The sequence below is a fragment of the Calonectris borealis genome, chromosome 3 (genome assembly GCF_964195595.1).
Source record: "Calonectris borealis chromosome 3, bCalBor7.hap1.2, whole genome shotgun sequence".
In the NCBI taxonomy this organism is placed as follows: domain Eukaryota; kingdom Metazoa; phylum Chordata; class Aves; order Procellariiformes; family Procellariidae; genus Calonectris; species Calonectris borealis.
The window spans coordinates 50,784,181-50,928,359 of record NC_134314.1 but is presented as its reverse complement, the minus strand read 5'-3'; the positions used below and the strand labels follow the sequence as shown (position 1 = coordinate 50,928,359).

General features: G+C 40.7%; 3 protein-coding genes across 11 annotated transcripts; 1 reads left to right on the top strand and 2 right to left on the bottom strand.

Annotated features, from left to right (window-relative positions):
• Positions 1-48,128: 48,128 nt before the first annotated feature.
• QRSL1 (glutaminyl-tRNA amidotransferase subunit QRSL1) lies at positions 48,129-61,801 on the bottom strand. Of its 4 annotated transcripts, XM_075145605.1 has the most exons (11): positions 61,664-61,801; positions 61,251-61,410; positions 59,988-60,086; positions 58,464-58,560; positions 56,513-56,692; positions 54,078-54,253; positions 53,840-53,952; positions 52,078-52,270; positions 51,567-51,684; positions 49,109-49,314; positions 48,129-48,575 (listed from the first exon to the last, which is right to left on the bottom strand). In XM_075145605.1, the coding sequence occupies exons 1-11, from the start codon at positions 61,685-61,687 to the stop codon at positions 48,367-48,369; spliced, it is 1,575 nt and encodes a 524-aa protein (XP_075001706.1). In that variant the 5' UTR covers positions 61,688-61,801; the 3' UTR covers positions 48,129-48,366. The 4 variants fall into 4 exon arrangements, with proteins under 4 accessions (XP_075001706.1, XP_075001708.1, XP_075001707.1 ...); XM_075145607.1 differs by lacking the exon at positions 56,513-56,692; XM_075145606.1 differs by lacking the exons at positions 61,251-61,410; positions 61,664-61,801 and adding an exon at positions 59,065-59,212 and having other exon boundaries at positions 59,988-60,072.
• A 64-nt stretch (positions 61,802-61,865) lies between these two features.
• On the top strand, positions 61,866-92,744 carry RTN4IP1 (reticulon 4 interacting protein 1). Of its 6 annotated transcripts, none has more exons than XM_075145599.1 (10): positions 61,866-62,226; positions 63,869-64,020; positions 64,786-64,854; positions 65,097-65,221; positions 70,464-70,512; positions 72,049-72,185; positions 72,579-72,677; positions 74,322-74,505; positions 75,843-75,935; positions 78,684-79,350. In XM_075145599.1, the coding sequence occupies exons 1-10, from the start codon at positions 61,971-61,973 to the stop codon at positions 78,804-78,806; spliced, it is 1,287 nt and encodes a 428-aa protein (XP_075001700.1). In that variant the 5' UTR covers positions 61,866-61,970; the 3' UTR covers positions 78,807-79,350. The 6 variants fall into 6 exon arrangements, 5 of the variants coding, with proteins under 5 accessions (XP_075001700.1, XP_075001701.1, XP_075001704.1 ...); XM_075145600.1 differs by lacking the exon at positions 78,684-79,350 and adding an exon at positions 87,384-87,517 and having other exon boundaries at positions 61,867-62,226; XM_075145603.1 differs by lacking the exon at positions 78,684-79,350 and adding an exon at positions 76,934-78,663 and having other exon boundaries at positions 61,868-62,226.
• Positions 90,263-132,353, bottom strand: CRYBG1 (crystallin beta-gamma domain containing 1). Its single transcript, XM_075145598.1, has 21 exons — positions 130,864-132,353; positions 123,729-125,193; positions 123,468-123,644; positions 120,860-120,907; positions 120,642-120,760; positions 119,149-119,311; positions 118,044-118,183; positions 115,136-115,262; positions 114,505-114,540; positions 113,956-114,098; positions 113,570-113,696; positions 113,333-113,478; positions 106,933-107,059; positions 106,715-106,747; positions 104,854-104,963; positions 104,475-104,604; positions 100,018-100,157; positions 97,568-97,691; positions 96,214-96,372; positions 93,181-93,343; positions 90,263-90,389 (listed from the first exon to the last, which is right to left on the bottom strand). Exons 1-21 carry the CDS (start codon positions 131,613-131,615, stop codon positions 90,301-90,303), a joined length of 4,518 nt encoding a protein of 1,505 aa, XP_075001699.1. The 5' UTR covers positions 131,616-132,353; the 3' UTR covers positions 90,263-90,300.
• Positions 132,354-144,179: the final 11,826 nt, after the last annotated feature.

Genomic DNA, 144,179 nt, shown 5'->3' with positions numbered 1-144,179 from the left:
CCACGACTACTGTGCATGCAGAACTGCGGTCAGGTTTTGCCTAATGATCTCAGAAGGCTGTCTTGCAACGGCCTGATAGCATCAGTTTTTGCTCTGAGACCATTTAGATGTCCATACTGATAAGTAAACAGATTCCAGGAAAGGCAACCCCTCCTCCCCCGTCACGGTAGTATTTGGAGAGTTAGTCAACCAAGAATGGGAAAAACACACTGAGACCATTGCTCGAAGAATATTGAATGATCTAATTGAGAGAGGGAGTGAGCGGTAAAGCTGATGTAACAGAAATGATGGGAACAGACATGTCTGAAAATACTTGAAATTTATGGTGTTCTCACTTTTTTTTTATACTCTAGAGCATCATGATTTACATTCAAACAGCCTGGTAGGTTTGAATTTTAAATGGACCTGGCTTAGAATTATGAATAAGGCCATTAAGTATTGCCTTAATAACCTTTTATTGCATGGAACAACTTCTATAATTGCAGAGGGGAAAAGAACTTCAAGCATTTGCACTGGAGTAATTGATGGGCAATTTACAATGTTTGTTTTCTATTTTCTGGGGAGAAATGAAAGGGCTCTAATTCTGTTGTTGACATTTGTTTTTCTCTAATGGGATTTTCAGAATCCAGTCCCATTGATCTGGAGTAGTGTGCAGAGCTTATAGAAGCAGCCAGACAGTTTGAACCTTGGAAGACGGAGATCCCATAATTTCATGGGATGACAAGCGTGGCTCTAATTTGGGCGATGTAGTTTGTGCACACTTATTGCTGCTCTGTAAGGTTGTCACCTTCACCAGTCTTACCAGAGTTGCATGATGTACTTCATTCTAAGGTTGCAACAACCCACTCACAAACCCTGAATAACAGATATTCCCCGGGCATTAGGAAATGAGAAATAGGACTGAGAAAGAGTTCTTTAGAAAAACTGCAATATCTGTCCTTTACATGGGGAAATACACAGTCCCACTGGTAAGCGTGACTGCTGAACCACAGCAAGTACTACACAGAATAGGAGAGTCAAATTGTTTGGCATCATCCTGGCATTGCAAAGTGGCATTCAAATGCAGCAATGAAGATTAAAAGATTGACGGGAGTTATGCTAGAAGTTTGACTTGATCCTTATAATGCTGGCTTTAAAAATCTCTTGATGGATTTCTCTTTCCACTCCAGGTTCCTTCAGGTCAAGGCTAAGTTGTGTTTTACTGGTGCTGCCCATGCAGCCCTTGTTTGTGGATAAATATTATGAGTGTTCTTAGCCTGGCAGTTTTCAAAAGCACTAAATAGTTCTTAATGTTTTAATTGATTTTGGCCAACAAATGAGGAAAGTGGAAAAGAAACTAGAAGCATGAGGCAGCGCAAGACAGAAGTACCAGTATTCAGATTCCCCTAATGCAGATAAATTTCTTAGAAAAAATACTCTGGTCGAACAGGAGCTTGAAATAATCCAATGTGGAAGTGGCAGAAGGTGAAGAACACCTAATGAAAGGCATCCACAGTGATAGAAATGATATTCGGTAAGGCACAAAGCAGAAACTTCAAATTCCTCTGAAATGTCCAAGTGTCAGGAGCTTGGGAGCTTACTTTTTTTTTAATAATAAAGGAGCTCAGAAATTAATTAACTGTGATGTATGACCTCTTGTTTATAATCTCATCAGTTTTTGAAGAACTGAAGGTTTTAACCATGACACCAATTTTTGAAGGTGTTTCAGAGGACATCTGGGAAACTATGGATAAATACATCTGCTGTGGCTGTACCAGGCAAATCACTAGAAACTGCACTAAAGAAAACAGATAGTGTAAAAATGGGTAAATATGATATATAGGGGAAGAGCAAACATTGCAAAAGCTTATTTCTCAGAAATGTATCAGAGCTTTTTTTCTGAAGAGGTCAGCAGGGATGTTGATATAGGAGATCCAGCCGCTTAGACTGCCAGAAGGCATGCAACAAGGCTTTAAACTAGGCTGCTGTGGATGTTCATTGTTGCAGCTAAATGAAGAAGGAAGAGAAGTTAGGAGTCTTGGATAGTTTTCACATTGAATGCCAATCAGCAAGAGGCTTATATGACTTTATGTCGGGGCAGAGCGGGGTCAGTGAAGGGTCTGAACAGGCAAAGTGACCAAACTAGCAGTAAGATATTCAGGATAGTAAAGATAAGGCTAAATGTGAAGGATCTCTTAATAGTGTGTGACAAAACAGCAAGTGAAATTCAACATAGCTAAATATAAAGTGAGGGCAAAAACCACTTTTACGATGTTGGAATCTGAGCAGCCCTTTTTCATGCAGAAGTGAGACAATGAGACATTGGGGTTATTGCAGACATTGCTAGGAAACTTTGGAAGGGGGAACTAACAGATCTTTTTTTTTAATTATGTTGTTGCATAGTACTATTGTGCTCCATCAACCCCGTTTCAGCTCCCAGAAAAGGTATAGTAGAACTGGGAAAGGCAGAAGAGGGAGTGAAGGGCTGAAACCAAACAAGGAATAACTAAATAGCCATGGACTTTTCAGCTGGAAACTTGATGACTGAGGGAGAGTCTGGCAGATATCTATAATATTGCTAGTGGGTATGAGGAAGAGGGCTAAGAAAAAGCTGCTTGTTGTATCTTGCAGCACAATAGCTAGGAGACCTCAAACAAAACTTGTGTGCGGCATGTTCCAAACAAATAAAACAAATAATTTTTAGGAAACATGCAAATAAACTGGGGAACTTCTGACACAGGGCATTGTGGAAGTCAGACATTTATATTTGTTCAAAATACAATTGGATAAATTCTGGGGAAAAAAATGCAAAGATGCCAGCTTTGAGGCCAGAGGCCCTTGAGTGGGGGACTGGGGCATGTACCAAGGAAGCATGCAGGTACAAATACTGCTGCCCTTGGGCATCAGTGTGGGCCAGTGATGGAGACAGAGCAATGGAGAATATGAACCTGTGGGTGCTGTACAGCAGGACTGGAGATTGAGAAGGTGCTTATCTTTCTGTTGGAGTGGCGGCAGAGAGGCAGTCCTGGCTAGGCATTAAGTGCAGTTTTCCTTGTAAAAGCAAAAAGGTTTTCACTACGAATGTTTGCATTACTTCCAGGAATCCAAGACGACTGCAGAAAACACCTAAGAATGGGGCTTTTGAAGCTTGATAGAGAGCTGTCATCTGCAAATGGTAGTCACAGACTGTGCTGGAACAGCATCTTGTGTTACAGATCCACTTGTGACATATTTTTGCCTTTTTTCTTTGATTCTCCAGTGTTTTACATGAGATGGTTGTTACCTGAGATCATAGAATCATAGAATGGTTTGGGTTGGCAGGGCCCTTAAAGATCATCTAGTTCCAACCCCCCTGCCATGGGCAGGGAGACTGTCCACTAGACTAGATTGCTCAAAGCCCTATGCAACCTGGCCTTGAACTCTTCCAGGGATGGGGCATCCACAACTTCTCTGGGCAACCTGTTCCAGTGCCTCACCACCCTCATAGTGAAAAGCTTCTTCCTTATAACTAATCTAAATCTACCCTCTTTCAGTTTAAAGCCATTACCCCTTGTCCTATCACTACATGCCCTTGTAAAAAGTCCCCCTCCAGCTTTCTTGTAAGCCCCCTTCAGGTACTGGAAGGCTGCTATAAGGTCTCCCCGGACCTTCTCTTCTCCAGGTGCCTGCTAAGATCGTATATAGATGTCATTCTTTTATAAAAGAGCATAAGGGAAGATTTTTTGGTTGGTTGGGTTTTTTTCCGTCTTTCCCTCCATTTTTATATAAAAAGAAGCTGTGGCACAGAGGTTGATGAACTTGCACACAGTAAGAAATAGGGACAGGTCCAGTTTTGCACATTTCCCCCTACCTTGGCATCTTATCTCCTGATTTGCATTTGCTCTATACAATAAACAGCATAGCTAATGCCAAATTTAACTCTGTGCATCAAGGCTTACCATGGACTGCTGCGCTCTTCATACCTGCTAGCCACTTCATTCAAAACTCTTACCCATCTACCATTTCCTAGAGGTCAGTTCTTGCCATACAAAGGCTGACATGTTCTCTTTGTATTTACTTTCACATTTGGATATTCATGGCTTTGACGCATTATTCCAGTCACTTTCTGGATACCTGTTCAGGTAGAATGAAGGAGTTGTCTTTATTGTCATTGCCATCATCAGGACCAGCAAAGACACCAGGTAGGGACAGGGTAGGAGATACTGTGGGACTGTGTATTTTTCTTTCTCCTTAAATTGCAGAAACATTTATGATATTTTTTTGCTCTATGCTGGAAAATTCCTATCAAGCAATCTGTTTGGAGTAACATTAAATGCTCACTTAGGGAGCGTGACCCATGTTGCAGTTGGTCAGAAGAATGGCTTACTGTGCAGTGTGCGTGACTGAAAATCTCTTCTGATGCCTCCCCTCCCCTTATTTCCCTACCCATTTTAGTAATAAATAAGTCAGAAACTGAGCACAGAAGTATTTTCCTATCATTTGACTCCCCTCTGTTCATAGCAGTGCCACTCTATATGCCTCACTCTATACCCTCCCATGACTGCAGAAGGCTTTTTTCCAATAAAATATGCTCAAGTTAAAACTAAAAGTCAATACATCATGGGTCTTAAAAAAATTATTAGTAACATTAATGGAAGCAAATTGCTTCCACCACTTACCATCACTTCCTACATTCTAAATCACATCTTAAGAACACACCATTGATGCTGCTCTTTTTACAGTTCAGCATTAGCAGATGCCACTGGAATAAATGTCTTGACAAGCAGTTGTTATAACTTTTTTTCCTCCTCCTTTAGATAGTAACTGGCTATAGAAATGCCAGTTTTCCCACGCACTGTGTCATATGTTTAGAATGCATTATGTATTAAACTACTTTGAAATAGTTGGTACAAACTAGCTGGCAACTCTCTGATAACTCCTGAGGAAGCCAAACATAATATGCATGCACTTGTAAATTATCTATCAGCAGTTCCGTCCTGTTTTCAAGGGTGAATGCTCAACTGTATTTCACCTCCAATGCATTTTGTTTAAAGCTCATATTTAAATGTGAATGTAGCAGTACATGGGCAAAAAAAGGAAACTAATGTATATTGTTAGCCTTTCCACAAGTTTGAATAGTTTCACTTTTTATAATTCAAGTCAGAGAATGGAGCATAGAGCTAATTAAAATAACAACAACAAATTTCAAAGGAATTTTAAAGTAGGATCTAAAACTGTATAGCTTTAAAACTATCTTCTCTTGAAAGCGAATGCAAATTCTGTCTTTTAATGGCATTTTGCCACTTTGCCTTTGAGCATTGCTTTTTCTCTATCAATACCCAAAAGACTTTGGTAAAAAAGGAGAAATGGAGAAACTGTCTCTGCAATCAGAACTCTGCTTTCTAATCATGAATTGCCCCTGGGTCCATGAATAAAAGTTGATAAGACTTTCGTGAATTTGAAAATGACACTATTTACTAAATTGTTTTCTTATTAAAATGACTTTAAAAAGACCTAGATGAATAGCTATGATAAAGCTTATAGTATCAAGTTGGGGAAATACTTTTACGTGAAAGAAGTTCCTAACATGACTGCATAGGCCAAAGAAAAATATGAATAAGGGCCCTGAAGCATGGCCCTGCAGAAATGGTCCCCACTGAAGCGAGGGGACCAGCTGTTGTGCTTATCCAAACATCCATCAATAGAGACATTGCAGGGTAAGTGGTTAGGTAACTATCAAGTAATGATGTTCCCCAGTGTGACTGCCACAATACATCTTAAAAAACTTTGTAGATGGCTGTTTCTCTGATTATCATCCAGGCAAGTGTTTGGGAGACACTTTATCAAAGCTACCCCTTGAATAAACTGCAGATTAGCATGATTCAAGGGCAGGGGGAAGATTTGCAAACAGTTTCAGGCAAGCCCCAAGAAAGGACCTGGAAAGAAAAGGAAAAGAAAAGGAAAAAAAGAAAAGAAAAGAAAAGAAAAGAAAAGAAAAGAAAAGAAAAGAAAAGAAAAGAAAAGAAAAGAAAAGAAAAGAAAAGAAAAGAAAAGAAAAGAAAAGAAAAGAAAAGAAAAGAAAAGAAAAGAAAAGAGAAAAGAAAAGAAAAGAAAAGAAAAGAGAAAAGAAAAGAAAAGAAAAGAAAAAAAAAGAAAAGAAAAGAAAAGAAAAGAAAAGAAAAGAAAAGAAAAGAAAAGAAAAGAAAAGAAAAGAAAAAAAAGAAAAGAAAAGAAAAGAAAAGAAAAGAAAAGAAAAGAAAAGAAAAGAAAAGAAAAGAAAAGAAAAGAAAAAAGAAAAGAAGAAAAGAAAAGAAGAGAAAAGAAAAGAGAAAAGAAAAGAAAAGAAAAGAAAAGAAAAGAAAAGAAAAGAAAAGAAAAGAAAAGAAAAGAAAAGAAAAGAAAAGAAAAGAAAAGAAAAGAAAAGAAAAGAAAGGAAAAGAAAAAGAAGAAAAGAAAAAGAAAAGAAAAGAGAAAAGAAATAACAGGCTCGAGAAGCTGAGACTCTCTCCTGAGCTCGTATGTTGATGGATGCAAGAAAATGACAAATACTCAGGTACCGCTGGTCTGATAGATACATAGAGTTTAGTTAAATAGGTTAAATATGTGTTTCTTTCATTTCTGTCTTTGAAAAGCTTTTGAGCTGCCTTATTGCTTTTGGCTTCTGCAAATAAACATAAAAACAAGTGAAAGTATTTATCCTGGCTTGTGCTAAGAGTGATTTTTGGATATTAGTTAACATCAAGTTATTCCATGGTTATCACGATAATCTCCGGACCACACAGGGACCTTGGAACTTCAGTGCTTTTCCCCAAAGCAGGGAAACTGGAATGAGGTGCATTCACTGAAGATGTTGCCAAGCCTGTTTGAAAGTTTGTTGCATAGAGTTTTAGTAGAAGGTGTCTCTTCAGATGGCTGTGTGAAAAAAAGAGAACCTGCTGAACCCCAGGCAAATCTGTAATCAGGACTTGCCTTGAAAATTATAATCAATATGTTGTAAACAAATGTTTTGGAAACGCTGTCTTGGAGAAAGTAATAACCTGCTACCTCAGTACTTGCTCTAAATGAAAATGTTTGTTATCATGACCTGATTATGGTAATTTAATTTCCATCGTACACAGAATAAAACAGACAAGTGATTTGCTGATGGGTCTTGGGCACAAAGAAAATCCCAGTCTAAATAACTAGTGCAACACTTTAGTGTACTTAGACCTAACTCTAAAGATATGTCACAGTCTATATAATATCGTAGACAATCTGGAGGTTGCCTCACAGCAGCTCTGTGTGAGAACTACTTCCAATACAGACCTTTGTCAGTCACTTATATTCAAGGCTTTTTCCTCTCCTCACTTCCACTTCAGCATTCACTGACCCATAGATGAAGTACCCCGGCCCCTCTCCTCACCCATCATTGATTGCTGCCCTCTAGGAGGGCCTGGCGTCCTTAAGCATCACCCAAACTCTAGGTGGAAATACACATTTTTTTCTTCCTTTTTGTTCCTGTATATTTGCTCCTACAAACAGTTCACCTCTACTGCTTGTTTGGATTTTGTAAACAGATGCTTTTATTTGTTTTTAGTTTAACCTTGCTTGCCTTAGAGTGGTTTTAAAGTAATTATCTGAACTCCTATAATCCCTCTGGCAATCTTAAAAAATAAGATGCTGGCTGCTTTTCAGGTTCACAAGCTCTGTACTATATTCCACAGGTTATCTAAATTCTAAAAGAGGCTATGTCTCTACCTGTCTACAGAGGCTAGTTTGAGAGTTGGTTAAAGAGGGTTTGGGAAGAAGAAATATTTCCCACTTATTGTCAGCCAGGAAAGATCTCTTGCATGTAGCAAACAAAAAGAAGCACATCTCATCTCCAAAGGCACTTTAAATTTCTCCTTAATAGATTGATTTCTCCTCCGAAGGGAACACCATGTTTGTTTTGAATATAGGACAACAGTTCCTCAATAAGTATTGGCTGTGATTTAAAAGTGCATGAACAGTTCCCTTCTTTTAGTTCATCTTTTCTTCATTTAATCCATTTAAACTAGAAAAAAGAGATGAGAAGGCTGTGATAGGAAGTCAGAAACAAGATAAATACTGCTTTAGGCTAGCTAGTTGGGCATAGCTGATACTATAACTGTGGCAGCATGGCATTGCAGTAAAAGCATTTACCCCTGATCTAAGGAGGGTTTGCAGCCTGTGCTGTGCTCAGTATTACTTCAGGTACTTTACCTGTAACACCTGAGCCAGCCAGCTTAGGCACATCTACTCAAGCTGCACTGTAGCAACTCACATAGTCGTAGCACTCATTTAATGGGTAGAATTTTGACTATTCATATGGAGCTAATTCTGCTTCCTGGAGAATAAATGGAGTGTGACTCTCGGCTCCAATGACAGGCAACCACTCACCCCCCCCTTGAATATTCAGTAAGATAGTATGGCTTGGAGTATTGTATATGACAATTTTAATATATTTGGAAGGGGTGTGGATTTTTAATTGGTAGCAAAGTAAGCAAAAAGCTGTGGTAGGGCACTAAAGACTAAGTAAAAATACAGTTGGCTAGCTTAGTTGTCATTCACAGAGAAACTACATGCCTTTGGTAGTATGATAGAATTGAAATATCACTACATTACATATACTTATTACTGAGAATCAGCCTCCTGACTGGTCCATGCAAATGGATAGGCACCAAGTTTATGCTTAGAAACCATCCGCTCTCACAGCTGCATGGCCCATAATCAGACACTGTGGAAGGAAGGGAGGTGAGTGCTCCCCCTATACATTATACTGGATCTTGTCATTTAACCAACCATGGCTGGGAAAGGATGAGCATTAAAAAAAAAGTTTCTCCCTTTCTAAGTATCAGCTGAGAAACCCTGATCCTAGTGTTGCAGATGGCTCTTTTCAGCTAAGTAATTAAGTATAATATGTAAGAAATAATCATTATATACATCAGTTGACTAAACCCTAGTAAAGACTAGAGGAGCATTTTTACAATTCTCAGAAGCTGGACTATTTGCTTTGAAGCATTCCCCAAAGGTGACTGTATGAAACGTAGCCACTCCTGGTAGTGGTGATCTGCTAGTTTCCTTCCTCTTGTTCTTGTGAGGTAGGAGGAAAGAGATCCCAGGCCAGATGCTCATATGCTATAAATTGTCACCGCTCTGCAGAGTCTCAGCTCGCTAGGTGAGTCTTTGCCACCTGACCAGCAGACCTAAACGGATTTTGTAATTATTACAAACATTTAATTATACTGGATTCTACTGTTTCATAGATGGATTTAATTCTGAAGTGAAGATAATAAAAAAATATTCCTTAGAATAGATACAAGAAATCCCATGTTATGTTATGCCCTTGAAAGTCCTTTTCATGAAGCTATAAATCATGATGCCATAAAGGCAGTATGTATGGAAATTTGCTGATTATTCAAGATCCTGATCTTGCAGGTTAGTAAGCAAGTTTAAAAGTTTTATCTGACTAAATGTAGATGTCTACATCTGAGCTACTCACCTTCAGCTGTCTTCATAGTGACAGAGATATAGTTGAAGATAAAAAAGATTCACGATGAATAAGATTCATGTCATCTGAGAGTAGACTTCTAAATTTAACTCAGAGGAATAGCTCTTTCAAATTACCCATTTCCCTCCATCAGATATAAAGGAGTTCCAGAGTGTCTAGACATCTGCAGTATAATTATCTACATCTGACCTAAAGTGAATTGTCCCCCATCGTCAGTAACTTCAGGTTTTTGCCTGCAGTCACAGTAACAAAATTGATTGGGAATCCATATGAGTGCAAATACCAAAACTACCTGAACTGTGATACTGCTGAGATGCCCTGTGATACTGTCTATATTTGTATTATAAAATCAAGACAAGCAAAACCAGTTTGTGAAACCCTGCAACACCCCTTTTTCCTCAAACGCTAAGTCAATGTCAACCATATATAAGTGCAAGAGACCCCTCTAGTAGGCAGCTGTGTTGAGTTTTGTTTGCTTGGACATGACTTCTGTTTCCTCACCATCCCCCCCCAAGAAAGTTATTTTCCAGGAAGCCTCATTTGGAGCATGTCTTTTGTGAGGGGTCTCTGGCTATGTTAATGCTACTATTGGGTTTGAGTTTTTTAAATAGGAAGTACTGAATGCTCAGCTTCATTGCTTACCCTGCAAAACTCATGGCCTATGGCTGAAGGTGATGCTGAGACTGTATCACAGATTTATGCTTTGTTTTGGTGCAGGTGGGAATCTGACAGCTTCCATCATCTGGTTTAGAGCATCTTCACAACCCAAAACTACTGTCAGTCTATGGCTTTGGATGTCTGGGACTGAATAGTTTGTTTCTGCTGGTAGACTTTGCAAGGCTTACAGTGATGCATCTAGGGTTGGTTCTAGGAGGCAATAAATATTAAAAAACTTTTCTGAAGATGTCAGCAGTCACTGAGTTTTATTTGGTGCCAGGGTTGGAACTGAGAGCAGGATTCGGGTTTGGGAGTTGGAGATGTGAAGAGTTAATTTTATTACTGGATCTTGCCAGATAATCAACTGAGGAATGGTGACTGAAAAGACAGATTACTAATGTAGAGTGCTCTGTGGGGTAGGGTTCACTTAGGGTGTAGTTAAGGCTATGATTTGGCTTCATTTACTGTTCAGATCAGTCAGAACTACAAAGTCAGGTATTTCTGGATAACAAAAAAAGACTTTTAGAGGAGGCTAGGGTGGGGCTTCAATGGCAGTTTCAGGGGTTATAGTTAAGTTTGGGGTCAGTGCTTGGCCTCTTCTTAAGGTGATGGACAGCTGGGTTGGACAACTAGGCTTTTAGCTGTAGAAGGAATATTGCTCTGGCCTAGGTTATGGGCTGGTTTCGTAAGAGAAGACTATTTTGTGTCTTCCCGTGGCCTGCAGCTAAGGCGGAGGTTATGGTTAGCAGGGCCTGATGGAAAGTAGATATCTAAGTGGCAGTTTAGGGTCAGGATTGGTAGCCAGAGGGGAAGAGCTCATTCTTTTTTCAAGCTGTGATAAGTATCTTAGGATTCTAACTATGCCCAGACATCAGGTTAGTGTAATAGACAGCAGGACCAGAAAAGCGATGTTTAAAGGTGCAATACAGAAAGCACTATGGACTAAGATACGGGCTTGTGCCACGGGGCAAGAATATTTTGTGCTTCTCTACAGCCTGCATAAGGGTTTCAAAGATACAATCAATTTTAAGATTGGAAACAGCAGAGCCTGAAATACTAGTTCAACTATTTGGATCCTTGAATGTGCCATGTCTAGGAATCAGGCAGGTGTAGATTTTGTAGACTCATAATCCAGTCTATAACTATACCAACTGGAGTTTGGATTTTTGAGTACCAGGCCTTTACGAGTTTGGCTTAATCCAAGAACATGCAGACTCTGTCTAGGATGAAGGGCTGTGCAAGAGGTGGAGAATGGTCTTCATATTACTTCAGCCTCCTCCAGAAGGCTATACACACATGATGCATGTGTATATACTTTATTTATTTTCTGTGTTTGGGTAAAGGGCTAGTATCTGCCTTGTGCTAGGGCTGGTAGAGTTATTTATAGCAGGACCTGAAGACATATATTCATGGCTATGGTCTTCAAGGCTTGATCTCTTACAATGAGGACCATTGCTAGAAGGGAAGTATGGCCTACAGTTTGTTTTTTTCCAGCTAGGCCTTTCTGTGTTAAGACTAAAGCCTAACTTCATGGGTGGGAATAAAGTTAAAGTTTTAGTATGTAGAACTATATACATTTAGTATATAGGACTAGCCTAAGCCAACATCTTGTCAATGAGTCTTGTAAAACACTCAAATTTAGAATGAACAGTAGAGAGGAATTGTTTCCTCACCACTGTTGTCCGGTAGCCACACACTAACCACACTCCTAATGCTAGTTGTACCAAGAGACATGTCCCAGTAGCAGATGTATTCATAAGGAGTTTGCTTCCTTTTGGTACCAATCCTCATCCTAATCTGCTAGACCTGACAAGATCCAAGTCCTTCAGTCTCTGCTCTCAATAACCCAACCTTAACAGTAAACATAACCACAACCCTAGCCACAAGCTTAATAATAATAAACAACTTATCCAAACAAGAAGAAAGATCATACTTTCCTATTGGTAACAGTCCAGTCCACAGGCATTTCAGTATCTGTAAATCAAACTAGCTCTTCAGTTGAATCTTGGCTTAATTATATAGCCCAGAGCTGCTTCTTCTCTTTAGTTCTCCCTTGAACTTAGAGTAACAAAGAAACCATTCTTGCACATCTCATCCTCCATCATTGAACCTTGCACCACTAAATTGAGATCTTCAGCCCCTTTTTCATAACTCTTCTCTCCTCTCCAGTCTTAATCTTAGGTCTAAATAATTGTTCAAGAGACATAAAAATCAGTTTAGCTACTGAGATGAACTTGTCATTACTAGCCTTAAGCCAGTTTCTCTTTTCACCATGACTCTCCATCCCACTCCTCTTCACTTGACAGATCCATGACAAAGCTGTTCCTGCTCTCAGTAATTTTAACCCTAAGGTTAAAACCCTAACCTTTCTTCACAAGCTTTCCAGAAGTCTGAAACTAAAGGAAAAACAAGCAGAACCCACCAAATATCCTAGCAATTTGATCCTTCTAGTCCAGAGCCTCACATCTAAGCCCATCCTGAACTTAGACTTGCCTAGGGCTGGGGAGATCCCCTGTTACCGCAAGAACAATTTAATTTCAGCCTTGGCCCTTATTGCAGCTCAGAGTGCCTTGTATTTTACTTTGACCTTCAGTTGCCTGCTCTTTGCAACCCTATCTGCAGCACCAGTTCTATGTGTAAACCTAACAATAGCCCGGAAATATCTACCTGGACAAGAAAAAAAATGTATAAGCTATTCTGTTCTTGTCTTGACCACATTTGCTTTCCATATCAGTGAACCATGCAGAAATGAGCCTTGCCTCCACTGCTGCATACGTTCATGCCTTATCTCTGTTCTGGCTCATTCTCCTTATGCCCTACAAGTGACACCATGGATGCTGCCCTACCTTTGAGGTTGGTCTCTGGCCAAAGACACTGTGTGGAAGAATGGTGGGCTTAATCTTACAAATACAGCAGCTGCTCCAGGAAAACAGCCCAGATTAACTGCTTGCAGACCTCCTGGACATCCTTTTGTTTCAGGAAGAAGGCATGGACAGTCAGTTCCTGGGAGTCTTTGTGTCCATGGCAGCTTTGCTGCTGGCCAGCTGGAGGATCTGGGCCCAGGAGAGAAGTTTGTTCTGGTGGGATCACATTGTCCTTGAGACAAGATATGATCAGCAAAGGGTGCAAAACTGCAAAGGCCACAGGCAAGGGTCCTTGCTGCTGTTACAATTTCATTGTTACTGGATAAAGGCTTGAGATCTGTGTCTGTGCTCCAGGGAGTGGCTATTTCCCTGTGAAACCTCATGGCCACTGACTCTTACCAGAGGTGTCTGTTGAGCAGGCAGGGTTAGACAAATCCACTCTCGACAAAGTTGTGTTAAAGATCTCTGAAGCTGTTGTCCAAACTCTCTATTTCTGGATAATGAGAGTGGGAAATGAGTATGAACTCATCCAGGCGTTTGCTTTCCTTGAGTTCTTGGAAAATACTGGTGCTTTTCATGGGATCCAGTCCAACCGGTGCCTGGCTGGAGGCAGGCAGAGCTGCATCAGCCGCCACGTGTGCTGGAGCTTCTGTGGCTCACCAGCTGGGCCAGCCAGACAAGGAGAGAGCTGCCAGCTCTTCCGGGACGGGGCAAACGAATCCTTACAGTGGAGGAATAGCTGTTGTGGTCTACCATCACACTTCAATTTGCAAATTCAGTGACACACAGTCACCAGTCAGCTAGGATATAACTTTATTATCAACAACTATGGGACATGTTAGATTAACTTTGTGTCTGTTACAAATAAGCAAAACTGTAGTTAAATGAGAGCTGATCAGATTTTACACATCACCATAGAGCATCCCAGGTTCTTGTGTTGTTTCTCAGATCCTGGTAATGCTCCTTGACGTTGGATCCTGATTCTTCTCTCTTTAGTTTTCTTCTCCGCTCATCTCTCCTCATCAGTTACTCTTTAAAAGCTCCTATGTGCTATGCAAAACTGTTTTTCACATCCAGTCAGAGGTTTTGTCACATCTGCTATGGATATCTTACTCTCACTTGGCATTTCTTTTAACTTGCTACAGTCTCTGAACTGCCTCCATCCAGTTTATGTTCTTACTGAGCTAGGTTAAATACAAGCAAGACCTTTTCTGTTACAAGGTCAGCTTTTTCTCAGGCCCTTGCATAGCAGTTTATCTGGCCAGGTTGTTTTGGGACTCACAATACTATCTGAATAACAATGCCTGCCATTGCAGCTTGTGACATGCTGCTAAAACCTGTTTAGGAATCTCCAAGAACAGACTGCAGACCTTAGTGCATTAGCAAGACAGAATTACAGACCCACGTGTCTGCTTTAAGGGTGGGAGTACACTTGAAGGGGGCCTTTCAGGTTTGTTTTGTCTGCAAGGAGTCTATTTACATGCACCAAAGCTGTGTGCAGTACCGCCCAGTGCATAGTAAGTGGGAATGATTAGAGGATTAACTTTAAAAGCACGTTGTAGCTCTGATTTAAAAACCTATTGTAGACTCACACAGTGATATCCCTAGACCTACTCCAGTAAGCCCTACCTGGACCAACACAAAGATAAGCCATTCTCCACCCTGATACTGCTGCTACTTTAGGGCGGCAAGCAATATTTGTGCAAAGCATTTGACATTGTCCCTCACAACATCCTTGTCTATAAATTGGAGAGACATGGGTTTGATGGATGGACTACTCAGTGGATAAGGAATTGGCTGGATGGTTGCACTCAAAGAGTTGCGGTCCGCGGCTTGATGTCCAAGTGGAGACCAGTGATGATTGGCGTTCCTCAGGGGTCAGTATTGGGACCGGCGCTGTTTAACATCTTCGTGCGACATGGATGGTGGGATTGAGTGCACCCTCAGCAAGTTTGCCGATGACACCAAGCTGTGTGGTGCAGTCGACACACTGGAGGGCAGGGATGCCATCCAGAGGGACCTTGACAGGCTTGAGAGATGGGCCTATGAGAACCTCATGAAGTTCAATAAGTCCAAGTGCAAGGTCCTGCACATGGGTTGGGGCAATCCCAAGCACAAATACAGGCTGGGCGGAGAATGGATTGAGAGCAGCCCTGAGGAGAAGGACTTGGGGGTGTTGGTTGATGAAAAACTCAACATGACCTGGCAATGTGCGCTCGCAGCCCAGAAAGCCAACTGTATCCTGGGCTGCATCAAAAGAAGCTTGACCAGCAGGTTGAGGGAGGTGATTCTGCCCCTCTACTCTGCTCTCGTGAGACCCCACCTGGAGTACTGTGTTTAGCTCTGGGGCCTCCAACATAAGAACGACATGGACCTGTTGGAGTGAGTCCAGAGGAGGGCCACGAAGATGATCAGAAGGCTGGAGCACCTCTCTTATGAAGAAAGGCTGAGAGAGTTGGGGCTATTCAGCCTGGAGAAGAGAAGGCTGTGGGAAGACCTTATAGCAGCCTTCCAGTACCTGAAGGGGGCCTACAAGAAAGCTGGAGAGGGACTTTTTACAAGTGCATATAGTGATAGGACAAGGGGTAATGGCTTTAAACTGAAAGAGGGTAGATTTAGATTAGATATAAAGAAGAAATTCTTCTTTACTGTGAGGGTGGTGAGGCACTGGAAGAGGTTGCCCAGAGAAGTTGTGGATGCCCCACATCCAGAGTTGTGGATGGTCATGGCGGGGACTAAGGGTTGGGGTGTTTTATCATTCAAGGGCAACAGAACTAGAATTTGGGGGTGGAATTAGGTGTCAAAGTAAGGCAGAAAGGTTTGTCTTTAGCACTGGACGTACAGGTGTCTCTGGGCAGTGCTGAGGGTATCCGGAAGTTCGGATTTGGAATTAAGCTGTTATGTGCTGAAGAGATTGGTTTGCTGCTGGATCCCAGACAGCCTTCTCGGGTGGTCCACAAAGGGCTATCCCTGCAAAGATACTGCCCACACCAGCACACAATTCTCTCCTGTGAGTAAGGAAGAGATCTTGTGTTTCCTTCCTTTGGTCTAGCTTGGGAGGCAGTTTGATCAGAGACCTGCTGCACCTGGGTGGTGGGGTGGACCGTTGGGACTGGTGGCAGTGGGCAGCGTATGGATTGAGAACCTGCTACAAATCCCTCTGCAGTGTTTTTATTGCAGAAGCTTGTCTGAGAGCAGACGAGGTGAACACCTCCTTCAAGAGTCACGGTAACCAAGATTTTAACTCACAGAGAATTGATGTTTATGCCATGGTAGTGTCACCAGCGAAATGCAGGCTCTAACAGTCTTATTCCCACAAGGGCTGGAGAGAGTTAAGGTACAAGTGGCTCCTTCATCATCCCTGTTAATTTAAGTGAGCACCTGAAACTCGCATACCATGCCTGCAGACCTGAGCCAGCATAACAGGTTCTGCTTAGAGTTGCCGTAGCACCTTGTTTCACCTAAAAAACAACAGAACCTGAAATTTTCTTGATGTGGCAAGAGGCTAATTTTGCTGAGCCAAAGTGCCTGTGGATAAGCAGGGGTCCTGTGACAAAGATAAAGTGGCATTTGCAATGATGGAGGGCCTTGAAAATGGTCCCCGTCTCTGCTGGGATTTGTATGAGAAAAAAATTATACAAACATATTAACATGATACCTTTAAAAACTGAATGTAAGTCTTGTTGAAACATGTCATATTGGCAAGCCTAGAAAATTATTTCACCAGTTATGTAGGGCTAGCAGCAATTTATTTACCACAATTTACAATGCAGGCCTGTGTGAAGGCTGAATTCTTCGCAGTGGGCTTAAAGGGAGACTGCATACATCTCACGAGCTCTTGGATTTTTCTGAGCGATGACGAAATCAAGGATTTAAAAGGCAACTTCCGTTCACTTTTCTTTTTTTAAAATATTTGTATTTCCGAATCTCTCAGCTGCTGATGGAGAGAGGGTAGAAGGGCTGTGCTGTGTGGCTGGGTTTCAGCCGTGCGCGGGGTGTGTGGCTGCGTCTCAGCCTGAGACATTACATACAGTGTCTAATCCCGTAAACCATAAAATCTCACGTGAATGGTGCCATTGATGAAGCTTGCAGGTAAGGGCTGCTTGTGTGAATGACTGCTTGAAGGACCCAGCCCTCTAAGTTCAGTCTGTAGGAAACTTTCCTAGCTGTGTTTTGTGTAAAAACACCTAAAAATCAGATCCTAATAATATTCCTGGCAGACTTGCTGCTGTGGTGTAGAAGGTATTGCTGATATTTTGCTGACTGCTACGACCGTGAAAAACGATGAACGGATTAAGGCCCTGGCCAGGCTCCCAGTGGAGCCGATCGGCTGCACCAGGAGCAGGATCCACTCCCAAATGTTGGCAAGGCTGAACCCTGGGACTGGGGATAGAAGACAAAGACAATCCCTGAACACACTGTGAAACGCAGTGAGCTGACCTTCCAGCCTTAGTCTTATGCCCAAAGAAGAATAAGATGAGAGGCGGGGAAGGGGGAAAGACTGTAGTTAATAAACTTGTGTTAATGATGTGAGTCATCCCTCCCATGTCTGCAAAGAAGCAGTTAATCCATCTGCCAGGAATAAATTAACACTTAACTGTTTTGCCAGTCTAATTGCCTTGCAAGCTGAAAGGAAATGAGGGCTTGTTGTTCCTTAATAGCTTTTTCTTCAATGAACTGCTTCAAACATTTGCACTAAAAATAATGGAGATGAAGAGGTGTGCATGGAGCGAGATTTGTGTTTTGCTCTAAGTAGCAGGGTTTGTTCATTCTTACAGAAACGGGAGGGAGGAAAGTTTAATGCCCTAAGCTAAACAGATACATTAGATATATGTGGCAGACAACTGTCTCAGGGTAAGATACTTGGAGAGAGAGTCTTCTTCCTTGCCAAGGCTGCTCTGTTTTATACAAGGAAGATTCCATTCTCCTAAATATTTTACATTAATATGAACTATTGATCGTTCAACCCAACAGATATATAGTCTTTTTTTTTTTCTTTTTTACCATTCAATATCGCCTTTTGTGCAAGGTATAAGTGGAGAGGTAATTCACTTCACATAATCATTTGGACTCATATTCCAATACAGTACTAAACTTTTTGTCATTAAACACTTTTTCTAGTACACCTAAGGAAGGGGATATTAAAAAGAATATATTCCTGGGAAAGTGAATTTGAAGGTTCCAGATACCCAAAACTCAAATTCTGTGTTTATTTGCTCTTCTCAGGAAGTTTCAAATGATGCCACAAGTGTGGTTGTGAACACTAGGTGTGGAATATGTCACTGGCTATAGCATATGCGACTTGATTTGAGGAAAGTTGACAGATAGTCATTTATCACACAATAACCTTGTTCCTAGATGTTTCTCTGGGCAGAATCTTCAAACACTTTAGTATTATTATAAAGACCTATGAATGATGAATGATTATAAAGACCTCTGCAGGCAAGTATTGTGGGATTTAATATTTTAGACTGAAAATCTCACAGGATGAAAATGTCACAGAACTAAAATGTTGCAACGTATGTAAAGGAGAGATGAGCTTATCTGGAGGCAATAGTTGAAGAAGAAAGAATCAAGAAAGGCACACGGGGAATATTTGTGCCTGCAACTCCCCACTCAAAACCAGTATTTACCGTGAATGGGCTTTGAGAGACTGTCTAATGTGACAGTTGGTTGGATTAAGTGCTGATTATTCATTACTTAGTCACCAAAATGTCTGACAGTTTCTTAGCTATTGTACAGCTGGTTAGGAAAAAAAAAATCAATAGAACACCTACTCAGCAGAATTTATTGATTTTTGTCAAAATTAAAATGTTATGTGGAGGTGGTTCTGATTCAGTGGAAGCCACAAACAAATATTTTCTCCCAGGACCACTGTGCTTGATGAAAGGGCTTGTTGCAGCTCCTCTGCCATAGGCTGCCTCCCCGGGTGAGCTCCTGGCCAAGTGCTCCCTAATGTCCATCCTGCAAAATCAATCCTGGCAAATCAAAGGGCTGGATGGGGAATAAAGGGCTTGATTGTTTAAATGAATGAGGGAGCACTCGGGTAGGAAAATCCTGGGAAAGAGTAACCTCTTCCACTTATATGGCCGGGTCTGGAGAGGACACCCGGAAGCCTGAGTGCCTGTGACTCTTGGGTCCACATGAACCAAGTTTCCCCTTGTCCCTCTTTTGACTCCAGACAGCTTGTTTTCCTGGTTCCTCTGGCAGGTACCCAGTAGTAGGGCTTGGGGGTTTCCAAGCTCCACAGCTCTGGGACACTTGGCTAAGCAGAGGCTCTTTGGTGTTATTTGGTGGAGATATTAAATATTTTTACACTGACAGAGCGTTTTGAATTCTGCTGGGCACAAAACTGTTTTGAAAGGCTGAAGTCTTCTGCACAGAGCAGTTTCATCTCTTAAGATGTCTCTGACTGTTTCAAAATTAAAATGACATTTTTGACTGAAAGTACATGAAAGGGCAGGCTCAGAAAGTGCTGAAGACTGAGATATAAAGGTGGTTCCTGTGCAAAATGGGCAATCCTATTAGCTGACATGGGGTTGCAGGAAACTGAAAGGATGGTGAAACGAGTTTGAAAAGTCTCTTCAGGGAGAAATAATTTCATTAGGCTTTTGAAAATCTTATGGGCATTTAGAGTAGCCTCTATCACCACCCTTCTTCCCTTGTTATGTCTCCACAGTAGCAATAGTAGGATAGAAGAAGGTCCAGCACGCAGTAATCGTCACAAAACCTGCGTGAAGAATGTACTTTGGGGCAAAGAATTGAATGGAAGCAATAGAAAACTAGTTTGCCACAAAATGGCTGGAAATACAGTTATGGTACTTCTCTGAATTGCTTTCTTACTGAATAGCCTGTTTGAAACACAGAGCCTTCCTGTGCTACGACAGTAAGGCAATGAGTCTCCCACACTGTGGCCGTATAGGGTGGCGATGCTGCTCAGGAAAGCTGCCCAGTTTCTTGTACGTCTGTGAAGCGTATGGTTTCTATATGAAGACAGCAGTATATCACAAACAAGGTATTTTGCAGATCTTAAACTTTTGTCAGAAAAGCAATAAGGCCAACAGAAGATTATTTTATCCTCAAGTTTTTTATTGGTGGCACTAATTCAGGAGATTAGGTATTCAAATTTTGAAATTCGGATTTAACTGATTTGAAAATTTATGAGTTTTGGGGTAAAATTACTTGAATCTTGTAAAGAATTGCAGAAAGAACTATATAACTGAGTCTTTACTTAAGACTATGCTTTAAATCTGTGTTTAAAACCATTAAATGCTGTCACCTAAAAAAATATGTTAGTCTCATAATTGTATATTTTCAGTAAAATAATGGTCGTATTTAATATGTTTTGTTTTCATTAATTTTTCTTTCCAATTCTTGATTTATGTTCCTATTAAATAGGATTTTATATACTTTCTAAAACAATGTTTGTTGATTTCAAATCAGCTGGCCAGGAGAGAGTAAGGAATGACAGGAAAAGTAAGGGGTTTTTTATGGAGAAGAAATTTGTCTGCTGGATTTTCTATAAGAGAACCAAAAGGGCCCAAGAAAGCAGGGGATGAAAACTTTGCTTTGTTGTTATAATTTCAGTGACAATGTTCTCGTGCATCGGTTTTGTTTCCTGGCAAATCCTACATTGGTCAGATACAAACCAAAGTATCTCCTGTTGATTTTGAATTTGCTAGAGTTTTTTATAATCACCCCTGCATTGGGGGAGAGGAGGAGAAGAAGATGGAGTGCTAGAGAATTAAATTATAACTGAGTATGATTGATTATATCTGGGGTTTTTTTTTGTTTATAATATATTTTTCTCTTAGAATAGTTTGTCTTATGTGACAAGATGTCAGGAAGATGTTTGTATAGCAGTTATAAATCTTATTTTAAGCCTAGAAAAGGAGATGAATAAGTAATACCAAATCTGTCTCAACTTTTTATATAACTTCTCAGTTACTGAGGACTTCCATACAAGTTTAGATCTTTTCATACCTCCAGCATACATTGGTGTGTTATACTTTTAACCTTGTTACCTGCCTCTAATACAGGAGTAGGTGTTCAGTAGTTCACATGCACAAACATTTTGAAGATTGCTCTGCAAGTATTAGACCATTCTACTCATCTGTGGAGCTGCTTTTTGTGTATATTCGGTACCTTGTTTCTCAAAAGACAGGAATAGTTACAGACTCCAGAGTGTAACAGGAGAACCACTGAATTGACTGCTTAGTGTCACTGAAATCCAGGGTTTCTTGGTCAAAGGTTTTGCCTCTGAATGCAAGCAGGAATGAAGATATGTCTGCAGGCACGTGTATATATATATATTTTTTTAATCATTAGAATCTGAAGATCTCTGGGTAGATATACTGGATTTATAAAGTGGTATATTTATGGGATGAATTGTTAAATTTTGCATGCCGGAAAAAAATGCTTTCTTCAGCTGCAGCTTCACTTAAGTTAAAATGAATATAGAGGCTTGAATGAGAGCAAAGACTGACATGTAGGTCTCTTATTAGGCATGACATAGAAGCAAAAAGCCACGGGTGAGTTTCTATGACTCCCTTGTGATGACCTCCAAGGGTTATCACTGTTGCCTGCAGGCAGAATTCTGTCACCAAGAGACATTTGCCACTAAACCAGGGCAAGAAAGCTCTGGAGAATCTCACCTGGGTGTTGTGCTGGGAGCTCCTTCCTGTGAAGGAGCTGTTGTCCTTCTTGGAAGAGGAGGTTGTCCTCCAGGTGACAGCAAAGGATCTCCATGGGGTCCTCTGCAGTAGCTTCCTTCCACCAGGAGAGACTGCGTGGGGACACCTTTGTATCCAATCTAACACAAGGGCCAAGATGTGCACCAACTGATCAGCGCTCTTGGGGGAATGGGGGGAGTAAAACAAAAATTGAATGGAACTAGAAGATAATGTTAGTAAAGTTGGTCAAAACTCAGTAATTCACTACTACCGTCTACAATATTTGTGGCATCGCACCTGGCACACTGGTTTTAACAAGTGTGCTCTCCAGAAACTTCCATTACCTCGTGGTGACAAGTGTTATCATAATAGAGAGTTCTTCAGCCTAGAAGGTGGTCATAAGAAAGTTTAGTGCTGAAACTAGAAGAATTATACCAGAAATAAAATGCATAGGGCCGTTGAAAATGCTTACATAAGCATGAGGGGTTATTCAGTTATAAAAAGCCTTTCATTTAGTAAAATATCTGCTGTTTAGGAAAGGCTGGAATTCATATAAAGGTTGCTCTGGGATTTAAAATCTATTAAAAAGACTTGTGAATAATTACTTGCAGTAAATGTTACTGACCTGAACTCATAAGACCTGATGTACATTGGCTTAATGTTCCTAATAACGGGTCTTAAAATCCAGATTCTTCTACTTTCAAATGTCCATAATATCCTGAGAAATGAAGTCTTAGATTAAGACTTTGTTGGATTAAGATAATCCAATACATGCTTTAGAATCTGCATGAATCTTACTATGAGGTCAGCTATGTTTTTCCAGAAAAGCACTACAGAAATAACTTAAAAAATTTCAACATTAGTGATGCATTTTGGAAGACAGAAATAATCTGGAGTCTCACTTTCTCATGATCTCTGAAAAATGGATTAGTTTTGCTTCTTTTGGCTTTTCCTTTCTTCTTGTAGCATCATTCCCTCTTTGCTCGACCAATGTTGCTGTGCAAAGATGGGTGTAGGGTATTTGTGTGTCTTTAGGCCAGGACACGGACAGCAGTTGTTGCAGTGTACAGAGCGAGCAGAGCGGGAGAACCTGGCTGGAAGGGCTCAGACATACCCTGGGACGGAGGGCTGCCACTGCCAGCCAGGCTTTACGAGTATGTGACAGTACTTTACGAGTATTACTTCCCCTGTGACACAGAGAGAGAGAGAGAGAGAGAAAGACAAACCTCGCAGAAAAAAGGACTGTGGTGCTAACTGCCAATGTGATTGTCCTGCATGAGGAATGGTGCAGTACACGGAGGTCCTCAGCCCAGCGAGCGTGGGGAAGGTCCCTCACATGCAGATGGCAGGCAACAGATCAACGAAGAGGCTATATTTGCACCTCATAGGTAAGCGTGTTGACCAACCCTCCTACACACAGCTGAACAAAAGACAGAGCTGCGTGACAGGAGAGCTTGCGGGGTCTGTTAGGGCTGATCTGGGCTCAGCGGGAGAAGGTACTTCCATGTACTGAGCCACTGCTTATTTTCAGAGGCATCCCTTGCTCCACTTCTTTGTAGTGTAAATGAGAGTGCACAGCCTCTTAAACTCTGTCTAAGGCATGCTGTAGTTATGGGTTAAGGATCTATCTTCAGTGTGATCTGTCTTCTCTGAAGGCACTTGTCTTTAGTGTGAGGAGCCCCAGTCTTTGGATAAAACCACGAAAATCTGTCTTCTAAAGAAAAAGCTATTAAATCATAGCTGAGGATGACAGACTTTACCTGTGAAATTACTATATTACACTATGCATTAAGTGTTGTACCTGTACCCCAGGTAAAGAAATCTTCTGTGAGGCGGAGAACTTCTGAAAAGTTAATGTTAGTGACTATGTAGATGTAATATGTTTTACTGCAAAAGTCAATTCAGCATTTCATGAAGTGTGTTATGCTGGAGTGTGATGGCATGCCAATTCACTCGGGCATGGCATGGAAAATTCTGCGCAGAAGTCATAACAAGGCCCTCTGGAAATGTTCATCTCGCAGCCTATAAATAGGTGAGGCCCCCAGCCCATAAAGAGTTACTACGTTACTGGCATTTTCTGAGCAGGGAGGGAAGTCATAAAATAAGAGTTTCACGGCGTGGTCATGGAACTGGAAAGAGAAAAACATTGCTTTCAGAGCTGGGGAAAAGAACTGAGTGAGAGTTCAGAAAAGACGTGTGGAGGACCTGGAGTGGAGGCTCCGTGGATGTTGTCCGAAGGCTTGTGCTTGAAGGCTGAAAAGCCTGGCTGTGCGAAAGACAGAGAAGGGTTTTACTTCTCTGGAACAGTTCTCTGACTTTCTGTCACAGACAGTGCCAGAAGGCTGGGTGCCCCCTCCTTGTTGTGACACCAAGTCCTCTGAATTTGATCAAACAACAGTTTACGTTGCAAAGGATCTGAAACATCATTAATTCCACACCAAAATATGCTTTAAATTTACTTTAATCTCTAAAATAGCTATAGCCTATGTAAAAGACTAGAACTTGTGATTATGCTTAAATGCTCCAGCTTCTGGGATCTAGGGGTGACTTTAATCCCATTTTTCATTACTTAAATATTGACTAAATAGAGTACATCTGCGGCCTGCAGGCTGATTGAGAAACAAGACCAGTTTGAAATACTAGTGATGTGTCATTGGTTTGACTGGTCACCATGGATCATGACTTTGAGTACAATGGTGGTGTTTCCCCCAACATGTCCCCAGCATGTTCTGCGTTGCCTTCCTGAGCAGAGGAATGACTTTGCACAGATCAGTTCAGGTGCATGGACATAAGGCTTACCAGCACATGCAGAAAATATTTCCTTATGACTGATGGGGTACTGTCAGATGTAAGAGGGCAGGAAAATGGAGTAGATTAGAAAAAATAATTGTAATATAGCTTCTACAAACAAAACTCAATAGGTTTTTAGAGAGAACAACAAAAATTAACGAGGTAAAAGCAGCAATCAGCAACCGTACTCTCTGCAGCCATTCATATGAATCTCTTGACTATGACAGCGAATTCAATAACATTTTCTACCCATTTCTGAAGCAGTCTAGCTTTTTAGAGTGAGAGCTTCATTTACTGTGAATAACATGATCCTCTTTCAATTTAGAAAACAATTAAAAATTATGGCTACTGATGTCTCAAAACCCTGGAAATATCCAAATGTTTTCAAGGTTTATTGTTGGGTAGGTAGAAAAGAATTGTGTGCTCTCTAAATGAATATTTTCAAGACCTCAGGGAAACAACATTCTGTATATCTAAAAATGTAAAAATTGCACTACAGACAGATGGTTCGAGCTTTACTGATGTAGCTTGCAGTTGCTACAGCTAATGTTACTATTTAGAAAAAGACATTTTGTCTGCAAATTAGTAGACAATAAGAAGAAATACTTGCTTCCAGCTACTTTTCTAGATCACAGGCAGCTTAAATCAGGGGACAAACGTACTCCTGAAGTTGATATAGCAAAACTGTTTGATTGCTTTTCTGCAGATCCTAAGAAAAAATTTGGGAATCATTCTGTCAGCTCTCAATGCATGAAAATGTTGAGGTACACCCTAGTAAGATGTTTATTTCTCTAGTCTGCTGTGAACAGGATCTTAAAATATTTTACAGCTCCTATAAGTTATTTCTGCACATTAGGTAAGTCTATAATAATTAAACTTTGTTTATTAAGGATGATGAAGAGACTCTTTCAGTAATTGCATAATGCTTCTCTTTAACAGCATACCAAATGTTTTATGATAGCCTTAAAATCAAAATAATCACATCTTGACTGTGATATGTTGGAAGAACTGCTATAAATATGTTAGATCATTAAAGAACTGATGATAAATATTTTGGTTATAAGTGTATCCATACAGAAACACAGTAAGATACAAACACATTTTATGTGACAGTCTGTACTAGCTCTGAAATACCTGACTTCCTTTTGATTTCAGAAAACAATTGTTTTAGTTTAATTCAACCATTTTCTCCGGAAAAACAGTGTAGAGTTCAGGCAATTCTACTGCTTATTAGAGCTTACGGACTTGACAAAAGGTTGGACACTGTATTGGTGTGTGGGGTATTATGTACTGAGAGACTGAGGAGTATGTGTTTACATGCTATGGGAGTATTGATTTCAGAAATGGTATAATTTTCTATCTATCTGTAAAAGCTCATTTTCTTGGTTACTCAATAAAGTCTATAAATGCTACATTCATATCTACTCCTGATGTAATAGCTGAAGGAATATTTCCCTTGGGTAAACTGCCTTGGATATACTGTGGAAAACTGATAAATAACAGTTGTACTGAGGCTAACTTGTACTAATTTATATTGCATTTATAAGGAATGGATTTTTAAAAAATCTAAAATGGATAAATGTTACTTCAAGTAATAGATAATTGTATTTGAGTGCATAAAATGTACACTTGCCAGAAAAGTACCTGATCTGTTGAGAAACATTTTCCTAAAATCCCTCTTAAATTAAACTTTGTCAATGAAAAAACTTTTGCCAAGAGGAATGAATAGTTTATTCTGTCTGGGGGTGGATATGACAAGGAAGACATCTCAGCTTACGGCAAGGTTAGGCAATAGGAAAAGCTTTCCAATGGTAAAACTAGTGAAGTAGTGGAGCAGATTACCTGAGAAGTCCATGAAAATTTCTAGACTTCCAGCTGTGTGGAGCAGATTAGACAAGTATCAGGAATTAAATACATGTACTGGGTTTAACTCTGGAGGAGGGCTGGTAAATTATTTCCTGGGATCCTTTTAGCTTTGTTTTCTTTTTTGTCCTTTCCCCTCTCCCCTCCTCAGTAGGTTGGTCTTTAAGGAGAGAGCCTTTATAGAAATCCCTGAAAAATCTGTGCCACCTGGGTTATAGCCCTGAGGTTTCTGTATCACTAGCAATGAGTCAACTATTAAATCACGCGCCGAGGCACCTCATGGAGCTGGTGTTTGTCAAGGCCTTTGTTCGTGGCCATGCTTTTGTCTCACTCTCAGACTGAGCGTGGAAATCCCCAAACGTGGGCTTTCCTCCGTGGCCCAACTGCGGGGTCAAAGCAACTCTAAAAGTGACCTTCACCCTCTGGAGGCAAATTGGGCAACCACTAGTGGCTTATTCCCAGGGAAAGTAGATTCATAAAACCAGCCTTTAATGGCGTCTGGATTAGAGATGGGCCAGAATAACCAGGATTAATTCAGCTACCTCTTAAATATCAAAATAAATATGTATGCCAACAGTTACATGCAGTCTCACATGCCCTTCTTAAAGCAACTTGTCTTTATGTGGTTTTCGTTTCAAGCAGAGAAGTGCTCATGGCTGACAGTCAATGTCTCGTGTTGAGATGTTCACCGTCTTTGGCAAGATGTCATTCTCAGAGTCATGGTTTCCCGCCTCAGGATCAGATTTTAATCCATTTGTTTCTCTCTTTCAAAGAGCATGCAAAAAAAGATGGGGTAACCGGGTCAAGCACATTAATTTTAAAAGACATTCTACAGCATTTTTATGTTATTCATAGTAATAGGTCCTGTGCTTCACCCACACTTCACCAGCTTTACTGACAGTGTTCTGTCAACTTCTAGTTATCTTGTGATTTGCTGGACACTTCAGATTTTTAAATTATGATGAGTGGCCTATAACTTTCCCAGTTCATACCTAGTAGCCTTCGTTGGCAATCAAGTAATTCACTCGCTGACTTTGTTTTAGCGCTCAGTGCAATCTTGTTCCTATTCACGTTGCATTTAACTAGTGACAACTGCAAGACTGTGTTTGTTCCTTTGCACTGTAAGCTAATTCCCAATAACACTAGTTATAATAGTGACTAGCTTGCAAAGACAGAAAAAGAACAATCTCTTTGAAAATACCAGAATGAATGAGAACGAATGAAAGTTTACTGATTGATTTATAAATGGGGAAATTAAAGTTGATTTATAATGGCTTATTTAATCTCTAAACTGAATGTAGGCAGTAACTTTCTAATGAGAACAAATATGCATATTAATATAAAAGTTAAAAAATATAGTACAGATGTTCAGGGATTTGTTGGTCGACCAGTCTGGCTTTTTTAACCAGTGGCTCAAAACTAATAACAAAATAGGCATGTTATACAATGTTATAGCTGTAGGACTTTTAATGCCAGCAGGGGAGGGCTTAAAGAGATGAAGGAAGAAGTTGCTTTTGCCTTCAGCCTGGCTGCAGGCTGTAGTGTGGGTAACACAAGGACTTTGGCAACTGCTGCCAGTGCGGTCTTAATGGGAGGCTACACTGAGGCAGAAATTCAATTCAGTTTGGATTTATATTGTATTTTCTCTCCCTCCTGAACATTCATACTGGAATCTGGCACTGTGTCTGAAAGGACAGACTGTCTGAAGGACTCAAGATACCTATAGGGATTAATCAGATAAAATATAGGATGCAGAAACAATTCACTGAAAATTAGTTATTTGAACCACAGCCACATCAAGTCTTTCTCCCTCTTATAGGCAACCATAAATCTACAAAAATTAAACCATCCTTGCTTTCTCAAGTTTTGCCAAGAAGTTACACAAAACTTCCTGATCAGCATTTTTCTCAATGCTTTTCACACGGCTTGGTGTTATAACTCATCTTTGTTCCAGTTTTGGCTGGAACTCAGGGAAAAAAAGAGAGTTTATGACCTTTAGAAGAAGGGGCAGGCAACTCAGGAGGACTACAAGGATGTCATGAGGTTATGCAGGGAGAAAATTAGAAGGGCCAAAGCCCAATGAGGTCTTAACCTGGCTATTGCTGTGAAAGACAATAAAAAATGTTTCTATAAATACATTAACAACAAAAGGAGGGCTAAGGAAAATCTCCATCCTTTATTGGATGCAGGGGGGAAGCGTAGTGACAAAGGATGAGGAAAAGGCTGAGGTACTAATGCCTTCTTTGCCTCAGTCTTTAATAGTAAGACCAGTTGTCAAGTAGCCAGGCCCCTGAGCTGGAAGACAGGGATGGGGAGCAGAATGAAGCCCCCATAATCCAAGGGGAAATGGTCAGCGACCTGCTACACCAATTAGACACACACAAGTCTATGGGGCCAGATGGGACCCACCCAGGGTATTGAGGGAGCTGGCAGAAGTGCTCACCAAGCCACTTTCCATCATTTATCAGCAGTCCTGGCTAACTGAGGAGGTCCCAGTTGACTGGAAGTTAGCAAATGTGACAACCATCTACAAGAAGGGCCGGAAGAAGGATCCAGTGAACTACAGGCCTGTCAGTCTGACCTTGGTGCTGGGAAATGTTATGGAGCAGATCATCCTGAGTGCCATTACGCAGCACCTACAGGACAACCAGGTGATCATGCCCAGTCAGCATGAGTTTATGAAAGGCAGATCCTGCTTGACCAACCTGATCTCCTTCTATGACAAGGTGACCCGCTCAGCGGATGAGAAAAGGCTGTGGATATTGTCTACCTAGACTTCAGTAAAGCCTTTGACACTGTCTCCCACAGCATTCTCCTAGAGAAGCTGGCTGCTCATGGCTTGGATGCACGTACTTTTCACTGGGTAAAAACTGGCTGGATGACCAGGCCCAAAGAGTTGTGGTGAATGGAGTTAAATCCAGTTGACGGCCGATCCCAAGAGGTGTTTCCCAGGACTCAGCATTGGGGCCAGTCCTGTTCAATATCTTTATCGATGATCTGGATGAGGGGATCGAGTGCTCCCTCAGTAAGTTTGCAGACGACACCAAGTTGGGCGGGAGTGTTGATCTGCTGGAGGGTAGGAAGGCTCTGCAGAGGGACCTGGACAGGCTGGATCGATGGGCCAAGGCCCATTGTATGAGATTCAACAAGGCCAAGTGCCAGGTCCTGTACTTGGGTCACAACAACCCCAGGCAACGCTACAGGCTTGGAGAAGAGTGGCTGGAAAGCTGCCCAACAGAAAAAGACAAGGTTTGGTCGACAGCCGGCTGAACATGAGCCGGCAGTGTGCCCAGGTGGCCAAGAAGGCCAGTAGCACCCTGGCTTGTATCAGAAATAGTGTGGCCAGCAGGAGTAGGGAGGTGATCGTGCCCCTGTACTGGGCACTGGTGAGGCCGCACCTCGAATCCTGTGTTCAGTTCTGGGCCCCTCAGTACAAGAAGGACATGGAGGTGCTGGAGCGTGTCCAGAGAAGGGCAACGAAGCTGGTGAAGGGCCTGGAGCACAAGTCTTATGAGGAGCGGCTGAGGGAATTGGGGTTGTTTAGTCTGGAGAAGAGGAGGCTGAGGGAAGACCTCATCGCGCTCTACAACTACCTGAAAGGAGGTTGTAGCGAGGTGGGTGTTGGTTTCTTCTCCCAAGTAACTAGCGATAGGATGAGAGGGAATGGCCTCAAGTTGTGCCAGGAGAGGTTTAGATTGGATATTAGGAAAAATTTCTTCACCGCAAGGCTTGTCAAGCCTTGGAACAGGCTGTCCAGGGAAGTGGTTGAGTCACCATCCCTGGAGGTATTTAAAAGACGTGTAGGTGCTTAGGGACATGGTTTATGGTAGACTTGGCAGTGCTAGGTTAATGGTTGGACTTGATGATCTTAGAGGTCTTTTCCAACCTAAATGATTCTGTGATTCTATCTTTATTTGAGCCTGGAATAGTGCCAGAAATGGGACTGAAGAAATGTACCTCGGTCATTTCAGAAGGCAATGCCTGACTCTTGCCCAGAGCAAAAGAAAAACTTACAAAAAAATTTATTTGCAATGACTAGATCATTCCTTGTGACTGCAGCCATCGCACTGGAGAATATGGAGCCTGCTTCTTCCTGATGCCTCCAGCAGGGCACACGATCCCAAAGGTGCAGGGAGGAGGTGGAGCTGAGGTGGCACTGTCTCCCTCAGCATTAACCCAGAGTGTTGGCTGGCCTTCAAAGGAGGGAATAATGCATGACCGAAGCAGATGGCAAAGCCCAACTTCTCCTGCTCTGCTCCTCTACACCTCCTGCAGGTATACCTGCGTCCTTTGATATTGTTAAAATCAAAGGGAGTTGCTGAAAAGTCTGCCTAGGCCTTTCTAAAATCCTTATCAGCAGTCCTTGCAGATCAATTAAGATTGACAGCTGGGTATGCCCCTGGTTTCATCTTTTTTTGATCAATACAATTGCATCAGAGGCTGCTGGTGCCCAGAGGTAGGGAGCTGGGTGCAGTACAGCACACGCTCACGCACCTAAATGAGCTGTGTGACCAGAATACAACAGTGCAGTGTGTTTGGGATACAAAGAGTAGCAGCGTTGAAAAGGATCTAATTGTTGAGAAGTACAAGCCAAACAGCTCTGCAGCTTTTTGGAGGTTATGTTTTCAAGCCCTTATGTTTTATGAGCGATGCCTAGGCACAGTAGAAGTGGCCAGGATGTGAAAAGAACAAACAGTTCAATGTCAAGAGCAAATCATGTGGCTGCAAGTCAGCCTGCTTGCTCGCCGCACTAAAAGTGCAGCCAGGTTACGGCTGGAAATTCCCACTCGGGACATTAAATTGGAAACTGTTTTGCACTGAAAACAGCAGGGGTGTGGAGGGAGCCAGCCATCCACCACAGCAGGGAAACTCCCGTGTTCTCGAGAGAGCTTCAAGAAAATGGAAAATCAGATTTTGGGATGAAGGTGAAGTAGCAAAAGTACCCTGACACTTCACTGCAGTCCACTGAAAACCTTGAGTAGGAGCCAGCTATTGACCGTGCTTCTCTGCCACGCTGCCCGCGCCTGCCTCCAGGCTTCCTCCGGCAGCAGCTGCTCTCCCATTCGGGCACCTCAGTCCTGCCGGCTGTGCCTGCTGCCCCGCCACCTCCGGGCAGCCGCTGGCACACGGGACAGTCGCAGCAGCACCCGGTCAGGCAAAGTCAGTGGGGACTTGCTGCCAAAGCCCGATACACACAGGCACACGCCGGCAGAGGAAAGCCAAAAAGGCCTGGAGAGGGTTTTTCCTGTAGAAGTACTCTCGCCCTTCTTGCTTATTTTTGGCAAAGATATTCCCTACGCTTGCTTTAGCAGAGGATTGAGGATATGTAGCAATCCCTTTTTGACGTTACAGTCTTCTCAGGTCAGCGGGACTCGCTTCTGCTTTCTCTCCCTGTTTAACAGTTAATGATCTGGAAAAAGAAATGAGGGGTAAGGTGACATTGGCAACGCTGCAGCTCCCGGGGTAGACAGGCTCTCTGCCGGAGCTCGTGCCTTGTCTGGACATCGGTGGCCAGTCGTGCCACATGGTGTGTGTGCCAGGGAGGCACATCTCTCCCTAGGGCCACCTAAACCAGGGTCTGCGCTGGCCCCACAGCGCCCTGGCAGCTCGGCTGGGACAGCTAAGGGATGGTGGGGTGCTGGCGCAACCCAGCTGGCAGGGTATGGGCTGAACATCCTGGGCAAAAGGGGTTGCAGCCAGAGAAGACGGCAGAGAGTTCTCTATGAGTGGGTAGCAAATTGGGAACAGAGTTCAGGTGGTGGCAAATGTGGGGAGAGATGCAAAGGGAACTTGAACTATGCGTGTTGCAAAGGTAAGCCTGTAAGAGCAGCCACACCGAGAGGTCAGCATTGCCCCAGGTGGCCCTGAACAAGGGTTGACACCTTTGTATTAGTCATGGCTGAACTTTTCTTCCAGGAACATGTCCCATTGCAGTAATGGGCAGTGCACCCTTTGGAGCTCTTGTAAGCCTGCGTTGCGTGCTCAGAGAAGAAAAAGGCTATTAAGATGCCGTGGCTGCTGTCTGAGCAGGGACTGAAAACACTCCAGCCAGCAAGGTATCGTCTCGTTGGCAGCACTGCAAGTTGGACACAGCCTGGCCTGCCAGCCCATTTAGTGGAAGTGGTCACAACACCAGTGTCTATACACTCCTCCTTGCCTGTGGCTCACAAATGCCCTTTTCGCTGCAGCAAATAGTTTAAACAAAAGTCAGAATGTTTTCTTGTGGTAGGGACAGCAACAGCTAACGGTTGTGTCTCCTGATGAATGCACACGTGTGTGTGACAGATCACCTGAACATGTCTGTGGTGTGCGTGGGCATCATGTTGCAAGGAAGGGGCTGGTGCCCCAGGGTGCCACAGAGTTGTTTGCCCTTCAGCAGGGCTCCAGGCATGGGGCTTGTCCAGGAGCCCCCCCAGGAGGAAGCTCCAGTCCAAAGGGGGCTCAGTCCTGGCATTTTTTGCCTTCATAAGAAACGACAGTAACAGCAGAGGGGAAGAAAGAAGCCTGTACAAGTTGCTTTTGGTGGTAGATGCCTCTGCACATTTCCAGCTTTTGCTGCATGAGTTTTAACATGTCTCGCCTCACAGAGCAGCCCCGTTGTTTGCTGTGGAGGTATGGCTTCCCACGAACAGCATGTCTGCATGCACCGGCCTGGAGTTGAGGCGCGAGACAGGCAAACAAAGATTTTGAAGGCTGAAACAGTAAAGGCTGGTGATGGAGAGAGCAGCCCTTGTGCGGAACGCAGGCAGGGGCAGCTCTCCTGTGAAAACGACCTCTTTCTGCTGATGGTACGGCGGCAAGTGTGGCAACGGGCATGTGGAGGACTGCAAGAAAGCAGCAAATGGTGACTGTTGAACTTGCTGCAGCAGCTAATAATTACCAACAAAGTGCTAATTCAAATGAGATTAAGATATGCTTGATGTAGTTGCTTGGTGAAGTTGCTATCCGTGTCACGGAGAGCCAAAGCTGCTTCAGCACCTGCAAAGCCAAATCTGGACAGGTCTTGCAGTGAAACCCAAATCTGGACAGGTCCTGGGATGAGAGAGGAAAGTCTTACAGTGCAGTAACAGGAGTTCAGCTGGTTCCCATTATATCTCTTATCCTTGAGACTGGGATGAGAAGGCAGTACTGGGAACTGCAGAATGTCCACTTTGAAAACAATTGCCGGACTAGGCTTGACTTTATTGGCCATCCTGAACTTTCAGGAGATTTTCAGGGAGAAAACTATATATGTTCATGAGATACAAACAGCCAGCTGCTGTTTTAAAATTGGCAACACATCACGGCTGCTCAGGTATCAAGAATGTCAGCAATACAGCAGGGCGATTGGAGCAAGGGACTTTACCTCCTGCCTTGGATAAAAATACCATCATATTATAATCATAGTCATAATATTCTGATTCTTCAGTTTATAGCTGAGAACAGAATCAGTGGTGACAAGAAAGCATATTTCAGTTTTACACTCTCAAAAATATTTCCAGTATATTATATTTTTTAGTTGGGTGAACTGCTGGAAGATTAAAGGCTTTATTTCTTCCCTGAATGCAAGTAAATGTGGAGCATTGATTTAAGAATAAATAAGCATTAATCTCTTTAGTCATTGTCACTTTAAAACTCACAGCGGCAGTGCTGCTCGGAGAAGGTGAACGATGTATTTTGTTGGCTTTTCAGTTGCACAGCAGAGAAGACAAAGCTCTTCCTGCTCAAATTCTTGATGGTGCACTGCAAAATTATATGATAATTACATCACATCGAATGCCTGTTCACAAAGTCAGCAGCTCAGTTTTGCTTAGCTTGCAGCATGCAGTGGGCGCTTAGGGATGCTTTTCCATTTGCCGGTAGGATGGGATGTTTTGCACAGCAGCGTGGCTTTGGGACTTTAGTCTGGAGGTAATCAGAAGATCTCTGCGTGGTGTTTTCAGTTAGACCTTTTCCTTTTGCTCCTTCAGCCGAATCATACGTGTATGCTCTCAATACTAATATTTCTGGTTTGGTGTCAGTCTTTTTTGTTCTCTGTTTTTGTGTAGAACAGTTCTACTGCATTTTTTCAGAGGGGTGATCAAAAAATGTGGGTCCCCAGGCTTCAGAAGCATAAAAATGTCATCGGTTCAGGTGCTTCACTTTAGAAAGGTGAAACCATAGCAATTCAGACTTCTCAATTTCCCTGTGTCCCATCATGTGAGACACCTTAGGTCAGGTTATTTGATCTGCAAGGGCAAAACCCTTGCACAACCGATCACGTGCAGGAGGATGCGATGAGGACTGCCCGGGCACAAGGACGCACGGGCTGGTATGTCTGCCCCCCCGGGGAAGGACCTGGGGCTCAGTGATTAGTGATGCTGCACTGGGGCAAAGAGAGGCTGTGGCAGAGCACTGCTGCCGGGGGACCAGCGGCGCTGGAAGAGGAGAACAGAGCTGCAGCCATCGGGTGGGTCTGATCTCTGAACATGGAGCTGAGCGGGCCTGGGGGATTTAGTGTCAGATTTGGGGAAAAAACTTCCTTGCAGCACGCGTGGTACTTGCTAAGCGACGTCACTTGCCAAGCGGAGTAATTAATTCCAAATAACCATGATCCCAGTTCAGGAATGGCATCTGTGGAGACTACCGGGGACTGGCTGCATCCTCACTGCCTGTGCCAGCAGGTTTCCTCACGTGAGCGGTCCCCAGTAACTTTGGTAAAGGATGTGGGCAAGGCAGGCTGATCGGAGCAGCTCTTTGGAAACCGTTAAAAGCTTTTTTTTAAAATCACCCTGTCTGTGGGCTGGCCATGGAGGAGTTGGGGAGTAACTGTTGCTTAAAATGCACCTCCAAAATGCAGGAACCTGTTCTAGTTTCACCTTTCATGCTCCTTAGGACATGCCTACAGAGCATGGCTTACTCTGCTATGGCCTGTCTTGGTAGATAAAGTGGCACAAGCTCATTAATGTGGGTACAGTATAAAGCAAGCAAGGTTTGCAAAAAAAATAGCCCTTGTTCGAGCAACCGGTGCACTGAGGAAAACAGAGAAGATTTCAGGTACTTGGGCCTTTTTGCAGATTGTCTGCTCCTTACACAACCACAGATACAGACATGGTTACTACAACACTGTATAGGTGCTCTGTAATACATAGCTGTTCCCATGCGGAAAAGGAAATACACACAAACTTACGTACAACAGGTAACAAGCCCTGCAGTGGGTTGTTGTATTTAAAAAAAACAAAACAAATATAAATCACCCTAACTAAAACAATTGAACCCTTCCCAACTCAGTTTGGCTTTAAATCAGGCTTTAAAACCTTTAAGTTCATCCTGCCACATATTACTAACACGTGACTTTGCAAACAAGTCCAGCTTCTCCATCTCCACTCCTGCACAGCAGACAAAAGCACAAGCTTTTTCATTGAAATGTAAAGCTGATCATTTCTTTTGCTGACAGACCAATTTACACAAGGCAGGTACACCTGGATGCTTGGTGACAAGCAGGATCTGAAGGCTGCTTCAAGGCTCCCGGCTGCCGTGACATGAGGTCAGGGCAGGCTGGAAAGTCCAAGCAGCCGCTCTGAAAATTGATGAGTTTCTGCACAGTTGTGAACAATATGTTCATACATTTGCTTTCCTGATGCTTCTTGTATATTCACTGTTTTATGCTATCTAAAAGATCCATATTGCCAGTTCATTGGTATGCCATAGGAATTGTGAAGGATGAACCTGGAGGGTTTTGACCACTGGCTAGAAAGCAACTGGCATACAGAGAGGAATATGTCTTCTCAATGGTTCTGGTAGCACAATCAGTGATAAAACAGCTAAAAAACTCATTATCCAAATGGTTGTCCGCAGCTTGGTGACCAAGCAACCCATTGAAAAGCGTGAGGCAATTCACGCTTTCCGAACACCATTGATTTAGTCTGGCTGCCAACTTTGAGAATTAACACTGCGGTGATTTGCACTTGTTTCGTGTTTTCATAGCCATAGATCTGGAGACATAGATCCAAAACCAAAACCAAGCCCTTAAATTTTGGAGGACTAGGGGATCCTGAGCTCCATGGAGTGTTAATGAAAGAGTATAAAATCCTGGATATCATTCAGCCATGCTTGTTAACGCAGCCTGTACCTTTGTTCTTGGTGGCTATTTTCTAGACTGTTTTTTTAGTTCTTTCTTTTTCTTTCTTCCAACAGACTTGCAAGGAAATCTTTTAGACCTACAATAGCGTCGCAGTGGTATTGGCTTTGAATTGAATCAAGTTTCTCTAGGCATTTGAAATAATGAGGAGGTCATTAAATGTGAGTTTTGTATTGGGCTAAGCAAACTGAGTAAGAAGTGGTTACAGAGAATGCAATAAACATCTCCTAAGTAAGAAAACGTTTCAGATGTGGGAGGAAAAAAAAGTTCTGGCTTTTAAAGTGGCTGTATAGACAATAGTTCCTTTAGGACACTCCACTGAAAAGTTGTTTGTTTGATCTCCCAAGAAGATGTAAAATCTCTCAGCACAAAATGCTGAGCCTTTAGGAGATTTGGATTAGGAAGCAATCATTTCTGTTCTGAGATTAAGGCAATACTGCAGCTGAGATTTTTATTCTACAAAGACATATAAAGGGCTAGCAGCAGAACATTGTGCTACTGTATTGGCAAGATGACAAGGTTTGAAAGTGGCAAACATTAAATAAATAGGTGGAAGTGCAATTACTTTGAATAAATTGCTTTTTCTCTCTTTTTCTTTCACTATTTTTCTCACTTTCTTTCATTATTGCTGTTAAGTACTAATTACACTACAATTTGTATTACAATCTGTAAGAATAATTGGTCCTGTTTTAAAGCAGATGCTGTAAAAGGACCAATTTACAAGGCATTGACAGGAGATTGCTAAAGCTGTTCTTGTTCGGCATCCAATACATCTCTGGTAAGATGCAGCACTGATTTCAAGAATGGGCTTCTGCCGTTTCGATTAGTGCAGGGTAACCATCCTGATGAAATTTTGTGTCATACTAGAAATCAAAGGACAGGACCGCATCATTAATGCCTGAATTTATGTGCAATAAAACAACTTCAACTTTAGCTGACCTCTGATATTTTTAATGCCACGTTTCCTATAAAACAATGAAAGCTAAGAGCAAGGATATGGATACACACAAAGAATGATTTTTGCTTTAAAGGTTCATTCCTGTCTACCCTCCTCTGAGGTGCAAAACTACTCACAGGGCAATGTTTTGGGGGTTTTTTAAGGGGGAAGGGAGAGGCAAAGCAACTACATGGTCAAGTATTAACCAGAGTTACGACAGAAACCACTTGTGCATGCCGAAGAAAGGCTGTGGGCATAAATTTGTTTAATGTCTCCTGCCTTCGGCTGCGGGGGAGAAGGGAGGCTCCTCTTCTTGCAGGGTTTCTGGTGAGCGGGCAGCCCCTGCGCCGGCTGGGGGAAACTCCGCTGCTTCTGTCCCTTTGTGAGAAAGGCACCGACAGTGGAGAGCGTGGGACCTCCAGCAGCCCCAGCATCAGGAAAAAGTGAAAAGGGGAAAAAGAGGAGCACCCATTTAACCCGCAACGGTGCCATGGTGAATAAAACCAACCCAAATGCCCAAGGACATGATAAGGAGAAATTCTTTAGCTGCTTTGACCAATGCGAGCGTCCTAGATAATAAACAGAGGAACTGGAATTGCTCATTTATGAGCATAAATTCGATAGAGATGGCATTGCTGGAACTTGATGGGAGATTTCTGGTGACTGAAATCTTTAAATCACTGGTTATAATCTCTTAAGAAAGGTTTAGTGGACAGAAGGGGATGAGAAATGGCACACTATGACCAAAAAAAAAAGGGCATGATTTACTTACTAGTGACAAATGACAAATAAATGATCTCATGGATTGATTTCCCACCATGAAAAGTGCAAACTGGAGTATGAGTCTGTGAGAGAGCAGCCGTTTTTATGGAGGAACAGATGACTGGCTCCTTCAGCTACTATCTATGATGTATAGGAGGAAAAAGAAAGTTGCATTTTCATGCGGGACGTTAATCCAAATGACATATGCTGGCAGTCTCCTGCTGCCAGCACTGAAGCATCTTCAGAATCACTAAATAACATTCTTAATTTTCTTGCTTAGAAAGTATTGCACCAGAGACCAGGGAAACTCTAGACTAGACTTTTGCCTCAGCATAGGGGAGGAACCACAGTACTAAAAATTAGCGGTACAATAAATAAATAAAAAATGTTCATAATTTGATTACATTTGTTGAAGGCAAACAAAATGCAGATCAGTAGCTTTAGCTGATACAATTTCACAAAGTGGAAACCAATTCTGAACTAAGGCAGTTGGGGGAAAAACGTCAATGATAATTGGAAAACGTCTAAGAATATTTTACAGGTTGCCTAATAAGCCATAACTGGGAAAAAATAAGGGTACATTCGTTTCAAGAAAAACAACAACATCCTGGCTGAGAGGGAGCTGTTAAAATAATAATCCTCCTCTCCGTGAATATGTAATAAGTAGAAGAATGGGGAAGCTGAGAGCGACAAATATAAGACAGAAACTTCTAACTGGAAAAGCTGATACAGCTCTTTCCATAGGATGAGTTACTAAACACTTGAGATAAAGTAAGATATTAAACACTTGAGCCCTAAGCTTTCTTAAGAACGAAAATCGACCTTCCCTTCTCAGCCCACTGTGCTCCTGGTCTCCTCCCGGTGCCACTGGCGAAACGAAAGCTTTGTCACTAACAGCAGAGGAAGGACTTAAAGATATTTATAGCTACAAAACAGGGATGTTCTAGCCCTGGCATACGACTGTATGATACCTCCCCCTCTGGTAATAATTTGGGAGAATGCTAAATCGCAGCTAAACATTTGAAAATGTGTAACTTCTCTCCAGGAAACTGAGGGGGGCTGAGAGGCTGTCGTGAGCGTTGGCGTGGCCACCGGGGAAGCCCCAAGGAAGGAGGGGAGGAAGCCGAGGTGTTAAACCTTAGCATTTCAATGGACACAGCCAGTCATAAGCCTGTTGAGTCTTAGTCACAGGAAAAATAATAGAAACTGTGGTGGGGGACTGGACTGATAATGCTTTGAAAATAATATAATGAGTGTCAACAGACTGATAGAAAAACGCTTCCCGTTAAACTAACCTGAGAGCTCTGTAATGTCGTAATAAGAGGTGGGTGATAGGCAGGGACCTGACAATGTTAGCCTTATAGAAACAGTTAGATATCTCCAAAGGCTATTCGTGAATAATGAAACTCATTTTCAGATTTCATCTTTGTGTTTGGAGAGTTCATAATTTTTCAAGACTGTTTCTTGACAATGTTGCTTAACGGTAATTACAGATAAAGGTTAGTGCTTAGAAAAAAAGGCTTAAAAATGGAATAGATCAACAGAATAGTTAAGCAGTATTTAGTCTTCCTGTCCCCATCCATCCACTGTGTTAACTGATACTTAAGGCAATGACAGCAATTCCTGACTGTGAGAACTGGAGTTTGAGATGAGTTACATTCTCGTACCTTAAATAAGGTTGAAATATGTTCTAAAATGGCTTCAAAGTGTTGTTAATTCAATAGCACTTTTGCTCTGGTAATACTAGACTGCATGGAAATGTGACGTGTTTAGTGAGTTTGCTCATGAAAGCCACAGGTGATGGTTTAGGGAATGCCTGTGCTTTCAGAGTGAAGAATGGCAGGAGAAGGAAGTTTTGGGCACCTTTGTTAGGCCAGCACACACATTACTATGTTTGTTGATGTCTCTTCTTGACAACAGCACATCCATTCCATTTACAGCAAGTAGAATCAGTTTTCTTCTCACTTTTGAAAGGTTTCCTCCACCACCTCCAGGCTATCAAAGAATTCCATGTTTATTGGCCAAATTCATTAGGAAATCTTGTTTTTAAATAGAATAAATTTAGTGGCAATGAAGCGTCAGACTGGAAGAGCAGGAGTCAGAAGTGCCCTACACGTAAAGTGCAAAGGTTGCACGGAGCAGAGCGATAGTTCCCTAAAGTTCCTTTATGCTATAACTTGTCTTAAGTCTCAACTTTTAAAAAAGAAAGGGAAATAATTATCTTCTTTATTTCCAGTTAGGGTGCTAGTTTGGTGCAGGTTCAACTGAAGTCTGTTTTTCACCAGGTTCAAAGTATGTTAGATCAAGTCCTAATCCTTCAGCACTCCAATTCAGTCTCGCTGGGATGATGGAACTGGAGCAACGCACCTCCCTTTCATCAGGCTGTTTGCAAATATAACTGTGCTTGAAGAGTAAATGCCTTAGAATATTTTACTGACTTGCTTGCAAAAATAATTTTCTCCTTAGGTATTCCATTTTACCTCCCCTCATTTTTTAAGGCATACTCCAAGTTCCTCCCCGCCCTTTCCTCTTGTAGCATGTACTAGAAAAGGGGAATCTGATTTTCAAGAAAAACTTGCCAGGTGGGAGAAATACGCTTGGCACTTGCAATGTCTCAGTATATATTCCGGGGACAAAACAAAGAGTATTTTTGTCTAAGAATAGCGTGTTTCACTGAGTTCCTCCCCCGGGAGAGATACTAGGAGGTGTAATCTCCTCTCCCTTTGGCTGAAGATCAGTACGGCCTCTTTGCTTGCTGGGTGAGGGAGCCCTTCCTGCCAGGGGATGCTGCGGTCCTGCTGGGCTGCCCTCAGGTGAGAAGGTCCCATGGCAAAGGTGTGCAGTGGTGATGGCTACAACACAGAGTGAACGTTTTCTGGCTTTGAGGGTGATTCTGTCAACTGGGTGCTGTAAGTCCCAAATCAAACAGGCATGAGCAGAGCTGGGTTCTTGCTCCTCCCTGAGGATGTTTAGACATGTTCCCCAGGGCAGACCTTATGCCTTGGGCTGTGTTTTCGCCTAGACTCCATATCAGTGTTTCACACAGCCCTTGTGGCTTTTGTATGTTCCTCACACTCACTGTGTGCGTGCTGCTATGGGTGCTTTGAACCTTGTGATTGATTCAAGATTCAGGACTGGGATGGGAAATGAAGAAATCCAAATTTAGCTTTGAGTCCTTGGAAGCTAAGAAGTCTAATAATTATCATCATCACTATGCTTGAAAACTGTAAGTACAGATCTATTAAAAAACAGTCCTGAGAAATGCCCCTCTCCTAAATATAATATTAGCTTTCCTATGGGCCAACACTTCTGGAGAGGCACCAGGTCTGCCCTCATGTCTCCCCGAAGACAGCCTTTGCCCTGGTGTAGTAGGCAGCCCTCTCACTGACAGCTTTTCCTCCTAAATATGTTCTCTGACTTGTTGTGTGGCCAAGCTGATGGAGCCCAGCACCTTCCCACCGCTGCTCCTCTGCACAGCAAGCAAGCTGGTGTCCCTGGGAGCGGGCAGATTGACTCAGAGATGATGCCTCTCTCTGAAACTCTTTTTGAGGTATTTTGTGATCTCCTTGAGCCAGGCTGTATTGGCAAAGTCTGCATTGCCAGCATGATTGTGTAGCACAGGGGACAGACACAAATATGACCCGAAATGGAAGACTCGGAATGAAGTGTGGTTGACAGCTCAGTTCAACAACGTGGACATCCCCTGCCGGTCGCATTCCTGACTGAGGCTGCAATAGAGGATTTTGTTGCTTGTCTGTTTAAATACTGTGAAGTTAGGTGTTTTCTTCTATAAAAGAAATGGCATTGTTTTACATGCTGTATGAAAAAAGCACAGTACAAACTTTGCAACACAGTTGTGCTTTCCCCCCTGTTTTTTGAGTTAATAACTGCCAAAATGCTATGACTACAATATTTTTTTAAAGTAGTAACATCTTCCCTGTTTCAGTGATGCCATTTTCCTTCATGGTTTATCCTGTCCACTCCTCTGGGGGTAAGTCTTAATTTTAAGCATTAAACAAAATTCTACACTTTGTGTATGAACAAGAAAGTAACATAATGGCCCCTCCTTCTAGCCCCAGTTGCAGTGACCATCTGGAGACTTCCCTGTTCAACTTTGGATGAACTTCAGCTGAAGTATGAGAGCCAGTTTGGCTCCATACAAGCTGTTCCAAGCCTCATTGTTGCTATTAGCAGTTTGTCTTAGTGACAAGGCTGCATTTTGCCTATTGAATGTTTGGTTTTAGTGATTCAGCGTGTTTCCATTGTTCGCAATTCAGAGTAGATCATTCAGGCTCTTATGTTCCCAGTGCTGTGGATACAAAGCAAAAAGGCAGCCCTTGTTCACAATAGCTTATTATCCTGGGGTGGTTTTTTTGTGGTTTTTATGGGGGGTTTTGGATAGATGCACAATAGATGCAAGCTCTTTTGAGGGGCAGGTTCTTTTCTTGATATCCTTGCACAGTCTTTATCGCAACGGGGCTCTGTTTGCTTGTAGCCTTCAAAGCAAGCCAGTTATGGAATAGGGTGAGGACCAAACCCCCAATTTTTTGTTGAGGGTGGCTGCAGCTCCTCAGCCTGTATCTAGCTGTTGTCAACAGGCAGTGCATTGTCACGATTCATCAGGGCACAGGTGACACTTATAGAGGCCACATAGGAGAAGCTGAATTTTATCGTCCCCGAAGTCTGTTGGCAACAACTGCTTGGAAAATGATTGCAATGAGGGTAAAGTTACGGCGATAAGTAAAGTTATTCGAAGGACACATTCTTTGTTTCTGATTACATGAAGCTGGGAGTTACTGTCAAAACAGCGGAGAGTTGAACTCTACAGGAAAAACTGGAAAACACCGATAATTTGAATAGCAGTAACAAGAAGGAGTGCAGGGTCATGAACCTAGAAGCTTAATAATGAGCTCTCAGCTCATACCAGAAATGCTTATCCATTGAAAGCAACGGAGACAGAGAAAGCCCTGAATGCATTGGTTAATCATAACTTGGCTTTGAGCTACCGGTGTAGTGTAATGTGGCTGAGTAAAAGACAAGTGCGATTCCAGAGTGTTCTGGGGAGGAATTTTTCAGGAACGATGGGGAAATACTAATGCTGTTACACTTGCAAAACTGCACCTGGCATTGTCTTTACAATACTCGTCACCCATGTTGGAAGACGGATGAATTCAGCTGGAGCAGGTGCAGTGAATGGTGACAGGGATTAGTGCTGGGCAATCTAATATACAGGAGTAAACTGGAAGAGCTTGACTTATTTGTCCTAGCAGAATAAAGGCTAAGGAAGAATGCAACTGTGCTCTATATATACAACAATGAATTAAACGCAAGGGGTGAGAAGGCATATTTGAACAAAAGAACAATATTGCCTTGAGCAAATAGGTGTGTGTGGCTTTGGCTGTGATTAAAGTTTCTAACAAAAGGTTCTGGAATACTAATAGGAGAAAGAAACCAAAATACTCTTTAGATAGATTTTAATAAATTTATGGAGATGACTGTATGAAATAGTTACCTATGAAGAGAAATCGAGCCCATGAGGTCCCTTTTGCAGTGTGTTCCTAGGCTTCCTGAAGTACACTGTTAATAACACGTTTTCCTTTTGATTTTTGTTAAGCACATATTATGTGTGCCTGAATAGCACTCACTTTGGGACTAAAAGCTTGCAAATGCAAGTGTTAAACACTCTGGTCTTGGACTAAATCAAGCAGACTCTCTAGTTCAGAGAGGTACAATTCACAAAAGTGCCCAGCTTCAAAGATTTCAACTTAGGAACATGAAGTTGGCCCCTCCTTCACCAGAATACTTCTGCTTCCTCATGCCCGAGTCCTTTATCTCATCTCTTCAATCTTCCTCTCCTAAGTCTCTGGCTTCTCGAAAGAGTCACCAGTTCCTATGGCACTTAATCCTTCCCCTCTTCCGAGTGTTTTCTACCTCCTGGTGTTTCGCAGCCTGCCTAGACAACCTTTCTATGCTTCTCTGTGTCTCTTCCCAAGCTGAAACGTCCCCTCTTGGATAGCACAACGAAGTGCCTCGTGCTTTTACTCCATACACTGCAGTGCAGGAGCTTGTCTCCCCGCTGGGACTAGTGTTGGCAAACAGCAGTTGCAACCCAGCAGCTGTCCCAGTTCACAGTACAGTGCAGGCGGGTGCCCAGTTGCTGCCACTGACCCCCTCCCCACCTCTGCCCCCGCTCCCTTATCGCTGCATCTTTTACACCTGCCTGCAGCAGCCTTTTAGCCGGTCTTTCCTCCGCCCTGTAACTCCAGGCCCTTTTCCTCTCCCACCACCATGTACCCTCCCCTGAAGAGAGGCATCTAACCCAGGAGTCTCCGTTGCCACCCCGGCTGTCTGAGCCGGCACACGCGACAGCAACCTGTCCATCGTACGCCACGAGCAGTGCGGCGAGGCAGGCCACGCAAATCCGTTCACCAACTAACACAGTGATGTACAAAACCAGTCCCTTTTAGCTAAACAAATTTCAGTTCCCACCACTCTGAAGTCCATTTCATCACATATTGTGCCGCAGCATTTGCTTGCGACTCTCGACAGCACTTACACCCTTATCGTACAGGTATCGGACCACAGACCAAGCTAGAAAACAGCACGCAGGACCAGGGAAAGCCGCCTGCCTGCGTTCCTGCTGCTTTCTCTGAATGCCCTGCACACTGAGCTAAAGACACCTTTTATCGCTGTTCAACAGCAAGCAGGGGAGGACGCCCATGCTGGGTGGGGAAAAAACCTTTCTTCTGTTTACAAAAAAAAGGTTAGCTTGGAATCCCTTAATTGCATCTGGACATTAGTCAAGCAAAGGTGTGGTAAGCTAATTAAAATGATTGTGAGTGTTTTTCATTTCCTGCCTCTTTCTAACATTCCTGTAATTGGATACCTTCCTCTTTATTTGGGGGACATACTGAAAAATAACACACTTAGATAAACCTTTTTTGCTCCTCTGACTTTTTTTTTTTGCTTTTTTCCGTGCCCTCTCTGGTGGCATTGTGGGCACCAATTTAACACGAAGTATGACTGCCACATAACCCTAGCAGTCTCTTAGATTTTTAGACAGGCTGTGCCCACCTCTTCACCCTTTTTCAGCTGCCCATCTCCTGTATGAGAGTCCAGTGGTATTCGTCTCAGTATTCTGGGGGGCAGAGCTGAAGGGGGGGCCCCTACAACACCCCAGGTAGGCTACAAAGCCCATTCCTCACTGCAGCTTTCCAGACAGATTAGGTGAATCGTAAGTGACTAGCAGTACGTAAGGGGAAGCTACAACGAAGTCGCAGTAACTATTGAGTGCCCGAGGCCTGAAAACCGACAAATGCGGGAACAGAGAAGTAGCAGCGGTCAGGTTCAAGTTTGCTTTGAATGTCTCCTTACTGTGAGCCTGTCAAGGAGGGCGGGGGAAAAAAACACATATACGGAAACATCGGATTGCAGTTGTATTTAAAAAACATCTTACAGCAAAAGCTTTTAACAATTTTCTTCTCAAAAATAACTTCCCCACTAGATAATGTCCTTACAGTTTCTCATTACCTGAAGAAAAAAATTTCACACCCCCAAACATTTAAGCAGACGCCTTGTTTGGTAAAGCTCTGGCTTTTGTTTCCTTCAGGAAGCATTGGATTTATCTGGGCTCACTCTGTACTAGGGTTCCACCTACCCCCTGCTGTGGCTGTCCTGCACTGCCATAAAACTTTCAACTCTATAATTGTGTTTCAAGACAGCTGTACAAAATGTTTGTATAGGCAGGTTTTTTTTCCCTTTTTTTTTTACCCCCAGACCTTCCTGCTCCTTGGAATTCCTCTACTTCTGTAACAAGGGGTTTTGAGAGTCTAATTATCCGTCATAGGAACTTTACTGTTTATAACTCTGGAGCCGTGACTTGGCACTGGTGGCAGCTGGACGCAGCTCTGCTCAGAGATACCCCTCACAACCGCTGTACCTACAGGTAAGCCGGGCTGTTAAGCTACTTCAGGAACTGCTGCGAGGCCAAGTCAACTACTTTGAGATGGCTTGCTAATATGAAGACAGCGAAAGTCTCTAGATAACCCCTCACAAAACTTGAGGAACACTTGCTTATACCCTGAAGCTGCTCAACCAAGCTCTCACCTCTGGTTTAGTGAAATTCCAGCATTAGATAGTGGAAGGCAGAAAGAAGTATATGGTCCCCAAAAATGCAAAACAGCTGAGAGGGGAAGAAGTCCGCTTGTCTGGTTTGTACCTTCTCTCCTGCGTATTTCATTGCATACTTACTCTGTACTCAGAAACCTACTAACAGAAGAAACTTTCTAAAGAGTCAGAACAGCCAATTGTCCCGATTATCTGAATGCTTGTTTAGAGGATGCTGCGGACTGGAATCAGAGTCCTGCTCCAAAAAAACTAGTGAGAACAGTTTCCCTTCACCTACCCTTCCTCTAGCTGCTTGGCAAACGTGGAATGGGGATCTTTGCCTTGATCCAGTTTCTCCATCAGATTTCTCTTTATGTTGGGGGAAGTTTAAAGAGAAAGATTGCCACGAGTAAGTAGGCATTTTCCTCTGAACCAGAAGTCAGTCCAGAATTGACTTCCAAGGGAGAGCGCAATTCTCTGCTTGTTCTTTTCTGTAACACTCCAAGGCTCTTCATGTCCCTCCAGGAATGCTCTCTGCAGGCAGGATTTTATCTCAAGCTCTCAGCAGAAGACACTGACCCTTACTTTTAGCAACAGCTGGTGACAGGTGTGGGTTTGGGACCTGACTGCAAATCAAAGAGCAGGTATTTCAAGCATATATCCAGGTATTCCAACCTGGATAACAGACAAACTCACTGAGAGCTCTGGCCTGCAAGCTGCTATGAGCATGCACAGTGACAGTATGATTAGAGCATACCTAAATTATTGAACAAGATAGCAGTGAAAATCATCTGCTGGGATCCCCACTTCATCATTGCCCACTAAGAGAAAAAGCAAGTTCCTTGAATACTGTTCTATGTAAGGAAGCCAGATAGCATCAGACTAGAAACAAGGTATACCTTCGTTTTTAATATTTAAATTAAAAATTTGATTTTACTTTTTAAATGTTATTCATGTGGGATTTTCAATCGTGTACCATTTTAATTGCATGGGAAAGGTGTTGGAATAGCTCACCTTGGGGTGTGGAAAATTCACCAATTCATTTGCAATTTTTAGAAATAAGGTGGGTTTTTTTATGTAGGTGACAGTATGATTTAAGACAAGATGTAATTCAGGAAGATTCTGTATGTTACTATATCAGACTAAATCACGATCATTTTCCCCACCCTATACTTTTTACATCTGTGCAAGCTGTAAACTAAGACTGAAAGAAAACCTGATGCAAACCCAAATGTACGAACTTATACTTCATATTTTTTCAACTTTCAAAAATTGGAAACTACAACATTCACAACAGGTTATTAGTTGTTTAGTAGGTCTTCCAGTCTACCAACATTATGGTTTCAAAATTTGTTTCAAGTTACTATTGTGTTGAATGACCATCCATGAAGGAATAGGTGTTATTACTCTTATGGAGAGTTACACTGAAGAAGATAAAATGAATACTTACTAAGGAAGAAATTAAGTGCTGATTGGAAAGAACAGTGATGAAGGAAGAAGAAAATAACTACTCAAGGACTAGTAGGCATCTTTCCCCAGACGAAATCTGGACTTCATCATTCTTACAATGAATGTAAGCAGAGTAATCTGCATGATTTGTAAATCTGGAGTTTATTTCACCTCCTGCATGAGTTTGCTAGAAGGGATTTTTTTTTTTTTTTAAATGACCTATCTATATGTTATTCCCTTGTTTTCTTTTGTATTTACCTGTTGGTGAACGGATCCTTGATACCTTTATTCCATCAGAGCTTTTCTGTTTGTTCCATTACAAAAGTCTATGCTCCAGAGGGAAACCAACCTTTTGGCAATGATGCAATTTTCACAGGAAGGTTCAGGTTAGTTCTTTAACGGGCCAGATACCTTACGTGCCCTCTAGGAATGGAAAAAAGCAGCTCCACAGGCATAAGATACGTAATTTCAACCTGGTGTTTTTAATATCAGTTAGAAATGGTTCTTAATAGCAGACATGTTTACTTAATGATTCACTTTGCCTCAATTACATAGTAACAAGCTGTGATGATTCCATCCTGCATTACTATATATGGTCTCCTTAAAATGGATTATTATTTCTGCAAGAGAATTAACTGCAGGAATACATTTTTAGACCACCCCCACAGCCTTCTTGCTTTAGTTGACTAGCAAGTCCCATGTTATGAAAAAGAAGCAGATTTCTGATGCTGAAAGGCACCGTGGTCGTGCCTCTTCACTTCTAGCTGGATCATTGGGAATTTCACCTGTTTTTCAAACCATTTGGCTACAGTGAGAAGCTGCTTCTCCTGGAATGACTGTCCAATGAACTGAAGCCCAACTGGCAAGCCTCTCTCTGAAAGACCTGTAGGAACATTTATGGCTGGCAGTCCTGAAAGAAAAAAGAGACACATACAAAGACTTATTATTAAACAAATCCAGTTGGAGTAATTTTGTAACAATTATACTCTTAGAATTGTTTTTATGTAGAGAAAAAAAGACTTGCTGAGAAAAGTTGGACCAGATGATCCTTGAGGTACCTTCCAACCTGGTATTCTATGATTCTAATTAAAATAATTTCAGTCAAGGAACTAAGGATATTGTTAGGTTATCACAAGAAATGAATTAGAGTGATTTAAGGAGTCAGCATCCTCTGAAAAGAGTCAACTCTCCTAAGAAAGAGATTTCAGTCTCTGGAACTTGAATGGATTCATCTTATCTGCAGCCCCCACCCATTTTAAAATCTACTCTTACATTTTAAAGCATTTCATAAATAAGCTATCCTTATACCTGGTTATCATTGTACGAGTTAAAAGACAGAGGTGAAATATCTTGATTCTAAAGAAGAGGTTAAATAGCCTCTTAAATGGACATTAAAAATGACTAGACAGGGGAAAACGTAGCTGAATTCCTGTCCCTGCTCACCAGCCATGTTTGCAGCCTGTGTTAGGATATCATCTTGCGCGCTGCGAGTTCTGTTGTCTTCTTTGATGAATTCCATATATGGTACTGCATCACTCAGAGTGGTAGGAGTGAGTAAAATATCAACACCGCTCCCAAAAACCTTCACAAAGTCATTGGCAATGAGACGTCTGACTTTCTGTGCCTTGATAAAGTAATTCTCATAGTTCCTAGAAAGAAATATGGACATGAGGGCCCGACACTAATTCCAAAAATACAGAACTTAATTTCTTAGTTACTGTAGAAAAGAAAAGCCCAGTATTCCTTCTAGTTAAAGAGACTAACACTAGTACTTGAGTTTTTGATATACCAGAAGCTTAGTCATCAAATGTGGTGTTTATGCTCTCATAGCAATGACGCTGTCAAAAAGGAAGAGATGAGGGCATCCTGAAGAAAGGTGAAGGGAAAACAAAACCCTAGTTTAAAATAATTAACTAAAAATCAAAACAACACTTATCACCTTTCTGAAACTAAATCGTGTATTGAATTTCACTGCAGGGCAGCAGAACAAAGCCTAGAAACAATACAGAACTAAGCAGGCCTGGAAAATAGGCATTAATCATTTAGGATTCAATCCAGCAAGATACTTAAAGTATGTGAAAAAGCCCCATCATCTACGGAGGACTCCAAATGGAGTTAAAACTATGTATATGTTTGTAACATACTTCTCTGTAGAATACTATAAAGACCTTATCTTTCCCTAACCATTTTTTCCTATGTAAACATGTGGTCTATGGATTTCTAAACTGTCTTTACACAATTCTGAAGCAGAAACAAATTAGTCAGCTTTACATCTACTGTTCCTTTTAACTTCATATGCAGAACTGGTAAATGTGGAATACTTAAATTCAGAGAAATTCAGTTTCAAAAGTAATTGCCATGTAAAACCACAGCTATTAAAAAAAAAAAAAAGGGGGGGGTATCAACAACTGCTACATGCCAGAATGCTTATAGATAAAACAACTGAAACTGCCCAAAAGCCACTTTGTTAGAGTAATCTAAAGATTTACGTTTCTGAAAAACCGCAGTGAAAATGGTTATAATCAATAATAGCAGATTCAAGTTAAGAAGTTATATCATGGGAATTAGCCCTTTTTCTACAATCATTTCTGAAGTCATCCTAGCTGTTAACTTCAGAAAAACAGTGAAAGGAAAAAAAAAGGACCTCAAATGATATTTTAAGCTGGAAAGACTATTTTGGGTTTTAAAAAAAAGTGAAAAAATACTGTTAAATCAAACACACACTGTTAATTCTGATACAATGTTGACAAGCTTCCATTGCTTCCTGAACAATCACCTAGTTATTTGACAGCTTTTAAAAGCAAGATAAAAATAATCTGTAAAATGCAACATTTGCAGGATACACAGATGGTTTTTCCCTACTATTTATTCTAAGAATGCTTTCTGAACCCTGGGTTCTGCTCTTCAAAAGTAATTTACTGTGGACAGGAACAGGACTATCCTGTTCAATCTTGACGGAAGCCAATTGTATATTCCTTCACCGAAGAGTGAACTAATGAATTTTAAAGCAGCCTTAGGAAAGCTGATCTGGACAGTTGTAACCAGAAGGAGCATACTTGGCAGGAATATCAGCATTCCATAAAAGCTGGTTGTTACATATTGACTGACAACATTCCTGTCTCTAAGAGCAACCAGAAGTCACATCTGATGAATACTCTTGCTGACAGAGCTCTTTCTGTAGTGCACTTGCTTTGAGACTTGTGATTACACAACTAATATTTCTGTTAGTATCTGAACAAATTAAGACAGAGAAAAACAGCAGTTTTACTAACATAAATTAGGACTGTTGGATAAGGAGTGAAAACTAAGAAAAAAAGTCAAATTGATCCATGCACCAGCTTCTCTACATGAGCTGGATAAAAACCTGTCTTCTGTAAAGACACGAGTTCAGTACCTTTGCCAGTGTCTTCCTTTCCCTGTACACTGAGGCGAAGAGCTATAGTTAATTTAATTGCTGTATCTTCTGGCTTTCTCTAGAAGACCTCACTAGAATGTACCAGCAGTTTTTCTACGCAATTTTAATGAGGTTAACAGCTACAGAGCTTTTAACACTGTGAGAGTAATGGCTTCAGTATGATTTCAATGTCATACCATGGGATAAGAGTTTTGCTTAATTTAACTAATGGGTGCCAATAATACTCTGGTAGGGAAGGGGAAAAAAAAAAATCACTAAGTTGTTTCACTTATTTAATTCAGGAGGCACACTGTTAAGACTAAGGGAAAACATTTTGATTCGTTATTAACAGTTTGCTAGGTATTATATAGCTAAAGCAGTAATAATAATACAAGTAGCAACTAGTGTAAGGACAAGGTTTTTTTCATGTCATGATGAACAATTCATCACCATTTGCTTAATAAATTGTTAACTTGGCAAATTTGAGTTTCAAGATGTTCTGCTTACTGTTTCAACAAGAAATAGTTTCCTGATAGAATTCTTCCCCTTACAACATCATTAAAGCCTTCTCGTCGTGTTGCAGCATACATACTTTCTGTGGACTTGTTCATGTCAGAACGGTGTCCTGAAAAGAAGCAGCAATTTGGAAATTAATACTTCCTGTAATTCTTAAGATTTAACAACATAAGGTAATGTTATATATAGTAATACAATAGGCCACTGTTTGCTGCAGTCTGATACGCTACTATTCTGGAAAACAACAAAGCATATTCCTGTTTTATTATAGAAATATTAAACAGATTTTAAGCCCAGACACTCACATGTCTAGAAGTGAAATATATTAAAATATGTATTTATTTACTCATTTTTATTTGGACGGGGTTTTTACTCTATTCCATCTTGGAGAAATAACACCAAACATTCAGCCATGAAAAGCATATCTATTAAAACTAATACTTTTTATGGGCATCCAGCAAGTTTCTATTGTCTGAGAAAAAAGTTATTTCAAAGGCCTTACCATATTCCAGTCCATCAAACCTGGCCATATTTGATGCCACTTCTGCTGTGCACAGCACGTGATAGCAGACAATTGAGTAACGAGTGTGTGGTAGACTCACTTCAATTACTTTAGCACCTGCATTCTTAAAGAGGTCAGCAGCCTTTGACCAGAGAGACAGAATTTCACTAGAAAGCCCTGGTGCATGATATTCCTTAGAGAAAAAACAAGAAGAGGAGTGATTTTACATACTGGTTTACTTCTAATGGCAACCAAAATGCAAATACTGCTTGCTAAAAATACATTGAAACTATTACCTTATCACTATAGGATTTAAAGTACTTATTAAGGCATTTTGCATCTACTAAATATTACTTATTCAAGCTTTTTGCATCTACTAAATATTATACAATCAAGCAGTATTAAATTAACAGGATTTAGTCTTTTTAAGAATATTATGTTCATCTCAGTAAGATCAACCCACATATCACAGACCATGGAAGTTCATCAGTTTCTTCTGAAGGAGAAATTGCCCAGTTATCCACTTATTTGTCTATTCATGGAGACTATACTGCACTGCTCTGCAGTATGTGCGTAGAAACTCTTCAGTTTCTTTAAATCCTAACACTAGGGCTTCTGTGAGTAGGAAAGAGAAAAAGAAATTATGGCCACAGTGTATCAGTGGCAACTGGCATCCCTCAGTGAAACAAACAAGACAACCCACTAAAACAAGGGGTTGGGAGAAGACTTAGATAAGCTACGTTCCTGTTTAAGAGCTAAGTTAAAGATATTCTGCTAAAATTCTCTATTTTTGAAGATACTTGCTTTAGTTCTAACTCACAGTATCAAGGTCATAATACTGTTTGATTTCTGAGTAGCTATGACCCATGTTTAATATATGCATGTACCTGTTTAGGATAATCTGTAGCAGTAGAAAACAACTGTCCAAAGGACATGAATAGTTAACCAATACCACTATTTTAGATTTATCAAAATCTAAACAGTACGCAGCTAATTAATTTTCTAGGTATACAGTTTTTGCATTTCACAGATCCGGAATAATTAATTGGACAGTGGACATCTCTGTTTACCGAATTAAATCTTTTGGTATACCTGTTCTAGCACAGGTTCAAATACTGAGAATCAAAATAATAAATGTTATTCACATTGTCTCTTTGAAGGCAGAGCCTTTACTAAATTAAAAATAGGCTGAAGTCCCAAATGTTTTGCCTAAATTGCAAGTACCCTTATAGTTACAAACATGATTGAATTGCATACATCAGAAGCCAGATTACAATTGTCTTTCAATCCCTATTAGAGCTCTGCGAATCACAGCTCCTTGTGCCACTCAATTACCTTTAAAATTCTGCTTCGTATTAACACAGTGCCATTTAGACAAGTATCTCAAAGCACTGCACAAACCCGTACTAACCTCGCTGTATGAGAAGGCACTAAGAGCAACTTGTTTGAGGTTATACAGGTGACTAATGAAAGAGCAACAGAGAACCAAGAAGTTCCCTGTTTCCCCGGGAACCTCCTGACAGTGCTTCCCACAACGACAAACAAAGCTAATGCTTTTAGATGAAGCATTAGCATATGCTTACTCCGAGTCACCTGCGCAGGCAACAGAGCACATATTGCTCTTTTCCAGGAGCTGCTCGTACTATCTTCACTGTTTTACATCATGAGAGACTGGGAGACGGTGGGCAAGACACAAACAGGGGTTTTTTGGGGTCCTATTTGCTGTTCCTGTCCACTATTGTTGACAGGATTTAAATGTTACCTTTGGAATTCCTATTGAGAGCTTGCTGACGTCAGTCAAATTGGGTAGGTCAAATGGCTTAAAGTTGTCCTGAATTGTGGTAGAGTCTTTAGGATCATGTCCAGCAAGTGTACCTGAAATAGGACATGACATATGAAGAAGCGGAAAATGTACATTGGGTAGCCAGAATTCAATTTGTTTTGAGACAATGTTGTAAACAAAGATATGTTGTAAACAAAGACATATGTAGTAGTAATACCTAACACAACTGCTGCGTCATCCACACATCTGGTTAAGATTCCTGGCACATCCATGGAGTTCACTAGAGGAATGAGACCATGGCGAGAGATCAGTCCATATGTTGGCTTTAAACCTACTACACCACAGTGAGCAGCAGGGTTTCGGGTAGATCCTCCTGTGTCTGACCCTAAAGCTCTATGGTTTCAAAAGGATTATCATTAGTAAAATAATTCAGAACATCTTCAAATAATAAAAATGTATGGCTTTAAGATGCATGGATTTAAAAACATGTGAATTCTTCCAGATTAGAAGTCATAATCACACAGCCTAAATTTCAGTCTGCTCCTTACATCTGCTATTTTTTATCTGTTCTCTTATTTTTCTTAGAGCCTCTGAATTAGTCATCAGGAGAGCCCAGTTCTCTCCACAAAGCAGAGGCATCTGAATATGGCCCAAAATATCTACTTCTGCCTTCTCTATTGGTCCGTTCCAGTTCTGTGGACACCAAAAGATATTTCTACATGAGTTAGTATACAATTTTCAGACACTGATACCTTATTTATTCAGTAGCCAATACACTATAAAGCAACATTTTCCAGTATACAAATAAACAGCAACACAGTACACTTTTTGCTCCTAATAATGGGGCATATTTTTCAAAGTCTAGGACGTTTTTCCTGTTTCCAAACCTACAAAGCATAGTATCAGAACTCCCAGTTTAAAGTAACTTAGATGCATTTTTAGAACACAGTATTATTTTTTCTTTTTTTTTTTTTTTTTAAGTTGACTTCTTTTTTTTGCTCTTTCACAGGTGAAACCTTGTTCTAAATTGAAATTTTTATTTCAAAAATTGTAATGGAGTTGGAAATTCATATTGAAATGAAACCTGCTCTTCTCTTGTTTTTCATAATTTTAGCTCAAGCACCATTTAAAAAATAAAATGCCTTTCATCCAAATCTTTGCCAAAAATAAATTAAACTTCAGAAGGAGGTATAATTTTTATTGAAGTGGGTATGTGACTTTTCCCATAGGCATCTGTTTCTGAGATGGCGGAACCAATTCAATTGATTTTGCTGAAGTGGAATTTTTTCAAAGCTTTTGTGTTGATATAAAACATCCTCAATTTTGCAGCATTTCTGTACATCCAAATCTCAAACTGAACAGACAAAGACTGGCAGCATTCCTGATGCTTGAATGGAACGAATAGAGTGGATATACAATAGGTTATAGGCAATAAAATAGCTGGACGAAAAATCTCCCTGATCTGACAAAGTGCTGAGCCGTGCAAAACAGGAGTTCAGCATGCCCAGCAGCATAAGAGAAGGTGCCAGACCCTATCAGGACCAGGCCATTCTGGCTCAGGACAAGGACCGCAGTCCTGGGGAATGCACTGAGTTCAGTTTCAACAGTATTAAAATGTTGAGCAGGCTACATCCTAGCAAAGGGCAACGAGATGAAGAGATTATATTAAAAAAATAATAAAATAAATTGGGTTTTGTATATAAACACATGTTTTTTAAAAAAAAGCTATAATCAACATTAGCAAAAAATATTTTAACAATAAAATAGACGGTTATAATACAGTCTACGGGTAAACAGGGACACAGTAACTAAAGAGCATTCTTAAACACCTTCCAGTTAAGAACACAACTGAAATCATCTTCTATAAAATGTGCTCCACTATGTAGCTCTAAAAACTGCATAAAATGAAAGGTGTAAAGTTTTAAGGATCATATTTCTTTTAACAGTTGGATAGGGAAGATAGTATAGACAACTGATTTGTTAAATAGTGTGTTGTATTCCATGCAGATAATAATTCTTATAAAAAAAAACCCGGCTTGTTTAAATTCCTTTTTAAAAACAAAAAAACCTAAAACTGTCTTCTAACTTTTTAAAACAGACAGGTTTGTAAATATTTGTGTAGTAAGTATCTGTGTATCCTTTTGTTAAGTCAGGGATTTGAAAGCTTTTAGATCCCAAATCTCATTACATTAACTCTGCTATAAAAACAAAGGAGGTGAGGAAAGATTATTATATTGTTACAAATTAAGGGATCTCCTCATTTGCTGAATTACATTTTCAGCGTGTATTTTTGTAATGCGTTCACTGAGGAAGAGGATGTGTCACAAACCCCATGTTAATTTTAAGAGAGTATGTGGGAATAACAGTAAAACTGTCACTCCTTTGCTGCCATTATCATTTTATTTCACACAGTGTAAAGTGGTCATATCAGTATGCTGACACTCAAAATGAATAAGCCTGTATTTGCCTACATGGATTCATTCCAGCTTCATGATATGCCGCGAATAAACTAGGGATGCTGAAATAAATTCTTGCTTTGTCACTGCAAATAACCCTCCCATTTCAAACTAGATTATGAGAAAATTAGAAAATTAAAACCTTGCAACATATTTTGAGACATTTAATAAAAAACAATTTTAAAAAGCCTCTTACGCAAAACATGTGAAAGATGACACAGCAGCCGCGCTGCCTCCTGAGCTCCCTCCCGTTATTACCCAGTTAGACTCTTCGTCCTCCTGGGAATGGGATTTTGGGACAGATTTTTCCTTGTACTGTCTTGAATAACTCCAGGGATTTCTGACTGGTCCAAATATCCCATCCGTACTCCCAGATCTAAGATAGTCAGAGAGGACAAATACAGACAGAAGTGACAGATGACACACTGCATTCACCAAGTTTTTTTTCTTTATCCAATTCCTCATCCTTCATCCTAGCAAATTCAATTTCAACACAAAAAGACTGGTGTACATAAATCCTTGTGCAGTAAACTTCAACAATATTACACAGAATTATAAAGTTTATAGATCTTCACCCCTTTCTAACACAGAACCTGATTTCGTACCTCTTTCTCACTTCTGCTAATGCCACTGAAAAGAACGTAATCACAAAAACATAAAACTGATTTAAGCTATGTAACAGTGAAGCTGCATGTCTGCTTCAAAACAAAAGTCTTCTGCTTTCCTAACCCTGCATTTGGAAAAGGCAAAAGAAGATGACCACAGTCTTGTGGAAAACCATGCTTCCAGAGGTGGGGGAAAAACCCCGCAATAGCAGGAACAAGCACTTCTCTGTAAATAACATTATTACTCACTCTGTAGCCCTCTCCTGAGGCCACAGTTCACTGGTTCAGAGTGGTAGACTGGCTTCTCGGAAACTGGTTTCAGTCAGCCTGTGGTCACCTAAGTGTGAGGTGCCACCAGAAGCGGGGGCAGGGGGTACTTTCCTCCTTCCTCACAACCTCCACCCCATGTTCCCCCTGACTCCAGGGTGCCAGTGTCATTAGCCAAATCATCAGATAGAGTGGGCGGTTGACACAGCAGTTGAAAACTACATCATTACTTTTGAGCTGGATCAGCTCCCTCATCAAGCTCATGGTGCAGCCATGCTGCTGCTAGCATAAGGGACCATGCAAACACAGAGACCAGAGATGAGAGGCCAGTGGTGGGATAAGCCTTTTTAGGAGTATCCTGTGCTTTAATGAGCTTAGACCAGTTGTAATACTGCATAACCAGTTTTTTTCTGTGCTTTTTCCCTGCTCTTGCTCTGAAAAGCGTCTCTTTGACACAGAAATGACTTTATCCAAAACAATACAGTCAAAGTATTTCCACCTCATCCATGTGAATTCCCAGTCAAACCTCTGTCTTCAGTTTAGGCAAAATAAAAACCAAACCAAACCACAACACTTGTTGTTTCTCATAGGTAATTAAAGTCCCAGACATTCCTTTCCAGTCCCAGCAGTTGTGGTGTCAGAGACTCCCATCCCTAACGGCCCAGTGCTGTTCCCTGCTATAGCTTGGCTGCCTTCACTGATTTGCTGGAGAATCAATGTGCGAGAGCATTTTCCAACGTGCTCCTGACAGAAAGTCACGAACGTTAGCTTAGGTAATTTAAAGTGTTGCTTTAGATTAGCCTGTTTGCAGCAAATCAGGGAGTACTCGTACAAATTACTCCAGGGGCTGACCAGCAGATGCAGTGACTGCCATCGGGGACATGATAATAACCAGCTAAGGGCAAAAACCACCAGTAAGAAGAGAGAAAAAGGCAGCAATTAACTGGTGGTGTAACCAATTTTACTTACACACTACTGGATCTGGAAGTTGTCTGCTTGCCCTTGGCCTTCTGCAAAGGCTGTATCGCCTCCTCCCCCTCAAACATAGCTAAAGTCGAACACTATGTTCATAAAACTCAGCGTTTATATCATTTACACAACAGTATAAATGCTCAGGGAGAAATTAATGCAACTGTGTATACTCTTCACAGGTAAGTATTCATTATTTGCTAACCTCACAGAAAGAGGACTTAAGGATTACGGGTAGATCGGAACAGATGGTGTGTATTCTATTTAACGTGCAATCGCACATTAAAAATAATAAACATCACTCACCCCATTGCAAATTCATCTAGGTTTGTTTTTCCTAAAAGCACAGCTCCCTGATCCAGTAATTTCTGAACTACTGTAGCATTGTAAGGAGAAATATAACCTGGAAACAATCAGAACAGTTAAAAGTGATTGGTGAGATGCAGCTGATTTTTAGGAGTAGCTACTCTGAACTCTTCGAAGTTGTCATTATTTGTGCATAAGAATTGTCAGTTCACAGTGCCAAAATTTTGCTTCAAGATAACATGAGTAATTTACAAAAACCAAATGCTGTTTTGTTTGCAATGTCTTTTTTTTCTCCACAGCTTACAACCCAGGAATTCTGGATTATACATTTCTAGAGTATGGAGCTAAGACTTCACATAAACAGGGTAGCAAATCACTGCATTCAGCCAATTTACAGGAACTGTCTAAAATTAGAAGAAATGAGAAATAGCTCTTTACAGAAAAGTGCTAAGCTATCTTGAATTATCTCCCATTACCACGAGATAAAGGAGCATATGGTTAACCACAAGCTGAAATACTAACTGGCTATCCTGTGATCAAATGTGTGCACCCTTGACAACTTCAACCTTAAATAAACTAGGATAAGAACCATGACACTTACATAAGATCCTAGGTAGCAACCAATTCCTTTTGTGAATATTGATTGGGGTTTCTCCACCCCCACCCGCAACGGGAATAACAAGGACAACATCACTTCTAATACTCTCAGCCATGACACTGCAATCAATCACAATGGGTCCGAGAATGTGCTTTAAGGAAAAGCATCTCAGGTAAAAACATCATCAAAAAGCAACACTTTTTAAAATGGCAAAGTCGTATTTTGCTTCTTCTGCTATTAAAAAACCCCATAATTAGATTAGAGTTCTGCTAATTTACTTGACGTATCTTCCACAAAACTTTTCAGTTTTACTTTGTGCAGAATAAAACAGATGCAAGAAATGTTTTCTACTTTTGCTTTTACTATGAAAACATTCTAATACCTTGAAAATGTTCATGGCATGTTAATAGAAACAATGACCTTAGAAAATTTCAAAAAATTAAAAATGCCTTATAGAACGTGTTTGTATATCAGGAATATAGAGAAAAGAATTGTTAATGTCTACTCTTCCTACAGCCATATGAAAAAACCACTTAAGTCAACAATTATCAACAGAACAAAAAAAAAAAAAAAAAGACTGTCTTTGGATTTTGCTAGACAGAACAGTACTGACTGCTCTCCTGTAGACCTTAAAGTAACAGGAAGCAAAATGCAAACTATAGAACAATTCTATTTTAGTATATAGGCTATAACAAACATTGCATTGTTAAAAGCATGTAACTGTATGAATAAAGGAGATAATGGGCTTACACAAGAAAAAGGTGCATCTGTAATACCAGATGAGCTTGGCAGAAGAAATTAGATAAACATGTTTTCTCAAATGAAAATATTTAGATTTTTGGAAGACTCCACTCCATAAACCCTCTAAAGAGAAGAGCAAGAGCTCTGAAAAGAGATCTGATTTTACTTCAAAAGCTCTACTGTACCTTTTAGCATCTTTGAGGCACATGTTGTCTCAATGCCAGCTGCATTAAAGTTGTCTTTTACTGCAACAGGAATTCCATCTAAAACACCCAGCGGCTGACCTGCATTAGGAATTATTGCAAAGACAACAGAGATTAAAGCAAAGTGTGCTATATGTATAGTCATCTTATCAATTACAGTTTATTTTACATGTCCCTTTGGGTGTTTTTTGGAAGTAAGAATGCTATCCACTTAGCATTTGACGGTTGTCTGTTACATTTTCAAGAAACATCTTCCATTCTAACTCTAGCATTGAGCATTCTGCCCAAACCAGACCTGGTCCTGCACAGCAGAGCTCTGTGAATGTGTCTAAGCCCGCAAGACAGGCAGCTGCTTTCATATAGGTTAGCTATCCCAAAAGAGTGCTTACCTCTTCAAATGCGACCATGTAATGCTTATTTCAGCCATAGGTGCTGCCTAAATCTACTCCATCCCTAGACTGGAAGCCATAAATTCTGCCTAACTGACATACACAGTAGATATGATCTCAAAAAATACTGAAGCAGAGAAAATCTTCCCTAAGTGATTGATTATCCACCATCCAGCAAAAAAAATTAAAATTAAAAGGCCTATGTCAGGAAACAAAACACTCTGGCTAGCAACTTTCTTAGGCTGCCAGAGGACAGCAACTGTCACCCAGTAAGCAAAAAAAGTACCCTAGTAGGTGAAAATTCCCCTTTTCTGTCTTCTGGGAAATGCAAAGGAAAACGGGGATGGTCAGTCTCTAAATGCTGCAGATAACAGGACTGAATACTGTTCTGTTCACCAACTGCAATTAACAAAGTTGCTTTATTTTCATTTGCTTTCCTAATTGAAAACCTGATAGGCTGAGCCAGGTGTTTGTCTACCCCAGTCTACAGGCCTGCAAAAGACCACTGCATCCTCCTGTTCGTGGCACCTCTTGGCTACCAATTCAAAATAAACTGCTGAGGGAAAGAAGAGGCAACCAGTAGCACAGGCTGTTCAAGAAGCACAGAGCCCATTTAATCTGCAGTGCCTGGTTTGGTCCAGGTTTTCCTTCTGATTTTTGAACTGACTGCACTACTGGGTGCCAAGCATGCACCCACGAGCATGCACCCACAGAAGCCTCAACCACACGCTTCATCCCCGAATAATCAAACAAGTAGTGCATACACCTGCTTTAAAAGGAAAACGTGCTTCATCTAACAGAAGAGCTCCTCCACAACAGCTTTTTAACAACTAATATCAAGCAGGAGCAAACATACCTCTTCCGTATCTTTTCTCTGATTCTTCAGCCTGCTTCAAAGCAGTTTCTTCCGCTACGGTAATGTAAGCATTAAGAAACTTGGTGCTTTTGATGAGGGAAAGGCACTTCTGGCAGAGCTCCGTCGGAGTGACACGTCCTTCCTTCAACGCTGCCGAAACCTGAAAGGGCGATCCCCCTTTCAAGGCAGCCAGGTGACAGAGCCCGCTTCGGGGCGTTAAGGGGATAAAGCGCGATCCCTGCCGCCACTTCGGGAAGGAGCCCGCGGGAAGGGCTCTCCCGGGCCCCGCCGCTCCGGGGAGAGGGCCCGCTCGCCCCGGTCACCTTGCGAGCCCTTCCCGCCGCCGCCGCCCCACTTCTCGGCGCGCCCCCCCCGCGCCGCGGCGGCTCGCAGGGCGGGCTGGCATCACTCACCTCGCGGAGAGAGGCGCGCAGCATAGCGGCCCGCTTCCCGCCGCCTCACGCCCGCCGGACCGCAACGACCCTTCTTCCGGCGCGGCGGCTGGGCGCCGCCATGTTGCCGCAACACCGAGCGGCACTATTGGTAGGGCCGACAAGAAGGCGGCTGCCCATTGGCCGCGATGCCTCCGGGGCGAGGGAGGAGGGCGGGCCGGGCCGGGCCGGGCCTACGGGGCTGAGCGCGGAGGCGAGCGGGGGGCGCCGCATCTCAGCCCGATCCTGCGGGGCGCCGGCTGCGCGGCCCGGCCCGGCTCCCCCGGCCATGCTGTCGCGGGGGGCAGCGAGCGGGCGGGCGCTGCGCGGGGCGGCGCGGGCGGGCGGGCAGCCGCCGGTCCGTGGCCTCCGCGCCTCTCCGCGGGCGCGGTCTGCCATGCCCTCCTGGGTCATAGACCGGTACGGCCGCAACGACGTGCTGCGCTTCACCAGGGACATGGTGTTCCCCACCATACACTTCCCGAACGAGGTCATCATTAAGGTTCACGCTGCGAGCCTGAACCCCATCGACCTTAGCATGAGAAGTAAGTGCCGGGCCCGAGCGGCCGGGGCCAGGCTGGCGTGATGGCAGGGGGTGTGCTTGGATTGCAGCTTCCACATGGCCCCCGGCGTCCAAAATCGTACAGACATTGTCAGCGGCCTGCCCCGGTGGGCCTCTGTCTCGGCAGTGTCAAGAGGGCTGCCTCGAAGCAGCCCTGAGCCCTGTGGGCAACCGCCTTGTTGAAACTTATTTTTTTCAAGTTCTTAGGGAAGAACAGTACAAAAAGCCATTGCCTTTCTGAAGACAAGAGTGTGTGTGTTGCGGGGGTAAGCTTTTAATGTGAGTGACTGATTGCTGTCCTCCGCAGGCTTGCAGCTCGCAAGTCAGCTTCCTTTTGTTAGTAGCATGACCACGGTGGGGTTTATTTCCTGGCCTTTTCCCCCATCCCCACCACCTGGGTGGTGGTACTCTCTTGACTAAGACACTAGCCCTCCCAAGGAGCAGCTTTCTCCCTGAGAGGTGCTGGATTTTCCTGTCTCTTTGAGCTGAATGGGGCTGAAGGTCAAAGTGGCCGCAAAGTTGGCACATGCGACCTAATCCAAACCATGTTGTTCATTGTCATGTCTTTTCTTCCTGAATTGGCATCTGGGTACCTGCTGTCATCTTGCCCAGGAAATCTATATCTTTCACTGACAAACTCTTTGTATTTCACACATTTAATCAGATTTTTTCCTCAGTTTCAAAGTTCGAAACACAAGAAGGAAGTTGTGGTAGTAGACGACCTTGTATTTCACGTTGAGAAGTGATCTTGCATATCAAATCAGATTCAGTAGCACATGCAGAGATATCTGCAGGAAGCCTGCCAACAGAGCTGTAATTTGTGTTCGGGTCTCTAATAAATGATATTTAAAAAATCTTTGTATATAGTTCTGGGTTTGCTTATGGGACATTCACTATCTGAGAATTCCTGTTGAATGACCCACTTGAACTGCTGGGCTGCAATTAGTATTTTGAGTCAGTGTAAAAGTAGTTGGAAGAAACTACATTTTCATCCTGCTTTCGAGGTGCCTGCTTTTGTGTCTGTTTCTTTTCTTTTCAGTATTAAAGCACTTTCTAGCACAATAGGGCATGTAGGCAGGCTTGTCCAAATACTTGAAAGGGCATACATGTCTGAATGCAGACTTTTTTTTTTAGGCTGGGCAGAGTTATTAGATGGGTAGTTCTGAAAGTTTGCAGCATTTAGCTGTTGCTTACTGAACAGAAGTTCAGGTTACTCATCTTAGGAGATGTGCCTTAATATTTTTTACAGTGATGTTCATGTTGCTTTTTACAGTACTTTATTTGAAAAGACAAATGTAAAGCTTGGAGTTCTTTTGGATTTGTAGCTACATGATGCTGTTGGAAAATGGAGCACTTCCAGCAGACTTCTTAGAATTTCTGACAGTGTTATCACATACTGAATATTTTTATAATGGAGAGCAATTTCATGGACAAGTAAGCCAGAATGAGATTTGCTTTTTATTCGTAAAATCTGTAAAAGTATAAAATATTGCAGATTTCTTGCATGCTTAAGTTATAACAGAAATGAGGCATGTTAGGTACAGACAATGCTTTCTAACTGGAATTGTCCAGGTAATAAATGAAAATTCAGTACGGTATGTCATGGTTAATTTCATGTTTTGCAGGTGGCTATGGTGCAACTGCATTAAATATGAAACGGGATCCCCTGAAACTCAAAAGCACGGACACTGAATTTCCACTAACACTTGGTCGAGATGTCTCTGGTGTTGTTATGGAATGTGGACTAAGTGTGTCTTATTTCAAACCTGGAGATGAGGTGATACCACCAATCTCTTTTTTCTAAAATGTATAGTTAAGATATACTATGAGATGTTCAGCTTTCGTTTTCCTCTTAAGAAAATTCTTTTTTTTAATGTTGTTGCACTCTGAATGAGGACTATCTGACAGTAAATTCCTAGAATGCTTTCCTCCCTACCTTTTTTCTCTGAAAAATATGGTGTCTCCCAGACTTGCTTCTGCAAGTTAATTTCCCTTCTGTTTTTTAATTTGTGGTCCATTTCAGTGGTAGCAAGAGAGGAATTTATTTGTAAGTGCACACTCAAGATGCTGCTTCATTTTTGACTGTAGATAGAATTCTAACAGAAGGGGTTAGTTGGGTTTTCTTCTTGAGTAACTTAGGATAGGAACTCTGGCATAACCCAAGAACCACTTTGTAAGTCCCCACGTAAATTGTTTGCTTTCACCTTCACCAGTTGCTTTCACATTTCACCAGTTTTAGTGTAGCAGATTCTGATCCCTCCCCATCCCCTCCAATCTGGGCTTTCTTGGCATGGAAGTAGTTGGCGTTTTTGAAAAATTATGTCTTATACACAGTATGGTACAATTTATTTACAGAGCTCTGCAGTCCTTCATTCAGTCAGTCTTGTGATGGTTTTTATGTAAAGAGTAAGCTAAAACTGGTTTCTGATAAGCACTAGTGAAGACATTCTGCAAATTGGTAAAAAGATTTCTTTAATGAAGAAAACTTTTCTGTCATGTGCAAAGTCACAAAAGCTGATAGTTGTTTTCTGTTTGGTTTTAGGTGTGGGCAGCAATTCCTCCATGGAAACAGGGCACTCTGTCAGAGTTTGTGGTAGCTAATGGAAACGAGGTAAACCTTCAAAAATGTGGCTAACAGACAAAACCCCAAAATTGTAAAGACTGGCATTTTTTTTCTTCAGTGTCTAAGTAACTGCCTGTTTCTTGGTGCTTGGATTGATTTAGACTCCAGCTAGTCGTGAAGATAGTTGAAAATGTGGAATACGCAATCTGCAATTCAGTAAAGCTTGTTTAAATATTTCAGTGTCACGTAGGATCTGCTGTGTGACTTAGATACGATTGATTTTATTTCAGGTGTCTTTTAAGCCAAAATGTCTCAGTCACACAGAAGCTGCCTCCTTACCGTATGTAGGTCTCACAGCATGGTCTGCAGTTAACCAAGTTGGAGGACTGAACCGAAGTAATTGTAGTGGGAAAAGGTAAGTAAATAGTTCTGGTGCTAAAACTTAGTGTTCCATTTTTATACTGATTAGCTGCTTCTAAGACATGTCCAACAGCGATGAAGTCTGTTACACCGTGACATTCACAACGACCAGTTGGCCTGAAGATGCTAGGTTCAATCTACACAACTGCTGAGAGAGAGGCTTCTTTAGAGGGGGACTTAGGTGAGAACTCCAACTGAAGTGTACCTAGTCACTTGCTGCTCGCTTCCTCTATATAGTGACTATGTAGAGGTAGTCCAATGTATATCTAATGTATAGGACTATATAGAGAATTTAAGGATAGTATCTCTAGGAATTTATAGGGACTTTGCCTTTCTGCCTGCTAGGACAGCTATCCAAATGTAATATCCTCTCTGAGTTATTTTGGCAACTCACAAAAAGCTCACTCAATCACCGAGGTGTGGTTCACTGAGTTCCTGTATGCGTGGGCCATTTGGAGCAGACTGGTTTTCCAGCTTTTTAGAAAAAAATGAGCAGGTGACTGGGTCTCATTTGACCTGCAGGCCAGAACTTTGATAAGGTCAGGAATGCAGAAAAGAAGAGGAAAATGTGCAAGATGAGCAGTCAAATCAAATAGAAGGATTGGCTTTGTTTATCAGCCTGTTAATCTGACAATGGCAGATGGAGGACGGAAGAGGAAAAGTGCATTGAAAGATTGGAGCAGATACCATTTTTCTCCTGATAATTGAAATTTGCAGTTATTTTGGCCTTTGGATGTTTGATAAATAGATAGCAGAGTGTTCAGAATAGGAAGAAGGGCAAAAGTAAAAATACTGGAATTGAAAATTAATCATTAAAATTACTATGCTGCACCAAAAATTTAGGTCATAAAGTAATTACTGGACAGTAGGAGTCTAGATGCCTGACCTCGTCTTATCTTGGGTGTTACTGTTGTAATGCAACACATTGTAAAGGACACTAGATTTATTGAAATTCTTAACTTCTAAATTCTTTAGAAGATAATTGAGTGAGTGGTTGTTCATATGTCACAATAAATTTTGTCATGAAAATACCAAGTAATTGTTCTGAAGATAAACAATGTATTGAGATAATGAAATTGCAAAATTGAAAGCAATTTCAAAGAGACATCGTTGAAATTAACTTCCAGCTAGTGATAAAATTCTAGATACATTGCCTTCCTTTTTATTTTTCAGTTTTTAGACTTTTTTTATTACCTTAACTTTCACCTATAAATAGAATTAACCTAAAGATATCTTGATAGGCTAGCCTTGTTTAAAGTGTCTTTCCAATCTTCAGGTAAGTGTTTAGATTGTTAAAAGTGAAATTCAAACTGCATTTATATTGTGTCTCTACATTTAACATTTACTTTTATGTTCCCAATAAATATTTAATTACTCTGTCAGCAAAAAACGCATGTACTTTAATGTACTTATAAAATTATGATGTTTCCTGTCTAGAAGTTTTGAATTGTAAAAACAGCAGAGAATGACTTACATGATGGTAGCTTATTTCCCCTGAAAATTTTCTTGTAGGAAGATACATAAAATGCATTGAAGGGGCTGTGCAAAAGAATATTCCCTGAACTTTATATTACTCTCTCAAGACAATGATTTCAAAAGACAAGAGTTTACATAATATTTCTTAATTTCTTGAAATAATTTAATACGTTTGGTAAGAAGTTACCTGCATATGTGATTTTATGTTGGTCTTTTTGTCTCCTGTAGGTGTATGTAAATAGCTATGTAGAAGGGTGTATATACACACAAGAGTGTGTCTTATTTTGAAAGAGCAGCTGTATTCCTTGATGAAAGCTACTTCACTGATACTTTATTGCAGTGTTAAGACATCTTAGAAACAGCGAGATTTTTCCATTGGTGTGTATTGTTTTCTTTGCCTCTTTAAGGTGGAAGGGTGGGCTAACCAGAAATATTCACCAACAGTCCAACATCTGACTGTGTTGATCTGACAGGAGCATCTGCTGTATCCGCACACACTTTCACAAATTTTGTTTTTACAAGTTAACCTGAAGTGTGCTTACGTTGTTCGTGATGTCTCCTGCTTCACTGTAACTGCAGTTGTTTCTCCATAACTTTTATCCTTTCTCCATAACTTTTATCCTATACCACTGTAATTTATGTCAATATTCTTGCACAAGCTAAAAGTGAATGTTCTTGTTATTCAAAATGTTCGAAATGACTCTGTTGTTTCAAAGTTCTCTGTGAATAATAACTGGAGAACTTCTCATATGTGCCAGTGTCCTGTTTCAGTAGAAAGGGGATATGATTGTTCAACAATAGCTGTTAAATATCTTGCTTGCTGTATTCACAAAAAGCATGATAAAAACAAACCTGTCAATTTGAGAAATTCTTGAAAACATTTACGTTAACATTAAGTAAAGGTCTTTTATATAAATACAGAGTCAATATTTTATACGTTTAAGTATGCTGGGGAGAGACGCTGGATTCTGTTACTGTAAGCTATTAAATGTACACTCCTGGTTTATATTGTTAAAATGAAAATTTGAAAATACCCCAAGAAAAAATTTTTTTCAAAGTCTGTGTGTTATTTTGTCATTTTATCTGTTGAGAAGTACAAAGTGAGTGTAGCTTGTAGAACTTGATAGGGTAATTCCTGCTTCTTGATGCAGGAATAAATCTCCTAGGGACATTTTGTTGGCATAATCAGATGGAATTTAATTTTATAAATATATATATAAATATAAAATTAATATATTTATTCAATAAATATAATATTTTTTATTTGGCATGTAGCTGAGTCACTGAAAATTGTCAGTTGTTTATAATCTGGAGAAAATGTTAGTCCTTGATCTGTAGACCCACTCCCCAGCCCCTGTGTCTTTTGGGGATTGGGGGGCACACAGCTGAAACAGGTCCTTGCTCTCTGATGCTAGTTTCTGACCACATCATAGTTCCAAGCAGGGCCCAGGGAGAATCCCATGGTATGCTCATCTGGAGAGATCTGCTGACCCTCTGATCATTTGAACCGCTAGAGCCTCATGTGGGGCTTGGTGAATGCTGGCTTGAATTATGTCAGAAGGGAGCAAAGCCTGGTTTTGTTCTTTTGAGAGAGTTGGTTCTCTTGGATCTCTGTTCAGGTCAAATAATTCGTTAGTTTGTTCCCTCGTGCATATGCTTCTATGTTAGTTCACTCCTGAGCTCGCCTTTGCAGTGAAACAGGTAGTTTCTCTGATATGTTTTCTCCTGGCTGTGTTTTCCTGGGGCAATGCAAACAAAACTCTGCCTGCTTTGGCACTTTCCACCATCTGTGGTCCTTCAGTACCATCCTAACAGGTCCTGCGCCTTCAAACGCTTCTCCACTTCCTTGTGTTGTGCCAAACAACGTGTCTTGCTGTCCTCAGTGCTGTAAAATGCTGATCTGTTGAGCTGTGGCACGTGGATCTCCTGTGCAGACATAGTTTGTCTCTGAAGCGAAGAGCTTTCTTAAAGTCACAATGTATGGAGAGAGTTTTAATAATTAGAAGGTTTGGGAGAAAATAGCCCACGTAACATAGGAACAAACCAAATCTGGAAAGTATTTCTACCTGAAGAATCTCAAGGGCTTTTACTGAAGAGGAAAATAACAGAAAGTCCTAGCCAAGCAGCTCCCCAAAACTGAAAATGTTACTAAATCCTTGAGCAAAATGTACATTTTAAAACGACAGCTTTCTCCAAAATTTGTAGTGGAAGAAATGCCCTTTAAGCAAGGGGTAAAATTGGAAAGGCAGTTTGACAAGTCTTTTTTGAAAGGATTTAATTGTGACTGGCCTTTGTAAGGATAAAGATGGGCTTAACCCAGTATCTTGAGTGTAGCATCCCTGAGTTTTTTCAAGTATAATAAAATCTAAATATGAACGTTGCTTCAGGCATCTGTCCCTAGAAGTATGGTTCTGAGGATAAGTACTTTTTGGCAGAGTTAAAAGCTGCAGGCATTGTGGTTTCAAATTCTTAATCTGAATTTTGCAGCTTGGATCAGTGAAATAGGAGGGAAAAGAGTCTGATCAGTTACAAAAGAGGAAGCATTTTAAAATAGATACTGTGACCAAAGCCAAGTCTCTTAGGTTACTCCAAAGAATTTGTGTAAACTGAGATTCCAGATTGTGTAGTACAATTTTGCACTGTAAAAAGCAATTTCCCTCAACATCCAGCACAGTGAGGTTTAAAACGGGAACATCACCAGCTTCTGAAGATACTGAAATTTTTCTGGCAAACAGAAGTTCTGAGAAACATGATGTTCCCCAGTCCCACGCCAAGACTTCATCTTGGATCTGCCTTTTGTCTTAGAATTAGCAAATGGGCCCAAAATCCAAGCACTTTTTGTAGCTTCAGCAGCAAGGCTTTCTTAGCAATTCCCTTTCTGAAGTTTAGTTATTTAATAAAATATCTCAATGAAATTTTTGAGCAGTAATTAGGCTGCTAGCAGTAAGATTCTCACACCACTAAACTTGCATTCATTTTTATGAAATTTAGGGTAGAGTGTTCAGTTAAAACGAACTCTCACTTGCTAATAATTTGGTAATATACTCTTCCATTTTCTTGCTTGTGTGCCAGTTTCCACAACTTGACATTTACAGGGTCTTGTTGAGATGTGCTGAACTAGAAAAATTCTACTGCCTTTTTTCTAAAGAAAAAGGCACATACCTTAATTTAATTGAACTTCAACTTGTTTATGGCGAGGCTACTTCATTGTACTTTTCTCTTTCTTTTAGATAAATATTATGCAAGATGGAAAAATTATGTTCCATATGTTCTGAAGTTCCCAGTCTCCCTAAATAATGTGATACTAAACCACTTTTTCTCTTAGATAACACCAATTTGTGTAAAATGTTGGTGAATCAGATTTTTTTCTTTAGGAGATATGACAGTGGAGTCTGGGAGACAGAAAGGCTCGTAACTGATTTTGTCCCAAACTAAGCAATTGTGTTTGGGAAAGTGAGGACAGGGACAGGGCTTTTGCGTGATAAATGTTACTGCCTGACAGCTCCACTGCCTGGTTTTAGTGGAAAGCACACACACGAGGAAGTGCTGAGATAATGCTCTTGGCACAGAAAACGTGATCAGCAATGTTAAGTCACATTACTGGCTATCTGAAGAGTTAACCACGAAGTAACACTGAATGACAAATACAATCTTTTGCTTAAAATAATCTGCTGTCAGAGATGTGTAAGAAGCATTAGAATACATAGTTACTATAGAGTTTATTTAAAGAACGTTTAATATATTTTAATTTTCTCTTACAGAGTATTAATATTAGGAGCTTCAGGAGGAGTTGGTACATTTGCTGTTCAGGTAATATAAACCAGCATGCCCAGGATGCATCTTCAAACTATTCAATATGAAAAAAAAATTAACAGAAGGGAATTGAGGGAAGGAAAGTGAAATAGCAAGCTACTGATCGATTTGTCTGATCAATCTGATCGATATTTCCAAAAGTGAAATATTTTCAGATTTATTGGTTTCCATTTGTTACGTTGTATTAAAGTAGGAAGCAGGGACTTTCAAAGAAAGGAGTTGTGAGTGTAGGTAGTAAAAGGTTGCATTTCACAGTTTGGGTGCAGGAAATCTCTAATTGGTGTAACTTGAAATATGTAGCTTGTTTTCATTATCTTTCAGTCAGCTCTGCTCCATAAATATGAAAAGAACTTGGTGTATGAGTAGAAAAACTGATGGGAGAATGTATCATCTACCGTAACTGTTGTAGGTGGTGAAATGATGTGAGAGGCACCAGGCTTTTATGTGCAGTGTATGTAAAGCTTAGATTAGCTTTCCCTCACTGTCTTTGCCCTGCTGCCCTTTTGTCTGTCTTCATTCCAGTAGCTCTAAACTTTGGAGAGTCAACATGCTCTTTTATTGATCCATTAATTGTGGAACATCCTCTTTTCATGCTCTCATTTAATTTGGGGATTTTGATTCTAATTGGTATCATCTCATGCTGAAACATCTTTCTCTTGAGAATATGAAAAAATATAGAAGTTGAGTGATTCCATCACTGTGTTCCATGTTACTAGACCATAACCATAGTGGTTTTAAAGAGGCTTACAGGAGAATTTTTAGTGGTATGCTATTTGCCTGATCCATGGTAAAGCAGGTGGCTAAATGAGATCAGTACGAAAGGCTGACCAGCCACTGACTAGTTGCGATTTCTACCTGATTAATCCTGAGTAAACTACATTAATTAATTTGGAATAAATGTAAAAAATATTACTGTGAATGAAAAATGAGATTACAAAAGAGATAAATAACTAGCAAAAATCCTTTACTTTGCTATAGCTTTTGGAATAGAAGATAACTTGACATTCTCCCTGTGGTAAATCAGAGATTACTTCCTTCTTTTTCTCGTTATTAATATTTGAGCTATTTACAGTGAGATAGATATATGAAATACTTAATGAGCAGGTAGGAATATAAAATATTTCAATTTAAATATTTTAAAATATTTAATGGTTGATCTGGTGACAGTTTTGTAGATTGGACAGTACCTCTTGGTATACATTTAGCTGACAGATTCAGATGGCAAACTATTTTATTTGAAGCCTTATTTATCCTGAGACCTGATATCTGTAAGTGGCATTAAAAAACCACCCACCTTCCTCCACACCAACTCCTCCCTCCCCAAAACCTCCTTAAATATTGATAATTTCTAACCATTGTTTGTTTGTGGGATGTGTGACAAGTTATCCTATGTTGGAACACAGTCTCCTCACTCTCTACTAAAGGTGCTCATTTATTATATAAATATAACAAGAGTTTGGCTTTTTAAGTTGTTCTCAATGTTTCACTGAATTTTAAACTTTGGACTACTTTTTTTTTTATACTTGTTTTTAGCTAGTGAAGGCCTGGGGTGCTCACGTGACAGCAGTTTGTTCTCATGACGCCAGCACACTGATGAAAAAGCTTGGAGCAGATGATGTGATTGATTACAAATCTGGAAATCTGGAAGAGCAACTTAAAACATTACCCTTGTACGTGTTTGTGTTGTTTAATACTGAGATGAAGGAGTTGGAGGTCAGACCTTCTGCCTTTTGATTGCTTGACTCAAGTCTGTCAGAACTCTCTCTTTTTTTTTTTTTCCCATTTCTAAAGCATTACTTTGTAAAGCAAATTCATCCCAGCCCTTTTTGAATGCAGTTTGCCAAGTGAGTATCCCAAGCACAGATTTCATTGTAAGACTAAGCTGGTTAATTGGGCTTGTGGAGGCAAGTTCACTTTCACATGCTTCTCTTCAATGACTGTGATTTGAACAGTTTTGTCACCTTCCATCCAAGGATCTTGGAGCATTTAGAAAGCATGAATAAATTAAAGTAAGTCGCAGAAATCCTGTGTGAGGTTAGTAAATAGTAAAATTGATCTTCTAGAGGGAAGAACTATGTCATGAAGCAGTTAGGTGACTTGCTTGAAGGTCTTCAGCCGCTGTGCAACTCAACTGGGAGTAAATTTCTCTTCTGTAACATTGGGTACGGCTGCCTCTGATGAACAATCACACTTATCTTGTCGCAGCAATTATGTTTAAATTAGCTTGGGGGTTTTCTCTAGAACTGAAGTCTTTTTTGCTTTTGTAATCTTTTCCATCTGTTTAAACTTAGTCTACTGTGACTTGTATTTGAATATGGTATTTACACTGCTCTTTTTAGCTAGTTTGAGTTAACTTTCTGGGAGGGGAAATAGAAGCTGTTCAATCTACGAAAGAATCTTACTGATAACTGTGCTAAGAAGGCATGTGCCCTTTAACTATGGTGTGATTGTCAGCAGGCCTGAGGTCAACTGTCCGTATGGGGAGGATGTGCAGCAATTAACTTAACAGTTTGCAAGCAGTGCTGAATTTGCCTTTGTGCAGTTCAACATCTTAAATGCTAAACACCCATTCTAGCAAGTGACTCTTTTTAGGAGCTATCAACAGCACTGTCTTAGGGTGTTATGATGTAGCTGAGCCGATCAGTCAGGTATACTGAGGGGGAGGGTCCTACTTCCCTCCCCTTTTCAGTTGTACTGACTCTTCAGGCTTCATGGTAAGCTACTTTTTCCTGGAGCCTTAGTTTCATGATTTTAATTTCGCTTGTTGGCAGCTAACTGTTAGGTTGACTGAACTGTAACATGAAATCACATCCTTGGAAGACAGGCAGAAAAACTATCTTTCCAGAGATAAGAACTTTTCTATTTAATTTGCATAAAGTATTTTCCCTCTTATTTGTAGGTTATTTAGATTCAAAGTATGTGTGTATCCATATCTATTGCAATCTGGAGATTGCTGGAAATTTACAGATGAGAATGAGCTGTGCATCTAACAGAGTGCATAGCTCCCTGTTGCCCTATTCAGCCTTTACAAACTCACATGCTGGGATAATGAGAAGGAACGCTGAAACTGTGGCTTGTTGCCAGAGGCTGCACGTACCCATTCCATGGGGGAAAGGTTTTAGACCCCTTCCATTGTTAGGTTCTATGTCAAATAGGTAGATTCGAAGAAAAGAACCGTCAGTAAAGGTAAAATGGTCCCAAAACAAATAGGGAGGTCAAAAAAGACTTTTAGAAGTGAAGCTGAGAATTGGGTCACAGAAAAGACATGAAGAGGTCAGGATTAGTAGAGTAATTTTTTTACGTAACTTTGGCCACTGGAACCAACTTCCACGTGAGTACAGCATGTACGGGAGATGTTCCTAGTCAGGGCATGAGCCCAGACTAGTTTTTACATGCATGTGGCATATTGTTCAATGCTAGGACCAGACCTCCAGACTGTTCAGTAGCCTCAGTGGGAGGGCTGAAGAGATGGAGCTCTAGAAGGCTTTGAGAAAATAGAGAATGTAGTTGTGCATCTAAGAGTCTACTTTTTGGAGTTTAAGAGCAGTTTAAGTTATCTAAATAGCCTGTGTCTGCTGTGCAGTGAATGGGCAATACCTGTAAATTTAACTCCCATTGTCCAGTAAAACTGGGATTTAGCTGAAGTCTTGGGACTTTCTTGCTACTGTCTTGCAGGCAGTTATTTTAATGCATTGCAGTGATATGTAAAAATGTAAACTACAGCGAATTTCTGATATGAATTAGCTTAATTATGATGAATTATGAACCATACCATGATTTTAAACCCATTCTTTACATGTCTGCAGATTTGATTTCATCCTAGATAATGTTGGTGGATCCACTGAGAAGTGGGCTCTAGATCTCCTGAAGAAATGGTCAGGAGCAACATATGTTACCTTAGTGACACCTTTCTTGATCAATATGGACAAACTTGGAGTGGCTGATGGCATGTTACAAACAGGAGTCACTGTTGGTTCCAAAACTGTAAAGGTATTTGACAAAATCCTATATACTTTAATATTATGTAGTACTGTAGAGGCTTCCTTTGTGGCTTGGATGCTAGTCATCTGTCAGTGGCTCATCTGTCTTATTTTCCTCATATATCATCAGGTATACTTCAGATGCATTTTTATTTTTTCTTGCACTGGAAAAAAATGTGTTGGGGTGGTGCTGATTGGTATATGTGGTAGTTCGGGGTGCTTTGAAGTTTTGATTCCTTATTGTGCTTTTCAGTGTGGCCTTTTCCATATGGCCTCCCTAGCGAGTCCTGCTGACAGCTAGTGTTTCATAGTAAACAGAGCAAATCCCTGCCTTATTGAAGTGAGGGTAATTTTGCTACTTGCTTTAGGCTGTTCAGGCTTTCTCTTAAAACATTGTTCCATGACTGATTCTCTTCATCCTATTCCAGCACTAGAGAGTAATAAAAGTGGTTGAGGGTGGCTAGAAAGTCTTTCATCTCTTTCATGTTCATGTGTCTGGATGGTGATACTGATTTTTCTAGTTTTCATAGTGGATCTTAAAAAATTCAGCCAGTGGCCAGATCAGTGAGGCTTTTTAGAACTTTTCTCTTTCTTCTCTCAACATGTGTACTTGCTCTCCAAATGAATGCTTTTCAAGCAGTTGCCATGGTATTCCTGTGATGGCATGGCTGAATGAGATTCTAAGTCCTGCACCGATACTTTCAAAGGAAAGGTCAAAAACAAAATGAAAATGCTGGGAAAAAATCATGTAATACTATTTCTCAGTGTGCATGTTCCCATGATGAGGAGCATTATGTGCCATGCATTAAAAATTATCTGCCCGCCTTATTCCTATTATGACTTACTCAGAGGAGGTGCTCTTGACTTGTCCTTGTGAGATCTTCCCAAAATGCTTTTCATGGGAGCTGCCATCTGTCATTGGACAGTGATGACTTTGGCAGATGTGATGGCGGAAAATTTAATCACTGACACTGAGGTGGAAGGTTCTAAATGTCACATTGCTGGCTTTATTTTACCCCCTTTGTGAATGTGTATAAACATATAGCACCATTTTTCTATTACGTAACAAGTAATGCTGTTTCTAGCTGCAGAGACAAGATGGTTGTTTTTCTCAGCTAGCTGACTGGTGCAATTGGACACAAAATTCACCCTGATCCTATTGTGGTAATACAACATCCCTGTCTGTACATTTAATCCACATGCTTCGGTGACTTTTTTTTCAGACACTTGCATATAGTTTTCATGTCTTTTCCTTAAGTTACTTTTCTAGTGCTTCTGTCATTAATTTTAGTTCCCATTTCAGTTTCTTCTCATGATTTTTTAATATATTTGTAATCTTTCTTCCAGCATCTCTTTAAAGGAGTCCATTATCGGTGGGCATTTTTTATGCCAAGTGGCCCAAGTTTGGATGAAATAGCGGAACTAGTTGATTCTGGAAAGGTATGTCAGTAACGGTTATTTGGCTATTTGTGCTGAAAGAGGTGCTGCTTTGACTCAAAAATGGTGTAGTTCGCAATTAGGGAGTAAAATGTTATGAGAGTCACAGTGAGGAAAACTACTTAAGAATTGACTTGGTCCAGTTTCTAACTTCTGCATTTTGCATGGAATTCAGGAGTTCGTAGTCCTTAAGACAGTTCTGCCTTCTCCCTCTCCACCCTACCTGTTTTTAAAAACTCAAAACTTACTAAGTTATGAGGAAAGAATGTCCAGCAATTGTTTATTTTTGCCAGTGGGAATCATTTAGCATGAACTCTGGTGCTGAAAATGGTATGTTTTAAGAGGCCTCATTTGGTTCATTTGGTCAGAATGAACATGACTGTGTGTATCTGCATATGCAAAATTGCCTAGCCTGGATGATCAGGAGTCCTGCCCATAATGTGCACAGACCTAGAATATTCAGATTATTGCAGGTCATAAACGATCTGCATTGGCAGAGTGGTGACAAGAATCTTGTGTTTCGTTATTTCAGTGCTTCAGAGTATAACCTTTGTGCTAATTCAGCACAGTGACTTGGAATATCGTGAGCGTTCATAAGCTTTTGGGGAATCTCTTAGTGGACTTGGGGGAAAGGCATGAAGTGGCAGATTACTGCTTTTCTGATCTTTTCAGGTTTATAAGCTTGTTACAAAATGTGTGTGAGAGTGAGCAGTTGATTGCCTGTTTATTTGGACTGCGTGGTGCTGTATGTCCTGACAGTGTCCTCTTTTGGATAATTTTATGTTGCCAAAATTCCCTGAGTAGAGGATATGGACAACTGCTGTTAATCTTTCTATATGGTATCTAAGCAGAAGGGGAAGCAGAGTCTGCCATGACTGCTGGCAATTCCAGTAGGTGAACTGTCAGGCCATCTTGTGCTCAGAATTTGTGCATATTAGTAAAATTTAGATCTCTCAAAGTTTGAGTGCTGATCTCCTTTTCTGCTATGTGTTATGTTCCAGACTTTGGAGAAGAGTAAATAAATTGCCGTTGTACTTAAGGCCTGATTGCATCTATTTGCCACCTCGGTGCTACTGATCAGAATAAAAATCTTCCTGAATTCAGCCACTTCAGTTCCTCTGTCATGACCAGTGTGCTGCTGATACAGGCAGTGGAAAGTCTTGTGTTTCCTAAAAAGTTACCTACTCATAAACAGAGGCTGCAGCATCAAATAAGCTGTGGTGCAGTGTGTTCCTGGCTACAGCTTTGCACCACTCTGCTTTGCATTATGTCCAGTGCTGTAGGCATTATCCCACGGTCAAGAAAGAAACCCTAGAAGATGCTTCTCATCCTGTGATTGCATCCAATCACACTACTAAATTATAATTGTTTAAGAAACAGAAATGGCCTTGTCTTTGTTCTTACCATTTGTCCCAATTCTTAGCCAGTCACAACTTGTTTTGTGTTCTGCTCCTACCTTGTATGCGAAACAAATGCAGAATATGCTCATGAAAGCCTCTTGGGAAACACCTGTTTATGCAACAGAGACAGGGCTTAATCGGCGTTCTCTGCCTAATAATCTGGACAGGTGAATTGTAATGCCATTTAAAATGTACGTCATACATACATGAATGTCCTGATGTACTTTTTGTTGTAAGATGATCATGAGGACAAAGATGTTTGCTTTGTCTTTTATTTTCTGTGCAAAAACAGGTCATAATGTCAGACTGTTTATCTGCATAGTCATTATTCTAGCAGCATTTTACTCTATTTTGTAAAATGTTGTAAACACCCATGCTATCATCAGTATTTTATAAGAACCAGATGTGTTCCATTTAGACAGATGTTAATAAGACTATGACCTTTATTGTCTAGACACAACAGTTCTTTTAAATGGACAGATCATCCATTCAGAAGAGTAGGTGTTTGGAAAAAAGGCAGGAGAGAATTACTGGAGGAAGTGTACCATAATTTCTCATAGCTAAGTGAAAAGAAATGTTTATGTTTGAATAGGAGACAATAAATGAGAATTAAAAAAAAAAAACCACAAAGCAGTAAAAGTGTAGCAAGAAGACTTGGGGAAGCCAGTGAAGTGAGCTCATGTAGTTGAATTTCTTAGTTTTGAGTGATACAGTTTTGAGTAATGCAGACTTAGTTATTTTGAAATTTCAGTGAATCATCTTTTCTGTTATAGACATCTTTATTTTGAGATTGTATGAAGTGTGAATAGGAGAGCAATTGGAGAGCTCCTGAAAATGAGAGGCTTTTTTCAGGAAAGTATAAATCATGAGGGGGGCTTTAAATGAAGGAAATTAAAAAGAGCTGATGGTTTAAAGAGATGATGTTATAGTAAGTGAAGCTTTGAAGAGCATACCCCTGAAGCAGTTACAGATCACATTGATTTGTCGGTGTTTTTTCTTTTAGTCCTTTTGCACCAACACAGATTTTTAGTTCTGATGAGTTCATCATGTTCCTTTGCGAAAGCAAAAGGATTCTCAATCCTTCGGTGGATGAAGAATAAGAAAAAAGGGCATTTTGTTTTGGTTTTAACACGGATGATCTTTGCAGCAAAGAATAGAGATTTGCAAAATGTCAGCTATGAGGAGTTCTTTTAACAGCCTTTTTTAATGGGAAGGGGAAGGAGAGGATTTGATGAGCTGGTAGTGCAAAGAAGTAGAATAATTTTCCTTTTGTAATTTACCTGCACATCAGCTCAGTTCTGGGGATTGTAAAACCATTTTCAGTTTATGAGCTGTTTTCTCTGCCTTGCAGCTGAACATCTTGCAAAGACACTATTGTGAGACTGAGGGACTGGGAGGCTGCTGCAACAGTTATGGGCATGGAGAAAATCAAGTATTTCCTTGTCAAATTTTAGAGATACTGGCTACTTTCTAAACTGCTGGGAAGTCCCTGTTGTGGGTTGAACTCCGCCAGTTAATTACGAGGCGGTAAGGACTGGCTTAACATGAGCTCCACCAAATGAGTTGATGAAGCGCATGTCAGAGGCTGGGGATCTCTTTCCATGGCAGAATGTTCCTGGTGAATTCCAAGGTTCTCATCTAAAGACAACTGAAATCAACAGAGCCTTTAGTTCAGGACACAGATCTGCTGGCACACTGTTTGCTGGAGCATCGTCACTGGTCTCTGCTGCCAGCATCATCACTGAAAGGCTTGTTAGGAATTAGTTTGATGTATTTATGGTCACTGTTGTGGATTTAACATTGACAGTCTTGGGTTTTGCTGCTTGCTTAACTTTTTCCTCCATTCTAAGGATGTGCCATTCAGTCCTTGACGAAAACATACCAAGCTCTTACAACTACATAAGTTTGTAGAAAGCCTCTAACTTATGATTGAGCACTTACTTTGCCTTTTATAAAGCCTGATGGAGGAAGGCAGGCTCAAAAGACTCCTTAGTGTAGTAAGGGGGAGCACTAAGTATGTTGTACGATAGGATGTGGGTTAACATGCAGCCCTGCAGAAATTTCAAATTTTCATTTTAATTCAGTGCCATTTAAATGCAGTGCAGGTGTGTGTGTGCAGTATTTCTCGTGGCTTAGTACTCTTTCCTTCAGAGCAGAGTTGCATCAGGTGGGCTGGTGGGTGAAAGTTGGTTTGCGGAAGAAAGGGTAAAGGACAAGTAGAGTTTCCGATCATGAAATGAATAGATCATTCTCTTTCTAGATAAATTTTACAGCACAGGCATAGATAAGAAAAACAATTGCATGCCTATATTAATGTAATTTGTGTGAAATGTTGCTTATACGTTTTGCTGAAGACACTAGATGCTTTGGACTTAGCACCTCTGTTGTGGTTTGGAGGACAGGATCCTGACTGTTCTTTGGCCCTGTTGCTGTCTTCCTGTGCAATGCTGTACAAATCGCATAACCTTTTGCTACCATAATTTCTCTATCTACTAATGAGGGCTAATGCCCTTTATCCACCTTTGGTGATTTGCTCTGAGATACCCTGTTAAAATGTGGAATTCAGTTGTTTTCTATTGCTAGCCTTTGCTATTCGGGAAGTAAACACAAATGGATATTGTCATCCACTTTGACATTACTTGGGTTTTGAGTTGTTTGGATGGCCATGATTTAAGATGGCTTACATTCCTCCTGTAAGCATAGGTTATCACAGCTTCTTGACTCTGTATCCTAACCCATGTGTATTGATTTGCTTCCAATTCATCTTGTTACAGTTCTGCAAGTGACTTTTTCCTTGGCCCTTGTTGCACAATTGTTGCAGATTTCTCTCATCTGTATGAATATCAAACAGCTAATGTAATGTATTGAGTCCTTGAACGTTCTCCAAATCTGGCATCGCTCGATGTGGCCTTCTCTGCAGTAATTCCAGTCTTCGTCTTTATGGCTGTGCTAAGGTATCTTATGGTACCCAAGGTGACTTGCCCTTGGGTGGTGCCTGGTTTACTCTCCCTATCTGAAAAAGGACATTAGGGTAGTGATTCTGTACTTCTAATTGATTAGAAGTACAGAATTGTACGTCTAAATTGATTAGAGATCAGTCCTTCTTCCCACTCTCTTTAGTCACTCACACTCATTCCGACAACCATCTTTCTCCATGCTAAATTGCAAAGCTTGCACATCTCTTCCCCCCCCGCCCCAATTTTGTGTTTTCTTGCTGCAGTGGTTTTGCTTGCCAGGTTGGTTGGCTAGAGCCCAGAGATGTTGATCAAGGAGAGGTTGCCAAAAGCTCTGCTCAGTCCTTTCTCTTCCAGAAAGGAACCTCTATCTGCATTTTGTCATGGCCACCAAAAAACCCACTGTGATTTTTATTAAAACACATCTGCTCCTCTTCCTCCAGGACATAGTAGCTTGCTTATGCTCTTTATGAAAGTGCTGTGTGATTACAGCATAAAATGTCTGTGAGGAAGACTAATGGAAATTTTGCATACTGTGGAGAGATAGGGTTTGAATATGTAAATTCACGTAAACCACAATGAGGTCTGGAAAGATTTCATCGTATACCAGGTATTTAATCAAATGTGTTGCCTCAGCCTGATGTAATTGCATATTCTATAGAAAATCAGTCCTAGTGTTCTGAGCTCTAGTCCCCTATCTAGGAGGGAATTATGTCCAGCACAGCAGTGAAATGTGGGGTCAACAAAACAGTTCTTGTCTGTTGTGAGTTTAATTTGCTGAGACCTGGGGAGATGCAGGTTATGCAGGACTATTCTTCTAATATATATATAATATATAATATGCTTTTATATATAAATATATATATAAACTCATATGTATATAAAACTGTACTAAAGTTTGTTGGAGAGAGATGGATTTGATGGATGGATTGTTCGGTGGATGAGGAATTGGTTGGATGGTCGCATCCAGAGGGTAATGGTCAACCGCTCAATGTCCAGATGGAGATCAGTGACAAGTCGTGTCCCGCAGGGGTCCGTATTCGGACCGGTACTGTTTAATATCTTCATCAACGACATAAAGCAGCAGGATCGAGTGCACCCTCAGCAAGTTTGCAGACAATATCAAGCTGAGTGGTGCGGCTGACACACCTGAGGGACAGAATGCCATCAGAGGGACCTGGACAAGCTTGAGAAGTGGGCCCACGTGACCCTCATGAGGTTCAACAAGGCCACGTGCAGGGTCCTGCACCTGGGTCAGGGCAATCCCCAGTATCAATACAGGCTGGGGGATGAAGGGATTGAGAGCAGCCCTGCTGAGAAGGACTTCAGGGTACTGATGGATGAAAAGCTGGACAATGTGCACTCACAGCCAGCTGTATGCTGGGCTGCATCAAAAGAAGCGTGGTCAGCAGGTCGAGGGAGGTGATTCTGCCCCTCTGCTCTGGTGAGACCCCTCCTGGAGTACTGCGTCCAGCTCTGGAGCCCTCAGCACAGGAAAGAGATGGACCTGTTGGAGTGGGTCCAGAGGAGGGCCACAAAGATGATCAGAGGGCTGGAACACCTCTCCTGTGAGGACAGGCTGAGAGAGTTGGAGTTGTTCAGCCTGGAGAAGAGAAGGCTGTGGGGAGACCTTATTGCAGCCTTTTAATACTTAAAGGGGGCTTATAAGAAAGATGGGGACACACTTTTTAGTAGGGGCTGTTGTGATAGAACAAGGGGGAATGGTTTTAAACTAAAAGAGGGTAGATTTAGACTAGATATAACAAAAAAATTTTTTACAATGAGGGTGGTGAAACACTCGAACAGGTTGCCCAGAGAGGTGGTAGATGCCCCGTCCCTGGAAGCATCCAAGGTCAGGTTGGACGGGGCTCTGAGCAACCTGATCTAGTTGAAGATGTCGCTGCCCATGGCAGGGGAGTTGGACTAGATGACATTTAACAGTCCCTTCCAACCCAAACCATTCTATGATTCTATGATTTGTTCTGTCTTAATTGTATGGTAGCATTGCCCCAGATTGATTTAATTACCAGCATAAACAGCAGGTCAACTACCATGAACGTGACTGCTAGGGGATTCCAGAAGAGAGAGTTGCTCTTTCCTTTAGTTAATAGTTTTTCAGCATGGTTCAGTAGGTAACTAAACCCAGGATCTTCCTCACTTCTACTGATTTAAGCTTGGGCTAGGCTGGCACACACTACAATTCTGGGCTTGTTCCAGTTTCTTACTGCTCTTCATTGTGTTCTGTAGACGCTGTTCTGCCAGGGCTAATTAATGAACTAGGGATTTTTTAAGCCTCTTCTACACTCTGAACCATACCCTGATAGCCTGCTTAACTGGGATTTATCTTCTAGCATTTTAATAATCGTAGATGATACTCATGAGTTACTGTGGGCTGCTGTTAGAAGGCTTGATATGAAAGAATGTACCTTGGCTTGAAAAACAAACAAGCAAAACCTGGTAATACAGTTGTTTGTAAGATGACTGTGGGAGTAGACCCCAGGACACATGCCTTTCATTCCTGTGTCTTAATCACTGCACCACCGTTCTTCTTATGAGTGTATGAGACTGTATCGTTGGATCATTTTTACTTCTGTTAGGCATTTGGGACAGAAATATCAGAAGTATCTGATGGCCTTTAATGTGCTCTTGGATGAAAGTGCATATTCTCTGAAATACAAGTTAATCAAAAACATAGTACTGTATAGTTGCAAAGCTACCCATACTGTTTAGCCTGGAGGAGGCTGAGGGGAGACCTTATCGTGCTCTACAACTACCTGAAAGGAGGTTGTAGCGAGGTGGGTGTTGGTCTCTTCTCCCAAGTAACACGCGATAGGACGAGAGGAAATGGCCTCAAGTTGCGCCAAGGGAGGTTTAGATTGGACATTAGGAAAAATTTCCTTACAGAAAGAGTGGTCAGGCCTTGGAACAGGCTGCCCAGGGAAGTGGTGGAGTCACCATCCCTGGAAGTATTTAAAAGATGTGTAGATGAGGCGCTTAGGGACATGGTGTAGTGGGCATGGTGGTGTTGGGTTGACGGTTGGACTCGATGATCTTAGAGGTCTTTTCCAACCTTAATGATTCTATTCTATGATTCTAACTCAGCTAGTCAAAATGGCAAGCAGGTCTTTTCCATTACGGCAAGCCCTCAAAAGGATTTTTGCTGGAGCACATCACAGCTCTCATTCTGTGCACTGCAAGTGTCTTTTCCAATGCGTCTACACAAGCCATAAGCAGACTCATGGCTACTTACCAAGGCGTAAGTAGAGTGTGTGCACTGGGAGGCAGTTGCAAAGCGAGTCTGCCCTGCAGTTTTGACATGGCCATCCTTTACAAACCTGCGGGAGAGCCAATGCACTGTCATTGCCCTTGGAGTGAGGGGATGACTTTTCTTTTCTGCTTTGAGCTAGGCTTGCTCTGAGGGCCTCTGAGGTTTGGTTGTCTCTCCCTGAGAATTTCAAGGCTCTAGCTCTCCCTCCAGTGGCAGGAAGCAGCTCCACACTCACTGGAGCGACTTGTTACTAATAGGAGGGTCAAAGCTGTCTTCATTCTCTTCATGTTTTCTCACTTGTCCCCTCCTGATAAATTCAGCCTGTGTCCTTGCTACCATAGAAATGGGGACCTCCAAGGGTGGGCTTGAATTTGCCCTTAGCAGGAGTGTGTTCCTGCTGACCAGTCAACTTCTGCCAGCGCCTGTACACTGCCTGCTGTGTTCAGAGCTGGATTGGCTGGGATACCACCTCTGTGCTCTATGTAAGATAGCCTTAATCAGCATCAGCAATTACTCTTTTTATTTTTCCAACCCATGAGTTCATTTCAAGAGACCTGAGATTCATTTCTATAGTACGTCCTGCATCGGAGAGAATGAAGAGGAAGAAAATACCTTTCAGGCCCAATCTGTTTTCAGATAAACATTTCAATGCGGGTGTGTTAATCCTTTCTCTCCCAGACTTTAGTTTAATCCCTTTCCCTGAACAAATAGAGGTGTCCTCTGGCAAGGAACTGATGTGTGGCTGTAAATAGGCAGTGTTTTTATGATCCAGTTAATCTCCGTTTATTATCACACATTCAACAAACAGCAGACGCTCCCCTACTTGTTTGTCTGCTCACAGGAAGAAATTTTATCTTAGTCAGTGGATTATGGTAAAGGCTGAGTGAATCACTGTGCTGCAACACGGTCAGCCCTTTCAGGGTTATTCAAACAATGGGACTGACCAGCCAGCCAGATAAAATGTTTAATGCTCTAGATTGTCAGGATCATCAATTTAGTATTCATGGCTCTCTATAGCACTGCCTAAAGCCAGCATTTAAATGGAGCTAGAGGTTACATCAATGTAGCAGATGGGCTTTGAGCATGTGGTGGCTGCAATACACACGGTGTTTTGAACTGTGAGGCTGAATTCAGGGTTCCTCCGAATCCCTGTGTCACCACTTTTCAAATGCGATGCTTTGAACTTACCTAATAGGCTAAGGACGTAACATACCTCCTTCTTCAGGGTTATAAGCTGCAGCCTATAATAAATGACTGCAGGAAGCAGAACATTGAAGTGTCTTGTTCGTTTTTCTCAGTTGCTGCACGTGTCTGAAATTAACTTCTGCCTTTCCCTGGAATCCCTTGTGCTTCACATCCCTTGTGCTGCTGCACTGCTTTCTTTCCTGAATACCCTTCCTGTCCTCCCAGCCTCTGGCCCTGCCAGGGTCATCTGTGTCAATGCTCCAGCAGGCTGAGTTTCTGTATTCTTTTTTGTCTTAACTGAAGCACAGCTTTATACATAACTGCCATTAACAATAAGTACTTGTACAAGTGCTGCACTTGTGCTTGGCTCAACAAGGTTACTGCATTGTTTTTTCCCAAGCTTCTGCTATGAAAGCAAGTGTTGGTCTTCCTCAAAACAGTCACTACTGATCAGCAGCACGTTCCTCCTGCTGATAGTCACAGCAGCTGCAGTTTACTCGGATGCTCAGTTTACCCAAAGCCATTATCTCATTCAGTGGTTTTGCTGCCCTGGGTCCATGTCCCTGACTTTGCTGACGCCCGAGACAACATTTCCATTCTGTGCTGGATGCTGACTGAATATGATTTTGTCTTGATCATTCACGCCCCACATTTCTTCCCCTGTTGAACAGCAGAAAGTCATACACAGTATCTTTCTGGCTTCTCTGCTGTGTGTCACTACTCACTTTGCTAGAGGTTTATTTACAGAGATTGTTCTGGCAGAACAAGGGGAAGAAATTGCCCAGCCTTGTACCCTGCAGCATAGCAAGTTTGAGGCACTTAATGAATATATTTATTTGCACAGTTGCTCTCATAGTGATTTGGCTGTTAATTCTTTTTCTTTGGAGAGGGTTCACTCATTCCTACTTCTCTGCCATGTAAAGTTTCACACTACTGCTAAGCTTGCCTTGACAAAATAAAAAGGAAAATCTCGTGACAAAATCAGGAGATATGGCAGTGTAATAGTTAGATTATTGATGTCTTGGATTACTGTTATTGTATAAGCAAAACCAGTACTTATTTTAGTGCAAAGACTGGACTTCAAGGTAAGGCACTGTGTATGAATAAAGAGAAAATTAAGAGAGTTGAGAAAAGGACCTCCATGAGCACAAACAACTACCAGATTGCATTTGTTGTGCTGTTGGGGAGGGTGCTGGGTGGTCAGTGCTGCTGCTTGGAAAATGTGTGCATATGAAAACCTTTCCTTGGCAGTGCTGTGCCTTCATCTTCTAAGCAGCATGTCTGAATACGTACCCCTTGCCTTCTGGTAAAAGTAAACAAGGCTTTTAAAAGACGGCACTGTTCTGATGCTAGCAAATTGTTCATCTCCTTATTGCTGTTGTATTCCTTTTCTATTTAGTGAGATGCACATCCTACCAGGAGAAGGCAGTTCTGTGGAGTATTCAACACGATAGTGTGCATGCTAGTAGCTGTGAGGAAAAAGCCTGAAGATATTTTTTCACTGGCACAAGTAACAAGGATCATTTTCTAGCACAGTAAATAGGGTGTTTGGACCTTTGTTACTTCAAATCTTCATTGCTGCAAGAGCTAGCTGCAGACTCATCTACTGTTAATGTTTTCCTCTGATAAGAGGATTAGGATCAGTTCATCAATGCAAGAACATGCATTGGGCTGGTGTTAGGGGGTCCAAAGTAAGAGACCAACCTCAGGGTAAGCAGGATCTTTGGGAAGATGTGTGGGAGGTAGTTTTGTACACAGATCTTATTTTGGCATTTGGAAGGCTGACTCAGAATTTGATGATAGAAAAGTCTCTTCCCTTGCACCAGCAGTGACAAGTATTTTCCAGAAGCAGCTGGGATTTCTTCTCCCTCTGTCGGTATGCTGTCTAAAGAAAATACTCATAGGGCTTTTGGGCTCCTTAGTTAATAATGGGGACAGGGAATAGGGTAGTTTCACCTTCATTATTAGAAATGAGTCTAAAAGAATCCAGAAGGCTACTCTACAAAATTAATGCCAAAATAGCAGTCAATGCAAGCTGGGCTTAATGATGTATGCCTACTGGAATACGCAGTGGCTGAGTTTTCAAGTGTATCTAAATGATTCAGCAACAAATGTTTGTGGACTCTTTTTTGTACTTCATTTATGGCCAAGTCTTTTAAGGGTACTGAGGCATGTACTGATGCAGATAGGCACTAGATTCATAAGTATCTTCAAAAGGTCAGATGTTTTAAAAATTCTTGGATTTAACAAGAAAACCAGTAGAGAAATATGAGAAAAAAATGTTCTTCCTTTTCCTCAGTGTATCATTATGGACAGCAAAAAGTTGAACCACAGTGTCAGCTTTTAAACAGATTTAGAAGTTAGAGCCTTGCATGGTGACTTCATTGTTAAAGAGTCCCAGGTGAGCGCTCCGAACTGTACTACTAGAGATGTTTCAAAACTTGGGCAAAGAGCAGCAGAAAGCCACCTCCTGCATGCAGAGGGGTCCCTGAAAAAAAGTCAAAAGCAAGTGACTACATCATTTGGCAACTTCTGCCTTAAATACTATAAAGAAACCTCCCCCCTTTCTTCATACAGTTTTGAAGTGTGAAGGTGACACATTATTTTCTTCCTAATATAGTGACACTTTTTCTTTATTCTGTAGATTCAACCAGTTATTGATCAAGTCTTCTCTTTTTCTGAAGTTCCAAAGGCCTTTCTGAAATTGGAAGGAGGACATGCACGTGGAAAAACAGTGATCGATGTAATTAGTAAAAAATAAAGTATCTCTAATCATTATTCTGCCCGCAGTCAGTCCTTTACTGGTAAATTACACTTGAACATGAATTGGTACATAGCAACTGTTTCTTCTTTAAAAGCTCATACAGGATGCATAATTTAAAAAAAAGAAGTCTTGTTTTAGAAAAGCCTCTTTGATTCCTTCATACTCTGCCTCTTAATAACTGTTAATACGCAGACAAACTAATGTCCATTAGGTATTTCTACATGAAAACCATGTTAAGAATTTAGTTGTGACGTTTGCAGAACACACCTCACTCTTGGGAAGAGGAGCAGCCGGCAGCATTTTCAGTTTGTAGATCTTGGAGCTTTTATTTTCCAGATGTTTTAGCTAAGTCCTCAAATAGTGAGGCACACTTTTATCCAATTGTCCGTATGAAACTTGTGCTGTCCTTTTTTCCTTAGCCCTTCCTCGTTCTGTTCACCTTTATTAATATATGTTACTACTCGATCTAGTTCATTCTCAGAACCTGTAACTTCTCCTGTATTAAGTGGTCACATTGCTGTCTCAAGACCGGTACTTTAATCTTGATATGGCAAATCTCTAATGGCGTAACTAATCCAAGTAGAAGCATGGAACAAAATCAATCTGTAACTGATAATTATTCTAATTGCCTAACTCCTGGCACAGATTCAGCTGACTACAGTGTTTATGCAGGTGGGCTAGCCATGATTTTGTCAGTTACCGGGAGACCCTGTTCCTTCCATGCCCCCTACCACTGTGGTGGTGATCAAGTGCTGGAGGGGTATGTGTCCGTTGGTCTGTTTTTAAACTTACCGTTTTGCCAGAGACGGGCTGTGGCGTGACTTCCCCTGCAATTATGCAGGCAGATTGAAGGAAGTGGTAACCTTTTAATTGAGAACTGCACATTTACTGTGGTGCAGCTATGGTGATGGAAAAACTATGTCATACAGTGCTTCCACCAGGGGACAGAAGCAGCAGCGATGTGAGCTGTGGCCCCGTGTACAAATGCACTGAACACATGCTTGTATAGGAGAAGCATCCTTCCTCAGAGCCTGCAGCTATTCCACACCATGTATTCACTCCTCATTAGTTAGCTGTTGCAGAGGAATTATGGACAGAGAAGGGCACAAGACAGAAGCAAAACCAACTGTAAAATGTCAGCTTTCTACCTTTAAAAAGAATTTCAATAAAAAGTTACCTAACTTAAATTTATTTGTAAAATGCTATATTATATATAGCAAGAGCACATCAATATGACAAAGTACCACTGTTTGGAACCAATAACAACACATTTTCTATGAAGAACTAAAAGCAGCACATTTCAGAGCAACAACACTTCAGTACGTCTGTACAAAAGGAGGAAAATTAGTAAGGCACTTCCTCTAGGGTGGTAACAATAAAAGCTCCAGTATCCTTTGAGGCAATACAATAGTAATGAAAATGTTAATTTTAAACAGACTTACTATGCAAGACAAAGGCCTGGATGCTCCTAGGAGCAGCTTGTAATAACACTGGTCTAAGCCAGAACAAAACACAGCAGCACAGTACAAGACTTCGTTTGTATTTTACTTTTTTGCCAACATTATTAAGGAAAACTAACAAAACCAGGTTAAGAGCAGGGCAACAGAAGAACCTCCTGCAGTCATTAGTAGTCTTACTTGTGACAAGCTCTTTACTAAACCAGTAACGCTTACTTTGAATGGGCACAGCCCTTGTGACTGGGTTCATATCCAGGCTTGGCTATGCCCCTTACTAGAGCAGTCTGACACTTCTGCCCAGCAGCAACTGGGAGCCAGCAGCCCACCACAGACGTTGCTCTCCAACATCACCAGAAATACTTGGGAGTCTGGCATTCTCCATGGTAAGCCCAACAAGCAGTGGCTGAAAAACTTAGTAACCACAGCGCTTAGGTGCTGTTGCAGTCATCTTTAGTGATACTTTCCCTAAAAATTCTTGTTTTCTATATGATTTTGGAGTTCAGGAATACTATACTTACTGGAACTGTATTAGAAGGTAAAAATTTGACTTGGCAAAGAAGTAAAATACCCGTAACTCAAAAAGTTAGGCAGCCTAGAAAATGGGCAAGTTCTTCACATTCCGATGCATCCTTTTGCCAGCCCTCTCTTTTTCTAACAAACATCTACTAATTTACATCGTCTCTACATGAGAAAATCTAGATTTTTTTTCTTAATTTAGGACTTACTATATTAGCATACTAACTATATTTGAAGCCACATGTTAAAAATTCTTTGGACGTGCTGTGTGCTAGCAGTCTTTAAACTTTCAGTAAACATAAGTTTGTTCCAGTGAAACAAATATATTAATTTCCAGTAGTGAATATTTCTCTATACTGCAGCCCATAGGTCCAAGTTGCTATACCCACATACACACTGCACTCCTGTCCTTTATAAAATAAGCTTTAATTAGTTTTTAGCCCTTCTCTCAGTTAAAAAAAAAAAATTAAAAATAATTTAAAATTATGCTTATTGACTATTCTGGATTAACTACTCACTGACACAACTGTAACTCCAGGGGGTCTCTCCCACCTTTAGTTCTTCCACTCTAGCCTGATGCATACTACCACTCTCTATCTCACATTGAGTTGTGATGATTGGAAAAAAAAAGTTTGAGAGATACTCAAGTTTTTATAGGGATAATCATCTTAGCGAGGTGAAATAATTCTGTTGCTTGTTCTTTTTAAAATTGCGAAGAAAAGACAAAACTCTCATTGTTGATCCTGTATCCTTCAGAGATGGCAGTGCCAATTCTAGTGTCTGGAATAGCATCTAATTCAAATGTCATCTTTGCTTGTTTGGGTTTATACAACTAGTGGTTCCCAACACTGCGTTAACTTTTCTTCGTTGACTGTATTGACGACAACATGGTCACGATCATATTGTGTGCCCCCTGTAAAGAAAAATTTCAAATAGTGTAGATTATCTTTCAAATAAGAGACATGTACTCTAGGTTTCAGGGCAACTCTAATAAGTGCTGGTGTAGACAGTTTCTCTTCTCCCCCAGGCACTGAAAAGACACTCATTTTCATCACTGCCTGCTTTTGGAATTAAATTTGAAACAAGGGAGCCTGCCTGCTCCTCTCCACCCCTTCAGTAATTCAGTACCTCAGCTTTTTCAGCCTGGATGGGAAAGGAAGGAAACACTGCAATACAGTCAGGTATTTAAACTGTCACTTCCCCAAAGTCAAACTTGGCTGTTCAGTTTTCCCTCAACAGTTGTCAGTTATCACTTTGCTCTAAAGATGATGTTTACCATGATGAAATAAGTCCTGCTGCTAACAGGCAATATGAGCATGACCACACCAGGGACAATGTCTGGTACTCATTTCTCTTCACCATTATAATCCCGGATTTTGACCTGCTGCATCACGAGTCGCCATACACAGAATACCACCCATACCTGAATGCAAAATGTAACCCTCTCTTAGAGGGGCTTAATTTGCTCACGTGATGCAATGCCAAACATGTTCCCATAGAAGAGCACCATTAGTATTCTGACTTAAACTCAGAAGCAAAGAAACGTTCGACTAGAGCTGAAAGGCAGAACTGACATTTTTTTCTCAGATCTAGTACATACTGCGGAAGTGTAGGACGCGTGCTCCTGACGTAGTACAACACACCTGCAATAGCAGGTAGTATTCCCATTGGAGGCAGCCATCTGAGCCAACCATTTATACAGAGCACCAGGACACTCCTACGGACACCGTCTTTCATTCCGCACCCCTACAGCCTCACCCTCCCCCCATGAGCAAAAGAGAAGCCTGGCAGCTGAAAGCTGATGATGAGTGTAACAAATATGGATTCTAGGAGATCTCAAATATGCTAGGCACCAGGAATCCTGCATGGGCAGGCACATTTAAAAGCAGCTCTTTTGTATTAAGGAAATGCCATCTCAAGCACTTAGCTGTTCTCTGCTTCAGGAATTTGCGGGAGGCTTTCTGGTGCCACTGTCCCAAATCAGAAAGGCCTCTGAGAAGGTTAACACCAATGTGATTTCTCTCCTTGCCATCACCACTAAAAAGCAGTAGAGATACACAGTAGAAATACTTGCAAAGTTCTTCAGAAAGGGGGGAAAAAAGAAGGGAATACCAGACCAAATACTCCCACAAGAAAAAAAACCCTAACCACCAGCCGCAAGAAATAACATTAGCTACATAGCTCAGTTATCACTGCGAGTGCAAAAAATATTTTGTAAGCGGTGTCTGATGGAATGTGAACATGTTATAATGGGAAAAGATGGGGTATTTTTCAGTGGAACAAGAGACTATTTACTTTGATAGAGCAGCGCTCTGGACAAAGCTTTGCGCTATGCCAGTATATCCACAAGATGGCATTGGCAACCGCACAGCTGAACAACTGCATTCATTTCCTGAAGAATTCATTAATGCTCAATTTATAGTCAAGAATTGATCAGCAGAATTGGCAGAAACAGGTAATGTTCCTATAGGCTTTCTCAAATAAAAGCTAAATGTACCTACTCTTTCATATTTATCATACAGATTTACTTTTTTTTAAACTAAGAGTGCATCTATACTTTCATCACCAGACCTATCCATTGTGAAGTTCTTCAATTATAAATGCAGAATACAGAATTGCTTTTAACATGATTAACTGAAGACAAGGCAGCATGATAGTATTTCTGCTTCTTTGGTGCAACTCGGAACCGACTTTAGAAAAAGGTATGCAGTCATTGTGACTAAAGTCTCTCCCTTGAACTGGAGTCTTTTTGTTAAGTTTATAATTAATCATCACTAGCTTTTTATGGCAGTAAAGAGAACTTGTGACTATTTGTGCCAGTGTTGTATTATGGTCAGACATTAGATAACTCTTTTCTCACAGTTCTGATAGTCCTGTCCTTTTTAGTTCTAAACTACTGACTGTTGACTCTGGCATTTTTCTTTTTTTGTAATTGCTGTAATTAATGTCACAGCATCAATGAAAAAATGATTTTAGAACAGCTAAAAAAATTAACAGCTATAGAAAATTATTACTCCCCCCACCCAAAAATGCAGAGTTATGCAAGAACATCTGATTATGCTAATTCTGCTAATCATTCTATTTGTTGCTTTTTCAGATCTTCTATGAAACTATGAAAACAAAGTTCCGAAACAGTATCTACATGAATCAAATTGCTGTGACAAAAGCGACTGTAAAACATGCATCAAGTGCACACAGACCTAAGGCTGCTATGGCAGAATCTCATGTTTGCAATAAAGGTATAGCCATTAATAAACAAATGAAAAAACTTTTTGCATCTAATCACATCAGTGTACAAGCCTGCCTTTGCTTTCCTAATATCCTTTGGCTATTGCATCTACAACTACTATGTAAGAAAATTTGCTCTATACAAATTAAAGTTAATGAGAAGCTAGGGTTTTCTTGCTTCAGCATTTTAAATAATTATATTCACATCACCCAGTGCCACATAAAATTAACTAAGGATATCTACAGTGAGTGGACACTGGGAATACAAGATAAGCCAGTACTGTGGGTAAGAAAAATGAAATGAAGTCCTAGGGCCTGTATAATTCAGGAGGTCAGACTAGCTCATCGGGTCTTTTTTGGTTCTAGATTAAAGTAACTATAACACCATCCTTAATTTATAGGCACGTTTAGTGCCTATCCCACTGTAAATACCATGTAATTAAGACACAATGTAATGAGATAACACATTTGCTTACCTTTGATATCTAAAACCAGCTTGGGTTTCATCTTGCTATAAATCCTGCCATCAGGACTAATATGCCAATATTGTTTGTCTTCATTCCGCTCAAATGACAGACCAAGTTTAGAGCCAGGAGTTATAAGATTTCCAACAATTGTCAAGCAGCAATCCTCTGCCATCTGTATCACCAGAAAGGCAACAGCAATTACTTAAAATGGCCTTACTTCTAGTATCCACTGTTTTTTAATCAGATAGGAGAGATGTCAGCAGGTGAGAACAGAATCTAGGAACTACTTTCCCCGAAGGAATGTATTTTTGCCCCAAACTTAAGACTACTTATTTTTCTTTTCTTCCTGTTTCTGCTGACACTTTCCACTACACAAGAACATTAAAATAACCATGCTGTATCAGATCAAAAGGTACAATTAGCACCTGCCTCTAGCAGTGGCCAATAACAGATGCCACGGAAGATTACATTCATTCTGCTCTTGTATGCAGTATGTTCCCGGTAATCTCTCCCAGTCTACAGCAATTTCCAGCCCAGAGACTTTTCCATGCAGCGCTGGTACCTTTAATCCTCAGACAGTTTCTGACCCATACGTGAATTTGTTAGTCACTACCCACTGAGATCAATGTAACCCTTTTACATGAACACCCTTCAGTATCATAACCCTTCTGCGGCAAACAGTTCCAAATCTTAAAAAAAAAAAAATTAAAAAATAATTTGATAGGCAACTACTAGTTTTATTTGATGCTCTCCTCACCCCCCTTCCCCTCCCTTATTTTAAGGGATGTCTTGTCCACGCTATGTTTGCAGAGACTTCAATCTTATCGTCTCTCAAACTGTCCCCTTTGCAGGCTAAAAAGTCCTAACTATTTCATCTCTTTCTTGCATAGAAGCCCTCCATCTCCTCTGCGCATCCTTTTTTGTCCTTTAATCGTTTCTAGTTCTACAATAACCTTTTGAGATAAAGGATGTAACTGCACAGTAGCGAGTATGAATTTCACAGTGTATCACAATAATATTTTGTTCCTTGTTCTATACTCTTTTCTTAGTCATTTGTATTACTTGATTTCAAAACTCTTTATGGTTATGTCTTTATGGTTAAAAAAAGAACTGGCAAAAATCAAGCTTACTTGAAAAGAATACTAAGGCTGTATTAGCAGTACATTGCAGTTAATTATTCTGTGTGAACAGTGATTTTCAATAGATCACCACAAGCCACCTTCAGTAACTTCTGAATGGACTTCAGTGGCAGATTAACCAAACACCCATCTGCCATTGTTGATATGGCCCTAAATTATTAAATATACAGTTCTGAAAAAGTAGTACTTCTTACTGTCATAACCTAGATTTGAAGTAAGTTGATTTAGTTCTGCAGTTCTGAAATTCTCATCTGTGTCTAAAAATTTTCTCTAGTGGGACTTGGAGGACTCGAAGCTTGCACATTAGGTCCACTGGGCCACTACTTCACCCATCTCCAAGACACTCACGAAGAGTGAGGAGACCTGAATTCATACCTGCTATTTATACCCGTTTCTGACAAAATGAGCAGAATGACTTTCATATCCTGCTTACTGGTTATCCCACCTGCCTAAAACAGCCTTTCCTTGAAAACCTCAGGCACACCTCAAAGTACCGTGACTCAGTCAGTGAGATGACCTAAGCTTACAAGAAGACAGGCGCAAGTTCTTCCAATGACCTATGTCTGCCTACGTGCATACACCTACCCACCCACGAGCTTAATTTTCTTTTTAAAATTTCGTGAAAAACAATTTTTTGTGCAAAATACATTTACTGCCATTCAACAGAAAGGTGGCAGAGCTCTGTAAGAGTTCAGTCATTTAAGATCAATGTTGCCAGCTTGCACTCCCCACTAAGCTACCTGATTGCTATACAGCACCAGCTGTGTATTTTCTGTGCACAGAAAAACTGCTTTATGAGATAGAGACAGGGACAAAAACCAAGAGCATTTATGCAAAGCCATATAATACCACACTGTCTCGATATGAATACTTTCAGTGAAATGTTTGAGAGGCACTGTCAAGAGAGAAGTCTTTTGTATGTGATATTAAAACTTTTAGCTTACTTTGCATCATTTTGCTGTCTGCATAAATCCCTTTTACTACTGCATGTGTCCTGTAAACATGTCCAAACAATGCCTTAGCTTATTAACAGTAAGATTCTGCCCTCCAGCATAGATGACATAGTTATAAAATAGCTCCTTTGAAGTTATACAATCCTATAGAAAAAGTTCACATGATTCTTTGCAGTCAAACTGTTTAGCAGTATTAAAGTAACTTAATTTTCTTTGGCCAGCATCCCTACCTAAGACTGTTCAGGCTTAAACATTATGAACTGCGCATACCTCTGCTCACCTCAATGACAATTCGCACATCATTAGTTTTATGGACTGTGAGAAAAGTAGGACTTCATTTGGAAACTTGTACAGAGAAACGGAAGAGGGATGAATTCGACAAATACAGGGATAACCGGAAAAAACCAACCAAACCAAACCCACCAAAAAACAAAAGAGTAGGATTTTATCTTTAAGCTTGCCTGAATGCAGAAGAGAATATAACCTACGTTACACTAATCGACCTACCACAAGGTATGCATAGTTCAAAATATTACCAGGAAGGGTCTGCATTTTAAAAGGTCTCCCCTGCTTTGATACTTTTGTGATGTTTTCACTGTGGAGAAGGAGGGCATGAAAGTAGAAGGAGCTCATGAAGACCAAGACAATGATCTTCTGGTGTTGATCGTACTTATGAGGTTACTGTTCTTTAGGGGGAAAGTAAACCATAACTAAAATCTTTCAAAATTTCAATTACATCAAAAAAGGTATTATGCAACTAATTTGTATCACCTGAAAATGCCAGAGTTCAATTAAAAAAAACCACCTCCAAACCCCTACAAAAAGATTGTATTACAGCTGAAACAGAATAAGCCTATAAAGTAAATTATGATGATACAGTAGGAATTGAATTCAGAAAGCCCTACTATTGGAGAGGAAAAGAGAAAATTCATACTGAACTTGAACCTCACCCGGCACCTTATGAATCCATCCTGATAAACCCAGATTTGATCATCTGAGTCTGTATCTTCTGCAACCTGTATTCTGAGAAGGTTCAGATTGTCTAAGTTTCCATCAGCTGACATGAATTTTCCTGTTTCCTTGTTCCGAAGCCTGAAGTACACACGTTTCTGCAGAAAACAACAGAACTCTTTATCCGCAGTCTCAGTGCAGAACACATCCTGCTCTGGTTAACTTCGGAGCAGTTACTGTTCAGTGCTGAACCCCGTGCCTCCCTCTTTCTTTCGGAAAGCTTAACTTTTCTATTTTAGAATTTAATTCCAAAGTCCATAAATGTCTAAGACTAGCCAAGCTTTGAGAGCTCGCCATTCTGCATGGAGAGTTTTAGGCTGTCCTATGCACTGAGATCAGCACACAGTGGAAAGCTGAGAATTTTTAATTCAGAGCAGCCCTAACTTCTCTCTGCTAGCTTCTTGTACAGATGCTCTTAGCTTTCATTAAGGGTGCCCTTGTGCAGTGCTGCTTATTTCACTGGCAGCAAGTATTACACTGCACGTTCACGCTGCAGCTTGTTACACATTAACATTTCTGTTCAGACAAGCTCTCAGCCAGGGCAGTCAAAATGCATTATTCCTAACTCTGCTTAAGGCTATACAAAGACAACGCTATGACAGCAAGCAAATGCATTTGGTTACAGGTACAAGTAATCTGTGAATTAGAAAAAGTTGTTTCCTCAATAAAATATGGCTCAGCAAGAACCTCAAATGTTAAAGCTCACAGGTCTGCTGCAGCACTGGACCAAATCACATGGTCCTTATTTAGAGAACAAAATGAAAAGGACACCACGAGAGTAAGTTATGCATTAGCTTTGCAAATTATTCTGCCAAGTAATAAGCAGGGAAGGACCTTCCACCCTAAATCAACACAAAATCACTACTAATAGAAGTATCCAATTTTGTTGACCAATTTTCTTGTTGTTCCAAAAATAATGCAGATAGTACAGACAGTACGCCAGTGACCAGTTTGGGCGCTAATTATAAAACAACTTAAAATAATTTATATATAGTAGTTATAGCCATTATTTCTTAAAATAATTTAGCCAATCCTTATATGCTGTCTTCTATATTTTCATTTACAGTATGCTTAATGAACAGTTTAAGCAGTAGAATTGCAAAGCCACGTAGCATAATCAAATAGCTTTTATTACAAACAAAAGCGTAGAGCGATTTCTTTACACAATTGCCACTGCTGAAGCTTGTGACATGCATCAAGCCTGTAACATTGCTTTCAACTGTGTAATATCTCCCCAGCCCCATTACAAAATATAAACGAGTACTTGACAATCTCATGTCAGAGCCTACTCACCTGGAGTAAAGGTCTCAGAGAACCTATCTGACAATAGCCACTCACTTTATACCAATCTGGAATTTCATCTGGTGATAACAACATCTGACGCCCCCTGTAATTACTATGCTCATAAATTATCCATCTATGAGAAAAAAGAAAAAAAAAAAAAAAAGACAGAATGCTTTTACCGCCAAATCCTGCTTTGGAATCAATAAATGGGTTTAATAGAAATCTGTCCCACAAAGTAGTAGTGTTTAGCTTTGGAAAGCCAATGACCTCCTTTTTAACAGGTCTCCAAAAATAATAAAATCATGTCCTGATTTAGGTCAACTGCATTAAGATGAGTATACTGGAGTTCACATTTTAAAATCCTGTTATTTAAAAATTACAAGCTGAGTGAAACAAAGCATTTTCTTGCCTTAAAGGGAGAACCCAACTTTTAAATATCATGTTTTCAGGAGGTACTGTGACTCCTCAACAAGCATATATGTATATGCTACATATGCTGTGTATGCTAGATTGCTGCATGTGCAGACCAGTAGTTCTGCGTATCTTAATTTGGACAGGCGTGACCCACATGGGAAAGAACGACTAGGGATGCAGATTGCAACAAGCAAATACTGCAACTGCAACAGGGTGAAGTTCTCTAGGGTATTTTGATAAAGCTTTCATTTCAGAACACCTTTCTTCTTTCCAAATACCTGAAGGGGGGGGAAGGGGAGAGAGAGAGAGAAAGTGTATAGAAAAATTTTGTTCAGCATTCCCTAGCACACATCCAACAATGCTTAAATCACATTGAGAGCAACCTGTCAGAACCTGACTTCTGCTTCTCTACTATTTGCACAGGCAGTGAATTACAACTAGACTTCGAAACAGGCTGCAATACAGTGCAATTTGTTGAGTTTTCTCACACTGATTTGCTGGGACTGTCCAATAGCCGTAAGTTTTTGAGTACACGAACACTCAATATGCACATTTTCCTGTTACCTCCTTTCCTCTGACTGATTTGTCAGTAGACATCTATATCCAGAAGAAGCACACACACCTTAATTTCACAGCCTAATACACATCTATTCCCAGGTATGAAATAAAGAGAATTACAAACAGATGTCTCTTCGCAAAGGAAGAGAAGATGAAAACCCCTTCAATAAGGGAGGCAGTAGGGGCAAGGACACTCCGAAACGTGTATTTTGACACATTTCAGCAGCTGACACTGCTATAATGAAATCAGAATTTTCATACCAAACTCTAAACGTTTCCAGTGATCAACCAGAAAAAACATATATATTCATTGGACAGGAAACACACACAATTCACGACTCCATTACCTGGAATCATGGCAACCATGTTCTTGGCAAAGAAGTAACTTGATGTTTGACTTCATGTTACTTCACGTTATGGAAAGTGAGAATCAACTATATTGTGGTTACAGTGAAAAGATACTGAAATCTCAGAAGACTTAAGAATACAGAGCATGTACCTTTTCTTATGACCTTTATGTTTCAAACTTCAGTTCAGTGTGCTAAGGAAACCCTCTGACCAGCTTATCCAGATGGGGAAAATGGTTTGCTCTACAGATCTGGTATTAGCTATCCACTTGAGGGCAGTCTTAAGCTATCCAACAGCATCTCTCTAGCACACACCTTGGAAATTTACCTCTTCAAAAGAACACATTTAAATGTAAAGCAACAGTAACATGAGTCTATCGTTAAAAAAAAGTCACATTCTTCACGTTAGAAAAAACCTGAACATATACTTAAGGCAAGTATCTTGGAGGTAGAGGTTAACAACAGGAAAAACACAAAAAGAGAAATTTAACAGATCTGCTGGAACACTGGAAGAAGATAGCACAGTAGTTTTCAAAATGCTTCCAGACAGTTTTTAAACTTCATCACAGACTATTTTTTTACATGTTCTTCAAAGGTAAATTTAGAGAACACGACTGCTTAAAAATAGCTACAAAAATTTAAATGCTAGATTTACAACCAAGAGTCTGACCCAATTCCTGAAGTAAAAGGGATTATTACTAATGCCAAAAGGGGCCAGATCATGATCTGATTGTAGGTAAAAGGATGAATGCGAAGACTTACTAAAACATTTTGAACTTAAGACACATAACACAGATCACAAACTGAATGATTTTTTTTATGATTGAGACCTAAACCAAGAGCACAGAAGTTGGTTTAAAGGATGCTATGCAAGTTGGCTTTTATAATATGGCATGAGAGAAGACACCAGCTTCCTTGTCAGCTTTATTCAAATTCATTTCAACTTCTAGCACAGGGCACCACGCAGTGATAACATGTTGTGGAAACAGGGTGTGAAAAGGTTCTGTAAGAAGAAACTGCATTAATGCACTGCACACATTATGATATTCTAATTCTATAGTCCTTGGTTTCTAACACCTGTAAATTTTCTGTTGAATAAGTACATCATTCTAAAGAATCAAAAAGTGATTTTAAACTTACACGCCGCCAAGGACTTGAACTGAAGCTATGCGAGGATTGTATCCCAGGAACTGGAGATTTAAGATTTCTGTACTGAATTCGATTTTCTTTCCTTGGAAACCCACCTTTTCAAACAGAGCTATGCACGGCTCAGACAGCTCCTGCAAAAGGAAGATGAGCACTTTTATAGGATGTTAGAACTCCAGATGATGACTGTGAACATCATTACTCCACACAGCCCTTTTATTTCAGAGGTTTCTTCTTGATTAAGATCAAAGACCCTGAATAATGTTTTTGCTCTGAAACAGGTTACTAAAAGAAATAAAAAAAGTAATCAAAAGCCCTTATACAAAACACACAAGGGATCTTCTTGCATGGAACTTCCTTATCTTGAGGCACACACAAATGTCTCTGTGGTTGATTCTTGCAGAATATCTTAAGTATGTTTTCTAATATATTTTAATTAATGCCATATTCCTCTTCCATTGCACTAAACCCCACTCATGGTAAGAATTTTCATCTTCAGACCTGAACACACAGTAAGATAATATTGATTTCTACAGCTTCAAATGATGACAGCCTTGTCAGCACTGCTTATCACTTGCTGCTCTCATTTTTAACCCTTATAGTAGGTTATGGCAACATCAATCTCCGACTAGACAAAAGCATCAAGATTCATACTTCTGAGGTGAAATTAATGACTCAAGCAAAAACTGTAACATCTGAATCCTGCAAATTGCTGTGGGGAGATGATTCTTCTCCCTCTCTGTCAAAATGCTTCTGGTGTCAAAGGGATTCTGCCCACATGAAGCTCCCTGCATCACTGAATCCATTTTAAATGTCTTCTGGATAACGAACCTTGGACTCTTTCCCATGTGGCAAGGTATCTGCAGTGGACTGGAAATAACCTCTCACAATGAAGGCCTTCCCCTGGCAGCTGGGAGGTAAGGGTTTGAAATCCCTCAGGGCAAAGTCAATTAAGCCTGGGTGTCCTGGTGTTACAGTTTACGCTTATAAACAGAAGTGACCCTGCCACTCCCTTTCTCGCAAGTCTTCCAGCAACGACCACGTAAAACCAACGCCACAGCCAGAAAAGCTCCTTCCTGCTGGCATGCGTTCAGCATGCTTGAAACACATCAACTGGATCAGGAACGCCCGACATGACGCGAAGTCTCGACAGACTTCCATCTGGCCTCAGGCATGGAAACAGGCCCTCCAAGGCAGAGGTGGCTCTGTACATGCATGGCAGCGGATAGTCATGCTTCCATGTGACTTTGTTAGGCAAGACCTCATGTCTACCGATTTCTAGACAGTGCTTACATTCCTCTTTAATCTTCCTTGAGGTGTTTAAGGGCCTAGATGACAATGTTGCATGAGCATCACCATTATCTCCGCAGCAGTCCAGGTTACCGCACAGCAGCTGAGCTATGCTTCCTGATCGCACGCACGCTGCTAGGCTGCGGAAAATGCCAGGAGAGGCCTCTCAGCCTACTCCAAAATCAGAGTACGCTCATCCCCACCACGACAGGTTAACACCAGTTAGACTGCCATGCCAGGCAGTCTAACTCCCAGCACAGGTAAAGAGCCCAACAGGAACAGTCGCACCACGACGACGTCCTGGTGTCTCTGATCCCTCAGCCCTTTTACGGACCTGCACTCTGAGATACGCAACTGGTCAGGCAGCAGCCCTTGAGCCATAGGCAATGCTTCAGAAATAATCTACTTACAAAGAAAACACACAGACAGAAAAGGAAATCCTCCACTTTTCTGCCACACCTTCCACTCCAGGCATTTTTTAGATTCAGCAGCAACATTGTTATATAAAACGTTCCCCACAGAGAGAGAAGTGCAAGGTCAGCTCACGAGTTTTTTTTCAGTACTTCCCATGTACTGCACTGTACGAAGCTGGTGCTCCTGTATATCTACATTTAGTTGTTTCACAGAGTTGCTCATTAAAAAGAAGTATTTTCAGCATGACTGTTCAAGCATAAACCACATTCATAGTAGTTTTTATAGTATTGTGCTGGTTTTGGCTGGGATAGAGCTAATTTTCTTCATAGTAGCTAATACGGGGCTATGTTTTGGATTTGTGCTGGAAACAGTGTTGATAACACAGAGATGTTTTCATTACTGCTGAGCAGTGCTTACACAGAGTCAAGGCCTTTGCTGCTCCTCACCCCACCCCACCAGCGAGTAGGCTGGGGGTGCACAAGAAGCTGTGAGGGGACACAGCTGGGACAGCTGACCCCAACTGACCAAAGGGATATTCCATACCATATGACGTCATGCTCAGCACATAAAGCTGGGGGAAGAAGAAGGAAGGGGAGGACGTTTGGAGTGATGGCGTTTGTCTTCCCAAGTAACCATTACGCGTGATGGAGCCCTGCTTTCCTGGAGATGGCTGAACACCTGCCTGCCGATGGGAAGTAGTGAATGAATTCCTTGTTTTGCTTTGCTTGGGTGCACGGCTTTTGCTTTACCTATTAAACTGTCTTTATCTCAACCCATGAGTTTTCTCACTTTTACTCTTCCGATTCTCTCCCCCATCCCACCAGGGGGGAGTGAGCGAGCGGCTGGGTGGTGCTTAGTTGCCGGCTGGGGTTAAACCACGACAAGTATGTTCAAGAAAAAGAATATGTAGCAAATTCAAGAAGGAAAAATGCTATTTTCTATCTGCAGCACAGCCATGTGGAGCAGGCAAAGCAAGCACATTCAAGCAAAGACACAGTGGTATAAAAAACCAAAAACCTTGACCTTATGAACAAAAGCCCTTTTAACTTTCACTTCCAAGTTTATCAAATATCCCTTTCATTTCCTTTTTTTATGGTCCCTTAGAAATGGATCCCCGCAAAGGAGAGTTAAACTAGATGAGTATAGAAACACAACATATTAAAATGGCAAAGGTGGTTCTCGTATAGAAATGTCACAGGAAAATCATGAGAAAAGTTATGGGAAGGGCAGATGGTGGGGAGGAATTAAGATTGCCACTGCCAAAAAACAGTCCCAAAATAAATCTGACAGATGAAATCAGTATCTGAAATAACAAGGTTCAAACTTTTGTAAAATTATGAAAAATGGACAGTATAATATGATCATTTCCACCTAACTTCTTTTCTGGTTTGCTAATAAACCGCTGAGCAAAGCAACCCATTTTCCTCTTCTCTGCAGGTAGGAAGCCTTTGAACAAGGAGGCAGCAGCATGTGACTTACAGACAGATGCAGCTCCATGCTGCTGTCTGAAGTGTGATAAATTATAGGGCTAGAACAAGTTTCAGAAGTTAGTTATAAGAACTTTAAGAGGCACAGAACTGGCATTTGGCTGTTTTAACACAACAGTCTGTGTCACAAATAATAAACCTTCCAAAAGTAAGCTGATCCTTCCAGCTTGAAACAAGCATTTTAAACCTGAGAAGTGGATACTGACATGTACAAAAAAGCCTATTTTAATTCACTGTGATCAGCCACCAAGCTTGGCTAGAAACACTTCTGTTGTTTTTAATAAGATCTGTCTACTGGACAGCCAAAGAGTTCAGAAGGCAGACATACTTGCTGCAGATGTTTGTTTACACTGTACATCAAAATGCTCCAGAGACATGAAAGAGGATGACACATTTTAGTTCTCCTTCGTCAACTGCTACATCACTGACGGGTTACCAAAATTACAGTGGAGTGCAATAAAGTTACCAAATTCAAAGAAGAGAGTCAATAGTGTACTCCTCCTTTTTTAAAATGAGTACCATCTCTTCATATTGCTGTAAGTTCCTGGATTCTTGACCACATTTTGCTAGTAATTACTTTGATCTTAAAAGATACTTGCAGATTCCATAGGTGATCCATCATAAGGATTGGTTATAGGCTTGAGCAAACTCGTTCCTCGCCACTGATGAGTTACAAAATATGTAAATGTTGTTTAGTTTGTATCCACCACGCATAACAACACCACTGTCTGATTTTGCCAAATGGCATTGGGTGTTGCTTTACTTTATCTAGAAGGGTGCATTATTTCGTGATTAACTCAAATTGCATTTCCCTGATGATAGCAATAGTGTTTTATAATTACATGTATTTCATGCAAAGTTGCTTAGTTAAGTCTGCTTTTTTAATATGCATAGAAAACAAGTACAGATATTTCTTCACACTGTCCTACTGATATTTCTTAACTCACTCTTAAGTGGTCTCTCCTACTGGGAAATAAAGAATCTGACACATCCTTAACTCTTTTTTCAGAAGTCCTTTTATAAGCTGTTACTAAGAACAGTGATCCCAGGCAGCTGCTTCTGTGATGTCCTCTCCTTTGCAAAAACAGCACAGAGGTCAAAAAAACCTGACAGCAGCTAGGACATTTAACTATTACTGCACAGGGAAAAAAAAAACAAACCCAAACCTCCCTAGCATTTTTACTGTGGCAAAAAATGGGGAGGTCAGAGTCATCAGTGTACTTATCTTCACTTTACAATATTTCTAATAGCTTTACTTACAATATTTATAATCCGTAAAGATTTTAGAACTGCTTGGGGCGAACAACCCATAGCTGTCAGATCAGGATAGATTCCTTCTTCTAACACATACTGGTTACCGGAGAATTCTTCCTGGTCATACATTATGCAGCTGCAGGAAGAAGGAGAAGAAATTGCCTCTTAAAAATTCTGCGCAAGTAAAAAGATGCTAGTGTTTCTCAGTCTTTAGCAAGAGCTACTGACAGAAACATTACTTACAATGTTTTGTCCCGACAAGCTAAAGATTGATGTGTAAATTGCAAAGCATATGTGAAATCACTTCAGGTGCTAGAAAGCTGGTTGCTTTTTTAAAACTTTTACCATTTTAGTGATTTTGCAATATTCATTCAATATAACTTACCTGCCATCTAAAATTTTTGAAGACTTCAGGGCAAATGAATCAATACATCTTGTGTTTTTTTCAATTATTTGGCAGCTACCCTTGAATTCAGGCTCTGAAAATAACTGGACCTTTAAAAATTTATAAACATATTTAAAAACAATTCATTCTTCAATCTTCAGTAACATGTCTCTACTATTACTTCTATAATTAGATTAAAACATACTTAAAACACCCAGACTTCCTCAGTTACATATATTTTGTTACCTCTTCAGTGTTGCAATCCTTGTTCAAGACAGCAAGGTAATAATACCAAAAATTACTTCTAGCTGTAAATCACTCAGTAACATACAAAATAATTAAAACAACACTAACAAAGATAGCTCCTTGGACTATCTGCTGGACAAGATTTTTAAATTCCCACAGAATGGCCGGAATAGGCACATCTTTATTAAAGGGTCATAAATGGTTTTGGTTTAGATTATTAACCCATTTAATCTCCAAAATACATACTCTTCCCACTAAATGAAAACTATCTGTCTCTCAGAACATAAATGGTGCCTAACTCTTGGCAAAGTACTCAGACAGCATGGCAACAGGCACAGTATATATTCCCAGGGTAGATGGGCTTTATGTGCCTGTTCCAGCTATAGTTACAGTCATGTCAGTTCTTTCTCTGCTCGGAGGATAAGAGAGAATACGTCACCCAGAGTCTTTTGTCCTTGTTAAAAAGAAAAAAACTTCTAAGCAGCAAACCTGCTAATTTGGTTAGAGGATAATTAACCCTGATCACACAGAAGTCATTCACATTATCACATGCCTACCAGCTTTATTCACTCTTAACAGAGATACGAGTGTGGGCATGTACAGTGTTCTCCAAAGAGGAACATGCTGACAAGGGATGCAGTCTGTTGACTACAAGTCATTACTTCTTTGTTTCCTTGGGATAAGGTCTTAATAGGCACATAATATGTAGATGTAAATAATTTTTCATGCACATAGCTGAAAATAAGCAGCCTTGAGATTTTTATTCCCCGTAGTTTATACATTATCCCTATGCAGGAGATTCCAGTGAGGCATGTTACTAATCAACAAGGCAAAACGAGACAGCAAAGACTTTTCTCCCTAGTTTTTAGTTCCATGACATACTCACCATTTTGACTGAAATGAAAATAAAACTAACTTTGAACAGGGACAAACATGAAAAGGTTCAGAATTATGAAAGGATGAAAAAATCCACCCATTAGCCTCATGTCAAAACTACGTATTAGTACTTGCAGATAGGAGACAGTCCAACGTAAAAATATGTTAACTCACTGAACAGACAAGTTCTCCCTGCCATTTCCTTCTCTTCGTTATTGACAAAGATGGCATTAACTTTTAAGCACAACTCAGCAGTAAGTGAACGAGATTCCCTTAAAGTGTAACCACCATTAGCAGAACTGTTAACCAAAGAACTAGGTTCAAAAGGAATTAAGTCATAACTGTACCATGAACAACATCATCTAACTTGTAGAGCCCTCACCTCAGCAACAGAATCCAGGTACCTGCACCTCTGCATAGAGGTCTGTGGACTCCAGCTCCTCAGAACAATCACCGATAGGCCAAAAGAGCTCACGTGCTGAACCAAAACATTGTCTATGCCCTGAGAAAGTTCTGATGGCAGCTGTGTATTAAATCGCATCTTCCTTCGGCCTTAATGTGCCTTACTTAAGAGGTTTGGAAAGCAGCCTTCCTTCACCTGCAGTTCTCACTCTTTGTCTGACTAGTCAACCATCTATGCAAATACCTGTGTGTTACACTAGACAAAAAGCCATTTCTTTATTTATACCTGTTATAGACCCTACACAGTATGTTTCATGTACTTAGAGAAGTATCTTACCTTGACTTTACCCCTTTTGCTTCCAGCAATATCCTGCAAAAGTTTGGAGAGGAAAAAAAAGGAAATAAATATTTTAAACAGTGATAAAATAACAAACATACAAAAGTTTACTATTAATTATTGTTTAGAGAATGTAAATAAACTGAATTTGATAGCAAAAGTATAGCTCCAAATACTTCAGAGAAACTTGCAAAACAAGTATAAAATGAACTCCTTACCATAATGATGGGTTGAACTGAAGATATTTTGCAATTCTTTCCCCCCCATGCCTCAATGCTGGGATAGAGCCCTTTAGCCAGTATATACTGCTCCCCCGTAAACTCAGGATTCTCATAAGCCACCCACCTAAGACAGACAGAAGAAGAGGGTGATGGGTAGAAGTCACACTACTTTTCCAAAATACAGATGTGTATATTCATTACTGTCTTAATGTAAGAACAAATAAAAAATTTCTCCTCTCAACTGCCTATCTGTGATGCTATTAAAACCCTAAACAAACCCATGTATCTGATACTCCAAAACCCATGCAAATTACACTTCCATTCACCCTACTATGTCGATATGAATCGGAGTGAACTAGCTAAAGCAGACCACAAGTTCAAATACATCATCCGCTAGATATCCTAAAAGCTGTCTCCAGTAAGAATATTTCAAGATGTTTCAAAATTCTATTGTTTTATCTAGATCAAGTTCTTCTCTAGAAAAAGACAGATATCATAATACAATTTTTTGGGTAAAACTAACTTTCAGAGTCATCTGGGGAGTAAAGATAGGAATATTGATTTTTCATGTTGTCTGTACCTACAGTTCTGTTGTGTTTAAGCAAACACACACCCCAACAGAAAGCTGAGTTGCAACAACAGGCATATATGCTAATGAGAGCAGGCTGTTCCCTGCTAGGAATCACAGACATCAGCAGGAAGAACATCCTTGAAAGTTAAGCATCAAAACCATCACAAATTTGACCAGATTAATGTATTTAAATTCAAAGCCATTATTATAATTGCCAGTCAGATCTCATGCCTGACACAGGCCACAAACTCAGATTTCTGCATCAAGCCCATAACTTCTGTCTCAGTCAGAATATGCTTTTGAGGTACACACTTGAAGTATTAGAAAAGCAACCAAATCACTACATATATCTCTCCAACATTCAATTACCCCTGCAGCGCTTTACTTCTAGTCTGAAGTATCTGCTATCAGCTAGTTTTGCTATGCATAGTCTACTACATTTAATAAACCTTCTATTACGGCGTTCTTCTAACCCTGGCTCCGTACTGAAAGTCCAGATAAAGCACTCCTGCATCAGCACTACCTTTGGTTTTGTGATAACCTGCATAACTTGTGTTGCCTTTCACTGCTAGACTTCCCAAACTTTCCCATAATTACATTCTGGCTCTTTTTTAAACCCATCCCTTTTTTTTTGTTTGTTTGTTTTTTGAGTGCCAATATTAGAACTGGCCACAGTAACAGCTGAGTTTCATTCCTTATGCAGGGATCAGGACATCTTGCTGGTTCCTAGTTCTACAAGATAGTCTTCTACTCATAGCCAACCAGTTTAATTTTAGCCAATGCATTGCATAACGAGTGTATGCTAGGTTACGCCAAAACCCAATTTCAGTGCAGTCTTCTTACAGAGTTTCAACACTAACAAAAAATTTCACATCATAAAGCAGTAAAATGATATGGAACTCATGATTTGTAGTGGAGGCTAACTCTCACCATTTAAATTTACCATAAAATGATCTACGTGTGTCAAGCAACTGGATTCTATTAGCTGGAGTTTTATTCCAAGAACAGATGCCAGAGTCTCTGCAGATATAAGAAGTGGGATAACTTCAAACTGAAATAAAGCTGCATCAACACGTATGTGCTGAGAGTATGAATTTTGTATTATTTGTCCATGGCAAACACTCATATAGTGATTCACATTTATCACTATTCACATCTCCTGGTTTGCCTCAGATATAATCAATTATTCTAACTTGTTATGCACTAATTACTTAAGGCATATTTCAAGGCACATTTCAAAATCACCTCATAGTAATTCATCAAAGAGACATCGGTATGTACAATAAATAGAGCAGACAGTTCAAATGTCTCAAGTGTGTCCATACCTGTATGCCACATACAGCAAAAGCTGTGAAAATGAGGTTTCCTTCACCAATTTCTTCAGCAGACGTTCATTATATTTTTCAATGCACAAATGCCAGGGTACAACTACAATGCATGACAGTTTAACTTGATTGACACCTATGCAAACAAGCGTTTCTGACATTAAGTGAATAAAACATGCCAGATGCCTCCTAAGAATCTCTCGATAGCAGTTATTTTGTTTCCCCCATCTAAAAAGAAGCCTGAATACAGTAATCAACGTATCTCACTTGCACACGTTTATATTTAAATCCCATTGATTTCAACAAGTACCACTCTCCCATGCAAGTCAGCCCATGCAGTTAGTGAGTTTCTATAGTCAGGGCTTATTGGTGAGATACTTGTGCTTTTCCACTTCATTCAGAAGCCCGTACAAGCTGCTGAGAGTAGTAATAACAACATCAAGGACAGGCAGCTGAATTCAGTACCAGCTAAACCTGTCAGACCTCAAGACTATCCCTAGGAAGGAGCACTGCCTTAATCCAACTTCTGACTTAAAAGAAAGGCCTGGAGAACAAGACATCGCCTCCATATCTGAGCAAGAGAGTCACATCCCAGCTGCCAGGCACCACAAAAACTGAAGTATGCTCTGCAGCATGGCAACAACAACCCTGCCCCACAGGGAGCCAGTTCTCCTAACACAAGTTCTTGTAACCCCCAGCCCTACAAATTGCCTTAGTTAGGCTGAGCAACAGCCTCATCACAGGTTGCTGGCAGGGTGGTGCTGGACACCTTCACTCCCCTGCATCATCCTTGCCCCTGGAACCAGAGATGTCATTTATATATTATTAGTACTATTACACACACAGTATCTTTCCTCAAAGCCTTCTATATATGTCTAGGAAGCGCAGCTCCAAACAGGGTCTGGAAGAACAACCACGAAAAGAACCCAGACACAGATAACTTGCCAAAAATCAGCTTTGCCCATGGTTAGCCCAGGATTCATCTTACCTAACTTTATCTTTTAAAACATTGGCCATTTCTCATCACATAGGTTCTTTCTAACGTTAGCTGAGAGGGATAATCCCCCTTTTTGCATTGCTCAGACTCATTTTAGGATAGGACAGATTACCTAAGTCCTGGAAGGACCTTTTCTCTCAGCTACAGAAGAAATGGCAACACCTTCATTAAACTAAATGCCAGAGTTGCAAAAAGTAAGCTTTTAGGCACAGAAGCACTCCTTCAAATCTGAAATAGAATCCACAATTTTTAAAGCTTAAATACTACACGGAGATAATGGGTTTAAATTGGCCTATACGTTGCTAACCAGACAGACCACAAGGGGCCAGGAAGTTAACTGGCACTTGCAGATTTGTAGCATGATTAACAGAGGTGACGAGGTAATAAACCCCTGTTTATAGGAAAGCCAGAAAACAGGTTCTTTATCACACCCCTTCGTGCTTGTGATTCCTAGTATCCCAGGGACCTGCGAACTTTATTTTCGTGACTCCTTGAAAGGTTTTTTCGAACGTCAGTTCAGCTCAGTCCAGAGATGGAGGGAAGTGGAAGCTTCGTTTGAAATGTTCTCCCACGGGGTACCCAAGGGCTCTTGCCCTTTTCAGCTCCCAGTGGAGGTTTGTTCTTGTATCTCCTGCCTCTTTAGTTTCACCCATGTTACCTTCCTGAGTGCATCTAGAATAAATTTACTACATTCTGGCTCCTGTATATGAACTACTCATCACCTAATTACTTCCTTAATATCACTATCCATATGTACACTAGAAGCAGCCAAATCTGCACTGTGGACTAATTACTTGAAAATTAGGGGAAAACCAGGCTGATTACAGGACCACAGTAAAACAAACACCTATGTAAAAAAACAAATCTGGAAAAGTGCTTCCACCAAGCTGAAAAAAGATCAACTAGAAGACAGGGGCTTTTTCAGTATTTTTGGCAAAAGTTTGGCATGTTTACGGATAAAGAAAAGGCATATTTCAAACATGCAATTCCTGTGATTTTGATCACTATTAAATATAAGCTTGAAGAGTTTTTAAGCAGAGAGGAAATCAAAATTGTACAACAGTTGATTTTAGTACTTGCTTAAACTTGTAAAGGGCGTTACTTGTTGCTAGTAAATACTTCCATTTTCCGCCACTTAAAATCCTGCCAATTTGGAAGTAAAGATCAAACCCTACTTAAAAGAAAAAAGGCCTCTCCTATTTTCAGGCAGTCTGGATTGCTTTCTCCTGCCCCAATGGCAGAAGAATAAAATATCCTGGATTTTATGCTTGGCCAATCTCTGAAGAATGCTCAAGAACAAAACATTTTTATTTTTAAAGAAGTCAATCCTCATCACCTTAGGATATTTTTTTCGAGATGTCTTTACAATGGATTTAGCAAAGACGTTAAAAAATTGCTTGGAAACATTCTTCAGAAACACAACAGCTGAAGGTTTTAATGCAGCTAGTGCTCCATTACCCCAAGTGGAATATTTACTCCCCAAATGCACAGCTGGGCTGTCTTCAGCATACAGTTTAGAGATGCAGTTTAGCTTAGAACTTGTTCAGTAGTATCTGTGCACTGCAGTGTCAGGCTTTCTTTTCTTTGATATACCCTTTAAATTACACAGCAATCAAATTAATTATGTGGGAAATACAGATCATCTGTTAGCTGCTACTGCTATAACTGCTTACCCCAGATACCCGTAGTTAAAAAATTGCTATGAAAGGTTCAGGGCTTCTTATATTTTTTACTTTTTTTTTTTTTCCCCCCAAATGAAGTATTTTCAATACGATACCAGGAAGGTTACTTTGAAATATTATGACAAGCTTTTACTGAATCTGTCACAGTTCACTATGACATCATCTACATTACAGTCTAAACAGCTCAGGAAATTGCTCAATGGATTATTCATCGCTCTGTGACTGATTTCTTGGAAGGAAAGATATAAAAATTTTTATCTGAACAGTTACTTAACACTTAAAATAAAGCATTTTATTACCAAGCATGACTTAACGCGAATCATTCAACCTTTCTGACACATTAGCGTTTAGTAAGAACACCACCACAAAACCCCCAAACACTCACAACCTCTTTGGAAACAAAAGGGTCATACAAGACTGTTAAAGAGTTGAGTGCTAGTCACCTGTTATGAGCAATGCACCTAAATTTTTAAAAAGCTTACTCCCACAAATTAGATCTTTAAGAGACTACAAAGTGAGATTACAGGAGCAGCAGCAAAGTCTGTGGGACAAGAGTTTTGTTTGTAATGACTTCTAGCTGCCTAGAGTATTAGAGTCACTCTTAATTACTAGAATACTCAAACTCAAGTATGATTCCTATCTCAGCTGCAAGACATTTACTAAAACAACTACACAAAGGGCATGATAGGTAACCCACAATTTGTTTCCCAATCTTCAGAGGTGACTCTTTCCCATGAATCTCCCTTGCATATTACAGAAGACAAAAGAGCACAGTGGCTTCAAAGGTCACCAGGCAGAAAAAAACCTGCTGTCGCACCATATTCATATAAAAATGGAATGCAATGAGTTTGATTCTGCAATCTTCATCCACACAAAACTTGCAGAGATATCACACAGATAACACACAGAAAGATTTAGGGTGTGGCTGGGTAAGGCAGAGATTTCAGCAAGTCACCTGCATACCAGGCAGGGAGAGAGACTCTACATCTCATACTCCTCTGGTTATACTACTTTGAGTAATTTTGTGTATTTGGAGACATGATTGCTAATACTTGTTTGCATTTCCAAAATACTATGATGCAGTCTGCAAGGCTGGGAAACTCAATCTGCAATTGATGTACTGAACAAATCAAACAGCAAAGTCTATCAACTTATCAACTGCATGTGACAACACATGGGGCACAAAGAGTAATTGTTAATGGCCATGCCAGCGCAAAGTTTTGGGAACCACTGTGTTAAAAAAAAAACCCAATAAAAAACAACGCCACAGTACTAAAACACTATTAACCTATAGGATTCACTGCAAAAGCAATGCTACTTTTCAGAACAGTTAGTGTCTCCTTAATATCAGAATGTATTAGTGAGCACGGTAAGAGTTATCTCCATTTTACACACAACTGACAGAAAGAGCAAGGAATTTGCCTCTGGTCAAACACAAGAAGCCTGGAAATTAGTTTCAAAACTGGAAATTAGTTCCATAACGATTTTGCTGTTAAAACGCTTTTAAAAAAAAAAAAAATACAGCCACGACAACAAGCTATTTCTACCTCTCTGTTGAAATGTCATGTCATACTTCCATACTTTGTGTATCAGTCAGTCAACATTTCCTGGAACCATCTGATCTTATTGTGGGAAGAAAACCAATTTACTGTACATATTCACAAAAACTTTACTTTTCACATTCTGCAAAGGCAGAAAATTTTATCTGAAGACTCCACACAGACATTAGAAGTCAGAGTGCTGAAAAACATCTGCAAATAATACCAAATTCTAAAAAGAACAGCACATTTAAAATTGAACAGCGATTAAAAATATCACTTACACGCCACTTAGTACATTTATAGACTGTGTCCTCAGCCCATATCCAGTGTCTTTCAAATTGGAAATAATTCCTAACACATTAATATTGGAACCCTTTGATCCAAAGTCTTTTTCACTGTACATTATCATATGGGAGCTTGTGAAGTCCTGTTAAAACAAAGAAAAGCATCATAAGGAAAATGCAACATGATGTCTCAGTGCAGTCAGGAGATGCCTACTGCATGTTCTTGGAACTTACGCCAACAATCGGTCGCAGTGACTGCAACTCTTCATCATAGCCGCCCCAGTCTGTCCAATCCCGATACGCTCCTTCTTCCAGCAAGTACTGATGGCCTTCAAACCCAGGCTTCTCATAAGCGACCCAACTAAACAACAACAACAACACAGTCTGCGTGTGAAAATGGACAACTGCCACTCTGTCTTGTTATGGAGCAGATACAGATGTGTGAAATTCGTTCTTCTGCTGTGACTATTTGCAAATTTAACTCAGGCATATATCTAAACCCAAAAACTAGGAAAACAGAGAAAATAAACAGGTACTGAATTTGTCCACTGCAATTTCCAGCCTATGGAGTTACTACTTCAGCTAAAGGGGAAATATTGCTGGTGTTTTCCCACACTTACACTCCTCCCAGTACTTTCATGGATCCCACTGCTGTAAGTGGAAGTCTTGTCTTTTCTTCTGATTCCTTGTCATCAAGCATAAAGATCTCTGATTCTATTTCCACATGTCTCCCTTCAAAGAAAGGCTTCTCATAAATGATTACCTGTAGCGGAAATGAAGTAAAAGAAAAGTTGCAGAGAGCATGATAAATTCAGACAACAGTTAGTTTCTTTTGCATGGGCATATAGAGGGAGAAGGCAAGATTATGAAACTAATTAGTGGGATCCCTCTATTCTCTTCAAGAGGTCTTCCCCTTAGAGATGCAACATGAGGGCTTGAATGTTCATTACGCATCTGCATTATCCAGATAGCTGTTAATACTGTCATATATGTATGTGATGGATGCATAAATGTGACAAAAATTGCAGTTTCATGGTGTGGTCACATACAGCAGGACCAGCCAGTAAACCATCAGTAGTTGGTACAAGATCAAGATATATTTATCTACCCATGTGTAGTTCATGTGTTATAAAATACCTTTGGACAATCAAATAAATATTGACTTTTACCTTTGGCTCTCCACTGAATTCAACTTTGCGACCACCCTGTTTAAAAAAAAAAAAAAGACAGAATTAAGATGAAACCTTCTGTGAAGAACACAAGTAAAACTAAGAAGGCAGATTAAAGGCAAAAATGGATGCAATCAAATGTTGAAAGTTCAAGAATTTTATAGACTAAAAATTTTGGTTTTTAAAGAGTTACGTTTTTGTGAGTCCTGAAAAATCTAGCCACCTTAATACATTATTTATAGAATCATAGAATGGTTGGGGTTGGAAGGGACCTTTAAAGGTCATCTAATCCAACCCTCGTGCCATGGGCAGGGACATCTTCAACTAGATCAGGTTGCTCAGAGCCCCATCCAACCTGACCTTGAATGTTTCCAGGGATGGGGCATCTACCACCTCTCTGGGCAACCTGTTCCAGTGTTTCACCACCCTCATTGTAAAACATTTCTTCCTTATATATAGTCTAAATCTACCCTCTTTTAGTTTAAAACCATTCTCCCTTCTCCTATCGCAACAGGCCCTGCTAAAATGTTTGCCGCCATCTTTCTTATAAGCCCCCTTTAAGTACTGGAAGGCTTTATTTCTAACACATAAACATATGTCATGTAACTTGCAAGTAATAACAGTATTTTACCATTTTCAAGGGCCTCATGGACCTAATGTAGGCTTCCTTCTTCTCCCAGAATGCTAAATTGGGATATTCACCAGGCTCCAACATTAAAGGGACTCCCTGGAAACCAGGTTCTTCATAAATTAGCCATCTAAAGGTGGGGGAGTGGGGAGAGGAAAGCAAAAGATAAAAACCCCAGAACATCTCTGAACAGCAAAGAACAAGACATCATTGTACCCTTAATAAAACTTTGTTTCTTTACCATCAAAATTGCCAACTACAAGCTGGCATACTGGCAAACTCCTGTGCCTGTGCAGGAACCACCAACAATGCACGTGTTTTGTTTGAACAGAGTAAAAAAAAAAATCAGTACAATGAACAGACAGTTAAGAATTTGACTCTATCTTATCTGAGGGCAACCCAAGTTTTAGACTGAAGTTTCAAGACTTAAGGTTACTCTGTATTATTTTTAGAATAGTTTTAAAACATGCAAAACCAATTTTCAAGAAGTTGAAAGATCTCTACTAACCTAGACTTGGATTTGTTGCAAAATCTGTTCAATAGAGAATTCTAAACTTGTGTTATTTACTAATACGTAAAAAAACCTGACAACTCCTTAGAAGTCTACCTCCTCATGGTTTGTATCTGCTAATAAATCTGCTCTGAAAGACGTAACTTTCAAAATTCCTGACTGGGACAGCAACAGTAGTTTTTCAAAGCTTTTTTGAGAAAATCTTAGCCAGTAATCGCTTACTGGAAACACAGAAACATACTGCTGATCTCTGCATAAGGATGGCAATGTGTTTCTTCCAGTTAAATTTACCTATCTCTCAGAAGTGTAGCATGGCGCAGTATAAAACACATACTAAACAGGAACACTTTATGCAGCCAAGCCTTTAATCATGTAAGGATCATAATATATAAATCTGGTGATATCAGAAAGATGTTAAAATAATCCATCACTTAATCCATCATGCTTAAAAGGCAGATTCCAAGCTGATGTAAACTGGCACAAGTTGATATAATTTCACTGCAGACATACGGTTCCAAGAAACAAACAAGGAGCTTTAGTTTTATTGTTATCTATAGCTGAATGCTTGATATATTGTGTGTCCTGTAGTTGCATCGCTCAGTAAGCCCTCAACTCCACTGCAAGAACTTAAACACATGGAAGACCAGGGAGTGAGTACAATCAGAAGATAAAGGTGCATTGACTCATTTTTGTTGGCAGCTTTTAGTAAACAACAATTAAGCACGAACACTGGGAAACCTTAAGAAAATACAACCACACCCACATGGTAAGGTGACTCAGAATCAGAGCCTCCCTCAACTGCCAATACAGTGAACCATGTCATGCCTGTAAACTAAAGGAAAGAAAAAACCCTGCATCATGCAAAAAAGCAGCAACAACTTACTGAATTTCTCATGCAAGCAACTGGCAGAAGCAACTTCTTTCTACACTGGACTAATGAACTGACATCTGAGAAGGACAGTTGAAAAATAATCTATTTGGCTTCCTGGTGCAAATATTAGTCTGCCTTCCCTGAAGGGATCCAAATGCAACACAAAGAAATTAAGACTGTAAGAGCTTACACAGATTTAGCGCAAAGAACGCTGTCACACTGATGCAAAATAAGGACCAGTCTGAAGTCTGAGATGTGCACAGGCTCTGCTTCCTTTCCAAAAATTTTGTAATTTCACTTTTCACAGAATGCTTTTAAGTGAGGGACAGAAATAAAGCGGAGACGTAGATGAAGTCAATTAATAATCAACCTCCAAATAACATATCTGATTTCATTACTCTTGGGAGACATGTAATTTGGATTAAGCTTGCAGTTCAACAGAAATAACCTCCTGTCAGAGAACCAACTACTTGGACATCTTAAAATTTCCCTATATACCCGGAGTGCTTAATTTTTTCCCGAAATCAAGGTGTAAAGATTTAATCAGATAAAATACCCTTTACCTAACAACTAAAATGCCCCATTCATCAAGTGGCATATTTGAATACATCTTCGCAGTGGCATGTAACACTTGTCTTTAGTTGGGCAGTTTTTGATAGTTAAATAGACCATTTGCAGCAGGCAACTGCTATCAGTGCCCAAACACAACTCGGCCAAGAGGTAACAACCAAGGTCTGTACACCCTGTAAAATGTTCTGCAGAACCCAACATCATTGAAAGTGGTTCCACTCTCTCACTTTTTCTGAAAGCAGCCTCCCTCTTCTGCATACTTTTCCCAGTACCACTGTGAAGCATATTTTCAGTACCAATTTACAAGTTTGTTTATTAAGTTATCAAAACTACCATTGGTACAGTGTCTGGACTGTTCCTTAAGAGGTCTCCTTTCCCATAAAGGCTTGCTTAGTTCATGACCTACATTACATTCCTAACTCAGATGGCTAGATATTTTCAGGTGATATATGTCCTAAACACCGCCATAAAAACACTGATTAAAATACACTGTGAAATACAAAAATGCTTTCCAGAGTCCACACTAAGTCTTATTTTGTAACACAAGGGCTTCAAAATTTTCTTCTTTTAGTACAATGACTTCAAGTTTAGAGAAAAGAAGTAGGAAATGTGGTCTTATCACAACAGTTCACCCCCCCAACTCTCACTTACGATAAGTTTGCCTGAATGAGAAAGAGCAGGAGAGGCGAACTCATTTGTTTGCTACAAATACACAAGAGTTACTCTGTCTTTACTACATGCAAGCAGAAAAAAAAGTGGCTCTAACAAAACGTTTTACGAGGTCAGCCTCTCCAAGAATGAAGCATTACAATGATGTACTAGTATTACTGTCAACAAATACTACCAAAATATAGGACTAGAATAAATATAGCCTGTTTGCATGTCTGATAGGTGTAACCAATGGTTCAAAACAAATTCCTTTCATAGCAGTACACGTTCATACAGAACTACGCACTTACATGCCCCAGTGTACTTTGATAGAACAAGTCTTTTGAGTGGTGCCGAACACCCCTGTTTCTTCAGTGTCGTCAAAAAAGGAAGTCACGATTCCTAACCCTTCAGGTTCTGTATACAAATCAATTCGGCAAACCCTGTAATCCTGAAAAATGAAGATTGCCATAATCACTTAATCTGTGCTGAGAGTTCTGTAATTAATGTGGATAACTAAAGCAATTTTGAAACACCTGTTTATTTTAAATTGTCTCCCCCCTTGTCAATTACTACTGCTATTAGATGCCTATAATAAAAGTGTTACTAGGCCAGTTTGCCTGTCTCTGTTTGGACCAAGACAGTCAGTCAATCTCTAATCAGCATATACATTGTTTACTTTCTGCCATCTAGGCAGGAATGCATCTTCTTTCATCAGTTAACATGTCCTCTAGCAAATAAATCCTAAGATAACACCAAGCAAGCCGTTCTTGAAAAGAACTGCAATTTAAACAAGAATTGTAGTTACAAGCAATATATATTCCTCCCTTTTCCTTTCGTAGTCAAATAACTTCATAGCTCATGCTTGTTTTGGCAACCTGCAAAGGTAACTACTAAAAGTGCATGTAGGAAGGCTGTTTCACGTGTGAAACTCCCTGATAAGTTTGCACATACAGGGCTATTTTTTGAGTATCAAACAAGGTTTGGTGTTTGACACTAGAGTTTGTGCTGAGTGTAAATTTGGTTTATATTTAAAAAAACAACAAAAAAACACCCACATCTTTTGAAAATATGAGGCTGTGGATTTACTGATGGTTTTCTGGGACGTTTTTCCTGAGAGATTGACCAGGCTAAAAAACATATGCTGTACATAGCATTTCCGAGGCTATTCTAATAAAAACCACTGAGTTTTCTTCCTGCTCTATCCTTCCAGTGGATGTTACCATAATCCCCATTGTGCAAAAGCCCCCACATTTATTTTGTGATTAAACAAGAAATTCAACATGGAAGACACTTTCATGCATTTACAACTCACATTACACTTGTGTCCCAATACACCAATCACACTTTGTATCAGTATAAAACATCACCAAACATTAAGTTCTATACAAAATTTTCTTTGCTTATACTACTTGCCTTAACAACATGTCTTATTGAGCCAATCACTGCAGGCTTTAGAGATTTGCATTCATTTTGCTCTTCAGAAGCACCTGCACCCCAAATATCTGGGAGTTCCAGCTCTCCTTCTTCCAGGGGAATAGAGGGACCTTCAAAATCTGGTTTCTCATAGAGTATCCAGCTTAAAATAAAAAAATCTTGTTTTTAATGGTGCTTTGCAAAAATCATACTCCCATTTAACAAATCCTTTCACAAGAAGTATTATTTCCAGACCCTTCCCGCCACCCCAATACAGCTTATTCGCCCAACACTGCTGATGCAAGCCATTTCTGGTCTCTGTGATACTTTAAAAGCAATGATAAAAACAAAGATGCCTACTGCTGACTTTGTAATTTCATCAAAAGCTCCTCCACCTTTTTAAATTGATGATTTGGGGCAGCAAGACTACTGTCTATGAATACCAGACTTTTGCATGAGATACTAATCAGAACCAATTTGTAGGTCAGAAGATGTTGACACTGCAGACTGCTGCATCATGTATAAACAGACAAGCTACTTGGATCCTGTGAACAGCAGCCTGGAGTTCCACAGGGGCTGGGATAGATGTGCAAAAGATGATAAGACTGCTCAGAAGACAAGCACAACTTTATTTTTAACGGCGGGTTTGAATATATAATTAGATAAAAACTATATCCATCTGCAAATACAAAACCCTCCCCTGGAGCTCTCAGTTGAAGGAGGGAAAAAAAAAAACAGTCCCCTAGTCCATGCTGTAGAAGACGACCTGGTTCACACAGATCAACAGATTTTCATTCCAGTTTTCTGAAGCTGAAAAGCAATCGGTGTGCTTCCCAGTACCTTGTACTGCAGCTAGCCCTCGTTTCTGCAGCTTGCTATCAGATCATTACTTTTGAGAACCTACTATTTGACTGTATTACACAGCCTGGCCACAACTTAACTTGCCATGCTATCCACACTAATAATGGCTGTTCTGTTAATGCTACAAAGAATGTAGGAGATGAACTCGTTTTGAATTACTCTTAGGCAATCTAGCTTTTAGAGAAAAATTCTTTCTGGACTTATCAGAGAGTGTCAATTATCTCTACAGCACCACCTTATACCTTTGGACATGGAATTAATCTTCTGCATCCAAATCCATGTCAGACCTGGCTTTAAAATCCTTTGCTAGCCTTTTAGCCCAATCCAAATACTATGCAAGAACCCATAAAGGGGAGAGGAGTCACAGGGACAGAATCTGTCATTTCATCCTATGCCTATGCCTGGTGAAATGTTGCACCCCTCCGGATGGTAACACTCACTCAATTTGTCAGGAAAGTAAGTTTCCCGGCCCAGAATTTCCTATTGCTGAGGTAAAATGCCACATTTCTTGCTCATAGGCGTCTACGTTATATTGCCATTTGCAAGGCAGACTTACTGTGAATTACATACTGATTCTGTTTCAAAAGATTTTTGGATAGACCAATGATAAAGAGTGAAAATTAATCTCTTACCATCCTCTGATGACTTTAACTAAAATTCTTGGTGACAGAACCCAAGAACTGCAATCCAGAACATCATGGAAAACTTCAATACCATTTTTTTGATAGTCTGATTCACAGTATATCACCAGCTGTGTTAAAAAACAACAACAACAACAACAACATATAATTCTATCTTGCTATGCTTTAAATATAGAGAGGAACAGTAAAGAAAACAAAATTGATCTTACCTTGCCAGGTCTGGGATTGATTTTACTTTGCCCATTTCTTGAAAGTGCCTAATAGACAGTGGGGAGAGAAAAGTCACAAAAAAAACCAAACCAAAAACATATTTCATAAAGATGCTCAGCTATAAATAAGAGCTAGTAAAACAAAATAAAAATTAGTCTGAATAGTAAGAAGCTGACAACACTTCAACTACACCTACTTACTGCTTCAATCCCTTCTCCCTCCTGAAGAGCAGTATCTTGCCACAAATGTACAAATTTACACGCTTTTTTTTTTTTACACTCTGAATTATCATCTCACTGAAGCCAACTAACCTCAGACTTGAAATGCTTTATAATCCTTCTGATCAGCTTCCTATATATTCCAGGAGTTTCATACCAAGAGACTGCTTAAAAAACTGGCATTAATAAAGTACATGCTCTACAATGATGAAGATATTAATGGAAGTTTAAATGTCTGGTAACCATAAAGCATGAAATAGTTTTGAAGGAATATATGAAAAGACTAAGAAGGCGGGATGGCATATACATGTATGAGCTAATTAGCAAAATCAATTTTGTGCTGAATACCGTGTAACAAGATAGGTTTCTTCAAAAAGCGTGAGACACTGTGCAATAAGCAATACAGTAAAAATGCCAAGAACAAATAAAACACATTGAGGTATACAAAATCTAAACCAGTGTTGAAGTCAGTGGTAAATTATGAGATATAGAATACACAGGAAAGTTGTGGTTGCATCACATCATCTTAAAAAAATAAAGCAAGCGTTGCAATTATCCATTTGGTTTCCTAGCAAGGACAGGAGTGCTCCTTCCAGGACAGGGTCCCGCTCTTCTAGGAACTATTTGTACAACAAAAAAACCCAAATGGATCCTGCCCCTAAATAGATTGCAGCCTAAGGTAACCAGCAACACATGCAAGGAATTAATGCGAACGTATTAGTCAGCATGCAGGGCAGGCAGTGGTCTCAGGACAGGGTTCCTAACCACCATCAGATTTTTGTAGGCATCATCAAGACACGTTGAAGCATGACTGGTTTTTTAGCCTGTGCTTCAATTCCAGTTAGAACTTGCTCTGTGTTTTAAGGAATGCCAAAGTCATTGTTCTGGGCTGCCCTTACTCTTTCCCTTCACATTACCCATTAGCCATTGCATCATCATTTTCTGAGTGGAAGATGCACAGTATGATGCACACATCATACAAACATTCTTGGTTCCTGTCTAACTTGAGCACAACACTTCAGAGCCAGCAACGGTGCTGCAGAAGTCCTGGAACCCTACGGAGCCTAACGGGCTTCTCTCAAGAGCAGTCTTACGTGTGTACATACCCCCTTGCCGTATCAGGCTTCCACACTCTACTGAAAAACTGAAACTCATTCAGGGACAACAGTTTAAGTAGCAAAAAAAAATCAGTACTAGTCGTTTAGCTTTAAACTCAGGTTTTGAAATCCAAGCAGGACCATCCAGAGTAAGAAAGCCTCTTTAACTGGCAGCATAAGTGTGCACCATTGCAAATAACCCCTCTAATTTTCATCCCCTCACTAATTAAAAAACTTCCCATGAGAGAAAAATCTACATCCTCAAAATTGCAAGGTAGCATGGATGAGGGATGAAAAATCTACCCTCAAAATTGCAAGGTAGCACCTTCTGCAAGGTGAAGAAGAAAGGAGTTATTTCTACTATCCCCCACCCCTTTTAGTAGAACTGTAACAGCAGCTTTAGAAAAGTATTTCTCAAACTTCTTATATGCTGCTTCAATTCCACAGATCACATTAACGCGGCTATTAAACTCTGAAGAACATATTTCTTCCCACAGTTCTTAGACCTCTGGATCATAGTTTTCCTCTCGGGTAATAGTAAGGGCCCACATCAACAGAAACAGCAGATACTATAGGACATTGGTTCATCATTTTGAAAACAAAAATTACAAAGTTCTCCCACATTAGGGTAAAGTTGCCTCAAAAGGAAAACGCAGGTCTGCCTTCGCTCATGATGAATAGATGCTCATAATCAGACGAAGGCACAGTCCTCCACTGTATCAGCACTTTCAATAATCACTACTATTCTCTTCTTAAAGTGTTGTTGAAGAATATATATTTTCTATCCAATGCATGGGAACACTGGGAACAAAAATAGAGGGCTGGAAAAAAGCTTGCCCTGTTACTTATTTAACAGTGCAAGGCTGAATGTCTTGCTGGAAGAGGAGGGAGATTACTGTCAGCAGAAGAAGCAGGCACAAATTTTCTGAAGTTCACAGAAAGCATTCTACTAATTTACAATAAAAAAATAAAGTTAGCATGAAATTTGTTTCAAAATAATACAAAATCAAGTATGAAGACATATTCAAACATACACTTCCAATTCATATTTGTGAAGAGTCTCAAAATAAGGGCACCATGAAGAAACATAATCATGTTAATAGATGCCATCTCATTTTCACGTGTAGCCAACATCAAATGAAACTGGTACCATACCTACATTCACCTCTGTGTATTTGTAATTTATGTATTCTAAGAGGGGAAACAAAACAAAACAATGTATACACATCATCTGTAGAAAATATAAAAGTTGGGTAACTTTCCAGGCAGATTTTAAACACCACAATACTTACATCCACATCTAATAAACCAGTGGGGACACTTGATTCATATCTGCTTGTCCCTAACCAGCTGGAAAAACTTTTTTCAGGGTTCCCATAGTTGGGCATTTGTAAACTTAGTTCTTTTTTTGCACTATCTGCTTGCATGTACTTCTCCACAAAACTTGGAAACTTCATATCTGAAAGAGACTGAATTGCAAAATCAGAATTAACAGTCATTCAGCAGGTAAACAAAATTTTACATGGTTGCATTTCACAAATGACCTTTATTACCTCAGATTTTTGAGGAATGCCAAATGGCCCAGAAGCATCCTGTTGTAAAGGAGGCATCCCTGAGGAGTCAGTTGTAAAAGCTGTTGCAGTGTTATTTACTGAGGTGACAGAAGGATTAAAAAACTTTTCTTTAGATGTAGAAGACAGCAAGCTTGAGAAGAGGGAGCTTTTTTCAAGCCGGGATCTCTTAATTTCACCATCTGTACCATCAATATTCTCTTTTCCATTTATTTCCTGAATAAAGGCAGGTTCCTCTCTATTACATGATTGCAGGGCTTTGAATATGATACTTTGCTCTGTCGAAGCACGCTTGGGCCTGACTCTGGCTATCGTTTCCAGGCTTTGCATTTTAATTTGTTGGGCTGGTAACAGATCCTGCGTTTTTTCCCTCCTCAGTCCCAAACCAAAAGTAAATACACTAGGATCAAATACTTTCTCTAAGTTGTCTTCATGAATGGGAGGCATTGCAAAATGGGGTGCTGGGGACTTGGGAAGCTTTGACCTCTTCTTTTTCTGGGGTAAACAAACCGAGCTGTCCAAGTTTTTTATTGTTTCAGCAAACTTCTTCATGTCAGATGGGGAATCAAAAATGCTATCATCTTCAGCAGATCCATTACAGGTTTTGCCTGGGCTCTTTTGTGTATTGAGGTTGTGGTCTGATATCAATATACTGTCCTGATTGCTGTCATCATACCGCAGTGCTGCAAAGCTCAAATCTCCTGGCTTTGCCTTTTTATCTCCATTTTCCATCTGCTTAAATTCTGATCTAGAAACCTGATGAGATGGTAAAGGATATTTATCATCATTGCAAGGTGATAAAACCTCTGTGTTTGGCAGCATCTTTTCTTCATTTCTGTGGAATTCTGAGCTTGTGTTATTTCTTTGGTAGGAAGTATCTTGAGTATTTCCACTTCTACTGGGCGAGTGCAAAGACAGTTTAAAAGGTGAACTTTCTTTCTTAGCTGTCGTTAATTCTGGATCGGGTTGCTTCAGAGAGACACTACTAGCATCAATTTTGCTGCTTTGGTTAAAAAGGGATATTGCAGCTTTTACTTTAAGTTCTGTTGTCTTCCCAGTATCCTCATAAGAGGCAGAGCCTTCTTCATTTTTGCCTTTTAATTCCGCAGTGCTTTCTTTCTCTGGTGTGCCATTCTCAAATAACTTCTGGCGACTGCTTTGCTTATTTAACGTTTTATCAGGCTGTTCACTTTCCTTAGGTTGTTTTCCAAATTTCAGCTTTGCTCTGCCAACAAACGTGCTTGGTACAGTACTATTTTTTGAAGCAGGGATGTCAGTGGTCCTCTGGCTCTGGTTAGCGCATTTATTTTCAAACAAGGAAATTTTGTTGGCAATGTTGCTGTTAGTTTTATTAACTGGTTTTTCAAGAGTATCCTGCTCACTTTCTAAACTGTCTTGATTCATAGGTGCTTTAAAATTCAGCTCTACATTCTTCGGTTTGGCTGGACTACAGGAGGCAAAGCGATACAGTTACATCTTTGATTAATCTTGAAAAGACTTGTAACAATTTTCAAAACAATAAAATGTAGCATTATAATGAAATTTTCCATAGTCATATTCAGTTTAAATTTTGGTATCTCGAAAGGAATTAATAATAAAGGAGTAACTATATGCATGACAAAAAAAAAAAGGGACACTAAATAAGGAGAATACATTTCAAACATGTACATAGTTCTTTAATGCTCAGTAAAACAAAAAACACAGCAGCCTACAGCATCTGCAATTGAGGCAGAGAACTTAACTACTTATGACTGACAGACATTAAAATTTAATAGTGAATAGACAGAATAAATTATATGCATGCAATTCCCTACAGAGTTTAGGAAACAAAACCCAATTCATTAAGGTGATAATGAGTTGGTTAACATTTGAATATACCTCTCCAACAAGTTTTGAAGACATCTGCCCTGATGCTTTGCAGCCCTTACACTGCAGAAGCAACCTCAAATCGAGTGAAAGACCTCTTCTGGCCTCATTAGTGCTGGTGGAAAAGGTAACTGCCCTCAATCACTGCATCAACACTTGGTTAAGCGAACACCACATGTGAGGACTCTCCCATTTCCTTCAGGTGAAGTCAGTTAATAATTTAAATTGTGTAAACTAACCCTGCTGATTTTACAAGAATTGAATTAGGAAACGCTTATAGAAACTTCTCCATCAGAGTAGATAGAGAAGCGTGTACAAGTACATAGCACATAGTACTCATGCAACTATGGCAGAAGGCTGATGGCATGCAGCTGAGGGTTTTAAGCTTCCTTCCTCTGAATATCTACACCCAGGAAAAAATCACTTGTCCACATCACTTGCTACTGCAGGAACAGCATGAACAGCTGTGAAGATGCAGGGCACGGGTCTTCAAAATTTATCAGTCAGATATAAGGAGTGTCAAGGAGCCCACCATCACCTCAAAGGAAGACCTGTTCTCCGAAGAGGAATCTGGAGACAATCTCAGCGGTGGGAGAACAGGCAGAAACTGCACTACATGAAAACTGATGATGGTAGGAGATAAAAGAAACTAGCTTGCAGCAACAATCTCCAGGGTCTCAAATGCTCTATCAATCAATGGATGATCCTGGTATTTAAGTGCTTTCTTCTTTTTTACCTGCACAAACTGTGTTCATTTTGCTCTCAGACAGCTCTTTAGCCCAAGAAAGAAGCATGAGGTACAAGTGAGTTAACATGAACAACCCAAAAACTGAGATCACTCCTTTCTCCTCTTCCTCAAGAGATCCATCCCAAGTAAGAAAGTTAACCCTACTAAAGCAAGACTCTCCAGTGTAGAAGCTTCTCTTCTTGGGAGAAGCATGAGGAACAAACTTACTGAAATAACAGAAGGAACACAAAATCAGCTGCCTAAGTATCTATACAGAAAGCAACTGGTAAAAATCACCATGTCTTTTCGCAGAAGACTTCCCAACAGCGCTCACTGTAACTACCAGCCTACTCATGTTGGTTCACAACTGGAAGGCTCTTACGAAGAACACGTGATCAATAAAAAAGGAAGTGGTAAAGTTAAAAATGACTGGCCGTACTTCAGATAGGTGCTAATAAAACACACTTGGAAAATATAAGTCTAGAAACAGAAAAAAATTATTCCTGAAAGGGGGAAGGCAGGGAGGGGAACTATCACACAGCATAAAATAAAATATATTTAGATATTACTTTTCATTTGCAGTACGACTGTTTTTCCTAAACTTTTCAAAGTTAAATTATTCTATGATTTTTCTTTTTGGAAAATGAATTAAGTTGCAAGGAACCTCTAAAGGTCAGCTAGTCCAACTTCCTGCTCAAAACAGGGACAGCTTCAAAGTTAAATCAGGTTGCTGAAGGCTTTGTCTGACCAATTCTGAATATCTCCAAGGGTCGAGATTTCACAACCTTACTAGGGAAGCATTGCAGCAGGTCAGCCACTGTCACTGTGAATTATTTTTGCTTTATACCCCATTGAAACTTCACTGTTGCAACTCACAACCATGGCTATCGTCCTTTCACACCTCAGGGATGAATCTGGCTCTGCCTTGTCTATAATACCTCTGTAAGTAGCAAGAGATGATTGAGGTCTACCCATATCCTTCTCTTCTCTCAGCTGAACAAATTAAGCTGCTTCAGCTTCTCCTCGTAAGTGCCATCACCTTCTTAATGGCTCACCGCTGGACTCATTCCAATTTGTGAACATCTCTCTTGTACCAGGAGAAGAGAGTTGGAAGAGGAGGGAGGGGTACAACTCCATGTAATGCCCCAGATGCAGCCTCAAGAGCACCAAATATCTCCTCTTTGACTGCTGGCTATGCTCCTGCCAATGTAGCCCAGTACAGACTTAGCCTTTATCTCCTACAAGGATGCACTACAGACACATGCTGAATTTGCTGTTCACCAGGATCCTTCATGTCCTTTTCTGATCAGAAAAAGGTACTTATCCTCTCCTTCTACTTGTATTTTCAAGAGGTATCGCTAACGGCCTAGTTATCTTATTAGACTCATTTCCATACCATCCTTTTGTCAGCCTATCACTTGCACTACTACGTGCATTTCAACATAACAACACGTATCTTCCTAATAAAATCTGTCTCTCCCTGTATGCACAAGCAAGTTTAATGGTTAACGCTGATAGTTATCAGCCACACCTAAAACCTGTTTTAAATGAACAGCTAACACCTCAAAGGTATAGTTTCAAGCTTTGCAAATTTACACTGAAACAACCACTTCAGCACTTTGTATTTTACATTCTGCAGTATTTCTGCACAGCAGCAGCCGCAGAAGAACAGCTGAGACCTAAGAGCAATGGAAAGCTCAGCCCTGGAGCTCCATCCACTACAGCTGGCCTCCTCTAACTAATCTTTTCATTACACACTTTTTCCATACTAAGAAATACTGATTTTAAATACAGCCAGAAGATGCCTTTTTGCAAGAACTGAGTTTCTCAGCTTGTTCAAAAGGAGGAGATGTTGTCTGAGTATCCTTTAAGCCTCCCCTCTACTGTGGGGGAAAAGCATTGAAAGATGGATTCACTTAGCAGTGCAAATGCTTTCTTACAAACAGCCCAGTGTGGCTGATTCCTACTACACATTGCTGATCTGCAATGCCAGCAACAAGCAGGCACAAGAGAAATACTGATGTCCTCCTCTTTGGCTACACCTTGCAGCTAACCTGTGGAAGCAAGCTGTTAAACCTCTCCCAATATAGTCATAAATGGAAGGTGAGTCACATAGTTGGAGCATACTGTCCAAACGACCATGTAAAGTGTGTAACTGATGCCAAAAATCATTGGTGTCAAAACGTCAGATTGAGGTGAGCAAAAAAAAATGGCATGTTAACAGAGCAGAATAATTCAACAAGTGGGCATAAATGCAAAGGCAACTACAAAACCATGTCTGAACATCAAATATGACAACTGAAGCCAAGTTTTCCGCTAAGCACATCAAAGTAACTACTGCCTGAGGTTTTATTTGCTGATTAAGATGTACCATCAACCTCAGGTTAGTCTCAAACCTGACAGGTTTCCCTTTCAAAAGCTAGAAGCAAAGTATTCTGTGACTTCCAAGTTGTCCAGTACACAGACATAAGAGGAGAAAAGACAGAAAATGCTATCATTACTTGCAGGGAACCAGCAAAACCGACTTCTTTTAAAATTGTTTCTTAAGAAACTTGATTCCCAGAATTGGCACAATGTCATCAGTAAGAGACATTATGCATTTTTAAGGGAAAACTACTTTGATTATACAAAAACCATCTTGTAGGAGGCAAACGAGTTTGTAAGTAAAGGAGTATTTTTCAACCTGAAAGGGATTCATGTGAAGTATCTAACAATAATTTTTTAACCTTTGAAAATGGAAAAGTTATCTATTCTCTAGTTCAAAGCAATAACAAGAGAACAAAAACACACTTTATTCTAGTAACGGTACCATCTTTTCCTCTTCCATTTTACAGCAGCTTAATCCACATCCAGGTTTATAGTTCATGCGTTCTGATGAATGACTACAAATTATACCAGGTAATCTGACCGTATCAATTCGTCTGGCTAAAGAAACTGTGAGGTACTGTGCAATGACAACTATCACATGCATCAGGAACCTTGCATGCAACAGGGCGGTCCCCACCCAGGGCTAAAGTTCCTACAGCAGCAGATAAGGCCAAGACGCAGAGTGCCATACACCCCACAAAATCAGGTGAAATAGAACAGGCTGTTTATTCATTAAAAGTAAATCTGTCAGAAAGGATACTTGTCTATGACTTTTTGAGTACAGCAGAAGATAATTCACTGTACAGCAAGCCAAGGAGATACTAGAAAAATGCAATCCAGCTACGCAAGCATTTATAACTTCATCATCACTAATGACAGTGACACAAAGAGAAAAATATGAAAGCTACCTTTCCTTTGAAGTTGTGAAGATACAAAACTTCAGAGTTTAAGATTTGTGATTTATACTGCCAGACAGCAAAGCATCACCACGTACAAAAATACCACAATGTAACTTTCAGTACTAGATGTTTTTAATTCAGTTATGAATGAACAAATCAGAAGTAGAGTATTACAAATCATGCAAAGGAAATTGTTCCTAATGCTCCTATGCTTCTCAGATGTGGGAAGTATAATTGGAAACGTATGTGTTTCTTAAGCCATAACGTTGAACCTTTACATCCCTCTAACACAACTGAACGACAATTCTGAACACTCAGTGTACCTCGGCTGGACCTATAGGATTCAATGTACTCTGACACCTACAAATTAATGTACCAGAATGAGGAAAGCAATAGTGCATAGTACATAGCCATGACAATCTAACAACAGAAATGACAAATGTAATAAAATGAGAAGAGAACGTAATAGAATCCAGGAAATCAATCGATGGACTCATACTAGTGATTACAGTGAAAGTTATAAATACATCCGCTTCTTTATAATCCTAAGGAAAGCACTGATCACCTCTGTCTGACAGATGACAATTTATTTGAGTGTAAAATCAAATCCTGCAAACTAATATATGCATAATTCTGCAAATGCCTGATGTTATTCATATGCATAAAAATTTACATGATTCATCCTGCACATATTTATGAAAGCAACTATACATATTCAAATTTCTGGAGTGTGATTTAGCGTATCATTTGAAGGATCAAGTTTATATTGCGTCCTACGTTTCTTCATAAAATAATAGCAGAACTTATGTTGTTTCAAAGAACAAACTGAACACATTCCTTATTCAAAGATTTTCACATACAAAATCTTCAACCACATCCTTAGTTGGTTACAGGTGGCAAAACTACATTAAGGTCAATGACAGCCGAGCTAATCAGAGCAACAACGGGGGCACTGACAATGACAACAGAGCAGCTTTTATGTACATTAAATTATTCCATAAGATGGAATTGACATAGAAACAAATTCCCTATCCATAAAAAAAAGGAAAAAATAATTATTTTTCTAACACATGTAAACTACAGTGTTTATTAACTGGTAACTGTAATTATGATAAATTAAAAAAAAAAAAGCAGTTCTTAATTGAAAATAATCTAGATAGGTAACAGGTACATAGCTAGTGTTCCTATAGAATCCTAAACACAGATACAGGCAACATTACAGCTACAGGGATAAGGTAAACTAGTTTATGTTACTTACAGGCTAATCTTTGTCGTGACTGTTCTGGAAGCATCCAAACTCTTCAGCTTCGAGCTGTCTAAATCAGAATTTGTCTGTCTCTCAGTTGACGTACACAGGTCTCCATTTTTAATCCCATCAACACGCAAGAAAGCTCTTCCATCCGAACCATTACCATGCTTTACTGCCTTGGTCTCATTTCTGCCTTCAGTAAACACCAAGGCAGTGTCTTCTGTTTTATCGGACAAAGAAACTTTGGGAGACTCCAAGCTGTCTTCCCCAAAAGCCACAGGTATAGTTCCCTTTTCCACCGAAGTTCTTTTTGTCATTGGGTTACTCTCTGGCGATGCTAAAGGTTGCCTTTTTGAGGAGTAATCTTTTACCTGACCCTTCAAACCAGTAGGGGAAATAGGGACAGCGTCCGACTGATTCTTTTTATATGATCTTCTCCTTGCAGGGGTTGTGTTTGAGATCTGCTGCCTGCCTTTGTCAGCTTCAGTTTTAGATGCCCCTTTGTGAGCAGATCCAACTTTTAGGTCCTGATTATTACCTGGAGAAGAAGAATTCCTTTCAGGAGTCTGTTGAGGAGACTTTGCTTTTCTTTCCAAGTTTATTATCTTGTCTGAAAACACTTCAGAAGGGACCTCATCCTCAAAAACAGATTCTTCTCTTGCATTAGTCTCAGTCTGGTTTCTCTCTCCATTTGGAATGTCGCTAGACGACTGAGATTTTCTCCTTTTTCCAGATCTTTTATTAGCAGATTTTTTATCCATTGTGTCCGAGTCACTACAATTTTCTTCTGATGTAACAGTCACAGGTTCATTAAGGAGTTCGTCTGTTTTTCTTAGATAGATATCAACTGTTAACACTCTAGCAGAATGTGTGTGTTCACTCGCCGCAGATTGCAACTCGTATGGCAAATCCTTTGGTTTTGCATGCCCAGGCTCCTCAGACACCCACGTGTTCACAAGCTGCTTGTGGCTTAGGATACTCTTTTCTAAGTCTTCACTGGACAAATTTCTCAAGCTTTTTATGAAATCTGGAGTTGTGGAATTATTTATATCTGTGATGGATTCTTTCTCTGCTTCCAGGGTTTCCACATTCAGACTACTCTCAAAGAAAGAGTTTTTAATGGTTTCACTGCTGCTGCTCCAATCTGCTGACCACTCACTGTCAGAAGACACTCCCCTACTACTCCATTCTGAAATGGTATCACGATACAGAGGCCCTACTTCCCCACTGAAATTGTATTCTTGCGTCTCAGAAACGGCATTCACGTTTCTCACTTGCTTCTGTACTTGAGGAGCTCCGTGTCCTTCCTGTATGTGCCTACAGTATATTGCCTGCGCTCTGTGAGGAGAAACTGAACTCTCCCCTTTCCGATGTGAAGTGTGTTCTAGTGAACTTTTGACATTTTTCCTTTTCCCTGTACCAAACAAATTTCCAAGTCTTTCCAAAACTGGTTTCTTTTTATTCTCTTCTCTGGAAGAATCTGGAAATTGTGAGGTGGACTATAAAAACAAACAAACAAACATTTGGTTAATGTCAAAATTGTTTCTATAATACATTTGTTTGTATTAGCACCACCTATAAATTAAAAGGACACAATGAATGGGAACAAAACAGCTTACTGAACAACACTAGCTCTCAAAAAAGAACCAGAAAAACAAAACCCTCAAAAAACAATTAAAATCCCAAGATCCTTTTGTATGTTTTTGTCTGTGTTTGTTTACAAGCACGCTCATCTTGCCTTACAATACCAGTATTCTATGTCCCAAATCTCATACTTTTGCACAATTAGTTAATGTCACCCAAAATAATACAGGAAAGCATCCGGGTGTCTGCAAGACTGGGGACAAACTGGTTGGTCAAAATTTTCTTTACAAAAACAAGAGCGGGGAGTTTAACTTTCCTCTCCATACTGGCTGAGTTAGTTTTGACACTTGTACTGGTAGAGAATAGTTTCAAAGGCGTAAGTTGTATTACAATTCATACATTTCTCATTAATGAAGGCCAATAAATACTTGGGTTGTATTTTGGGCTAGAAAACCTAGAACTATAACAGCCACTGCATCATTCAATGAGCATTACTGGGTCAAATACTGCCCTGGATTACTCCTGGTGAAGTTTTCCCTTACAACTTCTAATTAAAATGGTAAACAGGAAACACGCAACAGCATTGCCGAGTATACATGCATATTTGCATTTTAATATATTAGCACTTTTTACATGCCGGTACGATGAATGCTTGTTTTGAGATGTCTATTTCAAAACACCGGGAGTATATCCTACTTCGCCGGACAAGACCTCCCGAGGAGAGGCTGCACGGAGGCTGCTCCGGCGCGTTTTAAACTTGTTTTTTGCTGCAGACGCCGCTACCTCCCGCCAGCGTTCCGGCGCCTCTTCCACCGCCCAGCGCGGGCCGGGCGGCGCTGAAGCACCCGCGCCCTCCGCGCAGCCCCGCGGCCGCCCTCGCCCCGCCGTGGGGCCGGTACGGTCCCCTCCCGCCGCCGCTTCCTTCCCCGCGGGGACGGCTACCGAATGCCGGGCCGGTACCACCTCACCGCCCGACGCCCCGCGCAGCCCAGCCCGCCGCGTTACTGGGTGGGAGAAGCCCCCCAAGGCTGCTGGCGCCGTCCTCCCCCGTCCCAGAACGGGACGAGCGGGAGGAAGGAGCCGCGGCGGACTTTACCCGCCCCCAGCCGCGCCGCATGCTCGCCCGGCTCCGCAGGTGCGGGCGCCTCGCCTCGCCTCGCCTCGCCTCGCCCGACCAACGGCCCCGACACTCACCGCCCGGCGCGGCTCGGCGGCCCCTGCGTGGAGCTGCCCCGCACCGCGCCGCTACCCGCGCGGCTGCCCCGGCGCCAGCTGTCTGTGCGCTCCGCCTCGGCCCGCCCCCGCAGCGCGCCTCGGCCCGCCCCGAGCCACCGCCCCCGCCGCCGGGCTACCTGGCCGGGCCGCCTCCCTCGGCCGCGGCGGGAGGGGCGGTGGCGTTGTACCGGCCCCCAGCGAGGGCGAAGGCTGAGCGGCAGCGGAAGGCGCGGGCAGCGGGCGGCCTCGGCCACGGGCGAGGCCACCGAGGGGGCGGCGGAACGCGAGTAGGCGCCGTATCCCGTACGTGCCCCAGCAGCCCGCGCTGCGGCGGCTTCCTTGTTATTGAGGACAAAAGGCCGCCCCGGGCGAAACCGACAAACGTTTGATGTTGAGGGAGAAGCACCAAGGGTTGAACGCGGGCAGCTCACGCCGCCGCGGCGGCCGAGGGCAGCGCAGGCTGCCCGGCGTGAACAGCGCCCGGGCCGGGAGAGGGCCAGCGCTCTCCCTCCGCCAGGGCGAGGGGAAGGGGCAGCGCGGCTGAGGCGCACCGGTTTGTCTCCGCCCGCCACGAGGGCTGCGGACGCAGCGGCTGCCGGCGGGCGCGGTCTTGCCACCGCCCTCCAGGGCTGCGGGGCGGGGGTGTGGGGGGGCCGCGACCCGGCCTCTCTCCCGCGCGGGGGTGCCGAGCCCCAGCAGGGCCCGGGAGTAGGCGTCGCTCTCCCCAGCCCCGCGGCAGAACCTGCCCGGGTAGGCATGCCGGGGCCGGCACCGCCCGGCGGCTGGGGCTCTTGTGGGAGATCTCGGTTCAAAGCCCCGCGGGGAGATGAACCCGCATTTTCCACCTCGCAACCGCGGGGCGGTGGGGCCGGCGGGCGCGGCTCACTGCTGTCTGCGCCTGCCGCCTCGGCCTGCCCCTGGCGCGCCGCCCGCAGGCCGGGACCCGGGCTGCAGGGGGCTGGGGCGGCGGGCACCCCACGCCGAGGCAGCTCCCCCCCGCCTGGCCCCGTCCCCGGCCGGGGCGGCGTGAGAATGACTCCGCGGCCTAATGGTGCCGGCGTTCTCCCCGGGCCCTCAATTAGTATTTAATGTTTAATGAATGCTAAACTAGTCCTCTTCTAATTAACGCTTAATTACTTATATGAAGTGGAACAGCTTCAACAGGAAGGACCACGCAAGTCTCACCTGGGCGCCTCTGAGGGCCCTGCGCGGAGGCGGGAGAGACACCAGGTCAACCCGCCTGCGGCTGGCCGAGCAGCCCAGCCCGCAGCGTGTCTGGCCCTCTGGCTATTGAAGAAAATGAGGGCGTTTTTTACGTGGTCGCTTCCTCCTCCCGGTGAAAAAGTATTAAGTTAGTTATTTTTGCTTCATCAACAGGCTAACATTTGGCCTCTGTTCTAAAACTCCCCCAAACATGAGTTGTGAAATGTGGTCTCAGCCCCAGGAGAGCCCCACAGAGAAAGCCCGGCTTACTGCCAGTGAAACGGCGTACAGCTGAAGCTTGCCCAAACGCATGAAAAATACAGAAAACCTAAACTGGGGAATGTGTAGAGTTAGCTTACTATACCGCAACCAAACACAAATCCATGGGAACCCTTGTCTTTCCCTACCTTTCTTACGTGTCTTATACAACAGATAAGCAACTGTACCACCAACGAAGTCCTGTCCCTGCATGCATAGTGATCTTCCCCCAGCGGCTTTCAAATAGGCAAGTCTATGATCATGACCTTAAGCTCAAGTTTTTGAGTTACTGGTGGTTTTTTTGAGATAGTGAAATAATCTGCAAATGAGAAAATTTTATGTCTGTTGTTTCCCTCTGCTGACTTATTTCAACCAGTAGAACCAAAACAATTAAATAAAGAGGAACATTGAGGGCTGTGTTGAGTTCATTCAGCTCAGACAGTTAAAGTGCTTTTGCGATAACAAAAACAACTATAAATTTCCCTATCAGATGCAACAATCATGAGTAATGCTGCCCAATTACTATGTAATTTCTTGATTCTACATATGTATTGCCAGTGATAACTAATTATACGGAATGGATAAGGAGACACTAATGAACACTGTTAGCTAAAAAAAAGTAAAAATACGAAATTTTCAGAAACACTTAAAGCAAGCCAATAAGCAACGAGTGACACTAATTTATCTGAAAATTCATAATAACTACAAGTGTGAGGAGGATGCTTGTACTGTTCATATTAAAAACTGGGGAAACATCAAAATAGGGGAAATTTAATTTCATTATGGTGTCAATCTGCATATTAATATTTGGATGCATAATAGCTATCAGTCCTCTAAATTAGTTGGGATTCCATTATCAACCTGACAGTCATTATTACACTTGCAGTCAAGCTTTGGGTTTGCAAGATTATGCTTGGAAAAAATTAGTTATTTGAACTCTGGATCTGGATTTCTCTCTCTTCCCAGCAGCTGATTTTCATAAAGTCCATGGGAACTTAATTATCTTTGAGACGTCTCCCCCTTTAAAATGTAGTTTAAACTGTCCAACAAGTTCAAAAGGTGTTGGATGGAAGGGAGGAGGGACAGCCAGCCAGTCCAGTTACATAAGCCTTGTTTCCTCAGGGAACGAGGCTAAAGATTTTTTCTTGATCTTGAAATAGCTGCCCTATGTAAACTGTTTTGAAGTAATTCCTTCATACAAAGTACCTTAATTACATACAGCTCTTTCAAAACACATAAAAGGCCAGGAACTTGCCCTGAAGAGCTTGTATTTTAACTCAGATAAATGTAGGTGAGCCTGTATTGCCAGTGCAAGAGGGCACAGAGGCCGAGCTTCTCAAGAAGCCCCAAAGCGGGGCCCAGCCTGACGAAGCACAGCACACGAATGCTCGATTTCCAGAGCGCAGCACTGAAAGGTTTGATTCTCAGAAGGCGGGAAGTATCCTTGCTCTGCAGATCAGGCTTCTTCAACGCGTTTCTGCTCAAGCATTCTTACCCTTGAGACATTAGCCGTTTCAGAAATCCCTGATCAAAGGCGCTGGCAACTTAAAAAACCAGAGGACTTGCCTATCCATTCCTTGGACAGCATGGAGGAAGCCGTTTCAAGTACACTGCCTGAATCTTTAAAGCGGTGTTCTAATCTGAAAGCAAAACGCCGCCTTCTTAACCAAGAAATGTAAATCTTGTTTGTATTTATATTCATACCTGTTTATGTTAGCATTAAAATATTTCCTCTGTTTTTGGCTGGGGTTTTTTCTCATTAGCTAATGTAAGTTGCCACAGCCAAACCCCTAATTTAACAACGTAATTAAACATGTGCTTTGCTGGTCCCCAGTGGAGAGAAAGCATAAACTACTGTGATTTGTTGAATCAGAACTTCAGGCTGTGTCTCAAGGGATCAATTGGATGTCATTTTCTTAGATTAGTTCATCTGAGTCAGTTGAACATGACTGAAAACACTTCTTAGAGCACACATTATAGAAAAAAGTAGTATTTTTACTAGTCATTAGCAACTTTGTGGTAACTAATAGGTGGTAATATCCAGTGTGCAGAGTTCTGTAATTTAAACATTTGCTAGCATGTGTTCACCTTCAGAGGGGAAAAAAGCAACAAACAATATTCAGTGAAGAGTAAGTTTGAGCTTTATCATTCACTAGAAGCTCATAAATAACTGGATTTCAAGTAACATGAATACCTCTGAGACACTTCTATCTTGAACAGTTCTAATAATGTAGGACCCTTCATACTGGAACGCCAGTAACTTTGGGTATCTTTAAATCACAGTATCTTAATTCTCACAACCATGAGAAACACAAAGCCTCAGCGTTCTAGCAGTCACGTGATATCCCAAAAAGTGCATTAGCCAAAAACATTTAAATAAATAAACTACTACTCTTCAGGCTCTAGCATTCTGCAGCGACTGAGACTCAAATATTCAACATTAGCAGTGCCAGGCTTTGTTACGCTGAAAATTTGTCTGGAGTACTGCTGGCACAATGTGCCATAAAAATATTAGTAGGAAAACTAGAAGGAAGGATGTACAAATCAAAGCTAAGAGAGAAAAGTCTGAGAAGCCCAAGACCCACTCGAGTCCCTGTTTCAAGTCCTACAGAGAGAAGATTTCATACCGCTCTCTTACAGGTGAGTGCCCTAACTACTGGCAGAGAGAGAAGGAAGGAGTTGTGGACGAAATAAAGGCTTGCTGCTTTTGCTTGTATTCTTATTTAAAAAGCATGGGAAAAAAATTATACTTAACAAAACATTTGACTTGAAACAATTTTTTTTTGTGATTCAGTGAGGGAAAAAAAGCAATTATATTTCAAGTTAACCTAAACGATTTCTAAACTTAACCTGTTACCTTGCCGTCAGTCAACTAGGTTTGAATTACTTCAATTCACTATAGTAATTTTTCCTTGTTTATGCTGACCCTTCACAAAGCCACAAAAGAGGGGTTACTATTATGAAAAGTACGACTAACGTTATTTTAACCCACACACTGCCTTCTTCCGAATACCAAGTGTTTGGCATGTACACATGAAACTTTTTTAGCATTTCTTTTAAATATATCAGATTCCAGGTTGACAGTGTCCTCTTTAGAGGCAGAGAAAGAAATACACTTTAAATTTAACAAGTTCACTCTAGCACGGAATTTACTCCCTGCCTCTTCCAGCTCTTTGCCTGCTACGCTTACAGAGGCATTAACTGGATTTTAAACAATTTCAGCTTTACCTGAGCTCCGTGTACAGGGAATGTAGTTATCTAGATTGGGGAACTTACCTGAATAACGAAGGAGCTATAAATGTGAGACTGTTGAGCAGAGTGAAGTGAGACAAACATAAGTTTTCTTATTTTTCCACAAGCTATTTATATTTTCTATTTTCTACTAAGTCAGGATGTTTTAGCAAAGCAGTTCATGTCTTCAAGAGAACAGGATCTATCTGCTTCCAATTTATTTTTTCACTGTAAAACTAAATTTTTAGTTCAAATGTACACTGAAAATTGACCATTTTGCAACAGCATATAGACTAATGAGAATACTGAGCCTGCATGTTAACTGATTTTTTGAAAGGAAATAATCAGTTCAAGAAGCATAGATGTAAGTATAAATCCCATATTATTTCTTAGGTGCCAAACACAGAGATTTAGATATTGGATATATCAAAAAACCTCAGCAAAACTGAAAGAAACAAATCACGCAAAATCAAAATCTTTTGAAAAAGCTCAGGAAAGACAAAGAAGCATAAATAAAAATTGAACAGATCCTTACATGAGTATATAGGAAAGGAGGTTGATAAAAAAGAACAGGCACGTCAGAAAAGGCATGCCTGCTCCCATCTCCTCTTCCCCAGAGCTAGTTATTTCCATATACTAAAATCTTTACCCCCTCCCCTTCTGTCAACAGTAGCATCTGTCAGTTAAAGAGACACTCTATAAAACTAACGGAGATCAGTTGATTTTATGATTTTAAAAAATTAGTAGTGTATTAACCCAAAGATTTCTGGTGGGATTTAAAGAAGGAAAAAAAGAGAGTGCTGTTTGCCTTACCATGATGATGATAATTCTTTTTGCTGTTTACAGAAGAATAAACAAACTATGGTGTGTGAGATGCAGTCCTGTGTGTCATTAACCAAACCCTTTTTCTTAGCAATCCTCCCACGCTTTAACCCCTTCTTTCTTCTGGCAGCACTCAGTTAAAAACAAGCAAAAAAGGAAGTAGTATCTGACTTGAGCCTTTCCAACTGATAAGTCATTTGGCAGACAAATTATAACTATGAAAGGGACTCAATTAGAGGATAGGAGAAAGAGCTGCAGAAGGGTGGCAGCAAGTCCTTCAGTAAGCACCTCTACAGAAGCAGAGAACCTGTTGCAAAGAACTATGAAGTTAGTGTTGGACAAATGCCTTACGTGCATTAATTAACATGCAATACTAGAACGAAGATATGCAACAGCAGGAAAAAATATACCACACACGTTGGTTCTCACAAACTTGATTACTGTTTTCTGATCCACATTTAAGATGGCTAAAGAAAAAAAGTCACTCGTGCCTTTATTCAGCAAGAGATTGATTTATGCAGGCATCCTTGGTTCTTTGGCTTCCTGAGTTGGTATACTAAATCTGTATTTTTCTAGCAACTTGTGGAAAAATGATACTAAAAAGGGATTTGAAAAAGCAGAGAACAAGCAGCAGCAAAAGTAGGAGCAAGGATCATTCAACACTGAAGAACTGAGAGAATATTTAAACTCTCCTGAACTTGGAAGACTTCCAGAAATAAAATTACATGCAAAAAATAGCATTACCATAAATTATTGTACTTGTAACTCTTTGTGTTTCAATGTAAGAGAAAGTGAGAAAGTCTGATATGAGCCTCATGTCTTTGCTCTGAGGATTTCGAGTCTTGCTGCTGGGTCAGAGCTGTATCATTAGATAATGTACTCAGTGTAAAGATTCAGCGAGACATCACCTCTTTTGACGTAAAGAGTGAAAATAAACATGTATTATCTGTGTTTTGTTCTAAGAGACAGGAACTGGAAAGTACTGTTTCTGTGGAGCAGTAGAGGATAAAGGACAAAAGCATTTTGGAGGGGAAGAGGGGCTTGGAAGTCTTTTAGGTCTCCCTAACCAGAAGCCACAACTAATAAATGTAACCCCTATCCTTTTTTCAATTCTGAATGCAATTCAGAATGATAAAGAATCTGTTAACATAAGTGGTTTTGCATTTACTAGGTCTCTTTCTTCTAGGTTTGTAGGTCTCTCTCCTGTTTTGTCAGAGCGTACAGTGTCCTGTCACTAACTCTAAATGGTGTATATTGGTAAGTATAGATTTAAGTTGTCTAATTTAGATCTATAGATCACGGTAACACTTCGCAATTCCTTTTTGATTAAGTATTTATGTATAATTGCTGGAGATAGGAAACAGGATTCTTTTGCTGCAAATCTAAGAGTGTCTGTATGACAGACTATGGTATAAATCTCTGGAAATCAGCTCTTTCTTAGGCACCATCAATCTTGATCTCTTCCCCTTGCTTTCACGCAAAATTGTTGCTGTCAATAGGAGCTCCACAGTCCTGAAAGTGTATGACATTTGAAGAAGTCTTGCAGCATTTCAGAGCACATGCAAAAATTTCATAAAAGCATCAGTAAATTCCCTGAGCAACCCAAAATCAGGTACTGTGACAAAGACTGATAGTTTTCACTAATACTACTGAGCTTACAGTCAAACAAAAACTGCTGTTTAGGTCAGCTAAAAATGCACAAGTGACAACTCATGTTTTCCATTCTGCATTGTTCTTATCTAAGAAAAAGCATTTTAAGTAGCAATCTGAATTTATTTCTTTGCTAAGCACTTAGATACAGTAAAACTGATACATATTCCCAGAAGAGAAATTATGCACACTGAAAACACCTTTGAAATCAGACTGTGGAAATTGTATTAAAACTGGCAGACTCATTGTAATCCTTGGATCTCATTCCAGATACTCTAATCCGTCTTCTCAAGACTGTTTATACATTTTCACATCAAATGATTATGGGACAAAGAGGAAATAATCCTAAGGAGCCACATATATTATTAGCCTTTGCCAAACACGGCACTGATGTGGCTACTCTGTGCTGGCTAACTGAGCTGGCTCCTCCCGGGCTACCTTGGTCACCTCTACATGATTCTGCATGTAGCTCAAGAGCAAGGCAGGATTTCTAATACGCTCCTGTGCCCAGTCTTTCTTGTTAGCTAGCTCTAAGTGCTGAGCCGATGAAGGATATAGATTGTCTCACTCTCTGCTTGCACTAGGTAGAAAACCTAGGTCCTTACCTGCAGTTTTAATTCAATCTAGGGAAAATACGTCTAGGAGTTCGTTTAACTAACTAAAGCACCTAAGTGTTTTAGTCCTTCAGCCGCTCTAGCTCTAGATACCTAAAAGCAACTTGTTATGTCATTTGAAATTTAAAAAACTGGGGTTCTTTTCATTGGGTAAAGCAGATAGTCTGAAACTATAAATGGAAAACTAAAAGCCTTTTGCTAGAAACACAAGGACCTTCCCCAGGTCAGGCACAGTAGAAGATAGGCTGTCACAGGCACACAGGGCAAGAGGCAGAAAGCCATCCTTCTGAGCACTGTGTTGCTAAAACTGCGAAAGTAAACAAGCTGCAAATTGGACTGCTAATCTGACCAAAGCCAAATTTTATAAACAATAAAGTGAACAGCATGTTTGACATGCTTGCTTTGGGAAGTTGATGTGATTGTCCTGAAACAGGAAAAAATTACTGTGTGTTTATGACTCTGAAAACCATACAGTAGGACGAAAAATTACAATATTTAATCAAAGTGTATTTAAATATGAAATTAACAGAATCTCTCTTCTCCACGAAAGTTCTCATTAAATAGATAGAAATCGCGCAACGTAACTTCTATTACACGTTATGCCAGGGTACCATTTGGTACCTTAAACAAACAGAACCTTTCAACTGAAACGTGTCTCAAGCCAACCCCCACTATGAAGGCACCCAACATAACAGCTGCTTTGGAAAATTTGGGCTTGATAGTCTATGTGCGTCAAAGAGCCCTTTTGCAAAATGTATAAAGTGTTTACACCCCTCGATAACTTCTTTGATGTACAGATTTTTCATCATGTACAGCTGAAGAGTATTAAGTACGAGGAACTATTATTACTAAAATACCTTATCCTGACTTTATAAAAATGGCTGGACATCTCATTTAACATTTGAATTACAATGTTATAATTTAGCATTTATTCTAAATAACAGTGTTCACCTAAGGCTCCCAGAATTCCCTCAAACTAATTATTATAATAATTATTAGAGAGAATTGCCTTATTATTAATTAGAATAAACTTTATAAAACCAGTACAGAGAAGATAGGAATGACTCAAGACCCACTGGTTCCCTGCAGTGCAGTGGGCAAAAATTAAATCAAGTGGAATAGTCGGGCAAACTCTTTGCTCTTAATCCCATGATTACATCAGTATCGCCTAATATTCACCATTAAGCAAGAGAAACTTCTAAGAGAAAATGTTTTAATGAAATGCATTTATATTCTTAGGGGTGTTTATTTTAGGCTCTGAACAGAACTAATTAGTATATAAAGCATTAAAATAAACAATACATGTCTGTCCAGAAAACAGATACATTATTAGCTCTGAAGAAAAAGGGAGATGTATGTTTTCCTGCTATTACAAATATATTATTACAGACTTCTTGCACTGTCCTACTGTGCACCCAAACTGCTAAATGTTAGCTGCTAAAAAGTTATAACTAAAACAGCATTTAAATCTCACTACTATTACTAGTGGATAATTGGATGAAAGTTCGAATTCCTACCTGGTATTCTTAAAAAAGAACTCAGGCCTTACCTCTAAAAATATATTTTGTTGATTAACAATAATGCAACAGGGAATTGGATCAAATTGGATGAAGCTGCCCTGTTCAGAAATACCAGCATTTCCAGCAAATGTCAAGAAATACAGAGGATTATTGATTCTGCACTTGAATTTCTGAGCAAGACGTTAGTTTGGGCACAGGCCAATCCAACATACTCTAGGATTGGCTTTGGTGTCTGTGGCTTAGAACAAGAGACATTCCAAAGGTACTTTTAAAGCTAACCCTTTAAAGCATCATGATTAACCAAACACAGTTTTAACTACAACAGTTCTAGTGTTGGGCTCAAACATTTTAGCTCCTTTCTAAGTGTAAAAACACTCCATTAGCAACTCCTGGGGACCACTTTGCTTAAGCTTATTCCATTATTTGTCAGCGCTTGAGAATATAGGAGGGAGCTGGTTGTCTACCATTGTCTACCTGGTAGTCAAGAAATGCTTCCTGTACGTAGAAGGCAGGCGTGTGTCTCCTCTCCTGTTCCTACTCTACCGCTTCCCTCCCACGCCTTCTTGGCACCTGGTGGGAGGGGGGTGGGAAGACAAATCTCTGCTACTCTGTATGGTTTTCCTCTAGCTACCTACCCTTTTCGTCTGGAAGTGACTACATCTTTTGTCTCTGCTGCAATTCGGGCTTTCCCAGCCAGCCGCATGATGAACCTGACATGTCTCTTCAGCTTCCCAGCTGTGCACAAGGCTCTGAACAGCAGCCAGCAACAAGCAGGGTGAGCTTCTGTTTCACTGGGCGGCCGCTTAGGAAAAAACCCTCACAAACCGTCTATGCTTTTTTCATGTTTGGAAAGTGGTTTTCTTTTTCAGGTCCAAGAGTCAGAAATTTATCTGATAAAAATTAAGTCCTACATGCCAAAGAAAAAACATACCCTCAGCATTCCCAGAAGCAAAACAATCAAAACTCCCCTGGAGAAGAGGGAAGGGGAATATCCAGAATTACCACTGATAAGTCTTCTAAAGTCACAAGTTTCTCTAGATGAAATACGAAGAAGTAAACACATCTTGTTGTTCTTTTTATCTAAATTCTCGTTGCTAAACATTTATGGTGTAGTTTGTTCAGATTTTTCAGACTTTTCAAAAGCTACACTTTTCAATCCCTATTTTCCTCCTAGACAACTATTCTCTTGTTCAGCAAATATACCCTAAAAATCAAATTAGTAAAATGA

Bases quoted from the DNA above. Each gene is read 5' to 3' on its own strand.
- RTN4IP1 (XM_075145599.1), top strand. From the start codon at position 61,971: ATGCTGTCGCGGGGGGCAGCGAGCGGGCGGGCGCTGCGCGGGGCGGCG. The intron at 65,222-70,463 runs GTAAGTAAATAG...TTTCTCTTACAG, and splicing joins AGTAATTGTAGTGGGAAAAG to AGTATTAATATTAGGAGCTT. The intron at 75,936-78,683 runs GTATGTCAGTAA...TCTGCCTTGCAG, and splicing joins AACTAGTTGATTCTGGAAAG to CTGAACATCTTGCAAAGACA.
- CRYBG1 (XM_075145598.1), bottom strand. From the start codon at position 131,615: ATGGATAAAAAATCTGCTAATAAAAGATCTGGAAAAAGGAGAAAATCT. The intron at 100,158-104,474 runs GTAAGTAAAGCT...TTCCTTTTGCAG, and splicing joins CTTTACGGATTATAAATATT to GAGCTGTCTGAGCCGTGCAT. The intron at 93,344-96,213 runs GTGAGGTTCAAG...CTGGTGATACAG, and splicing joins ATGGATTCATAAGGTGCCGG to ATGGCAGAGGATTGCTGCTT.
- QRSL1 (XM_075145605.1), bottom strand. From the start codon at position 61,687: ATGCTGCGCGCCTCTCTCCGCGAG. The intron at 52,271-53,839 runs GTAACATTTAAA...TTTTTCTCTAAG, and splicing joins TCTCAATAGGAATTCCAAAG to GAATATCATGCACCAGGGCT. The intron at 51,685-52,077 runs GTAAGGCCTTTG...GCTTCTTTTCAG, and splicing joins GTTTGATGGACTGGAATATG to GACACCGTTCTGACATGAAC.